Raw genomic sequence first — 144,179 nt, forward strand, 5'->3', positions numbered from 1 at the left:
TGTGGGACTTGAGTATCTGTCCTTGTCCCTGTGTTTCATCGGCTCATGGCTATAGTAGCCGCTCTGGTGGCAGATTTACGTGAAATTCAAAGATTCTGTCACAAGGAAAACGGTTGGGTTGAAAAACAGGGAAAAACAAAGGATACTGTGAAGGACAAAACGGCAGACAGGGGGCCCCTTCACCGTCTCTCCTAAGCAGCTGTGGCAAGATCTAATATTATCTGGGACCCTGGGAGAAAATATGGACAAACAACCCAATCTGGTCTTGCAAAGCCTATGGAAGGTGTTGCCTAAGGACTGGCAGTCTAGTCCCTTGGAGGAGGGCTCAGAAAAGCCACGTGTGTCCCTGAGTGCCCTTCCACTAACAGAATTTCAGGGGTGGATCCGCCTTACCCCTACAGACCAGGGCGTTAGGCCAACATTGCCCTCTAGTGCACGCACTGAGGGGCGACCAGAGGCCCCATGTAGAATTAACCGTTTATTGGTCTTGCACTAACAGTGTAAGACTGTACCAGCTCTAATATTCACTGGCTGAATGTATACTTATTTATAGAAGCCCCTCAAAATTTCCGGGAGAAATAAAAGCTCTTGATGGTTATGGGAAACAAATTGTTACCAACTCAAGTCCTTGGGCTCTCCAAGCAGTAGAAATTGGCTGGGGCCAATAGGAATTTCCAGGTAAAGCTTTTGTTGGGGCTTATCCTCAAGCATAGGGAGAGGATCCTTCATGTTGGGCTTCTAAACAAAGGCCAGGGAAAGTTCTTGAAAAGACTGAGGCCAGAAAGGATTGGTATCTAAGCATGTAGGGGTGGGGAGAGATACAGGAAGTTGGGCACATAGGCACAGCGGACAGAAAATGGTTGCCATACATGGAATGGCTCATCAGCATGTTAAATCTCTGCTCCTGGGTGTGATTTTTAGTAGTGTAATGTGGACAAAAGATCGTGGCAGGTCAATGCTGGGGTCCATCTTGATGCAGACTGGTTTGGTGTCATCTTCACCAGTCTTTGTAGTTGAGTACTTCCTTTGGTAAGCATCTTGCTTCCACCTTCCTGCAACACCTGCTGCTCAAGAGACATAGAGTGTTATTTATCAAGGAACACTGGATTTGGTGGTCAGGATTGAGGGGACCTGAGTCCAGTCCCTACTCCATTTCAAAATTATTAAGGTCAGACAAACTAGTCTCTACCTACAGCCCAGCAGGCTTCCTCCCCACTGTTTTCTAGTGTGTATTTCCCCCATTCCTGAGTGTATTTGGGTATAGATGTTTTACAGGATCTGGATCCAACTACAACAACAGGGGAATTCGAGTTATGTATCTGAATAGTGAAACCCGCCACAGTGGATATGCAAAACGAGAACCTATATATCTGCGGGTTCCCAGAGTGACAAATATAAAACAGTATAAGCTACCAGGGGTGTGCTATGAGATTACTGTCACCATGACAGAATTGGAGAAGGAGGGGGTCATCAGGCCCACTTAAAGCCCATTCAATAGTCTTGTTTGGCCTGTAAAGAAATCTAAGGGAACCTGGCAAATGGTGATAGCTTATAGGGAACTCAATAAAGTTACTTTGCCCATCCATGCTGTGGCGCCTAATATAGTCTTATATTTAGAAAAAAATCATTGCATCCATTAAGACCTACCATTTTGTACTGAGCCTATCTAATGCCTTTTTAGCATTCCATTAGGACTTGAATCCCAAGACCAATTCGAAGTCACTTGGAAGGGGTGACAGTGGGCCTTCCAGGTATTGCCCCAAGGGAATCTCTATAGTCCCACAGTTTGTCATGGGATTGTAGGCAGAGATTTGGAAGAATAGATATTTCCAGAGGAGATAGTGCTTTCTCATGATATAGATGATGTCAAGTTAACTTGTGATGATTTAGCCTCCCTGTTTCAAGCAGTCACATCTGGCATAAAATCACAAAGATGGGAGGTAAATGGCAGCAAGATCCAAGGGCCAGGTCAATCAGTACAGTGCCTGGTGCCATCAGGTTGAGCAAGACACAGGTGATGAGGGAGGTGGTCATCAAAGGATCCAAGCCTTCCCAATCCCTAACATGGTAAAGGAATTACAGGCTTTTGTTGGTTTATTGGGTTACTAGAGACCTTTCATTTCCCATCTAGAGCATCTAGGTATTAAGCCCTTTATCAACAAGAACCTTTTTTTTTTTAAGATTTTTAATTTATTTATTCATGAGAGACAGAGAGACAGGCAGAGACATGAACAGAGGGAGAAGCAGGCTCATCACAGGGAGCCCGATGTAGAGCAGTGGAGTTGTGTGCCAAAGGCAGATGCTCAACCGCTGAGCCACCAGGCGTCCCAACAAGAGGCTTTCTTAAAGGCAAAAATGGTAGTGAAACCAATGTAGGCCCTGGGGGTATCAATGCCCAGTGATGAGTGCATTCATATCAAGAGGGCTTGGCTAGGGCTTGAGGCAATGGCAAAATGGGAAATTAATCCCATTAGGATTCTGGTCTCCATTATGCCAGGGTATAGTCCCATCAAGAAACAAACATGAGCTGTATATCTCCTACTGCGATAGAAGCAGGACTGATGGTTGACCTGCCTCTGAAGGTAGAACCTCTCTGCAGATGGGAGAGTGGATTTAGGACATGTTCAGGAAACCCGAGACTGCTATGCCCAGGGAAGCACCTTACAGCAATGGCACCCTTACCTACAGCAGACCTTATGCCTCCCCACCCTCAGGTAAAGGAAGGGGTAGGCAGGCCTCTGGCAGACACGTAGTATGCTGATACCAGTTGCTGGGTAAACCCACCTATTTGGTGTTCCTCTGCCATCCTGCTGGATTCTGATGGACTTGGTTCGAGGAAAGCTATTTGGGAAGGATGCACTAAATCCGATGTAGCTGACCAAGTGCAGCATGTGTCTGCTCAGAACCCATCCACACCAGCACCACCAGGCATGAGGCAGAGCCACAAGCTGCAGTCAAGAATGCTCCTGATGCCACCTCAGGTGACAGTGGGCACATTGGTTAGATAACACACCCTCTTTCTCACAGGCAAATAGATGGCATAGGCTCTCTGCCAGGACTGGAGGACACCATCATGCACTGACCTCTGTGGATGTCTCCACAGGACTTGTACAGACCTTTACCTGTAAAAGAGCCAGTCAGGCTGCCACTATAAAGAGATTAACAAATGAGAGGGCAGGTGTGGAACCTGATTTGGTTAGTGACAAGGGACTCACTGGACCAGCTCTGAGTGTCAAGAATGGGGAGAGGCCTGGGACATCCTGTGGACTTGTCATCGGTCACACACTCCACTGCTGCAGGCCTAATTGAAAGGATGAATGGACTAATGACAAACATGTTTAAGACTTTGTCATCAAATGACTTCCACAGAGGATGGTCTCCACAATGAACTGAGGCAGTTCCATTCTTTGATGTCTTGATGTCTCACCCACAGCAGGACAGACATCAGCCTATAATGTGTAACCAACAGCATCCTCGTAGCTTGGGTACTCGGGTGCGGGATTGTCAGGAGGTAGAGGCCTATCCAACTGAAGAAGGGACTCATTTTGCAATGGCCACAGGACCTCCCACCTGGTAAGACTTTCATTCATTGGAAATTAGCTTGGAGTGCACCTCCCGGTAGCTTGGTTTCCTAAGGCCTGCAGGCCAAGGGCTCACATCCAGTATTAGTATTATTATTTATTTTTTTAGAGAGACAGAGAGTGTGCAAGTGGGGTGCAAGAGAGGGAGAGAAAATCTCAGACTCCCCACTCTGCGTGGAGCCTGACTCAGGGCTCAGTCTTCACAACACTGACATCATGACCTGAGCTGAAACCAAGAGTCAGACACTTAACTGACTGAGCCACCCAGGCACCCCTCCGGTATTATTCTTAACCCTTTGACATTGGTCAGGGCGTAACACATGCCTATAACTTCTGGCCTCCAAACTTGTTGCTGAGGTAGAGATGTTCTTATGGGTACCAACTAAGACAACTGTGTACAATACAGACACACTGATGATATTAAGGAACAAAGTATGTGGTATCATCCCCCAGGGAAAATATCTAAGCCAACAATGGTGTTGAGTCATGGGGAGTGTGACCATCAGTTTCAAGAGCCTGGGAATCCATCCTAGAAATCCTTCCTTTAAGGTCATCTGTAGGGATTGTCTTTATTATCTCAGAAGTGATGAGCTGGGTGTTCTTTGGCATAGCTTGCATGAATCCAAGAGGATTCTTCTTTTATTTTCATTGCAGTGCAGGTGGTCAGCAGTAGCACACAAGATCCTTTCCAGGGAGGGGACAGTGTGTGTTTTCTTCTAAAGACCTTGAGGTATATGGGTCTCCTGGTTGAGAGGGATGGCAAGGCTTATCCATCAGTGGAGCCCATGCCCCTTTTACCTGTTGGTGGTACACTTCACTTCAAGTGGACTTATTAGTGCTTGCATATAGCCGGTCACAGTGTTAAATGGTTCACTTAAGTTCCATGATGTTCACTTAATCCGGGAATGGAGGGTGTTTTGTTGTTGTTGCTGTGGATTTTTTGTTTTTTGTTTTTTTTTTTAGAGAGAGTGTGTGTGAGTGAGGGGAGGAGCAGAGAGAGAAGGACAAGCAGACTCTGCTCAGCACAGAGCCCAGTGTAGGACTTGATCCCACAACTCTGAGATCATGACCTGAGCTGAAATCAAGAGTCTGACGCTTAACTGACTGAGCCACCCAGGTGCCCCCAGGGTGGAGGGTTTTAAATGCCAGGAGGCAATTGGGTGTCCAAACACTATTTCCAGAAGGGTCAATTCCATGATCCTTTTTGGAGTACTCTGGATCTTTATAAGGGGCAGGGGTAATGCATCTGGTCATTTAAGCCTAGTTTCTTGGCCAGTCTCTCCTACAGTCCTTCTTACATCCAGATTTTATGTTCTACTTGCCCTGATGATTGAGGATGGCATAGAGTCTGAAACTGTGATGAATATCCCAAGTCTCTGCAAGCAGGTGGTTTATCTCTGCTGTAAAATTAATTCCTTGGTCTGACTCAATCCATAACACAACAATGAAACATGGAATAAACTGTTTATTTCTTTACCTATTTTGGCATCAGCACATCTGGTCAGGTAGCATTCAGTCCAATCCACCGAGCACACTGCAAAAAGTGAGGGGAGCCCAAGCCTGGAGGCAAATCTGTAGAATCCATTTGGAACACCGCTACTGTGTAGGCCCAGGAGGACTTCCTAGGGTATGTCAATTTCTTCTAGAAATTTGGTGAGACTGATAAGTGGGCCCACTGGGTGATCACCTGGTCAGCAATTCTGTGGATGTCAGCAATTGGGCAGAACCAATTGTCTTTTAGTTCCTTACCTATTTCCTGTCTGTACATATGTCCCATTTGGTGGGAGATAAATGCAAGCCAACAAGGCCAAAGGAAAGTGGCCACGGAAGTCTGTTTGGCCCAACGTGGAGTCCATCTGCTAACTTGTTTGGCACCTTTCAGTATCCATGTGTCTGTTTCAGACTGGGGTGGGCGAGCATTTGCCTGATAGTCGTACCAGTCAAGGATAAAGGCAGGCTTAGAAGTTGGGTGGAGAAAGGAAGGGGGTTCTGTTTGGGGCTGCACTCTTAGCAGCCCTGGCTGCCCACTGCTTCCTAAGGATGTAACATCCGTTTCCTCAGTGTGGGCTGAGCAGGGAATGGTGGAGATTTTAGGAGGAGGAGAGTAGCTTGTAATAGGGCAGCAATCATATGCACATTGGCAATGAGAGTACTGCAGAGGTTCCAGGGCCGAGGGATTCCTGGATTGCGCCAATAGCATGGCAGGCCCCAAAAGCCTATCTGGAGTCAGTGTAAAAAGCAGCAATTTTCCCTTCCACCAACAGACAAGCTGTGGTGACAGCCAGCGTTCAGCTGCTGGGGCTGATTTTATAACGAGCAAGGAAGGAGTTGGCCACCAGTGTTTCACTTGGGGATGCTATGGCATAGCCAGTTTTTACATTTCCCTGGAAATTCCATTTATAGGAGCTACTACAAATGAGAAGGAAATCTGGGTTATCTAAAGGGGTGTCTAGGAACTCCTCTTGTGGCTTTGAGCCTATCCCTATAGTTGCAAGGCGACCATCATGGTGGGGGTGTCTGGGGAAGGGGACAACTGGTGGTGCAGGTGCAGGGTAGGTGATTGAAAGCATAATGATATAAGATGATGGAAGTTTGGTCGAAGAACTTCGATGTAGGTGGTCTGTCACCGTGTGGAGACATACCGTGTCTATGAACTTGTCAGAGGACAGATACCTCATGGGGAACATAGGTGAAAGGGGGAGCCTGACGAGAGGCTATGTCCATAGCAGCATAGCTGTAGCACACAAAGACGAGGGCCATGCCTGATGCCACAGGGTCTGACTGACAGGAGCTATGCCACAGGATAAATCTCAGAGGCAGAGGCTGTTCTGGGACCCTGTTATTTTCATGGCAGTACAGATAAAAAGGTTTGTCAAAATTAGATAAGCCAAGAGCCAGGGATGTGGACAATGTTTATTTTAAGGCTTCAAAGGAGGTTAATGCCTTCAAAGGCTGGCCAGGAAATGGGCTCTGGGATGTTCTCTGGGAGGACACACAGAGGTTTAGCAGGGGCAGCAAAATTAGGAATCCATTGGCTATAGTAACTGGTTGGTCTAGAAGTTTATGTAACTTTTTTGGTTTCAGGGTGAGGGGTGGGCAAAAGTGATTCAAAATGTTTTGGGATGAGCCTTTGAACATCCTGAGGACATCTCATGCCCTAAGTAGGTAACGTTGTTTGCACCCACTGAAATTTAGATGGGCAGGTCTTATGGCCTCATTCAGCTGGTGTCTTTAGGAAGGTGAGGGCTTTTTTTTTTTTTTTAAGATTTTATTTATTTATTCATGAGGACACAGAGACACAGAGGCAGAGACATAGGCAGAGGGAGAAGCAGGCTCCCTGTGGGGAACCTGATGTGGGATTCGATCCCAGGACCCCAGGATTACCACCTGAGCTGAAGGCAGATGCTCAACCACTGAGCCACCAGGGCGCCCCAAGGTGAGGGGTTCTGGAAGAGTGGCAGGCCTGTGTGGTTCTCGCTGAAAAGCTCATCAACATAGTGAATGAGAGTGGAGCCTTATGCGGAGCCTACACCCAGGCTGTAGGGACTTGGGAAAGTAGCGAGGGCAGGGCGAGCCGCAGGTCTTGGAGGTAGGCGAGCGGGTCCACGTTAAGGGCGTCCCGACAGCGCGGGGATGCGGCTGCAGTGGGATCGCGGGGAAAGCCGAGCAGAGGGCCGCTGCTCTAAGCCACACAGCGTTCCCGGGAACTGAGGCAAGAACAGTAGCTGGATTAGGGACACAGGGTGACGAGGCAGTGCAAGAGTTTATGGCTCTTAGGTCTTGCACAAATGGACAGATTTGGGTCTTGTCCCAGTCAAATTTACCTTCTTTCTTTACTGGCAAAACTGAGGTGTTAAAGGGGAGGCAGTAAAGACCAGCGTGATCTTTGCCACCAAATCTCTTCGGGGCTCAGCGCCCTGCTCTGTGAGGCTGCGGACGGGGCGCTGGGTTGCTGATGGGAAGCGCTCATTCCTTTCCAAGAAATACACCCACCTGCTCAGCGCTCAGGAACCACCCAACCTGGCTCATGTGCGTGGCCCAGAGACAACCCTGGGGCATCTTGGTCGGAGGGCTGGGAGGCCTACCCCTTTCTCTTTATATTTGACAGTGGCATTAAACCTACACATCTGCACCAGAAAGGTTTGCTGATGAGGAGCTGGACCCTAGAAGGGCATGCTGGGTGCTTAGGAGGGCATGAGGATATGGGGGTGGTTGGGAAGGGGCCATGGAATAGGTGCCCGGGGTCTCCAGCGGCTTGAATAGAATCAGGTGCCAGGCAGAGAGAAATCCTCCAAGCAGATGGTAGAGAAAGTCACACCAAGGTCCATGTAAACATCCTGTTCTAGGTCCTCTATCTCCAATATTTTTTTAAAAAAGATTTTATTTATTTATTCATGAGAGAGACACACACACAGAAAGGCAGAGACACAGGCAGAGGGAGAAGCAGGCTCCATGCAGGAAGCCCGACGTGGGACTCGATCCCAGGACCCCAGGATCACACCCTGAGCTGAAGGCAGACGCTCAACCACTGAGCCCCCCGTGCCCCCTCTATTTCCAATGCACGGTGGGCTTGGATGTGACTGCGGATCAGCTGCCCCTGCCCGTGGATGGCGGGCTTTCCCACAGGAGACAAACCGGGGACGCCCGGGGTCCCCAGGGGATGGTTTCTTTGACTTTTCTCTCTGAAGTGCAGGACAGTTATTCTTCCAATATTGTTTTTTTATAATATCCTCAAATGTCTGGAGGCAAATTGGAAGGATCACAGTGGCCTTGGAATAGCTTTGAGAGTTACAAATTGCAGAGAAAGAATAGTTGATTTTAACTTTTTTTTTCCCCCTCCAAGCTATTTTCAAAGAATTTAGTAGCTGTTTCATTTATAGGCTGGCCGGCCCATCCCACATTATTTTGAAGGAGCCGCTTTATATCAGGGCGAGAGTTTCCTACTAAGGTAAAAGTTAAAAGATTTTTACATTCTGGAGTTTCTGAGCTCAGCACAGTCTCACATTTGAAGAGTTGGTATAAAGCACTCAGCAAAGGCCTTTGGATGTTCTCCTTGCCTCTGAGTTCACAATTCAACCTTGGACCAATTCACTTCAGGGAGAAAAGCCTCAACTATTGTTCTCATCAAGTCTTGATTATCAGCCTCCGGCTGAGCCATCTCCTGGTCATTTGCAGAAGGGCCTTGGAGAATTTCGGGCCATCCGTGTCTTCTGCAAGGGTTTTTTTTTTTTTTTTTTTTTCAGGGGGCTGTCTGGCCTGCCTAGTAACCACAGTAGGATCATGGGAGGGAAGAACTCTCCAGCAGCCAGTCGAGGTCTCTGGGAGCAGGGATGTGAATGGCCACTAATCTAATTCCTCTGGATTTGGTAGGAGCTTCTGAAAGTGGAGGTAAGGGCTTTGTAATTTCACAGGTCTGCTGTGGTCCAGGGGCCATGCATCTCTGTGGTGGGGAGTCCAGGATGCATCTGTAAGGGGCATTGCTTAGGAAGGCCTGAGGCTGGCAGGCTCTGGAAGTAGGAGGAGCCACAGGGGCCAGTAAGGCAGCCTCACCACCTGCCATAGGGGCCTGACGTGCAGTGTTTCCACAGGCAGCCCGGCCTGGGCTGGGAAGTCCGGCCAGAGTGCCCTCTGTAAAGCTCCTGGGGGAATGGAAGTTAAAACAGGTATCTGGGCATTGAAAGGATTTTTCAGGGGCAGGTAGGAGAGTTTGGGGAGCCATGAGAATTTGCTGAGGATGGAAGCTGGCTTCTGAGAAGGGGGATTTTGACCCTAGGCTTGGAAATCCAAAAGATCTTCTGGAGGGTAGGGGACAGGGAGGTGAGGGTAGCGTGGTACACGAGAAGGTGGAGACAGGGAATTTATGCTGAGTGTGGATTTTAACCTTTGTTCCCAGTCTATTTTCTGTTCCATCTTGTTAAGGGTGCTCCTAAGGTTACCTGTGGTGTCCCTGTTTTCAATCCAATCTTCCCAGAGATACCAATAAGGTAGCTCTGTAGGAGGAGATCTCATTAATTTTTTTTAATAGAGAAATTTTTCCCATTCAGAAGATTCATCATCTGGTCATTGATGAGTGGGGTCTCCATTAGTATATTTATTCCAAATGTGACTCGATCCAATAACCCCCGCCCCTTTTTAATGAGAGACACAGAGAAGCCGAGACATATATAGTGGGAGAAGCAGGGAGCCTGATGCAGGACTCAATCCCAGGACCCAGGATCATGCCCTGAGCCAAAGGCTCAACCGCTGAGCCACCCAGGTGCCCCCCAGTACACTCGTTTAATGGAAAGACCTGGAGACCACTTCCCAGCCTTAGAATAAATTAATAAATCTTAGCCATGGGTGTAAGAGGCATCTCCAAAGTGGGTGCAGAAGATGGAACCCCTGCAATCCAAGGTTTCCTGGAGTTACTCTATGAAAACAGACTTTGGTCATCACAGGCCAACGGTGTAGTGAAATGGGTGTCTCCTGTCTGTCTGGGAACGTGAGACACCTGCAGTCACAGGTGCAAATCTGTGACACCAGGCATGTGCTACTGGACTGGGGCTTCTGAGGCTTTTGAACATTAGCAGGACAAAGAAGGTTGGGATGACAAAGGCCCCCTCATGAGCTGGGACCCCTTATGACAAAGTCCCCTGGGCGCAGGTGTGGAAGGACAAAGAGAGCTCCGCCCATGCCTTTGGGTCTCGGCTCCCCAGTCACTTGGAGTGGCCACCAGATGCACACTGGCACATGGCCCTCCTAAATTCTGGGCACCAGAAGGAAGACTCTGTCACTGGTCACAGAGCCAAGCTCTCGGGTCACAGAACATGGCAGAGGAAAACCTCATCCAGTTTCTGCGTAGAAGACCCACAGCAAAGTCAGTGCAAACGGGCCGGGGTCTCCCCAGCGCGGGGCCGCTGGAACGGCAGGCTGACGGGGCCCATGCCTGCGTTCTTCCCTTTGGGTTTCTTCCCTGTGACAAACGACACAAAAGACGACAGAAGAAAACAGTGACCATCTGCAGGAGGAACAGGATGAGTTCAGAACCAAAGCACCCATGGCAAAGCTTTAGCAGAGGTGCCGTAGCCAAGGAGCCGGCCCACGCGGTACTTCTCCTGCTGGGAACAGTGCTCTCCGCATTTGGCTTCTGGAGCCCCGGGGCAGGGCCCTGGGAGGCGGGGGGGGGGGGGGGGGGGGTGTCCCCCCTCCTGCCCCACCTGTCGGCGGCCCCAGGCCCCAGGCGCCCGGCTCGCCGTGGAGCAGGCAGGGTCCCGCCAGGCCCGGCCCGCACCTGCCGCCAGGGCTGCACGGGGCTTCCCGTTGACGGCCGGAGACCCGCCTGGGCGCGCGGCTCACCTGTGCTGCCTTCTGGGGACGGGACCTGCTTCTGTGTCCCTTCTCCTGGCCTAACCACAGGCTCGCACGGGCGCTGCGTGGGCCCGTGTGTGGTCTCCTGGCGTCCCCGGGAAGCACCTTGAGGACTGGGCCAGACGCGACGTTTGAGAGCTGGTGGGAGTGTTTCTCGCCCGCAGGAGCAGCAGGTGTACACGAGCGAAGGAGGCAGGGGTGCTGATGAGCCTTCTGGGAGCACAGCAACGGGGCCCCCAGGTGCCGCCCGCTTCCTCAGGGTGCCTGTGTACCTCCTCTCGCAAGGGGGCCAGGTGCCCGATGGCTTCCCGAGAAAGCCCCTTCTCGGTTGAAAGATGGCCCAAGTTTGGGGCTCTTGCAACCCGCAACCAGGAGATCCTGGTATGACCTAATCCTAACGGAGCAGCACCACCGGCTGGCACAAATGCTCAGCTCCTTAACTTCGTCCGTCAACCTCCACTCTGAACACCTACCTCCCCTCAGCCATGCCCTCCCCTCCCTCAGGGAAGCAGTGCTCCAAAATTACAAAAGAGAAGTTCCACTTAATAGTGGGGGACACGGTGGGGAAACAGTTGCCTCCAGAAGGCATGATGGGGACGGCTTATGGGAAGGTTACATACAATGTGCAGAGCTCGGTATGAATTTTCCTTTTTTTTAAAAAAAAGATATTTAAAAACTTATTTATTCATGAGAGACACAGAGAGAGGCAGAGACATAGGCAGAGTGAGAAGCAGGCTCCTTACTAGGAGCCAACACGGGGCTCGATCCCAGGACCCTGGGATCATGACCTGAGCTGAAGGCAGACGCTCAAGTAGTGGGCCACCTGGGGTGCCGCCTTGGTATGCTTTCATCCCTGGATGGAGGGAGAGATCTCACTGTGAGGCTGGCTCCCCTGGAGAGGTTTCAATCTTTTTTTTTTTTTTTAAGAAATACAACCAGGTGCTGGGAAAATGAAAAAAAAATACCTTTGGACTTCTCTCATGAACAGTTTCCATAGAGGATTCCAAAGGGGTCCTAACTTTTGTTAAAGCTTAAGCAGCAGTGATATAATGAAAAGTATATGAATTTACCGCCCTAATAAAGGGGTGTCCTCCCTTCTCTTACAAGCATTTCCTGGAAGGAGCTTATCTGGTTGATGCTAATGACCGTAGTAACTAAATGGCGAACAAAAATTGAGTAACAAGAAGCACTGGCGTAGAACAATTATGGCAGTCCTAGAACAGAGAGTCACCGTGTAACGGTGTCTGCCAAGTTTCGGGCCTTGTTTAAAACATAGGTTTTATCATGATTCAGGTGTGGTGAGGCCAGCGCATCAGGAGGTGACTGCCACTGGAGAGATCGTCTGTTGTGACTCTCAAGAGAGGGGGGACACACCAACCACACTGGGCCCTGCAGGGAAGGGCCAGGGTTGGCTAGGAGACCAAGCAGGTGGAAAACCTGGTTTTTATTGTGGTTTTAAGGGATGGATGCATGAAGCAGTGTAAGCAGGCTTGGGGGTGACTAGCTTCAGAGGGCTCTGGGACACAGCGGCTGTCCTTGCTGTAAGGTACACGGCCTGGAGAGATTAGGACAGGTGGACGCAGAGGCGGCTGGAGGTGTGGATCGGGGCAGGTTGGTTTGCACGTGGAAGGCGTACTGGCAGGCAGGTCCGGCTCCCGTTGGCAAGGCCCAGGGTGTCAAGGCATCAGAAACATGCTTGATACAGGTCTCTGTTCCATGGAACACATTATGTGACTTACATGATGAAACTTTAAGTGTTTTCTAATCCTATGAAATACTCGATCCGCGTGGTTCCTTTTTTTTTTTTTTTTTTTAAATATATATAACACTAATTGATTTGGTTTAAAAAGCTACCGTTTGTGGCTCAAGGAAAAGTAATATGACAGGGCTTGAATTCTTCTTTTCAAATCTTTTTCACATTTGTTCCTCGGGTAATAATTTGCAATCTATTTTCTGTGAATTGGCCGCAAAAATTCTTTGATGAGTCTGCACACAGTGTTGACGTTCAGTAGTTTTTACAGGTTAGTGTTCAAAGATTACTTGTATTTCTTAGTAATGTGTTGTAGTCAGGTTTAGAAACTTGTTGTTTTTCACAAGGTTGTTCACCAAAGGGGAGATCAATTCCATGAGGTGATGATGAAGTTTTATTTTGATGGTTCCTTGCCTGTTAATTCTGGGGACTGCTATAGCCCATTCAAGGCACTTGACTTCACTATTTGTAAGACACAACCTACCGATCCTTGCTTGTAAACGCCTGTAGTGCCTGCGGGTTGTTACCCACTGTGGCTCTGAGGGCTTCCCGAGGCTGGACACACCGTCTGAGGGGCTCTGTTTCCTGAATCGAGCCTGGCCTCGATAGGCTCACAGCACGGAGACCCTGGTCTGCCACCTCAGGTCACCCCATTTGTGCCATCGTGCTTTAGTTCTTTCTGGGTAGTCCGTGAGCTCTGCAACAACGGGAGGGAACGCATGCCAAATGACCTGGTCCTCCATTTCCAAGGCCGCTCCGTTGCCCGCCACCGCTCCTCGTGCCCTTCTCCAAGCTTGCGGATCACCACGCGTTTTGTTGAACTAAATGACAGAAGGTCAAAGGGATTTTTTTTTTTTTTTTTTAATAATCCACATTTACAAGCTCTTCCTGTGGGCTTTGTGACTCCTCGTGATCTTCGGAGGGATGGTGGTGTTCTCCCCACTTCACGAATGAGCAATCAAGGTGTGAGGAGGCCAGCGTGCCAGGGGTCATGACCTCCAGAGATGGTCTTCTGAAGCCTCCACGAACCATTGCAGGGTGGCCTCGTACCTTTATTGTGTAACCGTTCATAACGAAAATCCTGGAAGGTATATTAAGTGGACATCCAGGGACCCACCTCCCCAACCCCCTGCCCTCTCCTGCTGCAGCGCCTCTCACCAGTGGCCTACATCTGCCCTGCCTCACCCGCTACATTCAGTGCTGCACACAAACCCAGGCTTATTTTCCTTAAAACAAAACAAAGCCAAAAACCAAAAGCCTCCTTATGCCTGTGGTTAACATTACAGACCCTCTGGGCATCTCGTGGGAGTGATGGACCAATGCCCAGGAAGAATTACACACCCATAAAACCTTGGGAAGGACTCTAAGCTTTAACATGTGCCCTGAAGTGTGGGGAGCCAAACCCAGAGCTACTTAGGTGTCACAGAGATAACCCAGTGATACTGAGGGGTGCAGGCTGGGCAAATTGGAGGAGTCCTCACCTTCCTCAGGCTTCATCCCTAGACTCGTACTGCTGTTCATGCCTCACCTGGAACCTTCTTCCACAGCATCTGGCCCATCCAGTTTCCTCCTAGCACTGCCGTCTTGGTGGTGTGGCAGTGACAACCCTCTCTGGATGTGACGAAGGCTCCAGGTTGGTTGTAGGGCACAGTGTAAATCCTAAGTAATTGATGCTCACCCTTCCATTAGGATCTGCCTGAAACTCCGCCCCCTATCAAATCTTCTGACTGCACCAAACACCGCACATGTGAGCACGGGCAGTCTGCACGGGCTCACGTGCTGAATCGTGTCCTGCCTCGATGTTCCAGACAGTTCAGAGCACATGTGCTGGAGCCAAGATTCCAGGTTCCAACCTGGCTTGGCCACGCCCTCAACAAGCAACTTCAGGAAGTCACGTAACCTCCCTGGGCACTGATTTTTCTCAGTGTCTACCTGCAAAGGTTGCTGTGAGGACTGAGTACCTTGTTATTTGTAAAGTATTTAGAACAGTACTTGGCACCGAGTAGAAACGACAGAAGCATTAGCTCTTACCATGATCTGAAGGCAGTAATCTTGTCAAATGCCTATTAAAAAAAAAATAGGGGCACCTCGGTGGCTTAGGTAATGGTCCCAGGGTCCTGTGATGGAGCCTCTTATCGGGCTCCCTGCTCATGGGGAACCTGCTTCTCCCTCTCCCTCTGCCTGTCAAAATCTTATTTTTGTCAAATAAATCTTTATTTTTAAGTTATTTTAAATAGCGCCTATCAGCCCTTCCCAGAGCCGTGTACACAGTGGGCATTCAGAACACACTCCCCAGGTTTCTGACCAAGGTGGTGAGAAGGTCAAGCATCAGAGGCTGGAGAGTGAAGTGCCCTTTGGCTCCTGCTCTAACCACTTGTTTGCAAAAGAGCCTGATTCAAGCTGAACAAAGAAACAAGGCCGGATCTGCTCTAATCCTCTCCGTTGGCTGCCTCGTGCCCACTCTGACGGCCCGGTTCCTGGGCAGACGGTCAGCGCCGTCCCACCCAATCTTATTTGATTCTCACAAAAGGGCAGGTGGAGCTGCCAGGGCAGACAGTGACCCCAATATGAAGGGAGGAAACTGGGACTGGGAGGGCAGCAAGACCTACTGAGCACACAGGGCCCAGATGTCCACCAGCACAGGGAAGGCACCTGCAGCTTCCTTCTCCAGTGCCCCCGGGCACCCCAACTTCCTCCCTCCTCCACCGTCACTGCTGTCTCTCCAGAGCAGAGGCTTGGCCTTCTTCCTGCCGTACATCCCTCCGTGCTGATTCCAGCCGTGTTTCAAATGCCCCCCCCCCCCCCCCCCCCGCCCCAGGTAGGAGCCAACCAAGACAGCCCTCCGCATGACCCACCCTCCAGGTTACAGCCCCTCCTTTCCAGCTGTGTGCCAGGCAGCTTGACTCTGGTCCCCAAACACCAGAAGCTTCCAGCCAGCCCCTCTTGTATCACCAGCCCCTCTGTGGCCAATTGCCCTTCCCATGCTGGCAGTTCTCTGCGTTACCAGCTGCCTGCTAGTTCTCCTCCTTGGCATGTGCCCCTGCCTCTTGCAGCCGGCCAGTCCCCCGGCCCTGCTCAGGGCCGCTCTGGAACATTCCACACACCCACCCCTGCTCTGGTCACCTTGCCCAGTCCTTGAGTGTGACTGTAGTTGAGTCCCTCCTGTTCAGCAATAGCTGTGATCTTCCAGAGGTAGAGATTTTCCCTTGCAGCCTGTGGGCTCTCACAGGAGGCTGGACGCACCACTCGGATTCTGTTGTTACAGGCTGACCCTTGTACAACGTGGGGATTTGGGGGGTGCCGATACCTGTGCAGGAGAAAATCTATGCAGAACTTCTGACCCGCCCCAAACTTAACTACTAATAGCCTACTGTTGACCGGAAGCCTTACCCATGACAGTTTAACACATATTTTATATGCTACATTTATTATATATTCTTATTTAAAAAGCTAGAGGAAATGTTAAGAAAATCATAACATACATTTACAGTACTGTACTTACTGGAAAAGACATCCACATGTAAGTAGACCTGTGCAGCTCAAAGGTCCACTGTATAACCTAATAGCTAAAATATTTGGGTCCCAACCCTCACTGGAGGACACACACCAACTCAGGGGCTCCCCGTGGGCAGCAAGCACAGACACACCTCCATGACCCAGCGGGCTGCCACAAACCGGCGCAGCACCTTCCCACCCCGCCCTGCCACAGGTTCTGGTCCCCTGAACACTCTCGGGCTTGCCTTCTGCTGGTCTCTCTCCTGCTGCCGGAGTCTGCACCCCCACCTCCTACCCCACTCCTGTCTCAGCCACATCTCCCGTCCTTCAGGGTCCTGGCCTGTGGCCTGATTCCTGGCTTTCCCACAAGGCTTCCTCCGTGTCGGCTTTTCCAGAGAAGCCCCGGCAGCACTCGCTCGGTTCGCCCTGTTCTGCCTGATCCAGAGAACGCGGCAGGTGCTCGCCAGATGCTGGTGGACCAGCGTGCCCACCTACGAGACCGCAGCGGCCCTGCCGCACAGGGCAGGACCACTTGGCTGCTCTCCATCAGGGGGATGGAGAGCACACTCTGACAGGGGCCAAAAAGAACCTGCCCTAACTCCACAAGAGTGCCTGCCATGTAGAAAAAACCAGAGCACACGTTTTCCATGATTTTGTCTGAGATGAATAATGCATTGGGCATGATGCAGTGACATGTGTGCCCTCCTATTCATCACGTTACTGTGTGGTTTAAAGATGTGAAGTGTAGGGATCCCTGGGGGGCGCAGCGGTTTGGCGCCTGCCTTTGGCCCAGGGCGTGATCCTGGAGACCCGGGATCGAATCCCATATCAGGCTCCCGGTGCATGGAGCCTGCTTCTCCCTCCGCCTATGTCTCTGCCTCTCTCTCTCTATCATAAATAAATAAAAATTAAAAAAAAAAAAAAAGAAAAAGATGTGAAGTGTATGCACATGTTTCAGAACTTAGTAAATTTGTTTAAAAATCTAGACTACGAAATCGGTACTAGAGAACTCCCTACAGAAAGGTCAACTGAACAGAGGGTCTAATTCTTGAAGTATTGCATTTATTAAGACAACTGTATTAAAATGGACTTAAAGCACCCGTCACCAATTACCTTTTTCCCCTCAAAAACCTACTGCAAAATTAGAATAAAGTTAAAATCGAAGTTTCTTAAAGAACTTTAGAAACTCTGTAAGCAACTCAATTTAACACTTAGCTATGACTGAGGAGACCAGCTGTTGGCTAAAAACCCGTGTGTGGTCTTTCAGACCTGGTGCAGGCAACTTGAGGCTGTCCCCACTGCTGCCAGGCACATGGCTAGTGCATGGCAGTCTCTGGGGGACCTGCAGTCCAGGACTCCGCACCTTGGCCCCACCCTCGCTCTTCTGCCTGTGTGAACTCCCGGCCTGCCCACCTTCATTCAGAGCCTCGTAGCTCCTTGCTCAGGACCTCTGCTGAGCCCTCCGTGGGCTGGGGAGCTCTCTCTTCGCCTGGGTTAGTCTCTTGTTTATACTACAACAATAAGCGATGACAGACTTAACTATTAATTTCATTTGGCTTTCTTGAGGTAGAATTGACAAAGTTGTAATATATTTAAAATGTTTAATTTGATGATTTGATATACAGTAGTCCCCCCCCCCCCCCACCCCTTATCTATGGTTTCAGATACCCATGGTCAACCGCAGTCTGGAAGTAAATGATCCTCCTCCTGGTCTATCAGAGGGTCAGCAATGGCCTGCCGTCTCATCTTTCTTCTCATCTCATCACGTCGGCATTTAATCATCTTCCACCATCATGAGAAGGGTGAGTCCAGCACAATAAGGGATTTTGAGATACCACATTCACATAACATTTATTGCAGTATACTGTTAAAACTATGCTTTATTATCATTGTTAATCTCTTACAATGCCTGATTCATAAATTTGATATCATAGATACCTACATATAGAAAAAAGGCCCCATGATGTACAGGGTATGGTACTATCTATGGTTTCAGGCACCCACCGTGGTCTTGGAACAGGTGCCATGGATGGGGGTGGGGGAACTACTGTATATACTCAGGTTGTGAAAGGGTTCCTACCACCAAGTTAATGAACTCATCCATCACCCCGCCTTTTTGGGGTGAGAATGCTCCATTTCTACCCTCTGAGCAAATTTCCGTTATACAATACAGTATCATCAACCATAATCACCACATTAGATCCTCAGAACTAATCCATCTTCTAGTTGAAAGCCTGTACCTAACTTGGAGGGCATTATACTCAGGGAAATAAGCTGGATGAAGACAAATGCCACATGGTATCACTTCTATGTAGTGCCTTAAAGCTGAACTCCTAGAAACAGTAGCATGGTGGCTGCCAGGGACTGGGGGAGATTGTCTGAATCCACTCCTTGGACACTTGGCAGCTCAGCCTTCTCTGGCTCTTGACAAAGACACTCACACCTTACTTGATTATTCTGAACAAGCATTCTCTCCTCTCATTTTGGAAAGTATTTGTAATAGTGGCCGTGTGGGAAAACAAGAGAATCCAATCCAGAGAAAGGAGTTCTCTCACTGGGATTAGTAACGTAGCTCTGGGAGGTCCCTTCGCTTTGGAGGCTGGGCCTTCTGGTCTGCAAAACGAGGTTACTTGACTAGATGTTGTTGAATGTTCCTTTCAGATCTAATATGCCAACATTCTATGAATCATACTTCTAAAACTACCTTCTGAAAAAGTTTAAAAAATAAAGAATGAAGTTAAACATGTTTTTAAAATTATGTTTACAAGGTAACCTTTACAAAGCAGCATTTAAAAATAAATCATCTCACAACTCAAGTGCCTGATGGTGCTGCCCTTACACTGGCCAGCAAATATTTATTGTATGCCTTCTGCATGCCAGGTACATATACACTGCGTTTCCTCTCCTCGCCTGTGAAAGAACACTCAGCGCTTCTTCCAGGTAAACTTTCTGCGGGCTCCCTCTTGGCCTGGCTTCTTCCGTTCTTTGACGCGTGGATCGGCAGTCAGCAGTCCAGCTGTGGTGCAGAAAGAGAAGCCTTTATGAACCATGAAAAATGCACGCAGCCTAGCAGGAAAGCAAGCAGACCTGTAATAATTTACCAGCCTGGTATAAATCTCATGACAGCACTTTGCTCTCACTCTTTTAGGAGTGTTCCCCCATTTCGGAGACAAACACCAGCTACATTGTTTGAGTCTGTTCTTCTCCTATGAGGGCTGTGGTTCCTTATAGGTTTTTAAGCCTGTTCCACTTAAGATAAGTCTGCTCTTGTGTGGGCAGCCACTATTCACTGAGACTGTACTTACACTGCCTGCTTATTATTAAAGGTATGAAAGTTCTAACTGGAGATTCAAGGTAGAAAAGAAACAGTATCTGGTGGAGTAAGAGAAAGTGTAAGGACACTGTAGATTAAGAACATGAATATACAAACATACACATACAGTATGATTTATCAAACCCATCTGAGGAAAGAAATTTCTGGAAGCTTTCACTCTCCTAATCATCAAGAGCGATTATGATTTCTAGGCAACTGACGAGTTACTCCAGCATATGCCCCAAAATAACATGCCCCCGTGGTGGCTGGAACCACAGATTTCAAGAATATTAGTGATGAGAAACCTCTTACACTGCTTTTATAAATACGTAAACAGACCATAGTTTTTCCTTGTCTTTTTTACTCTTCCAACACTAGCACTTCTTTTCCCTGCAGACAAGGTGTGGGTATCTTATTAGGAATATCCGAATGGCCATAAAGCAAGGGCAAACTTCAATCACTCATATATACATTAAGTTTTTTAACTTACTTGTCTTTAAAAGGGCACAGAATAAATATTTTGGACAAAATGCTGACTAGACTTGTCTAAATTCTCATTTAAATTACAAGAAGAGTTTATTATGTTTCAATATGCACACTCGCAATATTGTGAAGGTCCTACAAATTATCAGAATGACAAGACATGAATCCTACCAAATGGTGAGTTATAAGCAAATGGATTTTTAAGAGACTTAAAGAATCAACCAGCCTCAGCTGCAAATGGTGCCCACCTGCAGCATGGTGTCAGGATGGTAGTGGCTCCCATGGGAGGGCACGGGGCTCAGAGGTGCTAAGTGACTCGCCCAGTCACAGCTGGTTAGTAGCACCCGTGGCGCTTTCTTCCCTCCGGAAACAGTTCAAAGACAGTCTTCACTACAACTCCCGTGCTTTATAATAAGTGCTTAAAGCAGTGCCCTAACAGACAAACCGATTGTATATTCTTGCAGACTCTTGTAGTCATGAAGAGATGACAGAATCACCCAGCAAATAAGACAACATACAATTAATTTAAAGTCACATCACACTAGAAAAATGGAAATCGCCAATGTTGGAAAGCTACTATACGGACTTCATCATCACATCAAATCGTTCCAGGTTTCTGTGATAAAACAATCACTGACTGAGCTGTTACACACAACAGAGCAGTGCTGGTTAACCTGGCCAAGAGGTTAGGTTGTAAAGGGCCAAAAGAAACCTTCCCTGACGCTGGGAGGGCCTCCTTTTCTTTTTCAAATTCAAATTCACTTCACAGAAATGAAAACTGAAAAGCACTGTATGGTTCTGGGGCATAAAAAGGGAAGCCAAGCACACTGCAATGCTATGTATTTAACTGAGTATGTTCTGATTTCGCTGCGGGGACCAGCGAACACTCACAGATCATGCAAAAGACAACCCTCCCACACCCCTGCAACTCGTACCTTGTCTCATCCACTCAACCTCTTCCTCCGTGACGAAACTGCACAAGGCTCTCGCCACTGCCAAGCGAATGGCTCCAGCCTGCGACGACCGCCCGCCTCCCGAGACAGTACAGGTCGTGTCATGTTTTCCAAGCCGGTCGAGGAAGTGGAAGGGGAACATCAACTGTTCTCTAAAACACGTCACACGGAAAGGTAGTTTACTATAGAGATTTATAAACTGTTCACACTCTCAACAATTATAGAAAGCATATCAGGCATGCCAGCACTCAGACTTCACAGTGCTGCCGGTACTGGGAAGGCTCTGCGGACAGCCACGTTTCTTCTTCTTCCTCTTCTTGGAGAAAGCAATACAGACTCTCTCACTGTTGATCCAATAGCTTTTCTCTCATGAGAACCCTGTGAAGCTTGCAAATAACCTTGTAAAGAAGTCTCAAAGCTGGGAAATGCCACTATAACCAGCTGAACCTCCCTGGATTCAGTGATCAATTATCAAATGCCATTAGACTCACTAAACAAAGTGTACCATAATGTATGATGCTCATCCTGACGTGGTTTTTACAGTTCCTAGAAATACATTCAACTCCTACCCGACCCCTGCCCCCTGAAACACCTATTCCTATTACTGGTTCTTGGCAGTAGTGGGCAGGGTCCCACTACTGGTCTGGCGCCAGGAGACACACTGCACAACCCCAGCCAGTCCTGCTCCCCTCAGCAGCCTATGCCTGCGTGGGCCCCACGGGCACCCAGGATTAGAGAATGGAACACAGAATGTGGCCCCGGACCTTCTCTTGCTCAACCCAGCAAGTGTCTGTTGAACACCATTTATGTACCAGGTACAAGCACCACTGCCTTTGTCAAGTATGTTGATCTTGCTATTTTGCCCTAATATCTCTACTGAATATTTAAAAGCCGATTCATACTGGATTTACTTGCTTTATCTGACAGTGTAGCTTTCTAGACCCCAAATAAAATTTATTACACCACAGCGATGCTGAAAGATAGATACGGACAGGATATAAAAGTGTTATTCCTCGGGATACACAGGCAAAATAATCACATGCAGAAAGATGGAGAGAACCTTTTCTCTGAACGAGACCTTCCAAGAACACAGTAACTGGAATCTGCAAGAGTGCTATTTCAACAGGGAAGTTGTTTCAATAGGAATGAAACAACAAACACAGGCCTGAAACAACATAAATCTATATTGCTTTGAATAAAGCAACCAAATAAAAAATAGGAATGTTATAAAAATAGTGCTATTTAAAGTAATAGCCATATTATCATAATAACTAAAGAAAACTTAGAGAATGATAATATAATTCCAGCATTTCACTTTTCTAGCAGGGAAAGACAGCCCAAGACAGAATCTATGGGATTATCTCACAGACGTGTGTGGGGAGGGGGGGTGTCTCTGTGTTTTCTGATATTGTTAAGTGGTTAGTGACGTAAGTGACATTACTGAGTAGCTCTAGTCACCCACTTGTTTGGGAGCTTAAACACTTACCTGTCTTAATTCCTAAAATTCTACGATTCCTTAACAAATGCTTATATAAAGAACTATAGACAAATTCAGGGAAAAAACACATTCTATAATCTACTCCAGATACACTAGAGTGACTGAGCCAGGGTGGTCAAGGCATGATAGGACCACCAAGAAGGGTCTGGGCAGTTGGAAAGTTGGTGCATACTAAGGAAGAAAACTTAGTTTATAGGTAGGTGTGACCCGAAGAATAACAGTCAAAAATGGTTATATAGAGCTAACAATTTTAATTAAACTGGACTACAAACAAATATGTACAAAAAACAGTCTTAATCTGCTCTCAGGCATCTCAGATGGAATCCTGAGTTTAAAGAATCAAATTTATTTTACTCTTTGTTATCTAATCAAAGTTATTTTGAAAAAAAAATAAAACAGTCTCCTTTCTATCTTCTCTGAACACAACTCCTTATGATAGCATTTGAAAAGCAAGTAACTTAGCGTACATACAAATGCATACTCTTTTTGATTCTCAGTTCAGCTATCTTCCGACTGGTCAGTGGTCACCTCGCTGCTGAATCTGTAAGCTCCTGAGCTGCTCCTGCATGATGAAAGGCCAGCCCAGGGCAAGCACAGCTACCACCAATCCCTACAACCACTTTAAGATGATGAGATGGCCTGGGTGCCCATTCCCACACCAAGACTCTCCTTAGGCTTCCTATTCAGAGAGGAAGTTTCTAGATGATAGAAATAGTATCTTACATAGCTCTGATATCTTCACAATGGTCAGAACAAGACTGTGCACACAGACAGTCCTTAGTAAACACCTGATGAATTCAAACTGAAAAGTTCTAAGGATACCATTTAATTATGAGATCAAGCCATAACGAGATTTGTGGTTAAATCAGGAGTTATATCTGAAAGCAAACTAACAAGTTATTGGTCAAATGTTATTCCTCCAAGCAATTTCCAGTGCTGAAGTTCTGGGTCTCTCGCTGGCTGTTCTTAAGGGAAAGAAGAACTTCCTCTACCCATTTCCCTGTGAGAAGGATGGCAGGATTTGTCCACTGCATTTGAATGGCGTTAATTCCTTGACACAGGCACACAACCAATAATATAAACATATATTTTCTGAAGTCATTTTTCAGTCCAGAAACTTGCCCATTAACAGGGTCCCCTTTTCTTACATAAGCACTGGGATCAGCAGAGTTTCGGCCCCTTTTCAGCTTAAATAGCACACTACACATTCAGCAAACAGAAGGATTAAGAAGGAGGGCATAATCATGCAGAACCTGTGTTACCCATGGATCATGACAGTAACTACTAGAAAAAGAACTGTCTCTAAAAAAGGCCTGCAGATAGTGCCTCACAGAGATCGAAGATGAGTGTATTCAGAGGACTTGAATTAGTAATACCTACTTATGATTAATGTCGATTTCTCCATGGGTTACAAAGTCCAAAAAATAAAACTGCCATATTTGGCACTGGGAACTAAAGCCTGATGAGCTCTTATTTTAACACATCAATGTCAGGTTTCTTTGCTTGCTCAATATGTAATCAATTTCCTCTGAGGAGGAAAATATCCAGAGTGTAAAGCAGACTTTTTCTAATATTTATGGTGGTAAGGGCCAAAGTAGTTTTTTGTTGTTCTGTGCACGTCCACCTCCCAACTAGGGAAACAGAAGATGTGGTAATCTACTTTTCTTTCATTTCGGCATAGTCTGCATTTTAGAATGTAAGCTACATCTAAAATATTCAACTTACAGTAGGATCTGATGAAAAGAAAAGGAAGATTCAATTAATGAGGAATTCCAAAAGCTGCTTTTTCAAAATCTGGGAAACCAAAGAGAGTTTAAAAAAAGAGAGATAGCTTCCTTCCAGCTAGTTTGATTTAAATGAATTATACTGGTAAAGAGAAACAATCATTCAGACATATATAATCAGAAAATCACAAACCTTTTTAACATCAAGTATAAAGACAAAGAGCAATGCAAAACCAGAAACTAACCTGTCTTGTGTCACTGGGAAGTAAAGAAGATAGTCAATTCCATTTACTTTTATTCTTCCACTTCCATGCCCATAAACAATTGCTTCTGCTTTTGCACTCTTTCTTTTACCTTTGTAAATATAAAATTTCTATTAGTCAAAATCTTAAAGGCCAATGTTCTGAGATAGGTAAAACTACACATTAGATTCTTTCCCTAGATGACTATGTATTATTACACTGTACGTAGGAAAGTTCTGTGAGTATTACAAGTCAAACAAGAATAAAACAGGTAAACTAAACCATAATTTGATATAATAGAGCTTATTATGGGGTAATTCTGTTCCCTAACTCCATTTTAGGAAAACCACAATGATTTAAAATTAGTTTCACGGCACCTGGGTGGCATAGTCAGTTGAGCGTTTGCCTTCAGTTCGGTCATGGTCCCAGGTCATGGGATCAAGCCCTGCGTCCAGTTCCTGGTTTGGCGGGGAGTCTGCTCCTCCCTCTGCCCCGCCCCCTGTTCATGCTTGTGCTCTCTCTCTCTCCAAAATAATAAGATCTTAAAAAAAAAAAATTAGCTTCAATGAGCAATGACATAATTCATATTTATTTACATTACTTTAGAAAAACAACCAACAGTGTTTATTTTTTTAAAAGATTTTATTTATTTATTCATGAGAGACAGAGAGAAGCAGAGACACAGACAGGTAGAGGGAGAAGCAGGCTCCATGCAAGGAGCCCAATGTGGGAATCAATCCCGGGACTCCAGGAACACGCCCTGGGCCGAAGGCAGGCGCTAAACTGCTGAGCCACTCAGGGATCCCTGTGTTCGTCTTTTATAATCAATAAGAATATATCTAATCATCAAGTAACTTTTAAAAATATATGAATAGTATGATAAAATTGGTAGAAATGGAAGGAATCCCCAGGAGAGGTCTCATTTGTTTGAAAACATTAGTTGAAATGCCAAAGGAAGGATGATCAATTGTTAAGAGTTGCAGGTTTATCATTTAATAGGTCAGGCCTTAAAAGCTGCATCACAAGGAATGTCTCCATGGCTTTAAGGAAGATGTGAGGTTGAGGACTTAGAAGTTTTCACATTTCGGAGTTCCAGTATCTGACAAGCAGATTCCCTGAGCATTTTCATTTTACATAGGAAATCTTTTTTTTTTTTAAAAGATTTTATTTATTTTTGCATGAGAGACATGGGGGGGGGGGGTGTGCAGAGACACAGGCAGAGGGAGAAGCAGGCTCCATGCAGGAAGCCCGACATGGGACTCAATCCCGAGTCTCCAGGATCCCACCCTGGGCCGAAGGCAGCGCTAAACGGCTGAGCCACCAGGGCTGCCCGGAAATCTTTATTATAAACACTTTTTGTTTCTGCCAGTTGAAAATGTGAAAATGAAAATAAAAAGATTTAACATAAATCTGTAAAAATAAAAAGTGCTAGCAAGATGGTGTATGCACACATCCACATTTTTTCTTGGGACATAAGAAGGTTCAGATTTTTAAAACATTCAATAGAGTCTTAAAAATCAGAAAATCCAATGTAGCAGTAGCAAAAAAAAAAAAAAAAAAAAAAAAAAAAAAAAAATCAAATGAATATCAGGGAGTGAGAGCAAATAAAAATAATTGTCATTTCTCAGTTCTCCCTATATTTATCTTCTCTCCACAGAATGTCATTACCTTTGCTGGTGCTGAAGGCCATTCCTTGCTCGTCATACTGCACAGGTTCAATCAGTTGTTTTTTTGATTGAACAGTTACACTCCTACGAAATCTCTGCACAAATTCTTCTTCAGAACCACAGTGCAGTGTCAATAACCTTTCTAGCAGCCGAATAAACTGTGCATACTGCAGACAATAAAATAAAAATTCATTAGAAGATGCAAGTGTAATTGCATTTGCTAAATTTTTTTCTATTTTTGTATACTTGATCTTTCCAATGTTGCTTTTCTTGATGAATTTTGACAGGATGACACTCCTGCACCTTCATGCTGCTTTTATAACAGCATGCAGATGCTGTACTTCCCCTGTGTATCCCTCAGTGCCCAATCTTTTCTTTTGAGAAACAAAAGAGACTTACCAAGCAAAGAAAAATCAGCTTCTCTGTATTGTCATTACAAGAAATTGAGATTTAAGTTCATTTTAAAAAAATATTTAGATGATCTTCAAGTGTAATTTCTACTCTTTTATTAACTGGATCGAGAGGAGGTTTAAAAATAATTTCCTGTTAAGTTATGTATAGTAAAATGGGAAGAGTTTGATTTTGAGAAAATGTACCTCTTAAATTATATTTCATAATACATTTGGCAAATATATCTTTAGCTGTTCAAGCTGTGTTACTTTAATGTTTATGATTTCCTTTAAAACCGAACAATCAAGCTATTTAAAAATTCAAGAGATACTTGACTTAAAGGGCAACCTCTTGAAATAAATTATCCCTGCTACTCTGTGCGTTTTTTTTAATAGTTCTCGAACATGTGATTAGAAAGTAAACAACTTGGTATTAACCCCTTAAAATTAGACGCCAGAGTAATCATTCTAAAGTGTTTATGCAGAAGGAGACAACTAATACTCAAGATCCTTAGTTAATGTAGAGTGTGAAACCCAATTTTTGATAACCTTATTTGTGTTTTTGTCAACCCTGAAAATCGTACTCCTCTTTGTCACCTCTGACTTTATCGTGAACATCTGCCATTAATAATTTGAAATGTGGAAACATCTCCACAGTAAGTTTAAAAAAGCCTGCTTCGGTTACTCTTCTTTGTGCTGTTACAATAGAAGAGAAGGGCATTTTCTAAGTAAGGGTGACAGACTTTGCCACCTGCAGTACCTGGACTGATAACAGCTCTGTTCTTGCCCTCTGTTTACAGGCCTGTGCCCTCTGCTGTCAGTGGTTCTCTCAATTCCACCGCACACTTGACTATGAACGTATGGAGGGATACTTCTTAGTAGGGCATGGCCTTTCTGATAGGCTAGAGGTAAGGTTTAAGAAGTCTTCGCCTCCCTCATCTTGATACCAGTCAGTAGCTTCAGGATTTCTTCTGCTATCCAGTGCCCCAAAGTACAGATGACTATCATCTACACATCTACTGTCAATGTATATGACATACACGTATAGTTGTGTGTATGTATAGAAAATGTATATATTTGGTCTTCCCAGCTGCACACTTGTAAAAAAGTCTTTGGGCTATGTTTTTTTTTTTTTTTTTTCATTTTGAAAACAACAACAAAAAGCAAAAAGGCAAACTTGTATTATAAAAATCAAAGCAGCCAGAAAACATAGGAAACAATGAAATGATGGGTTCAATGAAGAAGCAAAGAGAGATTTTTTCAGTTAGATCCAAATGCAGCAATAGAGACTTGGCAGTTAGGATATTAGAAATTAACTCCAGATCTACCGCTCACCAAATGCCTGACACCTTGTTAAGCAAATTGCAACGTTTCCAAATCATTAATTTATCCAATATGTTAAATGAGAAAAAGAGCAATTTAAGTACATGACTTAAAATCAACACGGGTGGCAAGGTACTAACAATGTTAGCCAGTGCCATGGAAGAAAAAAACCCTTCTTGGAACAATTTGTGAAATTTACACTCAAATCTTCTAGAAATAATCTAAATTTAGAACATCAACATGTTTAAAACATCAAATTTCCTCTGATAATATTGGCATATATTAGAGCATTTAGCAAAAGAACACTCCAATTAAAACCTAAAGCAGGGGGCACAAACTTTATAGGGTATAAGACTCACCTTGGGAGCTTGTTAAAAATACGAATTCCTGGGTGACAACCAGGTCTGAATCTTAGGAAACTACATTTTCAAAGCAGTTTTCTGGCTGCATTTCAAGTGACTCTGACATGGGTGGGTCTGCAGATTCTAAGACGAAAAATGCTGCCCTTCTAGATACTACACACGAGCAAGCCAGCGAGCAGCAAATTGCATAAAGACGACCATGTGCTCCATTCTTTTTCTACTTAACCTCCTTATACTCGTCATTATTAGCTTGTAAAATTAGCTATCTGCTTTACTGAAGGAGATGAAAAATGACATCTGCCACACTTCCCTAGAACAACTGGCAGAGGACACAAGGGCACTTACACAGGAGGATCTGGAGACTAGGCATGTCACCCTCCTGACCGCAATTCGGCCCTATGGCAGAGATCAACTATAAATATGTTTTAGAAAGGAACACCTGCCTCTAAGAAACATTACTGTGACGATCCTAAATACAGCAATTGTCTGCATTCCTGTGGCACAAGGTCCCCTTAAATTTAAAAGATTAATTACTCACATCTTGATCTGACAGTTTTTCCACTAACATTTCTTCTAGTTCCTCCTTAATCAGCCATCTGCTGTCAATCAGGTCTCTGTTAAAATATCACATATATTCTCTTTTAAATTAACCATGCAATTAGAGTTCTAGCACAAAAGATCCCACATATAGTAGCGATTCTTGATTGGGAAACAAATTTTTGTATTCTAGAGCATTAAGATTTCACCCAAATCAACTATTTTTGAAAAGTGTTATTTAATTCCCTCATTCTACTTTAGAAAAGACACCCAGTGTAGGAAACGTTTTGTTGGAGAACTTAAACACATTATTGTGGAACTCATTTGATACACAAAGCTACCAGGTTTCTTAAAAATGAACACTGCACTTATTTTTTGTTATTTACTTCAAAGGAGATGTTATGGACACAAAGTTGTTCTGTCAGTGGACTAAAGTAAGAATAAAATCCAAATAAAGAGCTAGCAGTTGTTATGTATGACCTCACCAAGAGATTCTTGAAGACCTGTGTCTTCTAAGTAAGAAGTTGAGTGCATTACCAGGCCAGGCTGACAGATCTAACCTATCACTATGTGTCCACTGGAAGTCCAAATCTTAACATTACATGGCTTAATTATTTCTGCCATTTCAGTTAATAAGCAGCTATATAAACAAAAATTCTGAGGACATCATCTTCAAATATAAGTGCCATTTAATACATCAATCTGGAATGAAGTAACATAAAGATAACACCTGTAACATCTACTTCCTCCCAAACAAAAAACTCAACTGTTATTTGACCCATAACTTTAATCATCAATGCTGAAGTAAGGAACACATTTCTAGGCTTTAAGTATGCCTAAAAAACACGAATGATAAGTGGCATGTTTTTCGTTCAAATTTTTCACATATTTTAATGCGAGAGAAGAACTTACTTGGTTTTAGTTTTTTCTGAAAATAGACCTTTGGCTTGCAACTTATTCTGACGTTTTTCTACTTCTAGTAGCTTTCCATATGCTTCCTGTGGCAAATAAAATATACACGCTAAAATAAGAGCTATGGCACATTATGACTTCTACTTCCTATTTTCCCTGTGAGCATCCCACATTTCAGAAGGGACCTCCTTACAGAATCTAGCTGCACAACAAATAATACTGAAAATAGTTTTTAATTATACTACTTCTCACTCAAACAAAAGGATGGTAGAGAGATGCCTGTGTGGCTCAGCAGTTGAGTGTCTGCCTTTGGCTCATGGTGTGATCCTGGGGTCCAGGGATCAAGTCCTGCATCTGGCTCCCTGCATGGAGCCTGCTTCTCTCCCTCTGCCTGTGTCTCGACCTCTCTCTGTGTCTCTCATGAATAAATAAATAAAATCTTAAAAAAAAAAAAAGGATGATAGAGTAATTTCAATGAGAATTTAGTATATGTAATGGTACAGGTTAACTGATTTTTAAATAACTCTGTAAGAAATTTACTCTATAATGAACTCTACAAAAACACTCCAGTGAGGTTGGTAAAAACAAAAGAAAGCTATGAACTATTTTCCTTTAAGTTCCATAAACTGGACCAAAAATTTTCCTGTCGTAATTCATACAGCAATATATACTTTAAATTTAGGGAATTAACCAGCAAAGTTATGTTCCTCACACCATATTAGTCTATATCTTAAAAAGTTTTCTATTATATTTATTTTTTATTATTTGATTTCTTCCCATTAATTTACTTTCTAACAAAGTCTGTAAATGTATGCCACTTGTTAAATTGTAACATAAACAGGGGGGAAACTGCCATTTTGTTAGAACTTGTAAAAAGCAATAATCTGGCAATGAAGAGTATCAATAAAATACGTTTTGCAGGAAATGAAATTACAAAAGTAGAATCATGCAAATTGTCTCCCAGATTTTTGACTGAGCAAATTTTAATTGAGGACTCACATCCAGTACATATGAATTAACTTATAATTTAACATAATCTACCATACTGGTACCTAATGAGTAGACATTTTCAAAGGATGAACCAGAGACGATACAAATAACATTTTTTCTTGCTGATCATGCCATCTTCCAATCTCATTAGCTACTGTCAGATAATGAAGACACAACTTGTTACTCTAGCCATGTCCATCCATATCTCAAACAGTCTTAATAATTTCAAATTTCTGAGGGGCAACTTCTTGTGGGCTTTGATTAAACTACCATATATATCACAGGGTCTATGACAATAGTTTGTTCTAAGAAAAGGTGAAGTGTCCCTTTGCACCAGTCTCTGTATGCACCGGTATGTATACATTAACAGCATGCATGAGTATCTCAAAGTGAAACCATTACCAGTTCAGTAACTGTAAAGGGAAGTTTCCAGGGCAGTGGTAGCGGCAGCAGCAGCAGCAGCAGCAGCATAGAAGTGTAGAAATGGTTTGAAATGTAATTTCTCAGGCCCCAAACCAGACTTTCAGATGAGGAACCTCTGGAATGGGGGGGGGCAGTGATCTGTTTTAATGATGACCCCAAGTGACATACACTAAAGTTTGGATCTAAACATCAGAAGTAGCGCAATCCCTGGGTGGCTCAGAGGTTTAGCGCCTGCCTTTGGCTCAGGGCATGATCCTGGAGTCCTGGGATCAAGTCCCACATCAGGCTCCCTGCGTGGAGCCTGCTTCTCCCTCTGTGTCTCTGCCTCTCTCTCTCTCTCTCTCTCTCCCTCCGTCTTAAATGAATGAATGAATGAATAAATAAATAAATAAATTACAAAAAAATAAAATAAACAGCAGTACCGAGAATCTAGTTCAACATAATATAGCAAAGGGAAAAATTCAGTTAATTCTATTCTAGTGTCCATATTAAGTGTAACAATCTCTATAACGATATTCCAAGTACATCCATTGCCTGTAGAAAACTACAACTGTCTACCCAAAGAAAATAAACATGAATGTGAAACATTCACATATAGTATGTATATCTGCTACTCAACTTAAAATTTTACAATTTATCTCCCAAGAATTGGCAAGCCTCATTTGACTTTTAACTCATTTTAAAAGGCTAAGTAAGATACTGGATTGTGACTCCAACTGAATACCATATCAGAACAATTTCTGTGTCTGTTTCTAGAAAGCAATTCTCAAATGCTCTGAACAGGTAAAATAAAGGAAGAAATAACAATCCACAAGACGAATCCTGCCCTACTTGTACAAAGCAGACCGACACAGCACAAGTGGCATCTCTCTTGCACCTGGCACCAAGCTGTCAGCAGGTCGACCTCAACCACACTGCTATACCTTGGGGCTCTGGTGAAGGAATAGCACCAGTCTCTCTGGTCTGCTCCAGAGCCTGGACGTTCTGAGGGTACGTAAATCAGAGATGTCGTATCTTTCAAATCCAACTAAAAAAAAATATGAATCTAAGAGACCACCACCAGCAGTAATAAGCTTGTAAGGCTTCCCCAGCTTGTAGGGCTGTTACTTTCTGGAATAACTATGGCAAGTAGAAAATAATAGTAATAACAGAACTGCCTCATAGTCCATTTTAGTCCATGTGTGGACTACTAAAGTCATCATCATTTTCCAGTGACTCTGGACAGACTTTTAAGTCCATACACTTCTTCACACACATTTTTTTTCATCATGCTATTACCTTCCATGGTTATATTTAGCTCCATAATCATTTTTAAACAGTGGAAGTGAAATAATCAGGAAAAAATGTGTACGATGAAAAACCCAACCATGAATAGTACATGTCAAATTTTAAACATGGTCAATTCTATTCATTTACAGCAGATGCTTACACTTCGGTGGTTGTAATCCAACGAATTACATAATTCTCATTAAGATACCCTAACCATTTCTTTAAATAGGAAAACGTGTCAAGTATTTAGCACAGTACCTGACCTATAGTAATGGTCAAGAAATAACAGCGGGGGGAGATATGGCTTTCAAGAGTCTAACAAATGAAACAATTTTACTGGTGTACCGTTTCTACTTATTCTTTCTCTTTTATATAATAAAACCACTCTAGAGATTCTATCTTGGTTAGTTAAGGACAACAGTTCTCTAGAAAGTAGATTCTATAGCTTCAGCTCCTTGAAGGGATGTGTACTAACCTGCATCAAAAAAATCCCTGAGGGTATAAAATATGCCAGGAACTGTCAACATCACAGATTATCACTGGTAGCTTCTGGTATATTGTTAAGTTTCCACTTAATTTTTAAAGGACACTAGAGAATTAGTGTGACCCCACCTACACTAAGTTTATATACTGTATTTAATAGTATAATTTTCAAATATGACAGGAATAACCCAGATGTGAAATGCTGAATCATTAATCACAGCTATGATTAATATTTCATAAAATCAAAGCAAGCCTATCCACCCCTCGTGTCATCAGATTTCCATAATGTATGAGTCAAATTTAGAAGGTGCCTAATTTGAAAATACCAGATGCTCAGGTTGCAGAAAAGGGATGCTTAAACTAAACCCTTCCAAGAGCATGAGCAATATGATTTTTGGTATCTTTCTAAAATCTGTTTTGGCTATATTAATCATGCAGAAATTCCAATTTTAGGAAGGGTAAACAAATAACATTTCTTGGGGTGGTACAGGAAAAGTCAACTATATTTTGATACTCAAAACATACAATAATAAACGAATAGTAATTATCATCTTAGATACTAGTTAAATAACAGAAAACTAACGGACTTAAAATACGTATTTGTCAAAAAAAAAAAAAAAAAATCACAGAAAATCAGATTTCCTAAGTAGCAATCTTCTCGATTGTTTGGCTATTGGCATATACAATGAAATAAAATGAAATAAACATAATATATAATTTACTTATCATGGTTATTGTTATTTATCTAATGTTTCAAGAGACATACTGCTATCACAGATCCTTGCTATCACTTAGTGAAAACAATATGCTATATATATAGTCTTAATACAGCATGCAAAGATTTGTCAGTACCGCTCTGTACCTTTTTAAAAATCAGCATTTTGCAGTTTTAAAGGAGTTATTTCATAATACCTCATTGTGAGAAGGGTTACTATTTAAAATTTCATTTTTAAAGATAAAGGCACTAAACTGAAAGTTTTCAATATTCACTACAAGGTTACAAAGACAATGCAAACTACATAAGGATTTTGTGGCACTAAGTCCCCAGGAATTTTGCTTACTGGAGTCTGGAATCTTCACATAGTCAAGATGCTTCTGGGGTTGCTCTTCTCATGCTTTATGAACACAGAAGGTTACTTAAGTCATTTAAAACAAACCAGAGAATTTCTAAATAAGCCAGCCTTCTTTCAAAAGGCAAATGAATGCTGTTTATGTGTAAATTATCAGGATTAGAATTAACTTGGGTTTTCTTTCAAATTTTAACTTTTCTTTTCACTTCAGCAGTATAGTTTAAATAATATATAATGATCTACTTATTTAATTTCAAACTTCTTTGGGTAGATTTCATCTGTGGCCATGTAATTCCTTTAATTTACAGAAATACTTTGAAAATATTCCATTGTTTACTGTAAAACGAGTCCTAAAAATGAGGCTTTTATATGATAATCACGGATGCAGTAAAAACTGCATCTATAAAGAGATGCACAACCATATCATAGAAATTGGGGTGAGGGAGTTTGTGTAAAATTTCAGCAAATGCCTATGATATCTGAAAACTGATTTTTTCAATGTCTGTACAGCCTTTCACAAGCATTAGTTTCATGGAAGATTAAAAGGTGCCCTGGAGGGGCACTTGGGTACCTCAGTGGTTGAGTGTCTGCCTTTGGCTCTGGTCGTGATCCAGAGGTCCGGGGACTGAGTCCCGCATCAGGCTCCTGCTTCTCCTTCTGCTTATGAATCTGCCTTTCTCTCTGTGTCTCTCATGAATAAATAAATACAATCTTAAAGAAATTAAATAAGATAAAATAAAATAAAAGGTGCCCTGGGTACAAAGGGTTCTGTGACTGGATGTAGTAGGTTACTGCAACAGGCTTCTTTACTGCTGGACTTTATAATGCTATCACATAGCTCCTAGGACATGTTTTCCTAGGACACAATGTGTGGCACTGCCAGCTCACTTTGTGGCAGAACCTTTTTCATGAAAAGTATTTTATAACCTGTGTTTCTTAGCAAACACTTTGGGAAAAGCTGCAGTGGACATGACTGGACTTCACGAATCATGGTTTACAAAGGGTTCCCACTTCAGAGTCAAACTATCACCTCTTGTAATGAACTTTAATCTTCAATTCGCTTTTAGTGAATGAATTTAAAAATTTTCAAAAACATGTATATAATGAGTAAACCTGAATTAATGTTTTTCCTACAATTAAAGGCCCTGCCCATACTCAACCATGACTGGCCAGGTTGTAAATGTCTTGCTCATGGGTATAGCCTTCCTCATCACCAGCATAGCCGGCTTGGGCAGGCTCCGGATGTGGACAAAGGGTATCCCCCCCCAATCAAGCTGGCAGGCCCTAAGGGCAGACAGATCACCCCTCAGGCCTGTCCCTTGACTGCACACACACAGTTTTCTCCCTCATCTAGACCAAGGCTATTCACAGCTCACTTGTGCCATGGCATAGCGTTTTCTTTTCTGCACATACACATATTATCCTCTTTAAAAATTCTTTCCATTCCTTTACACTTTGGCTCAGTTGTTTCAAGAAGCTTCTCTTCTTCTGCCTCTGTTTCCTCCTTCTGCTCCTGAAATCCTAAGCTGAAAATCTACATCATGCCTAAGAAGTATACAAGTTCTACTTGTCACAGGGCTCTTAAGGAAATGGACAGCCATCCATTTTGGATGAGAAAAGACAGATGAGCCAGTACCATCAAAACTGGGAGCTCCCTTTCAGTACTCAACGATACGAACCTTCGAGAAACTCCTCAAGTCTCTTATTTCTCCTTAAACTACTTTTTACTGTTTAAGACACTCCTTGTTTACACTATCCTATATTTTTTACATTATGTATGTACACCATATTCACTCACTACAGTGTAAAATAAGTGGGTTTTTTGACTTTCCCAGAAACCTGAAGACATACATTGTATCCACAGGAAAAAGGGAGTTCCAAGGAAGGTGGTAACAACCTTTGGAAAGTAACACATTTACAAAGTCTGAGACAACATGGATCAGCACGTTTCTTCCACTTTAGGCTTTCCTATCATGCTTCACCTCTGGGCAGGAACAATAAATTGCTTCTTTCTTCTTGTCCTCATCTCCCCTGAAATGCTTCTCACAAAGACCGGATGGGCTGATGATAGGCCAATTGGAACCAGTGTTCACTAAAGCACTGTATGTTATCCTTAACTGCAAGCCACATCAGGACTCTCTTGTATTATTAGTTTCTGTGAGGTAATATAGAAGCTTATTATACAAACAGTGACCAAATACTAAAAAGAGGCATTATTACAGAAGAGAAGAAGGTTAATTGATGTCAGAAAGGTCTCTTGGGCAAAACTGCACACATGCTTTAGATCTGTGAGTTGTCTGTTTGTCAAAAAGCTTGGCTCATGACTGCCATGCTTCACACAATTACAGGTGGCCAATGATAAAAACCTAGTTTGGCTTAGGGTCTTTTTACCCCTTCACATGGTAAGAAACGGTAACAACAAACATATATTTCTAAGCATTTGAGGCCTGCCACAGTCTTTGGGGGCTGACTCCTTGCTGCAGTGGGACAGTAGGAGGGGGCTATCACCCTCCCACAGAACAGAAGGGTATCCTCCCTTCATCCCAAGAGAAGGCAGAACAAAGGAGTGAACAAACACACGAAGCAATTTCAAGTTTTATTCTTTTTCTTTATACCCAATGCCTGACTTCCCTACAATATTGCCTCTGTTAAGTGACCAGTGGATATTTAGTCACACGCTATTGCAAAGTAACAGTCTCTAGGAGGACATTCACCTGCATGACCTAGGAAATGTGCCTGGTAGGACTGCAGTTGTTAATTAATAATACTGGCCAGACAGGACACTAAAGTGATCGGCATAAGAAGTTTTGGAAACACAAGGTTTTATTAATTATCTGAATTAAAATGCTCCAGGCAAACCAAAAGATCTACAATTCATACGTGTAAACTGTTCTGATGAGCAATACAACCAATGCTAAGCCCCATACTGCTTGGGGAGTCAAAACTCCCAACAAAATAAACCGACCTAAATTACTGAGTTTGACTAAAATCGAAAAGCCCAAAGAATTCTGCTCTACATAACAGAAACTATTACTCAAAAAGGAAAACCAAAACAAAACTCCAAACCTTTATTAATCAGATGTAATTTGACATTTCAGTCAGCGTACAGTCGTATTTTATCCACTGAGAAACCGACTGGCTTCTCTAGCGGTACCTTTCTAAAACACATAAACCAACCCAAATAGAAGTTAGGCCTCTTCTACAATGTGTAATTTCTTCATTATGATGGAATGCAACAAAATATCTTGCCCTTGGGTTGCTCAGTTTCAGCCCAAACAAATGCAAATGGCTTGTCAGATGACAGCTGTTTGATAAGGCTCCTCTACAAGACCTGCATGCTTTACTTTTTTCCGTGAAACTCGGGATGAAAGGCAGAAGGCAGGAAGAGAATTAATGTAGCATACAGTCTAAAGGCAATGCTACAACCGTGATTAAGTAGAAAAGTTAAAAGGCACAGATTTTCCACAGCTTCGCTGCGTGCAACCCATCCGTGTAACAAGTTGACAGGCCTAGCGCGTCAGCTCCATCATCCCCTCCGACAGCTAAAACGCAGCACTGCATCCCTTTTCAGAGAAAATTTGCGTCTGCACCATGAAGCGTTGTACATTATTTCTTAGCACTGCAGGGGGCTCAAGTCCATATGGAACCTTCACAAATATTACCACAGATCAAACCGGCGGCATTGGGAGGCAGATTTGACATACCTATTTAAATGAACAGCAGGGGTCCTCGGGCAGCCTCGGGCTGCGGAGAAGCTCGGCGGAGAGCCAGCCCAGCTCCATTAGTCAGCAAAGACACACTCTACATTTATCATTCATTTCATTTCTGCCAGGGCAAGAAGCTCATTTGCCCAAGGTCAACAAAAAGCGAAAAGAAGGTTTTCTTTTTTTTTTTTTCCCCAAGAAATAAATGTACCTGACAAGTGAGGATTTTGTCCTTTGGGTGTGTGGAGCACAAATAAACACCAGAGAGTTCTAAAAGTGCCGAGTGAATGTGTGCCTGGGATTCAGGCAACCTGAAAGCTGACTGAGGACGTGGGGGGGGGGGGGGGGGGAGGGTGAGGGGGAAAGCCTGCTGAATGTTTTTGCAACTTTTAAAAATCATGTAATGAAGAAATAAAATCTGACATCGTGTTCTTAAAGGAAAATGGGGTCTGTTGTAAAAAACTGGGTATTAGCAATCTAGCCATTATGTTCACAGTACCCGAGGGAACCCCCAAATTTGCACACTATCAAACGCTTAGAGCTCTGAAACAAAATAAAAGCCGTTCCCAAGGACACTTGAACCCAGTTGCAAGTCAAAGTGTAATAAAACCATTTCTTAGGTCTTTTGGAGGCACAGATTCTAGACTCATAAGGCTGCATTCGTTTCTGAAAAGCTAAAACTGTGTACGAATAAACAAAAAGTACAGAGGACAATTTGACTCTCTCCATGGTAAATGCCTCACAGCCCATGACAGCAGCATATCCTCGCCCCTTTCCTGCTTCGTGCCTTACCTTCAATACACACACATGCATTATTACTGAGTGGGGCATCTATCTCTTACAATGATCTCAATCTGTAAGTACCAGCATTTTAAGGCCAAACCATCCTGATATAAATTCTATGATGCTTAATTACCTTCAGCAAAAATGAACAAATAAAGTCTTTTGACATACTGCCTTCTCTCCAGAGGTCTTAGTTCCATTCAATGTGAAACATACTAGGTGATCCTGAAGCTGAGCAAAATGTCTGGTACACTTAGCTCACAGTTCATATTATTAATCATCGATGTAATATACTTACATGCATTAATGAATAATACGCCTGTTTGCCAGTATAAAAGAGAAAATGAAATGGACGGCCATCTTCTCCCCATTGGATTGCTAATAAAAAGCCAGATGAAAACAAATAAAAATAAAAATAAAAATAAAAATGTATACAGAGACCAAATAGCTATACTTAACAGAAGTTAAAAGATATACCTACAATTCTGATTAACTTTTAAAATGACAAAACAGCTTTAATATTTAGGTCAGCATGTTTAACAAGTAAATATCTAGAATATTTAATATTCCATATCATTAACATAAAAAATGTTTATGCCTGATAAAATATTCCTATATATTTCATTATGAGAATTTCTAGAACCTGTTTTAAATAAACACATAAAACAGCAAAAATCATCTTGTTAGAACAAAGAAATTAGGTTTGGCTGTAAATATAACACGCTCTCATATTCTTAAAAAGGGAAACTGATAGAGTTAATGTCGTTATACATTCAGAAAATTAGGAAAAGGCATAATATAACAAAGAAAAAAACTAAATGGATTTTTCCATGCCACATTGTTTGTTCCAACTCTGTGGTGACATACCTCAGAGAGTTTCAATGTCTAAAACAGAAGGGGCCCCCACAAGGTGTTATGTGTAATTCCTTTTGAAATACAGATGGTCATTCACATCTAATAAACACCAAATGAACAGGAATGGAGTCACTGTAGTAAATAAACCAAACCTGACTCCACATCCTTTGCCCTTATTTCTACCGAGTTGTTTCTGTTAACCATTTGTGGAAACTCCAATACATTAAAAGTACACTTCTCTGTCAATTTCTGTCAATTACAGAAATTGAAAACTCTTTTCTCTCAAACTGTCATTTACTTTTTTTTTGTTTAAGAGACAGCATCTTTCTTCTTTTTTTTTTTTAAGGAACAAGGTACTTTATCTTTTGGGCAGGTGGACAAACACCAAGAGCTTCAATGTGTTTAAATCCTGTGTCACCTTTTAATTTGGTTTACAGTGTCTTTCATAATCAAGAAGTTTAAAATATATGTGTACTATAGAATCTGTCACTGTCCTCTTGGCTGATTTCCACTATCACCCCTACTAAGGAGCCTTGTTAGACATCTTTTCCCTAACTGCCTCCCTCAAGAACTTTTAATATCACACATATACTGTGTATCTGTTGATGTACACAGTGGCCCTTTGAAGGTCCATAAACATTCTAACAGCTCAGACTTTTCTCACCTCCTATGGATTCATTTATGCCCTCTCACGGACAACACCACTCCTATGGAGAGAGCATGCTTTAAGGCTTTGGGCTTTCTAAAAACTATTTTTCTATATTTTCTTCTGGAATTTGAATTTTTTTAATGTTCAGAAATTTTGCCTATCTGAAATCTATGTTCATCAGGCAGAAACCCAAGTTATCAATTACCTTGTCCAGCAAAGAGTTATTATCCCATTAGTTTTTTGATACTATACTCTTCCGTGGAGTAAATTTTTTTTTAAGATTCATTAATTTGGGGGGGGGGGCAGGAGAGCACATGCACAAGAGCAAGAATGAGCAGAGGGAAGGGCCAAGGGAGAAGAAAGTATCTCAAGCCGACTCCACATGGGGCTTGATCTCATGACCCGAGATCACGAACTGAACCAAAACCAAGAGTCAGACACTTAAGAGTGCACCACCCAGATGCTCCACTATGCTCTTCTGTTGAAATACCATCTGTACAGTGAGTAGGATATTTTTGTCTTCTGAGGATAACTGACATTACACAAAGGCCACTTTAAGTGAATATATTTAAAACAAAACCCAAAATTTCATAATAAACTACGAAGAAAAATCAATTTTGATAGGGATTTTTGCTTAAAAAAGGAAACCAGATTCTTATATGCCATTGGCTATGGATGAATTAAATACTTCAGGGGATCTCTGGGTGGCTCAGCGGTTTGGTACCTGCCTTTGGCCCAGGGCGCGATCCTGGGGTCCTGGGATCGAGTCCTGTGTTGGGCTCCCGGCATGGAGCCTGCTTCTCCCTCCTCCTGTGTCTCTGCCTCTCTCTCATGAATAAATAAATAAATCTTTAAAAAAAAATACTTTGCCAACATCGTTTTCACAGACTTCATGAAATCCTGTATATCTTCCAAATAACTTCACTATGTAATTCATTTTCATTGTATTGCTAAAGCCATTAGACAAATATCATGGTTGCAGGTAAGAGACTACCTTAAAACTTGGGAGGTGATGTTGAGCTGGGTCTCATTGCATGTATGAGTATGTGAGTATGTAGTGATGTGTGAGTATGTATATACTTGCTTTCATAATATTTCATTCAATCTAAGATGTTACAGATTTTAAGATGCCCCATCATGCATCTTATACAAAGGAAAAAATGCTGATCATTATAGTTTACATTAACTGTAAAATGAATCCAGTTGTCAAATGTTAAAACTGAAAAACTCAGAATTCACAAAATACGTCATAAACAAACATGCTGATGCTGAATACTCTAATCTGGCCCACTGGTCTGTCAGAATACTGCACCACTGCCATCATTTGATTAAAAAACACTTTTTGCTGCATTTTGATAGCTGGTAGGGTGTTTCCTACATTATTCTTATTTCTCTTTAAAAAATGTCTTGCTGCTTCTTGAACATTTACTCTCTCAAATAAAGTGCAGAAGTTTTTTCCAAAAGTCCTAGCGGGACTTTGATAAAAAATTTATTACAGTTATTACTAGTTTTTAAAGAAGCAACCTTGCAGTATCTTTCCTTACAGGAACATGAAATCTTTTCTCTAGCTATTAGAGTTTCACTTATGAGCTTTAAGTTTCATAATTTTCTACATAAAACTCTTGCATATTTTTACAAGTTTTATCTGTATTTTAGTTTTTGTTTTTCTTGACACTGCCCTCATTTAATTATTTTCTATAAAATTAACTTTATTACACAATATATACCCTTCTTTCACTACTTTTTCAACAGACTTTTTTAACAGTTCACAGCAGGGTTGAGAGTAAAGTAGAGATTTTCTATATACCATCTTTCCCTCCACATATGCATAGCCACCTCCCCTACCCTTGTGGTACTTTTCTTATAAGTGATGAAACTACTCTGGCACATCATTATCACTCTAAGTCCAGAGTTCACATTAGGGTTTACTTGTGCTACATACTCGGTGGGTTTGGATCCACCACTATAATATCACAGAGTAGTTTCAGAGCCCTAAGAATCCTGTGTTCGGGGTGCCTGGGTGGCTCAGTGGTTGAGCATCTGCCTTCAGCTCAGGTTGGACACCAGGGAAGTACCACATCAGGCTCCTCACAGGGAGCCTGCTTCTCCCTCTACCTGTGTCTCTGCCCTTGTGTCTCTCATGAATAAATAAAATCTTAAAAAAAAAAAAAACAAAACTCTGTGTTCCACCTACTCCCCTTCACCGCTGGCAACCACTAATGTTTCCACTGCTTCCATAGTTTAGCCTTTTCCAGAATGTCATATACTGAGAACCATACGGTAGGTAGCCATTGCAGATTGGCTTCTTTCACTTGGTCATTTGCATTTAAGTCTCTTCCCTGTCTTCTCATGGCTTGATAACACCTTTCTTTCTAGTGCTAAAGAATATTCCACTGTCTATTGATACCACGGTTTAATTACCCATTCATATGCCGAAGGACACCTTGGTTACTTCCAAGTTTCAGCAATAATGAACAGAGCTGCTATAAACATCTGTCTGCAGGTTTCTGTGTGGATTTAAGAGTTCAATCCCTCTGGATAAATACCAAGGAACACAAATGCTGGATTGTATGGAAGAGTATGTTTAGAAATCGCCAAACTATCTTTCCAAGTGTTTGTAGCATTTTTGCATTTCCATCAGTGATGAATGAGAACTCCTGTTCATCAACATCCTTGGACAATTTGGTGGTATCAGTGTTGTGGATTTTGGCCATTCTAATAGGTGTGTAGTGGTGCCTCACTGTTGCTTTAATTGGTATTTCCCTGATGTGAAGCATCTTTTCATATGCTTGTTTGCCATGTATACACGTTCTGTGGTATCTATTAAGAACTTCGGCCAATTTTTAAATTGGTCACTGGTTTTCTCACTGTTGAGTTTTAAGAGTTCCTTGTGTATTTTGGATAACAGTCTTTTATCAGGTATGCCTTTTCCAAATATTTTCTACAACCTGTGGCTTGTCTTTTCATTCTCTTGACAGTGTCTTTCTCACAGCAGGAAGTTTTAATTTTAATGAAATCCAGCTTCTCCTTTGGTGTTGTATATAAAAAGCCATGGCCAAACCCAAGGTCTTCTGGGTTATTAATTATTGATTCAATTTCTTTAATTGATATAGGCCTATTAAAATTGTCTATTTCTGCTGTAAGTTGTGGCAGATTGTATCTAATCTACAAGGAATTGGTCCACTTCACGTAGGTTATCAAATCTATAGGCACAGAGTTGTTCACAGTATTCCTTGATTATCCTTTTAATGTCTCTGGGATCTGCAGCGGTATCCCCTCTTTCATTTCTGGTACTAGTAATCTGTGTCCTTGCTCCTTTCTTTCAAGTAGGACACTAGAGGCTCATCAATTTTCCTGATAAAATAAAACTGACATATAAAATCTATTATCAAAGAACCAGCTTTTGTTGATTTTCTCCACTGCTTTCCTGTTTTTAACTTCACTGACTTTTGCTGTAATTTTTATCATTTCTTTCTTCAACTTCCTTTGGATTTAATTTGCTCTTCTTTGTCTAGTTTCCTAAGATGGAAGCTTAGATAAGTGATTTCAGATAGTCTTTTCTACTACACACATTCAATGATATAAATTTCCCTCTGAACGCTTCTTTTGCTCACTCTTTTTATAAAGATTAAATATTAGAATTCACTTGCCAGAGGCAAAGCTGAAGTTTATTGTTCTAAACTCTTTCAGTACATTTACCTATGTCTATCTACTGAAATACAGAGGACTGTCTGCATGTTTTTTAAAAACACAAATGGTATTAGGCTGTATTTACTTCCTATAGACTATTTGTTTTCCCCTCCCCCAAAATTCATCTTGGAACCTAATCCCTGATGTGCAGGTATTTTGGTGTGGGGCCTTTGGGAGGCAAAGCCCTCATAAACAGGATGAGTGACTTCACAGAAGGAACCCCAGAGATCCTGGGTCCCTTCACCATGTGAGGACACAGGGAAAGATAGTGGTCTATGAACCAGGAAGCAGGCTCTCACCTGGTGTCTTGATTTTGGACTTTCCAGCCTCTAGGACTAGGAGAAATAAATTTCTGGGGTTTATACACCACCCAGTGTATGGTAACTTGAATGGACTAAGACAACACTACACCATTTTCACTTCCTTTTCTCACCTAACAGAGTGTCTTATCTGTACTAATACAACTAGAACTACTTCTTTCTTTTTTTGGAGAGCAAGAGGTGAGAGAGACAGGGTGCACATGTGAGCAAGCATGAATGAGTCTGGGCAGGGAGTAGGGGCAGAGGGAGAGGGAGAGAGGGATAATCTTAAGTAGGCTCCAGTATCAGTGCAGAGCCCAACACAAGGCTGGATCTCAAAACTCTGAGATCATGACCTAAGCTGAAATTAAGAGTCAGATGCTTAACAAAGACTAAGCCACTCAGGCACCCCTGGAACTACCTCTCTTGATCATCAGTATACTACTCTATAGTAGGATTCTCTGATGGTTTAGTTAGCTACCCTAAATTTTTGCTGATATATAATATTTACAATTTTTAATCTGATAAGTGATAATGACCACCTGTCATTTTTATAGAATACTGTTTCTGATCTGATAATTTCCTATGTTTACTACTTGTATTTTCATTTATGAATAACCTACTTTGTTGGATACTTAACTGACTGTGCCCCTGTTGCTTTTTAAATTTATGCTTTTTCCCAAAGAGAATTTGAATTTTAAAATAGATAATTTATTGATCTTTGTCCTCTGCATTTTTGTATGACTTAAGGGTATAACATTATCCATTATTTGATAGTTATATGTTTATCCTCCAACTAGCCATTTTATTAAATTCTATTTTAGAATGTAAATTTCTTAATTCCAAAATCATAATGAACTTTTAAGGAATAGTAGTGGTACCACCTGGGCTGCCCTATTCAAATTCTTTAGAGCCTTAGTTAACAGCTTTTCCTATGAACATCTCAATGTTAAATGCATGGTACAAAAAGGCTCATCATGGTCGTCAAATCCATTTAAAAGATATTAGATTCCATTAATATAAATTAACATTCTTGTCTCATCAAACCACTCTTCAACCTCCTTGAATTCTATTTCATCTAGTGTTAGGTGCTATTCCTTGTGTCTGTCATCAATCTGGTATATATCTTTGTTTTTTTCTGATATTTTTATCACTTGTCTTAAACAATGGAGCAGGATTTTTATGTTAACTCAATCTGGAAGCTTCTATCTTTTAAGAAAGGAAGTAACAGCACTTTACAAGAATTATAAACTATTCAAATCTAAATTTCACTGATATTTCTTAACACAAAAATTAGTTTGTCACATGTTTACAAAGTACAAAATTGGTAGGTAGGTGGCAAAAAAATATTTTGCTAATTCTAAAGGAATCCCGTCTAAATACAGTTAACTACAATGTGATAAAATCCTACGATACTAACATAGTTCCAAAAAAAACAGGAGCATTTTGCAGGGATGTCTAGGAGTTTCAGTTGTTACATTCCAGCTGATAGTAATAAACTTCTGAGAAGCTGGTATGATTTGAAAGAAATAGTTTCAGAGGGGCAGATGTACAATAGATGCAACTAGTAGATAGAGATACACAAAGAGAAGAAGACATGTAAATGAGGAGCCTGTGAGGCTGAAATAGGGAAGCCACTAACAATAATTTTTAAAAAGTCAGTTATAACATTTACAGAAAAGCCACTAAATTTAAGTTTCTATGCCTTGTATATAGTTTTGTTTCAATAAGCCTGAGCTGCATCTTCAAAGTGACATACACTTATAATACAGCCTTCATTTATTATCTCCCCAAGAGCTATCAACTGAAATGATATTATAGTTTATAATCAACTATGTCAAAGAATTCAGGAAAATATAAAACACAATACAGTTATGAAAAGACCCTTAATTTTTATAACAAGATTCAAAATAAAAGTTATCATTTCAAAGAGTGAAATGGAGCAACAGAATGAAAGCAGGCCTAGCTCTGGGGACGCCTATGTGGCTCAGCCTGTTAAACATCTACCATCCGCTCGGGTCATGGTCCAAGGGTCCTGAGATCGAGCCCCACATCAATCGCTCTACTCAGCGGGGTGTCTGCTTCTCCCTCTCCTCTTTGCCCCTCCTCATACTCTCTCTCAAATAAATAAATAAAATCTTAAAAAAAAAATGCCTAGCTCTGAACACAGACTTAGCAGAAATATCAATGTAAAAACAAATACATTTTTTATTGAAATACCTGCTCTCTAATCAATCTCTACCAAATCGGCTCTAAAAGATACTGAGTAATGCTGCCTGCACAATGAGTATCTGTGGCTACCATGATCTTCTCTAGGATATCCACACATTTTGCTACTGAGTTACATGCTTACTAAGAGTCAGCTGTGTCAATTCTCAAACCTGTTTATTACAATAGTACTTATTTCTATAATTACATGAATTAAATATTACATAAACAGATGAAATAAGAGTGGAAACAGAAGAGAGAGTTTTTGCTTCTATGAAACTAGGTTAAATGCTTTTTAAAAACTGAAAGGCAAATTACTTAAAAAAAAAAAAAGGTTTATTTCACTTCAGTGTGGCTAGAGGAAAAATCTGTAGAAATATAGAAACATTCTGCACTCAGATCTCTTAGGAACTTTAAGTTCTTTGCTCCACTGTGAGGAAACCAAAACTAAAAAAACTTTGATGATTCCTCAATGACAGCAGGGGTATGCAAAATAAATAGGAAAAAACAGATACCTACTCAAAGAAAAAAAAATCCTCTACAGTTGTAGCAAAAGATGAACATATATAAATTTATGCTGAATGTTTTTAAGAAGTAATTTCTAGCTTTAGTACTTTAAAAAAATTTTTTTAGTACTAAAAAAAAATTATTTTTCAAAATAGGCTCGACACCCAGTGTGGAGCCCAATGAGTGGCTTGAACTCATGACCCAGAGATTAAGACCTGAACTGAGATCACCCAGGCCACCTCCTAGCTTTAGTACTTTTTAAATTACCAGATAACTACCACCAGTCCATACTGGCTAACAGGCTTTTAATGTAAATTAGGAAAGAGTAAATATATTATTTCATTGAAAGCTTAAAGCCTGCTGTATGTTTCTGTCAAAATTTAATTTTACACATTTAAGAGACAAAGAGAAAATTTTAAAAGAAGCAAGGAAAACAGAAGGCTATGCAAGAACAATGGCTACCTGCTCATTAGAAACAGTGTGAGGCAAAAGACAATGGAATTGTATCAATAAAGGAAAGATCAAAAAAAGGGGGGGGGGGAGGAACCTATATTCAGTGAAAATGCTTCCGAAATGAACAAAAATTTTAAATTTTTTTGGCAAATCAGTTTCCAGCAGATCTGTACCAAACTCAAAAAAGGCATGTTAGAATGCAAATAAATCAGTCTAATAGTACAGGCATAAACTCTAACCTGATCTAATTATGGTATTATTTAATTAAAAAGAAATAATTTGTAAATTCCAGCCATTTATTATTAGTTATAAAATATCACTGACTGACTGCACAACTGCCAAGATATGGGAATATGTCTCCACCTTTTGTGGGCAACTGCTAATATGTAATGTAACACTGTAACACTACAGTAAAGGAAGAACTGTTCATTCATTCTTGAGCAAACTCACCTCTTTGTTTTGGAAAAATCTGTTCAGGATGCTGTAAAATAAATTACAGTGCATTAGATAATTACTGTAAGATATTATAAATCTAAGTGAAATTTTAAAAAATATTAATGAAGATAACTACCTTCATTATTGGCCTGGCTTGCTTCTCAAACAAACCACTTGGAAAAAGGTAAGCAATAGCTTTCTGAAAATATACACAAAGGTTAATTAATGACTGTTATAAACACAAGTTAATGTTATGACAAACAGCTACTGAGTACTCAGTATCAAACTAAGGATATCAAACTAAGAATTTCATATACATTGTCTCATCTTATAATCCTTTAAATGGGTAATAAAATAACCACATATACATCCCCCCCAAAGAAAAATTATTTGTAACTCTTAAACTGGTTATTAACAATTTCCAAGTGTCAGTTTCCAACATGAATATGACACCACAAATCTCTCTTTTTTAAAAGCAAATGGAGGTGTTCCTATACAACCTCCACAGTATTGTGCTCAAGAGCACCCCTTCTAACTTCTCTTTGGCAGTGCAAATATCAAAGACCGAATACTGAGAAGAGCAGGCTCCAAGCCTCATCCACCGTGACAGCCCTAACGTTTTTAGATGCTCTTTGAACTCTTCCCTAGGAAGTTGTGAGAGGTTTTTAAACTACCTTTTTCCAACCAAGTTCTCTTAAATGTCTATTTCTCAATGGGGATGCTATTGGCATTTTGAGTGTGACAGCTCTGTTGCAGGCAGCCTTCCCCTTCTCCTATACTGCAGGGTGCTTAACACCCCTGGTCCTTCTCCACAATCAATGCCAGGAACATCCCTAGTGCCTGTGAAAAATCTCGCCCCCACACACTGCCTAAAGCCCCTCACCTCCTAGTACTGCCACCAACTTGAGAACCACCATGTAAGCCATGACAGCGTCTTCTCCAACACGCTCCTCACAATTAAAAGCAAACCATATGCATTTTCATTTCCCTTGCACGGTGTCAGATGTCTGTGGCCTTGGATCTTATTAGCACTACATCTGAACTCTGAAGGAACTGGTAGTTCATGTAAACACAGTGCTGCTCCTTTAGAGAGGCTGCTCTTTGGACAGGCCTTTCTGCCTTCCCACACAGTAAATGAGCTAGATCAGATTCCGCTGCTGAAAGTAGGGACCTACAACTTGGGGCTTATAAAATCAATTCTATTAGGGAGCCCATCTGTGTTTCTGGGTCAACCTCATTCTTGCATTCAGCCTTCGGGCAATAGAACGGACACTAAAGGAACCCTTAGATCAAACATCAGAGTGCTAATTTTGTGAACATTTTTTTTTAAAAAAAGGGACTCCTCTGCCTCCCTTCTCTGAGGGAGAAAAGGTGAACTTTTTAAGAAGTGATGTTGAGACAACTCATTGCCACTTGGAAAAAGATAAAAGTGGATGCAAGCCCAACAACGTACAGGAGAATAACCTGCAGATGGGGCAGACAGCTAAATAGCAGAAATCAAATCAAACAAGAACTACAAGAAAACATAGCATATTCCTTTATATAACCTATATCCCCACAGGCAAAACCAACATCATTACAGGTTATTCACCGATTTATAACAAAATTTAGAACACCGCCCCCCTCCCCAACAAGGTTGGTTGCATAAATGATGGCACATCCATCCCACTCTAGTCATTTCAGTCAAAAAAGACTGAAAAGCAAGATGCAAAGGAAATGTACTTAGAGTGTGACCTTTGGTGTAAGAAAAGGAAGAAAACACAAACAGGAATAGGGGAAAATATACACAGGTTTCTTTCCACAAGGGAAAGTACAGTAGAAACTAATAAAAGTCATGCTTTATAAAGGAGTGTGTGGCGGCAGGGTGAGGGACACAGAGATGAGTAAAGCTTCCCTGGGTATGCCTTTAATTCAGCTTAACTTTGAAGCATGAATAGGTTGTACATATTAAAGACTAAAATTTTCAAAAGAAACTCTAAAATTTAATATAAACAAATAAACCTAATTTCTAATGACAAAAGAAAAACAGCAAAATCTTCAACTTTACTTGGAAGGTTTATGGCTAGTAACATTAATGTTAAAATTAATATTAAAATTCAGAAACATTTTGTGTATATTACACCATAAAGTAAGTGAATGTATTAATTACACGGTGACCAAAATGTTACTGTAGGAGAAGAGATACAAATATACAAGAAATGTAATGTTAAATTTGAATTGGACAAATCAATGCATACTTGTGATCTTTAAAAAATACTATTCCCTGGATTATTCCTACAAATTTAAACGATAATACTTTTTAGTTTTGTCCCCTGAAGGAGCATAGAAGCAATGAAACTCTAGGAGCAATGAGTGGCCCCTAGCATCCAAATCTTGGTTTCTAAATACAATTTCCTAGTATAAGGAACAGAGTATCTTAGAAAAATGGTTAATTCTAGGCCCAAGGCAGGGAAAGTACAAAATAAGTCTGAGACACCTTCCCATGCCAGAAAGCAAGAAAGTGTATGAAAGGACAGAGAAGCCAGTTTCAAGGAGCTCCCACTTGGGACAATGTGAACATCAAAAAGAAAACGGCAATGCCTTATAATACACTCAATATGTACATGTTGAAGAATGTGCCTCTACAGACACACACACACTCTCTCTCACTCTCCAGGGTTCTGAGGTAGGAGGCAAAGAGAAAAGGAAAGCCTCTTTATGAAACAACACCCGTTAATAAAAGTAGGAGGAATGGCAGAAGGAGAAAAATCACTGTTTTATAACTTCCAAAGTAAACATCAATTTCAGGAAAGCATCACTAGTGGATGCCAAAGTCATCTTCTTAGCTACAAGAGGAAAAAGTTCCCTTTACAATGAAGAGGTCTACTGGTCACCACATCAAATAAGGGATCAGACATACAATCAATAGTGGGACAAACTCATTATGTACCTCCTGGTATGAAGGAATAAGAAGTATACAGAATCATGTAAGTATTACCCTTTATACATTCTAGATCTAATCACAAGGAAGCAAGTAGAAAGCCAGAATGTGGACAACTATAGAAGCCAGACAAGTGGTCTGGATTCTACAAAACAACTAGCCAGCTATAAAGACATCTTGGGGAAAACTGAGGAAATTTAAGTATAGACTATACAATACATGGCATTATAGAATTATTATAATTGTATTAAATATAATAGTGGTATCGTGGAAAAATGATATAAAGGATGTACGTATTTAGGGGTACATGCTGATATGTTTATTTAGGGGTTAGGTGTTATGCTATGTGCATTTTCAATGGCTCACTCAAACTTTTATATATACAGAGACAAGGGAAATGTGGCAAAATGCTAAAAACTGGCAAATCTACATGAAAGATGTATATATGTGTGTTTGTATTCACTGAATATTCAAGTCTTCTGGAAATTTGAAAAATAAAAAGCTGAGGAAAATGTTAAAAATTAAAAAGTAAGTCATTTAAATCTTTCCAAACCTAAACTGTCTCAGCAGGGCCACCATGAGCCTACAGCACCTGTAGACCAGATGGACATCAGGCCTGGTTCCCACAGTCAGACACGGTAGCCCCAAGGCTGGTCAGACATCGTAGCCAAGAGGCTACTGACCCAGGGCTTGCATAAGACTATTAGCGTGAACACTGAAGTACAACCTGTAGCCTGAGGTGAGCGTGCCAGAGTTATGGGGGATAGGGGACAGAGCTGCAACTAACTTTCAAGTCACATTCAAGCTGTCAATGGCATTCATCTTCAAATATAAAAATTACTAGTAACCTAGGTGAGAGTCCATGAGGGTAGTGAAAATGTAAAGGATTCTAGCCTGCAGCTAGATTTCTCATGAAAACTAAGATGCAGACAAGTCACCAGGAAGTTAACTGGTAGAACGTGAAAATAAAGCCTCAATTGCAAAGGCTGTCTAGGTCTTACAAATAAAAAACAAGTTAATAAAGAATTTGCTGGAAATTTCCTGATTTCCTAAAGGAATCCGGAAAAGTAGCACTGCCTCAAAAACAAAAACAAAACTCTTCTGCTAAGAATAAATTAACAGATATTTACTAATTCAGAATTCCTCACTATATTGATTATATTTTATTTATTTATTTTAGAGAGAGCATGCAATTGGGGCGGGGGGCGGGCAGAAGGAGGGACAAGCTGACTTGGCACTGAGCATGACACAGAACTCAATACGATGACCCTGAGATCAAAATCTGAGCCAGACACAAGACAGATGCTTAACCAACTGAGCCACTCAGGCGCTCCTAAGTGAGAATAATAACACAACCAACTATACTGTATTGTACTATTTTATACTATACTACACACTATATACTCTATTACTAATTATTGATATGGCATATACAATGTACTACGCTTATATATTGTACCAAGTATTATTACATTTGTACCAAACTACATTAGTTTTGTACTACGTACTATGGAAAAGGACCACAGAGCAAGATACCATGGTAGAGAAACAACCAAATCACAAATTCAGTAAAAACAATGAAAAACCAAGGATGGCAGAAAAAGGAACAAAGGAAGAAACAACACATAAGGTAAACTTTTTTTTTTTTTTTTCAAAATCTGTATTATATCTTTTCTACCAGATTATGAGGAATATGCTTCCTAATTCCAGTGTTCTATTAGTCATACACTGGTTACTGTTTTCAACCAAACAGAAGATACAAAACAGGAAAGTCACACTCCTGAGTGGTCTGTCACTGTTCAGCAGACCTAACCTATTACTTCCATTTATCTCCTATGGGCACTCTAAATAGATTTCTTACAAGTTCTGAGGCAAAGAGACCTGGATTTTATGAAAAAATAATTTTGTTGGCTTTCTGGGTCTGTATAACTTGTTTTAATAGTTGTTAAAACTCAAGTCAGTGAATATCGTTTGGAAAAAATAGTACTCACAGGAAAAGAATTTTGAGTGTTAGGATGAAGTTGAGTAGCCCACTGATGTGTTCTGGGCACAGCATCATGTGCTGTACCACAGTAAAACCCTTACTTTCACTGCACTTCAGAATTCAGAACAGAGGGAGTGGTGAATGTGTAAATAATCTAAGACCCTTACTATGTCCTATAACCATAAAAATATCCTCTGGTAACACCATTCCCAGTGATTCTAACTTGTAAGGACATCAGCTTTATCTAGTTGTTGTGGGGATTAAATAAGGTACTGGCAAAAGTACAGCACCCAGTAGGCACTAGATAAATGTTAGCTATACAAAAATGTTCTATGTGAAATACTTCCTCACAATATTTTAAGACTTAAAGTGGCAAAGCTAGAACTTGAACCTTCTGATATTTAATTTCTGAATGTGCTCTTCCCTGTTGAGGTTAGGGAACCAACCTAGGTCTCTCAGAAAACAGATTTACTTCTCCACTGGTATCAAGGACATTCAGCTCTTTAGCAATAAAATTAGGAGAAAGCCCAACTGTGCTCAAAGGAAAAAACAGTGACCATTCACCGTAAATCAATTTTACTCAACAAATACTCATCACACCGAAGTTCTAGGTACTCTGCTAGTTTAGGAAGATATAGTTCCTGATCGCATTCTAGCAGTGGAGACAGAGTCACACATAATCTCAAATACGGGGGGATGGGGGGGGGGGTGTCACTGTCACAGTGTATATTGCTTAGTAAAATATACCCAGGACCTGTGCTGAAACTATTTCTAGGTTACACGGCAGGAACTAAGGGAAGTGGTCACTTACTTTTCTCAACAATATTTTTCATCTGGCTCTTCTTAGCAGTCACTTGTTCTTGCCAAGTAAGGTTACCTTTACATTGTTTTCTTTGCCTGGAATACCATTGTTCCATTTCTCCATTAAACATATTCTTGTCTTCTGAGACCTAGATCAAATACCAGCCCTCCTGAGGGATCTCTCCTAACTTCCTGGGCTCTGTGATTTCCTCTTTGTCTATACCTACTGGGGCAATCTCCAGACTTGCCTGCGCCCTACCACCTCAAACAAACTGGAGAGACAGAGGTTTTAGGTGTCTCCAGACCCACACCATTTGGCCAGTCTATTCTCTCCCCTGTCCTTCCTGGCTTGAATTTCCATACTTCTTGCAGCAACCACAAAGGCTGATGCTCACCTTTCCTTTACATACCAATTCCTGCCCTATTTGTGAGCCACCTACACAAGACTCCTCATGTCATCCAGGCCAATAAGCCACCCTTAATTTCCATTCTTATTTCCGTTCTTAGAAGGACACACTCACTTCCTCAACTACCTCAATTCTTTCACCCACAGATTTCAATCTGGCCTCACAAGAATTCTGATCCTGCAATTGCTTTGGCTCACCAAGACTTCCTTCCGAATCTCATGACCTACAGCCAGGTCTCTTCCATAGGAGGCTTCAGTCTTTGCCTCACTTCCAGCCATGTTCCCCTCCTACCTCTCTCCAAGTTCTTCCCCGGTCTCGTTTTTTTTTTTTTTGCTTTTTTTTTTAAGAGATAGTATTTTTTTTTTTTTTTAAGATTTTACTTATTTATTCATGAGACACACACACACAGAGAGAGAGAGAGAGGGGAAGAGACACAGGCAGAGGGAGAAGCAGGCTCCATGCAAGGAGCCCGATGTGGGACTCGATCCCAGGTCTTCAGGATCACACTTTGGGCTGCAGGCGGCGCAAACTGCTGCGCCACCCGGGCTGCCCTTCCCTGGTCTCTTGTAAACACATCTCTGCTCCTCCCTGAAATGCTAGTTCCCTCAGAGTGCCATCTCTGATTCTCTCGGGCGAAATGAGATAGGCTAAATCTAGTTCTGTAGTTTCCAAACCATTCCCAACTGTCAACTGTCTTAGGGCTGTTCCACTGAAGTATCCTTTTTTTTTTAAACAGAATTTTTTATTTTTTTTATTTTTTTATTTATGATGGTCACACAGAGAGAGAGAGAGAGGCAGAGACATAGGCAGAGGGAGAAGCAGGCTCCATGCACTGGGAGCCCGACGTGGGATTCGATCTCGGGTCTCCAGGATTGCGCCCTGGGCCAAAGGCAGGCGCTAAACTGCTGCGCCACCCAGGGATCCCCCACTGAAGTATATCCTAATAGCACGTTCAAAGCTGCTCCTCAGATAACTTGCTTTTACCTTCTCACTGTTCTTCCTCCCAGGCCGGTTACCAAATTTTTGGATCTTAGCTTGGTCACATGCAGAGGGTGCTCTGGAAGGCAAAGGGCCTTGGTTTCTTAGTCACCATTCTCCCACCCTAGATGGAGAATATTGGCAGATACCACAGTCCGCCTCATTCATAGGAGATACATTCCAAGACCCTCAGCAGCCTAAAGCCGCAAATAGTACTGACCCCTATATATGTACTACACTATTTCCTATACACACATGCCTATGATAAAGTCTAATTTATAAATTAGATACAGTAGGAGATTAACAATAAAACAATTAAAAAACAATTTTTAAAATTAAAAACAAAACAATTAAAAATAAAACCATATACTGTAATAAAAGTTATGCAAATGTGGTCTCTCAAAATACCTGATTGTACTGTACTCATCTTGTGACAGTATGAGATGATAAAATGCCTACGTGATAAGATAATGTGAGGTAAATGATGTAGGCACTGTGACATAATGTTAGGCTCCCACTGACCTTCTGATATGTCAGAAGGGGGGTCATCTGCTTCTGGACAGATAACTGAAAGGTAGGTAGCAGAGGAATACAGTACTCAAAGGATAAATGGAGAAGGAAATTGACAGCAGAGTCTTTTGAGTGACTCAACTAGAAAATACAACACTTTATAAATAATTGACAAAATTTAAATACTGATCAATACCCTGCTATAGACTATATTCAAATTAATTTTGTTAAATGTGATAATGGTATTGTGGTTATATGGGGAAATATCCTGATTTTTTTGGAAATATATACTCAAGTATAAAGGGATAAAGTGTCATAACATTTGTAACTGATTTTATTTTTTAAAGATTTATTTGACAGAGGGGAGAGAGAGAGAGAGAGAGGGAGAGAGAGAGAGAGCATGCACACACACACACACAAGCAGGGGGAGCAGCAGAAGGAGAGGGAGAAGCAGGCTCAACACTGAGCAGGGAACCGGACATGGGGCTCCATCCCAGGACTCTGGGATCATGACCTGACTGAAGGCAGACTTTAAAAGAAAATAGTTCAGAGGTGCCTGGGTGGCTCAGTCAGTTAGGCTCAGGTCATGATCTCCAGGTCCTGGGATCAAGCCCAGGTCAGGCTTCCTGCTCAGCAGGCAGTCTGCTTCTCCCTCTCCCTTCCCCATCCCACTCATGCTCTCTCTCACGCTCTTTCTTAAATAAATACATAAAAACCCTTAAAAAAAAAAAAAGAAAGAAAATAGTTCAGCTATAAAATACACAGGGGAAGCAAATATATAGCAAAATGCTATTTAAACTAGGTGATGGTCATAGGGTATACATTATCTAATTATTTCTCCTTTTCTGTATGACCGAAATTTTCACAAGAAATAGTATACAAACTAAGGTTTATTGCTATTGCTATTAGCCTAGAATATTTTCACTTTTTCAATTCTGGTTCCTACCCCCATGTAATATACATACATAAATACGTATATTTACGTATGTGTACACACATTCACACACATATTTATACATACACACAAGTCATGAATCTTTTGCTCTTCTATAATTGAATAACCAAACAACTGAACAACTTGTTTTAGTAAACCTGTTGTTTCACTCAGATAAAAGCAACCGTTTTCTACCTTCTAAATTTCTATTTATTCCTACAGTGTATTTCTGAACTGTTTTCAAAGTCCAATTCTTCAGGGATTTTGAATTGTTTCAATGAAAGCAATATAAAAATGAAATTGCAAAATGATATTACTTATACTTCTAAAGTGTTCTCTTTCTTTCAAATAACACAAGGCAGACTAAAAATTCTTACTTGGGAGGAAATGACAGAGCAATCCTCTGGTCAACACAGTCCAAAAGCACTTTCTCTGATGATGGAAATATTCTATAATCTCTGCTGGCTGGTATGACAGCCTGTAGTCCATGTGGTTATTGTGTACTTCACATGTGGCTAGTGTGACTGAAGAACTAAACTTTAATGTTAATTAATATTAACTAACTTTAAACAACCACACATTAGGTATGGCAACCACACAGCTTTAGATGATTTTAACCAAAGCCTTCACGCAGTATGGACAGCACTGCACTGACATTACTATTGTGTACCTCAGCATGGTTTTCAAACCTCATTAAACTGTTACAGAGTTATAAAGTCTATAATTTAATTTTACTGGTCTAACTTAACAAATACCCACGTTCACGAGAGAATATTAACTACCAAATAGTCTTTGAATAGAAGATCTCTTTGATGAATTTGGTAATGATAGCCATTCCTCATATTCTCTTCTGTGAGGTGAAAGCATTTTAATACTCAGATCTGTGATTTGATTCCTTGGGGATTTTTTTTTTAAAGATTTTATTTATTATGAGAGACACAAAGAGAGACAGAGAGACGGAGACAGAGACACAGACAGAGGGAGAAACAGGCTCCATGCAGGGAGCCTGATATGGGACTCGATCCCAGGTCTCCAGGATCAGGCCCTGTGCCAAAGGGGACGCTAAACCCCTGAGCCACCCAAGCTGCCCTCCCTGGGTATTTGAATGGGGAACTTAGTATCATGGAGATACCTCATTAGTCTCCTCGTAATGTCTATTAATTCAGGAAAGCTCCCACTGTCCTCCCCACTGCCTCCATCCTCTGTTGTTCCTTTTCCACAGTTAATCTTAACTTGCTACTGGAAAGAAAAAGATATAAATATCAAGTTGTGACCAATACTGAAAACTCCTGGTTTTGCACCTCTTTCTTCCTAGAACAAAGGAAAAGGAAGAAAAACCCAACCAAACATAATGACAAAAATGAAAAGCATCCACCTCTTTCTTGCAGCCTCAGAACGCCTACCTGAAGCAACAAGGTCATCCTCCAGAGCCCAGGAGGACACAGCCATATCTGCAATATACTCTCTAGGGAACACTCCACCCAGACTCTGCAAGGCTTTCAGTCCAGGTCCACAGTAAGGTCCCTACCACCATCTTATAGGCAGGAATTGTGAGAGGAAGAAAGCATGTATCACCTTCCTCTCTAAAGCCTGCTGGTAATGACACAGCTCCCGGACATTCTGCATGTTTGCAAAATATGAGAACATGTGTACTGCAGTCTGCTGTTCCGGCACCAATCTCATCAGCATGGTCTCCCTGAAGTCACTGCCATTCTGTTACTAGAAGCCCTGCCTCTATGAGGGCACTGGATCCACCAGAGAACCCAACAGCTTTCCTGCTTCTTGCCTCTCACACTTCTTACGCTGCAAGCACTTATGGTAAGATTTCACCTTCTCTGGCCAGGATCATTTGGTTGTAAACCAAATGAGAAACAAAGGCAAAGAAAGTGTTGAAAAACTTCAGCTGTTTTTCAGCAGTTTTCCTGATGTTATTCAGAAATATCTGTATTGGCATGGTAAAAATGCAGAATTTAAATATTGTAAGGGAAAATTAAGTCAATCAGAAAACCAGTGGAAGAAGGTGGTGAGGGAAATACTGGACTTTCTGCTAATGTTAACCTACCTGTAATGTTCTAGGATTCCCTGGTGCATGTGGCACTGACTAGGCACTAGAGAAGATGTACCAGCAGGACATGACCTAGGTCTTAAATTAGAGGACACTTGGCATTTCACATGTGAATTGTAGTTTGGCCAACTTGGGCCACATTTATCAACCACAAGAGAATTAACTGAAATTTCCTAATTTTTTTTTAAGATTTTATTTATTTATGAGAGACAGATAGAGGCACAGACATAGGCAGAGGGAGAAGCAGGCTCCCTGCAAGGAGCCTGATTTGGGACTCAATTCCAGGACCCTGGGATCATGACCTGAGCCAAAGGCAGATGCTCAACCACTGAGCCACCCAGGTGCCCCCTTAATTTTCTGGAATAAGCACTTTTTCACTTCTAAACAATCTACATAAAACAGTTATATAAACTGAGAAACACCCAATTCTTCTACAAAAACAAAAATATAGGGACGTGTGGGTGGCTCAGGATGTGATCCTGGAGTCCGGGATCAAGTCTCACACTGGACTCCCTGCATGGAGCCTGCTTCTCTTTCTGCCTATGTCTCTGCCTCTCTCTCTGTCTCTCATGAATAAATAAATAAAATCTTAAAAAACAAAACAGAACACAAAAATATATGCATTTGACCCGTGAAGAACAAAGGTCTGAACTTCTGCAGGTCCAGGTAGGTGATGATTTTTGTTTTTGACAAACAGAGTATTGCTGTAAATGTATTTTCCTTATGAGTTTCTTAATAACATTTTTCTCTCACTTGCTTTATTGTAATCATACGATATATAATACACATCACATACGAAATATGTTAATCAACTATTTATGTTACTAGTAAGGCATTCAAACAACAGTAGGCTATTAGTAAGTAGTTAAGTTTTGGGGGAGTCAAAAGGCATATGTGGATTTTTTACTCTACAGGAGGGCAGCACCCCTAACTCCTGTGTTGTACAAGGGCCAAGTGTATATCAGTTGGGACTCAATTCTTCAAGAAGCTTGAAAAAAATATTACTAGCCTAATATTGTTATTTGTTTTAGGCTAGCATTTGTGTTTCAAGAAAACCCTTTCCCAATCCAGGAGCCAGATTCTGGATGCAGCCTGTAGTTCACTGGTATATAAACATCACCAATATCCATGAACACACAACAAATCACTGCCTTACTCTGATTTTGAGGCTGTTGATGACTTAACCTTTCAGTTTTATGTTCCCTCAGAAAAAGCTCTGAGCCATGGGTATAGGGAGGGGAAAAAAAGCACTTTCCTATAATAAATTCTAGCTTAATAGTTCTTATAATGAAGTTCTGGAATTTGTATGGAATTCAACTTGGCAAAGTTCTTAGTGTTTTAAACTTATGTTACATTTGAAAAAATAGCTTCAAGTTAGGGACAAACAGGGCTAGGTAGAGAGAGACAGGTAGGGGGCCACGGAATCAGGCTCACAAAAAACCCCAAAAATGCTGAGGTGTAAGGAAACCAGAGATAAGGAAACAAGCCAGACTACCCTGCCCTAGGTGTGGGCAGGGAAGGTAAGATGTCTTTTTATGACAGTCACCTGTGACCAACAAAGAATAACCAGATCCCAAAGCAGTAAGCCATTAAAGATGTTATCACTAGTCCCTACTCAATGGTGGTATCAAGAGATAATATTAAAAGGATTTAGGTTCCCTGGTTAGCTTTCAATAAAAGACCAACCCTACAAGCCCTCAGTGGTAACCCTGTGAGGATTATCAGTTGGGACTCAATTTTTCAAGAAGCTTGAAAACAATATTACTAGCCTAATATTGTTATTTGTTTTAGGCTAGCATTTGTTTCAAGAGAACCCTTTTCCTATCCAGGAACCAGATTCTGGATGTAACCCGTAGTTCATACTGGTATGTAAACATCACCAATATCCATGAACATACACAACATACACCTGAAAGAGATAACAAATCATTGCCTTACTCTGATTTTGAGGCAATCAGAAAATCTCACTCACTTCTGAGAGCTTGCTCTGTATCTTTGCTTAATAAATTTCTAAAGCTTTACTAACTCTTCTTTGCGAGATTCATTCTTTGACTCTGTGAGACAAGAACCAAGCTCTTCCACATCAGTTTCATATATGAAGTAGGTTCAATGGTTGGTTGTCACCGTAACAAAAAAATAAAACACAAAAACCATGCTTCTTTTGGAAACAAAAAAGTGGAGTATACATTTAATGGCAAGTATAGGAACCTTTAAAAATGTATTGGACCGTAGCCCTATTTACCTGAATCAAAAAGAAGTGCTGACAAAAATAAAGAATGTAAATTTTTAAAAAGTTAACCTTTTGGGGGGTTGATTTTTTTAAATCACGGAGTAAGGCAATTCCCCTTTGTAAATATGTTTCTTACATTTTTAGATGTTTAAAATGCTAGGAGTACTGGTAATTCAAGGGTTCCCTAAAATGAAGGCAAAGTATTTAACTACCTTCTTAGGCTTAAATCAAAGTATAAAAGGATTGCACGCTCAACCCAGGAGGAGCACTGGGTCAGGAATGCAATCTCTATTAATTAGGTATCCCAGCTGGGCAGTGGGTTTGCAGCTGTTAACTTGATCAATGACTTACCTAAATGTCATCTCTACTGATTCGCTTATAAATTACCAGCAAGTGAGACTAATGTACAGGTGCTAATTTATTTAAACTGTTCTCTACAGCTCTACATAGCTTTACAAACTGCATCTGGCACCTAATGTTAGCTGTCAGTTGTACTTAGACATGCCTGTCCTAACGACTCTGTTCATTAGAAGTGAGCACAAATTAGGAAATATTGTGAAAAATGATACATCAAATGGAATGGGCACAGCAAATCAATTAGAGAAACTTCATACAGCATATTCACACTGAGGAGAATAAAACATTCTGGTTTCAGAATGAGGTCTATAATACCAATTAAAAAGTAATTGGTAGACTTCAGCAGTGTTATATATCAATTTGCTGGCTTTTTTCCTGAATTTCTATAGTAATGTAGAACTTAACTTTTAATTCCCAAGTAAAGACATTAGTAAATGAAAGTGCAATTTTGTGTCCATAATATCTGATATAACTGAGATGTCTCCAACTTAACATTGATAACTGATACTACTTTATTCAAAAAGGAAAATGCAAAGAGCAGTGGTCCTCAACTTTTTTTTCTGTGCAGACAGCCTGATTTTGAAATTACTGTAACTCAGTATCTGCTCCAGCATAATAATGTGTTAGTGTCACGGACCAGGCTTTCCCTTTGGGTCACTGAGGGCAAATGCTGCAGCCTCGGCTTCCATCACACGTCCTGAGGCTCATTTCTTTACAGTCTCCATACACAGAGAATCTTCCCTTGGCCAAACTGTAACTGCTTTAAGCTGAATTACAGAACCCACTCAGCTCAGTGTTCAATCTGACAGTTCAATCCTCCTCATACTAACTATACAGTGAAAGCCAAAAATATTTCTTAGGTGCTGATCAACATTTGGCAGTAACCTGTGAAAGGCTTGAGGAATGGGAGTTGAGAACCACAGCACTAAGATATATTTTCAAAACATTTAACATGCTTATAAGTACTTGCAGCAAGTCACCATATATGCTACTATTATGAAAGGGGACCCATTTTTTCCTCCTGTCAGATCTACGATCACCTGTCACTGATAGGTGATCAGTGGCATCATAGTGGTTGAGTCAGGAGGTGCAATGGGTGGTTTCTTTTTAAAAGAAGTTAAAATACTAGGCAAAAATTAAACTATCTCGATGTGGAGAAAACCCGTATATGCCAATAACTCATCTCTTTCCAGTTAATTTCTTATTTTACAAACCAAAAATAATTTTTTCATATAAATGCAATACCAAGATTGAGCATTAAATATAGCAAAGTAATTTTGCAAAAACAATTCTGGCAGATATACGATGATGTAGCTTTAATAATAAACTTCTAGGGATCCCTGGGTGGCACAGCGGTTTGGCGCCTGCCTTTGGCCCAGGGCGCGATCCTGGCGACCCAGGATCGAATCCCACATCGGGCTCCCGGTGCATGGAGCCTGCTTCTCCCTCTGCCTGTGTCTCTGCTTCTCTCTCTCTCTCTCTCTCTCTCTCTGACTATCATAAAAAAAAAAAACAAAAACTTCCAAATCACGGAACTTTAAGTAAATATTAAAAGCTACAAGTAGAATTATCTTTATTCATAAAATTTTATCTGTCATATCCTTTCTATTTAACTAACTCACATTTGTACTCTTAAAAGTCTTTATAACTCAGGGACGCCTGAGTGGCTCAGCGGTTAAAGCATCTGCCTTTGGCTCAGGGCATGATCCCGGGGTCCTGGGATGAAGTCCCCATCGGGCTCCCTGCATGGAGCCTGCTTCTCCCACTGCCTCTGTCTCTGCCTCTCTATCTCTCTGTGTCTCTCATGAATAAATAAATAAAATCTTTAAAAAAAAAAAAGTCTTTATAACTCAAAGAAACAGTAGCATGTAAGATTAGCTAGGTATAATTTTCACATGTTCTGTATGTTGTACTCAGTAAGGCCAGGGACTAGATTTCTATTCAAGTTCAGCCTTCTAGAATAAAGTTCTAAACCCAGAAATCCCCAAAAGATGCCTATTAAGAGCTGAAATAGGTGACATAAATTCACTATTTTACTTAGAAGGAAGGGCACACAGGTTCTCACACCAAGTCCAAGTTTTAATTCACAAGCCTAACAAGTTTAGTTATGCCAGAAGGCTGGAGGGTGAGAGTGGCCAGAGCCGGGTACGCACACACGCAGATGTCCTGACAGGAAAGGAGATGGCAGGGATCAGTACTAAGGCATGGCCAGGCCATTCACTACAGGGACAAAGAGGAACTACGAGCTCCAGGCAAGGTATTACAGCTAAACAATCATATTAAAAGGAAAATCCTGAGGCACTGTGAGGTTAAATTATACTCACTACACTCCACCAAATAAGGGGGGAGGGGTGGAGAACAATTTAAAATTGTATCTGAAAAAATTAGTATCTGAAAGTGTGGAAAAGCAGACTTTGCATATAGGAAGACCTTGTACAGCTTTGGATTCCTCAACAATAAATCCTGATCCCATGAGGTTTTTCTAAAGACTGAATGTGGTAATATAAATCAGGCTCCCAGACAGCATCTTGAGTATATATAGGAGATTTTTAATAATTGGTGGTATTTTTCATTACAAATAACAATTAAAAATAGATTTATCTGAGAACTTCATTTCTATGAAATATCTGATTTTCTGATTATATAAGAGAAAAATTACTATACCTGGTTTTAAATTCTGTATTAAAAGCCAAACACATTACAAAAAGCATTATAGTTTCTAAATATATAAATAAAAAATTATCTGGAAGCTTAAAATATTTTCCTGATTTTAGATATCAAATTATTTGGTTTTGTCTTTAGAAATAACTAACCATTTTGTCAATACGGAAATGCTGGATAAGACTCATTAGCTATATACTTTCTTTTAGGTTATATTTACAGCCAAATCTCAAACAAAAACAAGTTTCAAAAGCATACACAAAACCAGGAATCGCAATAGTATGTAATTTTAATGCTTTGGTAACAATTATCACTGTCCTCTTTCGCTTTTACATTTACTTAGATGCCAAAGAGAGTCCACTAAATTTAGTAAAATGCTCAGAGTTAACTGATGTAAAATGTGAGCCTTACTGAAGCAGATCAATCACTTGCAGGAAAGTCTAACACAGCAGGATTACATCACTGGCAGCAAGGAAAAGGGCTAACACTTCCACACAGGCATTTCAGCAGTGTGCCAGGTGAGACACAATCCCTCCCAATCTGCAGGTACAATGCCATCTCTGGTTTCATTCACTCAATCATATATCAATACACTCAACAATACTTCCTATTATTCTCTTCAACATGGTGTCTTTGGTGGGATGAAGATTCGTGTGACAAAGGCAGAGAACTAGTAAATGATTCAAATTATGGTAGATTTTACTTATTGCATTTAATAGTAATGAGAACAATAACATGTTGCATTAATCTCATGCTCTTCAGTTATATTCTAAGGTAGGCAAACAGGTATTATTTTAGAGATGAGAAAATCAAGTGACAGAGCACTGTGACTTGGTGAACATTACACTAGTTAGTGACACTGCAAGGAATCTTCCAATCCCAGGTTCTGCATCTTTGGATATTTCAACTATAATGAATTTATTTAAAAAAAAAAATTAACAAAGTCCTCTGTGTTCTGCAAATACACATATTCCTCACAAGAAATTCTACTTCATTTCAGAAAAATCTATTTTATTTTTCAGATGGTGGGAGGGGCAGAAGGAGAGAGAGAATCTTAAGCAGGCTCCATGCCCAGCATGGGGATTGTTGTCAGGACCCTGAGATCATGACCTGAGCCAAAATCAAGAGTCTGATGCTGAACCAACCTAGCCACTCAAGTGCCCCAAACATTCTACATATTTTAAATGAGCAACTGGATGTTTTTCATATTAATTCAGGACTTTATTACTCTATTGGCTAAATCTAAGAGAGATTTTCATCATATTCTATTAGCAAAATGACACAAAATAGCATCAACTTATTTTCACCATCTACATACACATGCAGTTTTAAAAGTACAGAACAGCCATCATCTCTCACATTCATACACTAATATTACACATCTTCTCTCTGGAATTCTGTATTTTAAGAACCAGAACAAAATATATTGTTTCATTTGACTGAATGATAGGATCTTTTAAGATTTCTCTAAATAATATAAAAAGAATATTCAAGATGGAGACCCTGATATGTGTCTGTGTAAACACCTTAATATTTTTTAAGTAGGCTCCATACCTAGTGTGGAGCACAATGCAGGGCTTGAACTCACAACCCTGAGATCAAGACCTGAGTGGAGATCAAGGGTCGGACGCTCAACAACTGAGCCACCCAGGTGCCCCAAAACTTTGACAAATTTTAAAGTATTTTAATGTATGAAAAAAGTTGTTTTAAATATTTTTTTGAAGATTTATTTATTTATTCATGAGAGACACAAAGAGAGACAGAGACACAGGAAAAGGGAGAAGCAGGCTCCCTGTACGGTGCCTGATGTGGGACTGATCCTGGATCCCCAGATCACAACTGAGCCAAAGGCAGACAGACACTCAACCACTGAGTCACCCAGGCCTCTCAAAGTTGTTTTAAATTTTAAGTATTTTTGCTTAAATACATTTTAGAAATAGTTTCAGATATCATTATTTTATAAACAAAAGGCATCCAGACTAGAAAGAAAGAAGTTAAACTATTTATATTTGCAAGTGACAGTATCTTGTGTACAGAAAACTACAAAAACCATGAAACAAAGTAACAAACGGGCAACAAATATGTATCTACCAATAATTACTTTGAATGTAAATAGACTAAATGCTCCAATCAAAAGACAGAGGGTGACAGAATGGGTAACAAAACATGACCCAACTAAGTGCTGTCTACAAGAGACTCATTTCAGTCCTAAGACACCTACAGATGGAAAGTGAGGGGATGGAGAAACTTCATTCAAATGTATGTCAAAAACAAGCTGGAGTAGTAATAGTGAGATTGGACAAAAACAGACTTTAAAACAAAGTTTGTAAAAAGATACAAAAAAAGACATTGTCTCACAATAAAGGGGACAGTCCAACAAGAAAATATAACTATAAATATTTTGCACCCAACATGGGAGCACCCAAATACACAAAATGCTTAACAAACATAAAAGAACTAATTGATAATAATACAGTAATATTAGAGGACTTTAATACCCCACTTATGTCAATGAACAGGTCATCCAAACAGAAAATCAACAAGAAAAGAGTGGCTTTGAATAACACACTGGAACAGAAGGATTTAACAGATACAGTCAGAATATTCCATCCTAAATTGGCAGAATACATATTCTTTTCAAGTGCACATGGAATATTCTCCAGAACAGATCACGTATTAGGCCACAAAAGAAGCTTCAGCAAATTCAAAAAGATCAAAGTCATACCATACATCTTTTCTACCACAACACTATAAATTTAGAAATCAATCACAAGAAAAAAAACTTTAAAGACCACAAATACATGGAAGTTAAATAACATGCTACTAAACAATGAATGGGTCAGCCAAGAAATCAAAGAAAGCAAAAAGTACATGGAAACAAATGAAAAGGAAACCACAATGGCCCACCTTTGGGATGCAGCAAAAGCAGTTCTAAGAGGAAAGTTTATAGCAACACAGGCCTACCTCAAGAAACAAGAAAAATCATAAATAACCTACCCTTACCTCTATAGGAACTAGAAAATGAAGAACAAACAAAACCCCAAACCAGGAGAAGTACGGATATAATGAAGTATAGAGCAGAACTAAATGATATAGAAACTTAAAAAGCAATAGAACATACAAATGACAACAGGAGTTGGTTCTTTGAAAAGATACAATAAAATTGATAAACCTCTCCCTAGACTCACAAAAAAAAAAAAAAAAAGAAAAAAAAGAAAAGGACTCAAATAAACAATATGAAAGGGGAGAAACAACAATCAACACCACAGAAATACAAACAATTATAAAAGAGTATTATGAAAAACTACATGCCAACAAATTAGACAACCTAGAAGAAATGGACAAATTCCTAGAAACATAGAGCCTACCATAAGTGAAAGTAGTAGTGGAGAATCTGAGTGGACCAATAACCAGCAAAAAAATTGATTATGTAACCCAAAACTCCAACAAACAAAAGCCCAGGACCACAGAGCTCAAGAGGCCAATTCTACCAAACATTTAAAGAAGAGTTAATAATACCTATTCTACTCAAACTATTCCAAAAAATAGAAGGAAATTTCTAAATTCATTCTATATCACCCTGATACCAAACCAGAGAAAGACATCACAAAAAAGGAGAACTGCATGCAAATATATCTGATAAATGTGGATACAAAAATCCTCAAAAAAATACTAGTAAACAGAATCCAACAATACATTAAAAAAATCATTCACCACAATTAAGTGGGATTTATTCCCAGATGCAAGGGTGGTTCAATATTTGCAAATCAATCAATATGATACATCACATCAATAAGAGAAAGGATTAAAGCCATATGATTATATTAATAGATGCAGAAAAAGCATTTAACAAAGCACAACATCCAGTCAGGAAAAATGTCCTTAACAAGGTAGGTTTAAGGGATATACCTCAACATAATAAAGGCCATAAATGAAAACCCACAGCTACCATCATTCTCAATTGGGAAAAACTGAGAGCTATCCCCCTAAGGTCAGGAAAAAGATAAGGATGTCCACTCTCACCACTTGTATTCAATACAGTACTAGAAGTTGTAGCCACAGCAATTAGACAACAGAGAGAAATAAAAAACTACAATAAGATATCACCTCACACCTGTCAGAATGTTGACACATTGTTTTTTGACACAAAAACAACAGATGTTGACAAGGATGTAGAGAAAAAGGACCCCTTCTGCACTGTTGGTGGGAATGCAATGTAGTGTAGCCAGTGTGGACACAGGACGGAGGTTCCTCAAAAAGTTAAAAATAGAACTATCCTATAATCCAGCAATCACACTACTAAGTATATAAACCCCCCCAAAAAAAATCCAAAAATGCTAATTCAAAGGTATACATGCAACCCTATGTTTATAGCAGCTTTACTTACAATAGCCAAATCATGGAAGCAGCCCAAATGTCAATGGATATAGATGAATGGATAAAGAAGATATCTCTCACACACACACACACACACACACACACACAGAGGAGTATTATTCAGCCATAAAAAAAGAATGAAATCTTGCCATGTGCACTGACACGGATGGAGCTAGAGAGTAAATGCTAAGTGAAACATGTCAGTCACAGAAAAACAAATACCATTTGATTTCACTCATTTGTGGAATTTAGGAAACCAGCTAACAAAAAAACGAGCAAAGGGAAAAAGAGACAAACCAAGAAGCTGACTCTAAACTATAGAGAACACACTGATGGTTCCCGGTGGGGGGAGGGGGATATGGGGGATATAGGTGATGGGGATTAAGGAAGGCACTTGTGATGAGCACTGAGTGTTGTATGAAGTGCTGAATCACTATATTGTATACCCGAAACTAACACAACACTGTACATTAACTATAATGGAATTCAAAATAAAATTTTAAAAAGTTAGAACTTCAAATTGGTTAAATTTTAAGTACCTTTGCTAGCTATGTTGCGATGTCTAGCAAAAAAGTATTATTTATTATTACTACTTTTATCAGGGTCAGAACAACTCAAAAGAGTGGAACAATAACACAGTTCTAACTCTCTCAAATCATTTAGAACATGCCCTGACTGAAAATTCAAATGTATAGCTAAGATAATAATAAAAAACACTAAACTCAGGTTTACTTATGGGACTTTCTATAAGCTTGACTCTATTTCCATCATCTGTTTTACTATTTGTAAGAAAGCGGAGTTTAAAACTACAATAGGATAAATATTTCTACATTGTTCTAAATGTTCACATTGGCTTCTAGGACCTTGAATCAAGACAATTATCCATTTCACATTAAAATCTAAAACTCACTATGCTTCACAATGCTCCAAATACAGAATAGCATTTCTCTTTGAAACCTGGGTTCCAACTTGCAATGCAGAGTGGTATTTCTCCTTATTCTGACAGTTTGATTAAAACTGACACAGAGCTAGTGATGCCTGGGTGGCACAGTCGATTAAGTGTTGGATTCTTGGTTTTGTCTCAGGTTGTCCATGATCTCAGGGTCATGAGATGGAGGCCTATATCAGGCTCTGAGCTCAGCACAGAGTCTGCTTAAGTTTCTTTTTCCTTCTGCCTCTACCCTTCACTCTCTCCCTCACCTTGGCTAGTGCTCTCTCTCTCTCAAAATAAATAAATAAATAAATCATAAGAAACAAACTCTACAGCAATTACTTTCCCAACAGAGTAACTGTACTTACGTCAATATCCTCTTGCGTAAAAGTTTCTGGATCTTCTCCCATCATGTTGGCTAAATGTCTCTTTCCTATGTTGAACTCTTCAATCTGCTTTTTAATAAAATCCACTGTGTAAGTTTCACGTCTTAAGGCTGCAACATTTTTCTTCGTTGATACACCTGTGGTGTGCCTTAGCCTTAATATCTAGCAGAAAATATAAATGAAAAAAGATTTTAAATTAAATAATGTAATTATTTACATTTACATTACAATGTAATGTCTTGTAGGCTATTGTCTCTAAATAAAACAGGGAGTTCAAACAATTGTTTTTATTATAGTACTCAGTTGGCAAGAGTCTGTAAACAGGTAAAAGGCCTGTTAAGAAAGCTGTTAGAAATCTTCCTCCACTCAAGGGACACCCGGGTGCCTCAGCAGTTGAGTCAGCCTTCGGCTCAGGGCGTGATCTGGGAGTACCAGGATCAAGTCCCACATTGGGCTCCTTGTGTAGAGCCTGCTTCTCCCTCTGCTTGTGTCTCTGCCTCTCTTTCTTCCTGTTGGTCATAAATAAATAAATAAAATCAAGAAGAAAGAAAGAAAAGAAAGAAAGAAAGAAAGAAAGAAAGAAAGAAAGAAAGAAAGAAAGAAAGAAAGAAAAGAAAAGAAAAAAGAAAGAAAGGAAAGAAGAAAGAAAGAAAGAAAGAAATCGTCCTCCACTCAAAAGCGAGCTTTTAAAAGCCTCTACTTACACAGTAGTTTAAACTACTAGCATTTCACACATTTAAACCCAAAATACCTAGAAGGGATATGAAAACATCCTTATCTAATGCAAATATCCACATTTCATACTGATTGGTCAATGTCAACTACTTGTGATATTTGACACACAGGCAATGAAGAGATGACACTCCCTTTGAAAAGCAGTAAATGCCCTTGCAGACAGACAGCAAGCAGAGGACAAAGGAGAAAAGAGGCATGTACTGGAGAATAGCACACTTAGGCTATAGGTAGTCATCTTGCTTTAGGGTACAAATACAGCTCATCTTTCAAGGCTTTAAAATAACAGTTTAGCTTAGCTTGAGACTATTTTAAGCTGATGCAGTGAAGAAACTGCTTCACTAAGCACTGACAAGCTTTATCATTAATTTGGTTCAATACACTAACTTACAGAAATAAGGGCTTTCCCATCCTTCTAAATTATCAGTAATGATATCACTTGCCGCTGTTGATCCTCCTATGCTATAGCACTAGGAATTTCCTCCCAAGGCATAAATAGTTCACCTGCAATAAAAGGTGCTAAGGAACCAGAAAAATGTTTTCAAATGACTACTTAGCCACATTCAGTAGATAGATATAACTAGAATAGATATTCTTGGTCCTGGTTTTTCTCAAAATCTTAATCTGTGGTTCTCGACCATTATCCCAGCCTCAATAACGTTAAGCACTCTTAAGCACTTCAGACCTTAACTATAATTTTTAGTAACTCCCTCACTTACCTCTTCATCAACAAACAAACCTCTCTCGCACATACCACCACCACCATGATCCCTCACTCAGCCATTCCCTAACCCTTTGAGAATCAGAGATTCAAATAACTATAATAATTTGTCACTGTAATTACAATAAAAAGTAAAAGAAAAAATACAGGACAAATATTACAATGCTCTATTAATAGTAAAAATTATGTTCTTAAACTCTCACAAATCAAAATAGTGGTAAAATTATTTCTTGCAATTCCTTAATGAGTAAAATAAGGCAATTTAAAATCCCATGAAACTTTATAGTTTATTTTTCCTTGGGGAGCACAAAGGAGTTTCTCTCTTCATATTATTAATCAAGAATCTTAAGATGTTTTTATAAAGATACAGTGTCACTATCAATGAGTAAAAACATGACCCAAACTTGTTTACGTATAGCCTCTTTGTACACTCCTACCCCACAGTTAGTGCCAACAGCATCAAATCCTTGACTCAGAAGTTTTTCCATCTTGTTTTTACTTTTCCCAGGGTTCTGCTTCTGTGTGTTTCAATGATTTCATGTTTTCTTTGAACACTGGAAGATGCTGCTTCCTGTATTCAAAATGAAGAGAAAATACTGATCTGCCCCAAGAATCATGGCAAAGGTATGGATTTGGAGAAAGTAGCTGTCACGCAATAGAGGTTGATTTTCCCCAATGTTCCACTGCCAAAAGGATGATTACACTGCAGGTTTTCTAAGACACGTGACAAAATGTTTTTGTCCATAACCAAAACGATTTGTAATACAGGTGACCCCACTACACTTGCCACCAACCACCAATCACAGACCTCAGGAGAAATGAGTCTCCCAGTGAATATGAGACTTCCATTCACTGAAGTAATGAGTTCTAAAGGAACAGTAAGATAGGGAAGAAAGTGATGAGTTCAATTTGGGGCATGACAAGTTTGAGATGTTTGATGGGCATCTCCAGAGAGATAGGTGTCCTGGAGGCAGATGGCTCTGTGGGTATGTACACAGGAGAGATCTGAGCTAGAGATGCCGTCTGTTAATAATCAGCATGGGACATGACATGACACCATCAAAGTAGGGGGAATGGCAGGCATTAGTGTTAGGATAAGAAACATCTATTTTACTATGCAAAGAAACAACATAGTTTGTGAGGGAAAACAGACGGAAAGGTAAGATTACTTATGTCTTATGGCCATTATTTTTATGAAACAGGACATGAAATGGGTCTGCAGAGTAAGAGGTGACAGGTTTGATGAACTGAATACTTCATGTTCAAAAAGCAATGATACAGTGGCTATAAAGTAGACAGTAAAATTAAAGAAAGAATATTAGAAAAAAAATCTTAAGCACTCCTTTATACTGGATGTGAGCCAGAAAAAAATACCAAAGAAACAGTTATGAATCTATATCCATACAACAGCTTTAATCTTAATTATCTTTTCATTTCTTGTATTTTTCCTTTGTATGTTTCAGTGGTATATCCAATGTACTCATTAGCTGAAGAGAGTTCTATCTTAAGGCAGATTGTACCCTTCAAATTATAAAGTGTTGTACTCCTAGGCAATACTTTTACCTTGAATTTCATTCTGTTGGATCGTAATATTGCAACCCTTTCAGACTTCCATTTGTCTTTCCCTGGAATATCACTGACCATATTTTTCATTTAAATTTTAAATCACTTTAGGTTTTGCTTTTTGGGCCAATCTGAGTTTTTTACAAATATGAGAATACCTTATTTAAATGGATTTAATAGATATTGTCACATTTTCCATCTTATTTTATTTTTGTATGCTTCCATTCCTGTTTTCTTTCTTTTGCTAAATGGTCTGCAGTTTTTTTATATTTGTCTTTTGATCCAGCAATTTGGACATCACACAGCCTTTTATTTTAGTAGTGATTACCTATATGTCTCCAAATAAAATGCTTAGATTATTTCTCCTATCAACCTCAGAAAGTAATACTCACCAACTCTCACCTACTTACTATTCTCTTCTCCGACCACAGAGGTGATCTGGTTTCCTGTCCTCTATCTCCGTTCTCTCAGTCTTATTTATCCCTTTGTTCTGCATTATGAATGATGTTTAAATCTTTACTCCTGGGGGTTTTTTTTGTTTGTTTGTTTTCTGCAGTGTCAATTCTGCAGCCACTCCGAATTTTTAGCTTTTTCAATCACTGGTCTATCTCCAAATATCTTCCCTTAACCGTTTTTTCAATCATATTTTCTTGTCTTATCTCCTATTTCATATAGCTCTCCCTTACCCTATCTTTTAAGAATGTCCTTGACAGTGTGAAGCAGTTATAGTAAAATAATTCTTCCATTTTGTTGAGTAAAAATTCCTTTGTGTTTTCTTCATCTCTCTTTCCCACAGTTCCTTTTCTTCTTTTGTTCTGACAACATTTTAGTATTACCTCAAGCAAAAGAGTTGATTATTAGCTTGAAGATTCATTTCTTCACTTGAATTAAAATTATCTTGTGTCTAGATTCTTAAGACTCTGTGACATGTGGCAGCTTTCTTAGTTTTAACATAAATGATGCTTTAAAAACTAAAATTTTTTATTGTTCATTTAGAAAGGGCTTTTCTAAAAAGTCCACACTTTGCTATTTTTCAATCTCCTTAGGATCTTTTCAAAGACATTTGTATACACTGCCTAAGAATGTGACATTCTGGAATTCATATTTATTCTAAAACCATCACAGCATCAGTACCAGACTACTGAATATATTTATAAATATTCTAAATTATTCCAGCAGTGATTCACACAAAAATATTTACATTCAATAGAGTCCATTATTCATTAGCACAATCCATTAAGTAAGATAAGGCTGAATGTGAATCGACTAGATCTTTAGCTATGAACAGCTAGAATTCCTGGAGAGAACATGCTTCACTACTGTTAAGTACAAATCCCCAACAAATTTTTCTACAGGTTCTGTTTCCAACTGAAAAGCTATGACAGAGAATTTTCCTCACACTTTGTTTTTATGGACTGGTATAGATACAACTTGACAGATTTGTTTCTTTTTTAAGATAATCAGTGGGTCAGACAACTATAATTTCAATCAAGCCGGTTGCCAAAGAAGCAGACACATCCTGACAGAGCAGTGATGTCCCAAATCTGGCCAAATGCCAGTGCCACACACTACTTTAATGATATTACGAGTATTCAGGAGTTTCCTTTTTGTTCAATTGGATAAAAATGGAACAAAGGAGAAGCTGCTGCTAATCTGAATAGAAAAGGCAAAAGAAAAAATACTTGGAGGATTCAAAGAAAAGGTAAAGACTAAAGTCATATTAGAGAAAACATGGATAGAAAGAAACATTAGAAGGACACCGAGAGAGAGAGGACAGTAAGTTTTTTTGAATGAGTTTATATTTTTATCAACTAGAGATCTCTGGATGCAAGCAAAAGAATATGACTTTGCTTAAGCAAAAGAGACATTTCTTAGAAGAGTAACAGGGGCCCAGGACTATACTTGAAGCAGGGAGCTAAGAAGCAGGAACTCCAATGAGCCACGGCATGTGCAATGAAGTCTATGGCCATTAAGATAAAATGGTATTCCAACTGTCATTAGCTTTCTGCTCAAGATCTCAGGGGAGGGACTATCTAATGGGGCTACTTTGGGTCAGATGCCCCAGATTATAGTCCTTCTAGATTGTATCCAGTGGTGAAGAACTCATCCCTCCTGAGAAAGCAGCAGTGCCCTGGTGAAAGGGAAGTGGACACCAGGTTAAACAAACATGGAAATCTACTACACTACTTGAACAAAATTCACGATTTATATTCTTTCCACAAACTTATAAATTTAGAGCCTTAACACACTTACAAATCAAATAAAATATATGGGTTTTGTCTGAATCGTGCTTTAGACAAACTATAAAAAATTATTGCTAACACAACCAGGGAAATTTGAACCTGGATGGAATAAGTAGCAGATACATTAAGAAATTATTGTTCATTCTGCCAGATACATGCATAGTGGCATGGAAGCCTTTTTTTTTTTTTTTTTAAGATTTTACTTATTTATTTGAGAGCAAGAAAACATACGCAGGCAGTAGTGGGAGAGGGAGAGGGAGAGGGAGAAGCAGACTTTCTGATTAAGCAGGGAGCCCTACATGGCGCCTGATCCCAGAACCCTGAGATCATGACTTGACCCACAGGCAAGGAGCGACACTTAACTGACTGAGCCACCCAGGCACCCCCATGTTTTTGTTTTTCTTTTTTTCTATTTTTAAAAGTGACTTGGTGGCACCCGGGTGGCTCAGTGGTTGAGTGTCTGCCTTTGGCTCAGGTCGTGATCCCGGGGTCCTGGGACTGAGTCCCTCATCGGGCTCCCTGCAAGGAGCCAGCTTCTCCCTCTGCCTGTGTCTTTGCCTCCCTCTCCCTCATGAATAAATAATTTTTAGAAACAAAAAATCTACTTGTTAGAGATACACATTCAAGTATATATACAAATAATATAATGGAAAGCCTGAGATTTACATAAAAGCTTCTAGAAAAAAAAAAGGTAGGGAGACAGATGAAACAGAATTCAGAAAACAGTAATAATTATTGAAGCCTGCTGACATATACAGGGAGTTCATTACAGTATTCTATTTTTGTAAATGCTTGAACATGCTTTATTTTTCATAAAATTCCAAAAAGTAAACTATTTTACAAGTTAATTTAACAAAATTTAAGCAATTACTATGAGCCAGGCTATCTCCTGAGTTTTGACAGAAATAACGGTCAAGCAGAAGTGACTGATGTTAAAATGAGAACGTTGCCACAGTGAGAGAAGGAAGTATGAAACATGGTCAAAATGCAGTTTTCTTAAGTTACTAATCTATCTGGCAAAAAGGAGCATGGCAGGTGCTCACACACATGTGCATACACAACATGTACACACACATATATCCCTACACGTAAGAACTCTTCACATGTTTAATTCAGGAAATGATCAGTGAGCATCTAGGAGGTGTCTGTGGGTCCTGTAATAGGCATCAGAGTAGGGATACAAAAGTTATGCTATTTTTCTCAAGAGGTTTACAAACCAACTGTAAGGGAAAGACCTAAACACACAAGTCACTTAAGTAATAAAAAAAGAACATAGTTGCAGGCAGCTTACAGGATGGTTCCCATGATTCTACCAGTTGGTATTCATCCTGTTGTTCAATCTCCTCCCCTTGAATGTGGGCTTCTGCAAATTGCTTGAGAAACTTGCTTCCCACTAATAGAATACTACTAAAGTGATAGAATGTCACCACTCAGATTAAGTTATAAAAAGATTGTCTTCCCTCTTGCCCCTCCCCCTTGATCAACCTGATAGAAGCCAGATGTGGTGAGGTGTCCTACAGAGGCCCATGTGACAAGAACAGAGGGTGGCCTCCAGCCAACAGCCAGTCCAATAACCTGCTAACACCCACATGAGCGAACTGAGAGATAGATTTCCACCCTCCAGCCTTGAGATGACAGGAGCCACAGCCACCACCTGGACTACTAAATTATGGGAGGCCCGAAGGGAAAACCCAGTAAAGCTGTGCCTACAAACCCGACCTGCAGAAACCATGAGATAACAAATGTCTGCTGTTTTAAGCTGCTAAGTTTGGGGGTGCAGCAATAAGTAACTAATTAATTCATCATCCTAATTACAACAATGAAGATTAGTACAAGTAGATTTAGATCCGTCCTTAAAAGGATGGATTTCAAAAGAAACAACTTATCCCATCAAAAAGGTTTTCATTTCCATTGCTAATCAAATGGGTTTTTTTAAAAAATCAAGTTATCTGGAGGAAAACATAATGAATTTACAGAGCTAAATACAGCATTCGATACATATGCAAGTCAATTTTTAATTTCAAAGAGTTTTTAAGCAATTTATCAATAAAGTTTATTTAGACCCTACTATAAACCAACTGGATGTCATGATAAATATACGATATTATAATCCCTAGGAGCCCGTTAAGATGAAAGAAGAATAGATACTTAAGACAAAAACAACACTGTTTTTACAATAAAATCAAAATATACAAGGGCCAACCCACCAAACGCCATTGAGCATTCTTCGGCAAACAGACCAATTCAATAAGGGGTGTACTGACTCAATAAAAATGTAAAGTTTAAGCACTGGGTGTTTAATAGAAAATAAAATTAAGAGGACATATCATTGATATTTGGTAATTCTAGCTTTCAAAATAGAAAATTCGTCTACTGTTTTTCCTTAATATAAGCCATAGGGGCTCAGTGGGTACAGCATGCAACTCTTGATCTCAAGGACTTAGGTTCAAGCCCCCACTGGGTATAGAGATTACTTAAAAATATCTTAAAAAAAAAAAAAATATATATATATATATATATATATATTGGGGTGCTTGGATGTCACAGTCAGTTAAGCATCTGACTCTTGGTTTCAGCTCAGGTTACAAGCTCAGGGTCCTAGGATCCAACCCCAAGCAGGGCTCCATGTTCAACGGGGAGTCTACTTGAGGATTCTCTCTCCCTCTCCCTCTGTACCTCCCCATTAGCATGCACATGCACTCCTCTCTCTATATATAAAATAAATAAATCTTTCTTAAGAAGTCATAAGTATTTCAGAAAGCTAAATTAGCATTCTTACATTATATTGATAGAGGATTTAAGAATCCATGGGTAACCTTTGTAGTATACCATGACTGTCAACTGCTTATAATAATGCCAGTGCGATTTTCATTAGTGAAAGATTAAAAAAAAAAAAAAAAAAAAAGCATGTACCTTAGTATAGCAACACAGACCATAATCTGGGTCCCATCAAACTTTCCTACCTCTCACCATTCTTGCAATAATTATTATACCAATTATAACTGCTATAACCAATTAGTCGTTGCCAGATCAACTGACTGTATCTTTGTCCCTTCTGTATTTATTATATCTTCCTAGAACAGAATATCTTTCTTTTTTTATCTAACTCCTAATTGCTCCAGAAAACTCTATCATCTCCTTGGAGAAGAGGCCCACCCCACCACTCTACCCATTTCAACTCAATTGAATTAGGCACTGCACTTTTGTGCTCTTCTGTATTCACCTCTGTAAACCTTAAGATAAACTGTGAATAGGTAGGTACTTGATATTCAGGGGTTTATAATCTGAAGTTCCGCCATTCACAAGTAAGAGTCCCTCCTCTATCCCAAATTTGGTACACTTAGATATTTGCAATTGTAGAGGCATTAATATGAAACATATATACCACAAGATTGGTACACGAGAGGGAGTCTGTTAGTGAGGGTCCCAACTGGGCACAAAAGAGTCACAATTTTTAGCAAAACTTGTTTCTTTTTCCTTGTGGCATCAGTGTTTCTCAAGCTTTTTTGACTGTGATCCACAGTAATAGGTACTATTTGTATCACAACCTAGGACACACTCATATGTATAAACAAAATGCAAAAAAATCTTGTACAAGATGGATTTATTATTATTATATTGTTTTATGAAACACGGCCCTTAAGAAAATGTAACTGGTTTTTTTTTTTTTTTTTTTCTGAGAGACAGAGGATAGTATGTGCAAGTGTGCAGGAGGGGGGACAGAGAGGGAGACAGAATTCCAAGCAGGCTCCACCCACAGTGCAGAGTCCCAGGCCGGGCTTGCTCTCACCTACCCTGAGATCAAGATGTGAGACCAAATCAAGATCCGGAAGCCCAACCAACTGAGCCACCTACATGGCCTGAGAAAAATGTAACTACTAATGTTAGAGATGGGATATGCAGAAGTATTAATACTTAAGACAGACAAACTCTGTGCCAGAAAAAAGCTTTATAAATGTCTTTAACCATATATGTGGTAATAGTAAGGGTCTGACGGGGGTCAGTTAAATCTTTCAGTTATATCTTAGTTGTACTTCATATGGTAAAACATAGGCTGTTACAATACTAAGGAATTTAGGGATGCAGCAGTTTCAGGATCATCCCTGGAGAGGGTAAGGGTCAATACTGTCTGGTAATTATTTGATAATGATTTGTTTACTTCACAGTGCCTGACTCAAGTAAAGTGCTCAGTAAACATTTGCCATATGGAGGGGGAAAAAAGCTTTATTTCAAGTCGGGGAGATGAAAATTGAAGAAGCAAGGAGGAATCACTGTTTACCATCTTATTGAAAAAAATATCTAATGCTAGTTGAAAAGGGGGCACTTTCATACATCAATGATGGAGCGTGATTGCCACAGCCTTCCTGGAAAGCTATGTGGAAATATCTATTAAAATGTAAGATGTACACACACTTTGCAGCAATAAACTCACAACTTTCCTACAGAAATAAAAGCAATGTAAGTACCTAAGAGTTATTACAGGATGTTTACTAAACATTTTATTAATGGTTAGAAAATGGAAACAAAATAATGGCCATCAACTATTAGCACTGACACAGATGCGTGCTTATGATAAAAAGAACATAAAGACAGAGAAGGATACATAGATTCTGGAGGTTGAGAGAGGGAGAGAAAATTAGTAGCCCCTTCCCCCATACATACACACAGTGTCAGCAATTAAAACATTCCATACGCTATAGCTAACTAAGCATATATAGGGAAAATATACTCAAAAGAGATGCATGAAAAAAATAAAAACTTCCAACATATTCTGTAATAAAAAAGTAGTAAAGAGCACTTGGATACCTCAGTCATTTAAACATCTGACTCTTGGTTTCAGCTCAGGTCATGATCTCAGGATCCTGGGAATGAGCCCTGAGTAGGGCTCCCCACTGAGCCAGGAGTATGCTTAGGCTTCCGCTTCTCCTTCTACCTTTGCCTCTCCCCATGCTTGTGCACTTGCGCACACACTCTCTCTCTCTCTCACAAATAAACAAATAAAATCTTAAAAAAAAAAAAAAGAATGAAAAATAAGTGATGGATAAAAGAATAGATGGACTGGTCGATTTAGGTTAAAATATAAAAAAAGATGTTTAAAAATATGCAGTATTCCTTTTTTCAATAGTTTTTATATCATAATATTTGGCCTCTATACAATATTTGGTACTTGTTTATCACTTTGCCTACTTAAAACAGTCACTTGTTTTCCATGACACCACACTGGTTTCCCCCGTTCCTTTGGCAGTTCATTCTCAATCTCTGGGAGGCTCTTCTTCGCCGTTGTCCTTCAGGGGCCTGTCCCTCTACTTATTCCAATTCGGTACACCATCATTAGGTGTTTGAATTCACTTCCAAGGCCTCGAATACCATCTACAAGTTGACAGAGGGCTTGTAGATAAGTTCTTCTTGAACTATAAACTTGTCAATCTTTGGGCCTACTGGAAATCTCCACGTGGACAACCCAATTATAAATGTATAATAACTATAATTACATCCAAAACTAAGCTCGTTTTCTTCCCTCTCAAAACTTTCCCCTCCTTTCCAGATCCCAAGTCAGCATCACCAAAACAGCTGTGAAGCTAGAATATTGGCTTCTCACCGCCCTCGGGGGAGTAAAGGAAATGTACAAGTTCTGGTCTCCATCTCTCCAGAGAACAGGCGTTGGGGGAAATTAAGAAAACAGAAGCCGCACAGATGCACGGCACTTTTGAGGCCGCTATGAATCCTAGCCACTGTGTGACTTTATCCTTTGAGTCTTCCAGCCCACTGCAGGAGGCCAGTTCTTCACCTCCTCGGGTGAATGGACCGCAGGGCGAGCGGGGAGCTCCAGACCCTACACACCTGGGCACCGACTCCCCTTAGCTCCGCAGACAACTCAAGGAAGGGGGTCGCTCTAGTTCCGTCTGCAGAACACTTCCTCCCTCACTGCACCCTGCAAAACCCAGAAACAACCTCGAGTGGCCGCTGCAAACCAACACCCACTCCTCCTCTCTCAACCACAGACCTCTACGAAATACCCCAGACCCTTTTCAGTCCCGGCCTGGGTGCACGCGAGACGCCAGGAGAAAGCAGCGGCGCCGGCTCCACATCCTCGCGCTACACGGACCCGTGCATCCACTTCTGCCTCACCTGAGATCCGGTACCTGTCTGCAACTCAGCAGCTGCGGCTTTCCAGACGCCTTGATTCGGGGAGAGGCTAACCCTACCTCCGAGAAAGAGTCGGTAGGAAAGTGCGGCGTAGCAGGATACACAGGGAGCCGCCATGTTGGCCGCCGGAGAGCCAGGCGGGAGGGCGAAGGGGCGGGGCCTCAGGGCTGCGCAGGCGCCGGAGGGAGCTAGGTTCCGGGGGCTGTCGGGAAGGGGCGGGGGCGTGTCCCGCGGTCGGGGCGGCTCGTCGCTGATTGGGTGTGTGAGTCCGCGGGGCGGGCCCGACTCCGCCCCCTGGTGCTCAGCGGCGCCCCGCGGAAGGGTGGTGGGCCGGGCCTCTCGGCCCCTGTCTCCTCCTGCAGGTGCTGAATCCTGTCCTCGTCTAAGTGTTGGTAACGACTCTCACGTGGGCCTTCCTTCCCTTGCCGGGTGCTGCACGTCCAACTGCAGGACCCGCGCCGCCCGCCCGACTCCTGCAGTCTGACTCCGCCCACCCCGAGCGAGGCTGCGCTCCTTGCTCACCGAGGAACGGACTCCTCACCTGGGCTCCTGTACGTCTTTCAGCTCTGGGTTTCCGCTTCTCTCTGCCTTTCCACAGTTTTCAGGAGCCAGGGTCTGCACCCCCTCCAGCAACCTTCCCGGCGCTCACATTTCCCTCGTGTATCCGTGTAACGCACAGGCTACACCACTCACAGGGGAGAATGAACAGTCTTGCCATGTTTGCATGCCTCCTCCCGTGTGTTAGCGCCCAGACTTAGTTGAAACCCGATCAGAGTTAAATGCACCGTCATGAGATAGAAACGAGTATAGCTTGGTTTCTGAGACTTGTGTGCTCTTGAGAGTAACTCCCAAGGTGCTATCTACAAAATCCACTTTAAGTGATGCCTTTAAGCCCGCTCTGAAAGGATTTCCAAACACTTAGAATTGAAGGATAAGTGAAATTAAAACACAAATACAAAGTTGTCAAGCAAATGAATACACCATCATTTCTTAAAACACATTTAGTCATTAAAAAGGTAGAAATGACATATTCCCCCCCCCCAAAAAAGAAAAAGGGTTCCTTTAAATGGAATTCATTTCGTTGTACTGAAAAGCTCATTCTGTTGTTCTGTTACTTATCTTTTAGGCTAGTAAAACTTTCATCAGAGATTGGCATAGGTTCTCGGACCAGCATTTGGGAACCAAACTTTATAGCCCATCAAAATAGATGCCTTTAGGGGCGCCTGGGTGGCTCAGTTGGTTGGACATTGGCTCAGGTCATGATCTCAGGATTTTGGGATGGAGCCCCACATCAGGCTCCGTGCTCAGCGGGGAGCCTGCTTCTCCCTCTCCCTCTGCCTGCCTCTCCCTCTGCTTGTGTTTTCTCTTCTGTGTGTCAAATGAATAAATAAAATCTTAAAAATATAAAATAGATGCCTTTAAAAAGTGGTTCCTATACATTGTCACAACATGTTTTTAACTTAATTGTGGAAATTTAAGTGGAAAACAACCAAATAAGTATGTGAAGGTGGGATTTTTACTATTTCTTTTAAAAAAATGACATGTTGGAATATATAAGAACTAAGTAAGTTCTGAAATTAAGGTTAGGAATTTTGGAGGTTTTTCTTTTTTCCTTTTCTCTAAAATTCATGTTACAGGCTTTTACTAGTAAAACGAGTGTAATATATTTCCTACCTCTAGGGGCAACACTTGGACAGCTGCATGAAATTTCCTGTGTAGACTTTGAGTTTGGAAAAAATATACCCAACTATAGGTTGGCATTAGGTACATAATCTGAAGTCAGGAGGAAAGACTGGAATCAAGAACGTGCTGATAGGCATTTAAAATATGAAAAAAATGTACTTTTACCAAAAAGCCACAGCTTAGACTCATTTTATTTTCCTCTCATTTACTGAGCACCTGTTATGTCAGAGACATCAGGTCTCCTAGGCAGGAGGATCATAAAATCCCCAAAGTCCAATACGGTAGAGTCACATCTAATGTGAGAGTTTGGTTCTAAGGTCAGCCTTTTGGGTAAATACCAGGAGAGTCAAAATGTTGAACTAACAAGTGCTGCTGAGATGTGAGATAGTGATAACTTCTAGATGCTTCTGGTGGGAGTGTACTAGTATTGCCCTCCTGAAATCAACCAACCAATCAATGCTGGGGAGTATACCCTCCAATCCAGCAGTTACATTCCTAGGTGTATACCCTGCAGAAATTCTTGCACAGCGTACCAGACAACTTGTATCTGTCATCAGGGAGACCCCTGAACTCAGGAAACTCCATATAAGCTTCTGCCAAACTATAAATGTTATTTTTTAGAAACTAACAAATTGCTGGAACAAGAAAAGAAATATTTGAATATGACCTCCCAGGACAGACACCTGTGCAAATGAATCATAAAGTATCTGATAGTTACCTGAGCTTCATTGTAATGTTAAAGTCCCCATCCTGAAAGGGATATAAGCCTCATTAGCATAACATACAACATACAACATACGTAATGGCATGTTTTCTGAGTGGGAATGTGTAATTCTATACCTGTCCATTACATGTGATGATGATGCCTCTCCCTCTGAATATTCATCCTAAACCCTAATAAAAGAAACCTGCTCATTCCTGCTTCGGCAGACACAGCTTTGGAAATTATTCCTGTTATCTCCTTATTTGCTTACAAATCTCAATGACCTTCTGAAGCAACTCCACCTGGTGTAGTCTCTGTCTAACTCACCAAGGAGCAGACACACATCAGCACACAAACATAAGAATGTTCATAACATTTTTTTTTAATGACAAAAGTAACCTGCCTATTAGTCAGAGGATGGGTAGACATCGATGACAATGAATAAACCACAATCACACAGTATGGATGGGTTTCACCAGGTAGAGGAAAAAATAGAAAGTCACATAGGCTTGCCAAGTCTGATTCCATTTACATGAAGTTCAAAACCAGGTAAAGTTAAGCAAGATATTGTTTAAGGTTCTATCCCTCTGTAGTAAAACCATAAAGAAAAGCCAAAGAGCGATAAACACAAACTTGGGAATAAAAAATAACCCAGGAAAGAGGGAGAGGATGCTGTGAGCAGGACACCAGAGGTGTCAGTGCTCCTGCCAGTGTTCTTTGTCTTTAGGTGGCTGGTGGATACACAGGTGTTCATTTCATCATTGAAAAATACAGATACATATAACAGGGAAAGTTAATTTCATCTCACTTCCCACCATGACTCACTTTGGAAGATGTGGCAGGCTATGGTGTGAGTGTAAATTGATACAGTTTTTATTTCTTTTTCCTGTATTTCTCATATCCCATTTCCTTACTCCCCTCTCTTTCATTATCTCCTTTTCATCTCCTCCCCTCTCTCTTCTCCTTCCCGGTGTAGATGGCTTAAGTGATGAATGATGTAGTTTCCAGAAAATTCACACACACACACACACACACACACACACTCACACACACCTCTTAAAAGGATTCCTGAACTACAGAACTTTGTGAGGGAACCTTAACCTAGAAAAAGCACAAAGGCTCAATGAGTCCACAGATAATTGAGATCTTCAGAGAACTTTGGTCAAAGATGACCAAATACTCTGTGGCTCTGGGAAGTGCACTGAACGTGGATCAAGAAATATGTGTTATCATCTGAACTCAGCCACAAACTCGCTCTTTGACATTGATGTTTTGTTTAGCTTATGGAAAACTTACATTTCTCATTAGTGTAACCAATGGGTGGATTAGAACAGTGATTCTCAAAAGTATGGTCCCCAGAGCAGGAACCTCAGCATTACCTAATTATACTAAGTGTTAAACTGGATTCAATTCAAAAGATGTGAGGTCCTAATAGCTAGTACCTCATAATGTGAACTTACTTGGAAATAAGGGTTGTTCCAGAGGTAATCAGGTAAAATAAAAAAAGGTCATTTGAGTGGGCCCTAATCCAATATGACTATTACAGGGAAATTTTGATTTATAGATAGATGTGTACAGAGGGAAACCAATGTAAATACACAGGAAGATGAGCATCTGTAAGCTGTAAGGCATAGAACAGGTGAGGCTACTGGAAGCACGGAAAGAGATCTGGAACAAATTTTCCCTCACAGGCCTCGGGAGAAACCAGCCCTACTGACACCTTGATCTTGGACTTCCAGACTCTAGAATTGTGAGACAATAAATTTCTGTTGTTTAAGTCACCCAGTTTATGGCACTTTCTTACAGCAGCCCCAAGAATATACCCAGTGTATTCGTTTTTTAAAACATCTACAATTTTTCAGTACTCCTCCTTTTTTCTTTTTAAAGATTTTATTTATTTATTTGAGAGAGAAAGAGCATACAAGAGAGAGCATGAGCAGTGGGGATGGATAGAGGGAAAAGCAGACTCCCAAGTGGGCAGGAAGCCCGATCTAGGGCTCAATCCCAGGACCCTGGGATCATGACCCAAGCTAAAGGCAGATGCTTAGCCAACTGAGCCATGCAGGCACCCCAGTACCCCTCCTTTTAAAAGGTAGTTCCCTCCTTTTGAATATGAGCTAGATTTAATGACTTATCTCTGAAGAATAGAGTTTGGATATTTAGTTACAAAAGCTGGCTTCCTGATTGCTCTCTCTTTCTTGAAGCACCCACTCTGAGGAACTCAGATGCCCTGAGGTGAGACAGCCATATGGAAAGATCTGTCTAGTAAAGAACTAAAGCCTCCCGCTAACAGCAGTGGGAGTGAGCCATCCTAAAAGTGGGTCCTCCAGCCAAGTCTTCACACGATTTCAGCCCTCCAATCAACAGCTTGATTGCCACTCCAGGAGAGATCCTGAACCAGAGCCACTAATCTCAGACTCCTGGGCCACAGAAATCATGAGATAATAAATGCGTGTTCTTTTAAGCTACTAACATATGAGGTAATTTGTTATGCAGCGATAGATGACAAGTATACCTGATTTGTTAGAAATGGAAATTCTTGGGGTCCCAGCCCAGACCTACTACATTTCGGAGTGAGACCCAGCATGAAACCCTACAAATCACTCATGGTTCTTGTTAGGTCAGATTCCATGACATTTCATCCAGCGTCAATACTCTTTCATCTTGACCATCTGGTCTGACCATGCAGATTCCTACATGTCTTTTATGTACACATGTGGTTAAACAATACATCACATGAATTTTACCATTTTAACACTTTTTAAGTATACAGTTCAGTGGCATGAAATATATTCACGTTGTGCAACTGTTACCACCATCCAGCTACAGAACATGTCAATCTTCCCAAATTGAAACTCTGTCCCCATTAAATACTTCCCAATCACCCTCTTCCCAACCCCTATAACCACCATTCCACTTTCCGTCTTTATGAGTTTGATTATTTTAAGTACTGCACATGAGTAGAATCTCACAATATTTGTCCATTTGGGCCTGGCTTATTTTACTTAGCATCACATTTTCAAGTTTCACCCACGTGGTAGCATATTTCAGAATTTCATTCCTTTTTACGGATAAATAATATTCCATTGTGTGTATATGCCACATTTGTTTATCCATCCATCCATTGGGGGACACATGAGTTGTTTCCACTTTCTGGCTATCGCGAGTAATGGTGCTATGAGCATGAGCGCCCAAGTATCTGTTTGCATACCTGCTTTCAATTCTTTGGGATATATACCCAGAAGGGGCATTACAGGATTCTCGTTTTTAATGGGGCCAGGTTTTTAACTTAACTTACACAAGCAGGTAGGTGCCCACACAACTTCAGTTGCATTTAAATCTACACCTTAAAGACTTGTTATTATCGAGACCACTCCCAGCTAAATAAGCAATGTACATGGAGGAAGGACATGAGTAATGTAAATTACACCGAAGTGTAAAAATATTTGTGAGAGGTAATTTTAGTACATAATCGCTATACATGAAGCTTCTATAACAGTTTAAAATCTGAATCTGAAAAAAAAACTGAATCTGTCTCAGCCTACAAGTAAATCTATTCTCCTAAAATGCATATATTTTACCATATTAATTGAATTTTAATTAATAACAAATAGAACAAATATCTTCTTTGGTGTTTTCCCCCACTGTGTTCAATGTGGACCCAATCCATCTACATATGCTCTTTACCTATGAGCTGTCAATTATGGTTGCTATAAAAGACGCAGCACTTAGGGGGCTGTCAATCAATGCTGTTACGATGCTTCAAGAATTATTTCTCTAGACCTCGTTATCAAAAATAAAACAAATTTACATGGAACGTAAAGGTGGATCAATCACACCATTTGCTGTGCACAGAAAATGGTCTCCAACATACATAGCTTCAAGGGCAGCGTGCTTAGGGCCAGAGCCTTCTTGACCATATTTGTAATTATTTTGCATAGATTAGGTCATTTTTTTGAGTGCATGTGGATGGTAGAAGTAGTTACTCTGTGTGGTAGAATTAGAAGTTGTTTCCCTATCAGGAATAGCGGCACGTACAAAATGTCCTGTGACACTATGGGTGTTTCTTTCATCCATGCCCTCCCTACCCATGGATTCGGGCTCGACCCAGTTCTCCCTTGTGATGAACTCTGAACAGAGATAAAGTAGGTCTAGAAAAAGGTAGCTAAATGGCCAAGATTATACACTGAATATAGTCAAGGTGCTAGGATTTCAGAGCAAAAACAAACAAACAACAACTAAAGAATTTTAAGAAGGAATATAATTGAAATCAATAACATTAGTGAGGGCCTGGCCTAAATAAATACAGACTTAAAAACTAAATTCCAGAAAACTAGAGCCAAAATAAACTGCTTGAGGCATAAAAGAGACTATTTTAGGACAAAGAAAGGAGGTACCACTTTACACAGCAGGGAAGCAACTTAAAAAGTACATTGAGGGGAAGAAATTGATGCAGCCTGAAAATGTAAATAAGTAGAAGATTGTCATCTGGACCTGAAAAAAAAAAAAAGAGAGATTCTGAAGTATAATCTTCATTCTTATGCTTTTGAGGAAGTGAAGGTAAGAGCAACATATGTCTCTATCAGAGAAAGTGTATTATGCATTTAGATGGACCATGAGATACAATTCCAAGAAATGTGAAAGAGAGTTATAGAAATGATATATACAAGTGAACATACACAAACTATTAATTGAAAGAGCATCATATAACATTATATGCCACTAACTGAGGGCTTTTCTAAATTTTGCCTCATTGAATCATAACATCCTTATGAGGGAGACACTATTATTATCCTCATTTTAGACATAAGAAGTTGAAGCATGGATGTGTTAAATAACTTGCATTGGGTCCCACAGCTAGGAAGGGATGGCGCCTCACAACATCCTAACCACTCTTCCACATTTTTGTCCAGTCCCAGGAGAACTGTGAGTTAGTTAACAAGGGTGTCTTTAGAAGCTCACTCTCCCCTTTATACATAGTATCTGCTTGCTGTTAACCATTCTCTTCCAGGACCCAGCTCACTTGTCCTCTTCTGTTAGCCTCCAACTCCCCTTGATTCTGTCTACTGCCCTCACACTTCTCACCCATCCCAGCTCCTCTGTAAGGACATGAGAATACATCTGTCTACGCTGCTCTTTAGAGGTCAAAAACTGGCTGCCCTTCAGATACGTTTTCTTTTGTCTACACAGTGGTGCGTGTGTGTGAAGTTGAAATGAGGATACTTTAAGTTGACCACATTCACCATATCCCCTCCACTCTTGGGGTCCCACTTCAGGCAGTTCCCACACATGCCCATATTCCATCCTGCTTTCTGTAGTGCCCACCATGAGTGCAACACATATGAACTTGAAAAATGCTTCCTGGCATAAACATGAACCCCAGAACTACTCAGATTGTGCCAACTCAAAGATTTCTAGGAATGCTAAGGCTCTAGGTCTCAAAGGATTCTTCCAGAAAGGCCAACCAAGAAACTGGTTATTTCATAATTTGGAGACCTAGATAAACCTGCCTAGTATCTCTGGTGACTTCACTGCCCAACTGAAAAGTAGAAATTTGGTACTTTAGGATTGAAGTAAGAATTTACTCTATGCAAAACTGTTGTATCTTTATCACCCAATGTTTGTTGATACTACTTTGCAATGCTCTGTGACAGAAACCATCTAAGTATTAATATGATACCTGTCTTTCAGTAGCTTAAGAACTTTTAGGCAGAAAAAGATATTTACACAAACATCATTCTAGAAAGATTGTGATATAGTCATGAAAGAATTGCAAAGTAATTTGGGAGTTTAAGAAGGAAAACATTACTTCCTGCCAAATGGATCAAGATGGTTTTATTTCCTAAATGTTTTATAGAGCTGCAAATCAAAATAAGAAAACCATCTAACTCATTTCTTTACCATTATGCAGAACCACTTCCAAACCCTCTCTGAAAGCAATTAACCTACCCCATTTTATAATACCTACAAAGTAGAATTTTCTACCTCAATTTATCAAATCAGGCGATTAAAAATTATTCTTCACTATCCTTAAATGACTCTTCAGCATTTGCATGCCACCTTTCCGATTTCCACTGAAGACACATTGCTGGCCCATTTTCCAAGTGTTTTCCAAAATCAAGTATCGTAGCTGAAATCTGAAATTGTGTCCAATTTCAAGAAGCACATCAGAGCCTAGCGTCTGATTAAACTATCTCATCTCTTTATGAATAGTTTGCTGTGATTAGATTGTAAACACCTGCATGGAGTTATTTTGACTTTAGACTCAAAGGAACATTTTATCCTGGGAAATACAGATTCCTGAAATAAGCATGTCAGTTTCAAACCACGCTTTTAGAGTTACATTCTTAATGACCTTTGAAACTTACAAATATTTATGCTTATGTGGTAAATCCATGATTTCCTGTCATATGTACTTATTAGATATAAGTTGCCTACCTTAAGGCACACATTCGTCAAATACTCATATTTCTTTTAATTTCTTATCCAATCAGGGCAAGGTGTTTCTTTCTGTAGTCAGAATCAAGAGTTCAATGTAAGAATTCAACAACTCATGCAGTTATGCCAGGGAAGATAAAATTGGTAATATGAGGTAGCACAGCTTCCAGATGTTTTTTTTTTAATGTATACATTTGGCCTATTGTTGCAAAGAGACAATGTGAGAAAAGAAACAAGATTTTGGTTTTGACCGTCTGTCTTTAGTGTGTCCATAATCACACAAACCAGACAAAAGTATTGTAGATTTGCAGCTTCCCAGCAGGGGGTAGGGATTCCTTCTAGACAATAGGTACTTTGGGTTAAAAACACTGTGTGAGTTTGTGTTCACTTTCAGGCGATGGTATCCACTCTAACTGGTTTCAGTAGAAAGGGATTTATTACCAGGTATTCAAAAATCATTGAAAGGGACAGTGGATCAAGCTACAGCTGCACTTTGAGGAACATCTCCCAGAGGACTGCACAGCTATTATGTGCACCAGCCAAGTGGATATGCCTCACGCTCTGTTCATCTTTTCCCACTTAAACCAGTTATAAATTCAAGTCTCACATGGATACCTCTGATCAGCAGAAATGAAACCATACCTGGGACTCAAGCTGCAAGGGAGTCTTTGACGTTCCTGCTTTGGCAGTACAGGAGGGAAATAATTTTCTAATTATTTTGCTCGCTGCCCTACCCCTAACAGTTTTTCAGACAGTACCCAGGATCTGGAATACACCCAGTCGAAGGAAGGAAATTGAAAAGGATGTCGAGCAAGCTAATCCACGGTTTTTGCAACAACCACTTATTAGGGATATTACAAAGGGGGCTTCAGCCTCTAGTAGATGCTTACATGAGATGAATCTGAAGTCCTTTTCAAATCCCTTGAGCACAGAGTCCATGTCTGTTTTGTTCATTTTGTAACCCCAGCTGGACTATGGCTGGCACAATACTAGGCAATCAATAAATGCTTGTTGGTTAAATGAATGAATACATGAAACATAAAATTGTCCTTTATTCCTATCTCCACAATCCTTCAGTGGTCAAGGTTCATATACAGATTATTCTCCAATTTTTGTTTGATGTCACATAGATATCTTTGCTAATTTTTCATTTGATTTCCTTTTCCTAAGTTAAGGATGTGTACAAATTGAGAATTTGTGAGCACGTTTGGATGGATGTACCTTCTCTTTATACTGGCAGTTACATTTATTTTGATGCCTAGGCAGCTCAGTGTAAGTATAATGGCCATTACAGTAACAGTGTGGTTACCCAATGGGTCCATTTCCACTTTTATTATACAGAAAAGGTCCACTGATGATTTTTACTCCTCAGAAAATGCCTTCTTTCTAACCTTAAAAAGTGGCATCTTAGATATTGAAACAAGGCAAATACAACATGATTAGTTAGAAAATGATCATCAGACCAGTTTTCCAAACAGCATGTCCTCCATGTGGCTTTGTTTCTTTGATTTGGGGTGAAAGATAACAAGGAAAACTGCCAGTTTCTTGGCAAATGCTTCTCTCCTTTGTTTTATATTCATAATACATTTTTAACTTATTTTTTTACTCCTTATATTGCAAACCTTGACTTTTTTCATTTCCTAAAATACTTCACTGGTATTTCATTTCTGTCCAGACATCTCCATTATCTTCTCTATGCAGACCCAGTGTACATATCTCCATAAATGAGTTATGTAATGATTATTTAATTGAGGTACCCAAAGTTCAGCACCTTTAGGAATTAATTAAAGTGAATGTATCACACATTATATTATAACAACTCCATGTTTTATTTTCCAAATTTTCACTTTGTAAGATTTGTCTTTCTCCAAAACTAGATTTATAATCATATCCAGACCAAAATGCATACCTTAACTTTACTCAATAATTTATATTTTTCAAAGCGTTTTTATATATTTTATCTCAATTGATTCTCACAACAACCAATTAGATTTTAAGCATACCAGAAACTGTCAAGTTAGATACACTGGCTTACATATTTCAAATGTCAAAAGCACATATTAACATTGGAAATGTGTTATTTGATCTTTAGAAAGAAAAAAAACACATATTAAGCACTATGAAAATAAAATACTTCAAAGGAAAAATAAAATTATTTTTTATCTAGGTAGATTGCGAAAATGGAATTGCGTCTTAAATTTCTTAGATGTTTTTAATTTCTTCACACACACACACACACAGAATCAACAAACCCTGAATAATGAGAAAAAATCCTTTAATGATTTTTGAAATAATTTCATGACCCCAAACACTAATTCAGCCTAAATATTGTTATCCAGGTTTCATGAAATACTCGCTTGGCCAGGGATTCAAGCTTATTCTCCAACTTCAGAGTAAGAGTGAGTGAATAAGGATTTAGAAAAACAATGGGCTGAGATATCCCTTCTATTTTTTCCTCACCAGTTTCCTTCTTTGACTTATCATCCTTTCCACATAACCCTTTCTCTCTTAGCTTGATATTAATCCCTTTCTTTTTTTCTTGTGGTAAAATACACATAACGTAATATTTACCATCCTAATTATTTGAAGTGTACAGTCTAGCGGCATTAAGTATTTCTTTCTTTTTTTTTTAAGATTTAATTTATTTATTCATGAGAGACACACAGAGAGAAGCAGAGACATAGGCAGAGGGAGGAGAAGGCTCCATGCAGGGAGCGGGATGTGGGACTTGATTCTGGGACTTTAGGATCATGCCCTGAGCTGAAGGCAGACGCTTAACCGCTGAGCCACCCACGCAGCCAGGCATTAAGTATTTCTATGCTGTTGTGTGACCATCACCACCATCCATCTCCAGAATTCTTTCTGTCTTGCAAACCTGAAACTGTGAACCTATAAAAAAAAAAATTCCCCTCTCTCCCAAACCTTGACAACCACCATTCTCTTTTTTGTCCTTACGATTTTGATGACTTAAGGAAACATATAAGTAGAATCTGATAGTATATACCTTTTGGTTACCTGCTTATCTCACTTAGGATATCCTCAATGTTAATCCATGGTATAGCATGTGCCAGAATTTCCTTTCTTTTTTAAGGCTGAATAACATTCCATTTTATGAATGTGCCACATTTTGCTTATCCCTTCATCTGCCAACTTGGGTTGCATCCACATTCTTGCTATTGTGAATAATGCTGCTATTTGGTTACTATTTGCACTGAATATCTTTTTCCATACTTTCACTTCTAACTTATTTGTCTTTTATCTAAATGAATCTCTTGCAGACAACAGATAGATCATGTTCTTAAAGCTATTCTGCCAATCTCTGTCTTTTGACTTTAGAGTTTAATCCATTTACCTTTAAGGTGATTACTGAGGAGAGGGACTTATTTCTGTCACTTTGACATTTGTTTTCTATATGCCTTATCACCTTTTGTCACTCATTGCCCACATTGCTATCTTTTTTTGTGTTTAGTTGATGTTTTCATGATGAAATGTATTAGTTTCCTTCTCATTTCCCTTTTTGCATATTCCATAGATATTTTCTTTGTGATTACCACGAGGATTACATTTGATAGTCTAAAGTCATAACACTTTAATTTGAACTTATACCAACTTAACTTCAACAGCACAGAAAACTTTCCTATACAGCTCCATCCCCACCACTTTCAGTTATCAGTGTCTTAAAATTACATCTTTACACATTGTGTGTCCAAAACATAAACTAAAATTGTATTTTTTATGCGTTAGTCTCTTCAATTATGCACAAAACAAAATGTAGAGTTATGAACCAAAGTTAAAGTAATACTAGCTTTTAGACTGGTAAGTTCTAAAAACATGTTTGGTCTCTTAAATCATGCATAGAACAAAAAGTGGAGTTACCAATTAAAATAACATTAATACTAGCTTTTATAATTGCCAGTTATTTAACTTTCCTGAGATCTTTATTTCTTCATATGGCTTTGAGTTTTCTGGTGTCCAAGCATTTCAACCTGCAGGATTCCCTTTGCATTTCTAAAGGGGCAGGTCTAGCAGTCACAGATGCCCTCAGCTTTTGTTGATTTGGGAATGTCTTAGCATCTCCCTCACTTCTGAAGGACAGTTTTGCTGAATCTAGGATTCCTGATTGACAGGTGTTTTTTTTTTTTTTTTCCAGCACTTTGAATGTCTCAGTGTACTGCCTCTGGTTGCAAAGTTTCTGAAGACAAGTCTGTCGATTATTTTATTGAGGATTCTTGTTTGTTAAAAACCACTTCTCTTGCTATTGTCAAGATTCTCTCTTTATCTTTGGCTGTCAACAGCTTGACTGTAATGTGTCTTCATATAGATCCCTTCAAGTTTATTCTGCTCGGAGTTCATCAAACTTCTTGTTTATATTCATGTCTTTCATCACATTTGGGGAGTTGGGGGCCATTATTTCTTTAAATAATCTCTCTCCCCCTTTCTCTCTCTTCCCTCTTTTGAGATGCCCAAAATGCGTGTGCTGATTGGTTTATGATGTCCCACCAGGCCCTTAGACTCTCTTCAATTTTCTTCAATCTTTTTTCCTTTCCTCAGACTTGATCTTTTCAATTTTTCCATATTCACACTCACTGATTCTTTCTTCTGCCTCAAATCTGCTTCTGTATCCCTCTAGTGAATTTTTCATTTCAGTTACTGTACTTTTCAGCTTCAGAATTTCTGTTTCTAAACATCTAAAACAGATGTTTTAGAGTCTTTGTCTAGTAGGTCCATCTTGTGGTCTTTCTCAGGGACAGTGTCTATTGTTTTTCCCCCCTCTGTTTCATTGAATGTCTTGTGATTTTGTTTTATTGAAAACTGGGCCTTTGGATGAAATAATGAGGTAACTCTCGAAATCAGATTTTCCCTATACCCAGGGTTTACTGATTCTTGTTTTTGTTTTTCTTTTTTGATTGTTGTAGGCTGCGCTGTGATGGGGATCAGACTCATGTATAAACTAAAGATCTTCTCAAGTTTTTTTCTGAGCCTGCATTTTTCCCTGGGAATGCATCATTGACTTTCTAAATTCCTTCCATATATGTGGTTGCTTTTGAATATCTAAAGCTTAACTATCTGGCTCCTCAAAGAGGAAAATGGTTGGGCATGGGGGTACATAAAAGAAAATTTTAAAGGACACTGGCCCTTTAAATCCTCTGACAGTCATTTCAGCCTGAAAAGGAAAGAAAGGCTTGTAACAGTGGAAGGGTGAAGGCAACAATGCCTCTCTGTGCCTGTTCTTCTGTGATCAGAAACAGCAATCAGTGATCAGAGCACAGATCCCTGATATTTGGAGGCAGAGTCCTTATTATCCACCCTGGCTCCCTCAAGCTGTATGCAAGCTGCTCCTGAAACATGTGCACAGCTGTCTATTGTGGGGCCAGAGGATGGAGATGGGTAGTTGCTACAATGAAATTGACTGAAATTAAGTGCAATTTACCATCCAGAAAATTTACTTCCCCTGGAAGTAGCAAGCCTTCAATAGACTCCAGAGTTCCAAAATAGTTATAGCAGACAGAATCTGCCAGTGCAATTACTGTCTAGGTGGGGATTCAGATTCCTTGTGCTTCCTACTCTGCCATCTTCCCAGAATCCTTCATTTTTATAAGATAAAAAGGTAGTTTTCTTATTATTTCTTAAAATAGTTTTCTTTGTTTTGTATTCTTAAGACAATAAAATGTTTCCCTCTAGATTTCTGCAAAACTCTGAATAACTTGTCCCTGCACCAATTAAACAATTTTTAAATAAGTACCAAATAATCAAAAAAAAAATAAGTACCAAATAATATATTAATAAGGGAAATAAGCTGATATTTTTGCCCAAGGCAAGATACTTTCCCACTAACATGCTATCATATTATGAAGCAGATTTTTGTTTATTTGTTTGTTTGTTGTTGTTTTTACAGACTCTGAACAGAAACCATTTTAGGAAAGGCAACAACATCCTTTTGCAAGTGCCAACAATATTGAGACCATATCCTATGCCAAAGGTTCTTAACACTGACTACATGTTGAAAAGACACTGCTGTCTGGCCCCAGGCCCAGAGATTGTGATTGAATGGTCTGGGGTATGTCCTGGGCTTTGGGGGTTCTAAAAGCTCCCAGGTGATTGTAATGAGCATGGGGGTCTCTGCTCTGTGCTTTCTTTCTCTTGCGGCAATGAGCATGCTACTCAAAATATGACTGCTCAGACATTATTGTACTCTTCCAGGACGGAGCTCATGATTCCTGAATGAGCACTCTCCTGACTTTACAATTCCAAGCATATTGTCTAATGTTCCTGTGTGTATTGGACACTGCTGGGGCTCAGCCAGATTCAGTCGAATCTCTTTTATTCTTATGCATCCCTCCTTTGGCTTCTGTATGCTTTTGCTTGTAACTGTCCACACCTGCGTCTTTCTTTGGAGGTCTGCCCAAGGTCTGCTGAAGTCACTTTGGGCACAAGTACAGAAAGCAGGAAATGCCTGGGAGGTCTTGTCTCCTCAGGGAAGCCCCTAGCCAATAGCTGACACATGCAGCCAATGAAAGCCCAGCTCTCTTACCTGCAGTTGGGATAAACTGAGGCAAAGCTTGTAATCCCCTGCTAGGTCAGGCTAGTTCTTCTCTGCAGCGAACTTTGCCTGAGATCATACCCTTGCTTGCCTCTTCCCTTTCCATGTCTTGCTTCCCCAGTCTCTTATTAGTTTCTCCTGGGAGCACTTCCTGAATAAATCATTTGCACAACATATCTTTGTCTCAGTATCTGCTTCTGTTGGCTCCATGGTAACTAACCCTAGAAGTAGGTTAGTTGAGAGAGGAAAGAGAAAGTAAGAAAGAGTGAAACATCGATTGGAAACAAACAAACAAACTTATTCAGCAATGCTTGAAGAAATTTCAGAGTCAACAAAAAGGACTTCCTATGTTTAATCATTTGAAAGTTAAAAGACTGTTTTGAGTGTTTTTACAAACCGCCTGGGGCCCATCATGCCATGACTGCTGATGTTTTCATCTCTTAGGGAACAGCACACCAATAGCAAAATGCTTTTGTATTATATGAGCATAAGTATCAAATTTGTAGTGGTGAGTGTATGTATGCTGCCTGCATGACTTAACCGGGCAGACTTTTGCAAACTTACATATCCTCTTTATGTTCTTTGGTTACTGGTGTGAAAATTATGACATGCCTGTGAAGGGACATGGATTCCATGAAAAGTCAAAGCAGACGGGGTTCCTCTTCCACTCATGCAAAGGAAACACTGGATTACTTTTAAATAGGTTGTGATAGTTCAAGAATCATTTTGGACCAGCCAGTTGCAGGTGGAAAAACATAGTGGACTTCAATTTTCTTTCTGACACATGAGGCTCCAGAAAGCCCTGCTGTAACAGATGCTCATTCCACCCCCCACCCCAAAGACTGTAACCTTAGCAAAGAAGCAAATGCAAGCTGAAGGTTAAAAGTGACCTGAGCCTTCAAGTCTCACTATGGAATGGAGGCCAACAGCAGCATGAAGGTAGTTCTTTTCTGAATACACAGATTCTGAGCTTGAATAAAAGGCTTCATTTTCCAGAGTTGTCAGTCTGATGCATATCTCAACAATTAGATTTACTAAAGAATTTTATAGGGAATAAAAAAGAGAGAAATTAAGCAAAATGTCCAGATGTCATCTGTTAAAAATGTTTTATTGAGACAATAAACAAATAACATCAACAAGTACTAAAATTTTAATTAAAATATGATTTACAATGTTGCTATACACCACTAGAAGCGTTCTTATTGATAGGAAATAAGATTGCATTGCTTGTATCCTTAGGACACTCAAACATCCCATTTGACTTTGTGGGTCTCCCCCCAAGTAGGGTGCTCTTATGATGTACTTTTCATGCCCATGAGCATGAAAATTTTCTCCAACGCTTTAAAACACAATGGCAGTATCAATCGTTCCCTTTCATTGCTGGCTACATCACTAAATAGATGTATATTATGTTCTCGTGCCTTCTGCTCAGAAAAATCTAAGTATTGCATTTCTGTCAATTCATTGATTGAAGAGCTTCCCCCTCAGAATGTTGACAGCTGTTTCAGACATTTATAAAATAACTTGGATAACAGCTGCAAACGGATTGGCTAAAGAAGATTTGGAAGCATGTAATTAGCATTCATCAAATGCACACATTTCCATTGAAAACCCTCTTCAGCCCAAAAGTTGACTACCAGGAAGCTGATGACTCTTGTTCAATCTGGGAACAGGCCTTGCTAACACTTAACTTTCCATTAGCTGATTTTAAAAGGAGCATATTAATATAGTTACTATTGAATACTATTGAATAAGTTATTGGTGAATGCCGTCTGTAACTGACACTGCTTTAATTTTTGTCCTGTATCCTTCAGACAAGCCTCCATGTGACAGTGGCAGGCCGTCTCTTGGTAATGTAATTCACTGATAAATTCCTCATACTTGAGCACATATAATTCCCAGATATAAAGTAGAAATACACCCAGCTAATTAATTACCTTTAGGAACAAAAAATACTCGTCATGAGAAGCAACAATGTATATATCTGATAGTCACCCCTGTGTTAAAAATTGCATTAAAAGCTTCAAGGTAAGGGAACCTGGGTGGCTCAGTTGGTTAAGTGTCTGCCTTCAGCTCACATCACGATCCCAGGGGCCTGGGATCGATCAATCCCCATGTTGAGCCCCATATAGGGCTCCCTGCTCAGTAGGGAGTCTGCTTCTTCCTCTTCCTCTGCCCCTTACCCTGCTTGTGCATTCTCTGTCTGTCTCTCAAATAAAGAAAAGCTTTAAAAAGTAAAAAAAAACAAACCACAAAAGCCTCAAAGTAAACGCCAACACATTAACAGCAGATTAGTGTGGCATGACTGTGGGAGGTTTTCCCTTCTTCCTGTATATGGTTAGGTATTTTATTTGAATACATGATTCGTATATGATTGAAAAAAATCAACTTTATATGAAAAGGCTTTGAGTACTTCAAGGACACTACAAGTGTACTTCCAGAGCCAAAAGGAGCACCAGTCTTCCTTAACTATCTTGAAAGGAACTTAATTTAAAAAGAACTTCCCCAGGCCCTGGGTTCCTGCAGATATATGAGTAGATACTACAGTGCTTACAACACAAACAATGAGGTGCTTATAAAATGGCCAGAGTCCTAAAACACTGAGGACATTCAGACAGGTCTCATATTAAGAAAGAAACTATTTTATCTTATTTATAATATGACTACAGATCTGAATAACTGTATAGCAAAACATGTGCTATCTAGAGGAGGCGATATTGCTCTTAAGCCCTGTTCAAAAGCATATCTAAATCTGTGCATTTGTTAAGACTGTTCAGTCTATATGGCGTTCATTCCTTCTTTCTCAGTGTGAAATCTTCAGGGTTCATCTGGAATGTTGGTATCTTCCCTGGGCTCTTCCCTCATTCCTGGACTAGGTGTGCATTCTCCTCCTTGACCCCATCTCCTCTTCTCTAATACACTGATTGGCTCTGGCATCATTCTTGTAGACCATGCATAGCTCTCTCACCAAGGCCACCATGAGATATTATTTTTTATTTCTGTGTATGATGCATGCATTTATTTTAATTTTTACCTGATATTAATGACTAGTAATTTTTTACAGCTTTATTGAGGTATAATTGACATATGTAAAATGCATGTCTTTGAAGTATACAACTTAATAAATTATTATATATGTATACATCTGTGAAACCATCACCACAACCATAATAGTGAACAGAGCCACATGCCTAAAAGTTTCTTTGTGCCCCTTTGTCATCCTTCCATTCAGCTCCAGTCCCAGCAAGCAGTCCCAGGTGACCACTGAGCTGCTTTCTGTCACTTAGAGTTGGGTTTGAACTTTCCAGAATTTTAGGTAGAACTATGATTGTTTTAACCCATACAAGTCTTTAAACATTCATCCATGTACTTTTGTATCAGTAGTTCATTTGTTTCTATTTTATTTCTAAGTGATATTCCTTGGTATAGATTAATCACAACTGGATTATCCATTCACTCGTTAATGGACACTTAGGTTGTATTCTGTTTTGGGTTATTTATAAATAAAGTGCAAGTTCTTTTACATACATATGCTTCCATTTCCCCTGATTAGATAAATATCTAAGAATAGAATAGCTGGGTCCTAGGATAGATGTATGCTTAACTTTTTAAGGAAGTGAATGTTGCTTTGGATCCTTGCCAACACTTGGTGTGGTCAGTCTTTTTATGGTTGGCTATGTAGTGGATATGAAGGTGTGTCTCGTGGTTTTAATTTGCAATTCTCTGATAACTAAGGATACCAAGCATCTTTTCATATGCTTATTTGCCATCTGTATATCTTCTTTGGCTAAGTATCTGTTCAAATCTTTGCCCACTTAAAAGATTGGCTTGTCTTATTCTTGGTAAGCTCTTTATCCTTTTAGGATATATGTTTTGCAAATAATTTCTTCTAGTATGTGGCTTGCCTTTTGTTTTCTTAATATTGTTTTTAGAAGAACAAGAGCTTTTCATGTCAATTGTTTTGATTGTTCCTTTTATAATTCACACTTTTAGTGTCATATTTAAGAACTCCTTGTTGAACCCAAGGTTTTCTCTTATTTTTTATTCTGGATGTGTTTTAGTTTTTGCTTTTATGTGTAGATAAAAGATTTCAAGTTCATATTTTTATATGGTGTAACATAAAGGTTGAGGCTATTTTCTGCATATGGCTATCCAATTACTCTAACAAGGTTGAGGCTATTTTCTGCATATGGCTATCCAATTACTCTAACACCATTTGGTGAAAAGATTATCTTTTAGTTGATGAGTTGCTTTGCCACTTTTGTTGACAATTAATTTACCATATACTGTAATTCTATTTCTAGAATCTCTATTTTACGGATCTGTTTGTCTAACACTAATAAACTATCTTCTACTATGACTTTATTTTAAAGATTAAAAACAGAAAATTTAATGGGCACCTGGATAGATTAGTCAGTTGGGCATCTGACTCTTGATTTTGACTCAGGTCATTATCTCAGGGTTGTGAAATTGAACCTCATGTCTGGCTTTGCATTGAGCATAGAATCTGCTTGGGATTCTCTCTCCTTCTTCCTCTGCTCCTCCTTGCTCATCCTCACTCTTTTTCTCTCTCTCAAAAAAAATTAATTAGTCAAAAAAACCAGTTTAAGTCTTTTATCTTTGCTCATCTTTTCCAATATCATTCCAATGAATTCTAGGGAACCCACTTGAGTTTCAATATCCAGGGTCATTATTGGACCTTTATCACATAGGCATGACGGATGATTGTTTGCCATGTGGTTGACCTCAATTTTCAGGCCAACTGTGTGACCACGATCTAGAAGGAAGGAGGCAAAGATTTGGGAAGAGGAGGAAAATAAAAGGAATGCTAGTTGGAAGGTAGAAATCTGGACACGACTTGGGAAACAGAGACTGATTAAAACCCAGAGTTGCAGAGTGGTCAAAAAAAGGCTTTTAGCCTCTTATACTGTTGGTGCGAATGCTAATTGGTGTAGCCACTATAGAAAACAGTCTGGAGCTTCCTCAAAAGGTTAAAAATAGAACTACCCTACAATGCAGTCCTACTAGATATTTACTCGGAGAATACAAAATACTAATTTGGGGTGCCTGGGCGGCTTAGTTGGTTAAGTGTCCAACTCTTGGTTTCAGCTCAGGTCACGATCTCAGGGTCTTGAGATTGAGCCCCACATCAGGACACCTGCTCACTGTGGAGTCTGCTTGTCTCTCTCCCTCTACTCTTCTCTCTGATCTCTCCCTCTCTCTCTAGAATAAATAAAATCTTTCTAAAAAATAATACAAAAATACTAATTCAAACAGATACATGCACCCTGATGTTTACAGCAACATTATCTATAATAGCCAAATTATGGAAGCAGCCCAAGTATCTATCAACAGATGATTAGATAAAGATGTGGTCCTATCTGCCCATGGTTGCTACTAAGTAAGTATTGTTAAAGTCTCCCCTCCCACCACAGTCACATTAAAGTCAGTCTCTCAAAGAGCCTAAACAGCTGTGGAGGCTCTTCATCAGAGGTTTAAACTTTGAAACAACCAATGAGAGTCTGAGGGGCCATTTTAAGCAATGGGGAACACTAATGAACTGCGTGGTAATGATTGATCCAAACACCAAACACTCCAGACGCTTTGGGTTTGTCATGTATGCCACTGTGGAAAAGGTGGATGCAGCTGTGAATGTAAGGCCACACAAGGTGAATGAAGGATTGGGAAGCCAGAGATGCCTGTCTCTAGAGAAGATTCTCAAAACCTGGTGCCCACTTAACTGGGAAAAAGATTTTTGTTGGTGGCATTAAAGAAGACACGAGGAACATCATCTAAGACATTATTTTGAACAGTATGGGGAAATCAGAATGATTGAAATCATCACTGACCAAGGCAGTGACAAGAAGAGAGGTTTTGCTTTTGTAACATGTGATGACCATGACTCTATAGATAAGATTGTCATTCAAAAGCACCATACTGTGAATGGCCACAACTGTGAAGTAAGGAGAGCCCTATCTAAGCAAGAAATGGCTAGTGCTTCAACCAGCCGGAGGTCGAAGTGGTGGTTCTGGAAACTTTGATGGTGGTCGTGGAGGAAACTTCAGTGGGTGAAGTGGCTTTGGTGGCAGTTGAGTTGGTGGTAGATATGGTGGCAGTGGGAATGGTTATATTGGATTTGGTAATGATGGAAGCAATTTTGGTGAATTTGTTAACTCAGCCAAGCGCAGTGGGAGCAGGACCTAGCTACTACAAAGAAGACAGGTTTTATTTATTTATTTTTTAAAAATTATTTATTTATTCATGAGAGACACACAGAGAGAGGCAGAGACACAGGCAGAGGGAGAAGCAGGCTCCCTGTGGGGTGCCTGATGCAGGACTTGATCCCAGGACCCTGGAATCATGACCTGATCCAAAGGCAGATGCTCAGGCAGCCCTGGTGGCTCAGCGGTTTAGCACCGCCTTAAGTCCAGGGCATGATCCTGGAGACCTGGGATCGAGTCCCACATCAGGCTCCCTGCATGGAACCTGTTCCTCCCTCTGCCTGTCTCTGCCTCTCTCTCTCTCTCTCTCTCTGTGTATGTCTCTCATTAGTAAATAAATAAAATCTTTAAAAAGAACAAAGAACAAACAAACAAACAAAAAAAGCAAAGGCAGATGCTCAACCACTGAGCCACCCAGGTGCCCCAAGAAGATAGATTTTTAGACAATACTCATATGCATAGGCAAAAAACTCGAAGACTGGATTTATGACTAATTGTATAACAAGTTATTTTGGTTTCTGTTCTGTGGAAAGTATAATGCATTCCAACAAAGGGTTTTAATGTAGATTTTTTTTCTTTTTGCACCCATGCTGTTGATTGCTAATATAACAGATCATGAAACTGAATAAATGTGTCTTTAAAAAGAAGCCTGGGTGGTTCAGTGGTTGAGTGTCTGCCTTTGGCTTAGGTCATGATCCCAGGGTCCTGGAATTGAGTCCCACATCAGGCTTCCCAGAGGGAGCCTACTTCTCCCTCTTCCTATGTCTCCGCCTCTCTCTCCATGTCTCTCATGAATAAATAAAATCTTTAATATATGCATATAGATAGATATACATAATGGAATATTACTCAGTTATGAAAAAGAATGACATCTTGCTACTTGCAATGATGCAGATGGAGCTAAGGAGTATTATGCTAAGGAAATAAGTCAATAAGAGAAAAAATACCATATGATTTCACTCATATGTGGAATTTAAGGAACAAACAAAATGAGCTAAGGAAAAAAATGTAGAGACAAACCAAGAAGTAGATTCTTAACTACAGAGAACAAACTGATAGTTACCAGAGGGGATGTGTGTGTGTGGGGGGTGGGATGATGAAACAGGTGATGGGGATTAAGAAGGGAGCTTGTGATAAGCACCGGCTATTGCATGGCAGTGTTGAATCACTAAATGTATACCTGAAACTAATATTACACTGTATGTTAACTAACTGGAATTTAAATAAAAACTTTTTAAAAAGACTTTTAAACTATTTTTTTTTAATTTTTTATTTATTTATGATAGTCATACAGAGAGAGAGAGAGAGACGCAGAGACACAGGCAGAGGGAGAAACAGGCTCCATGCACCAGGAGCCTGATGTGGGATTCGATCCCAGGTCTCCAGGATCGCGCCCTGGGCCAAAGGCAGGCGCCAAACCGCTGCGCCACCCAGGGATCCCCTTTTTAAAAAGACTTTTAACAATAGGAATGGTTAACAAGGAATTTAATTAAACTTTGCTATGTAATACATATGGACACTCCTTCCTATAAACAAGACTTTATAAAATTTATATTCTCATAAATTTAGGCTGCACTGTGTTATTCCTAAATTCATATTGGAGGGAGAGTTGAAGTCCTAATGCTCCATTACCTCAGGATGTGACTGTATTTGGATCAGGATCTTTTATTTATATATATTTTTAAAGATTCTATTTTTATTAATTCATGAGAGACACAGAGAGAGAGAGAGAGGCAGAGACAGGCAGAGGGAGAAGCAGGCTCCATGCAGGAACCCCGACATGGGACTCAACCCCAGGTCTCCGGGATCACACCCTGGGCTGAAGGCGGCGCTAAACCACTGAGCCACCTGGAGTGCCCTGGATCAAGATCTTTTAAAAGGTAAATGAAAATGGGGTCATTAGGGTGGGCTCTAGTCCAATATGACTGGTATCTTTTTAAGAGAGGAGATTAGGACACAGATGCACAGAGAGGGAAGGCCATGAAAGACTCAGGGAGAAGATGGCCATCCACAAGCCAACGAAAGAGGTCTCAGAAGAATTGAACCCTGCCGGCACCCTGACCTAGGATTTCCAGCCTCCAGAATTTTGAGAAAATAAATCTCATTGTTGAAGCCACCCCGTGTGTGGTACTTTGTCGTAATAGCCTTAGCAAAATGATAGAGTCACCAAAATATAGTGTAAATAGTTTAGTAAGTATATAAATCAATGAATGCCTTATGTACATAAACTAGGGCAGACCAGGTACAGAACAGAAGCAACCCATGCAAAGCCAAAGTCTAGAGCTAAAATTCACCTTGAGAAATCTTGAAATCCATGAAAACCTTGGGGGAAGGATTGGACACCCATGGGGACATCAGGCCAATATTACCCAGATCCAGCCCTCTATAGGGGACTGGTGTTCATTTTGGCAAATGCTTGCTTACATCTAACTCAGGCCTGTTAGCCAACTCCTTCCCACTGCCTGTTTTGGTAAATAAAATGTCACTGGCACCCAGCCATAACTATTTGTTTACATATCGTCTATGGCTGCTTTCCTGCAAAATGGCAGAACCGCACCGTTGCTACGGAGGCCATATGGCCTGTGAAATCTAAAATAGTCACTAAACTTTGCAGAAAAAGTTTGGAAAGTTTGAAACGAAGTGGGTATTACAACAACATAATTTCCAAACACATAATGAACTTGCAGCCATTTGGGCCTCTCTCGTTTAAGGCGATTCATGTGTACCCCAAATGGGACTCGGTGAGCCCTGGCTTCTGGGTGACCTCGTGGATCGGTGAACTGCAGAAAGCAGGAGAGGTGTGTTCAGGGCATTTTGGAAAATGCCATTTGGACAAAAGTTAGGAAGTAAGGGCGAGCGAATAAAGACAGACTGAGGACAGGGGAGTGAACTGAGACAGTTTTGAGGACCCAGGGCTATGGGAGACATTTGTGAGGGGATTTATACAGAGAAACCCCAAGGTGCAGGAATCACCCTGGAGAACACAGTTTTGTTCTGGAGGTGGAAGTGCTAGTCACCCAGATGTCAGCTGGAATGAAGTCTCCCAGACCCTGGCTGTCCAGATGGACTTGACTCAGAGCTTTGTGGATGTCCTATCCTCTCTGCCTTCTAAGATTTCTAAAAATATTGGGAGTTTACATCCTTTTGGTGATCTTTGTCTCCAAGCTCCTCATCTCAGTGAGGCTGTCTTATCCACTACACATCAATCCAGATAGTATATCCAGCCTCTTCTGTTGAGTTTGTCTCATGCCTGTGTGCACACGCACGCGCACACACACACACTCATAGCATTCAGCAGAAGAAAATATTTTATTGTAAATTTCTGAACCATGGTTCAGGTAATTCTTCAAAACTATTGTCCTTAAATATTCTTTGGCTATTTCACCAATTGAGATGTTTCTTTTGGCTGTTTCCTGGCATCCTCTCCAGCCTCAGACCAGCTTGCTCTCCCCTACTATCTTTTTGGTCCATGTCTTTCCCCTCTTTTCTTGTCTCTCAGAGACAGGAAGGAATGCAGTCCCATTTAGCTATCCCCTTTAGGCATGTTTCATGTGTTACCACTGTCTTCTGGTTGCCAGTGATATAGAAAGTCTGCTTTATTTTGGTTCTTTGTATGTGACTTGCTTTTTTCTCTAAAGTTCGGAGAATTTGAGTCATAATTTTTTTTCAAATGCTTCTTCTCCTCTGTTTCTGTCTGCCCTGTTTGGCACTCCTGTTATTAGTACACTGAGCCCTTTCTTTCTTTCTTTCTTTCTTTCTTTCTTTCTTTCTTTCTTTCTTTCCTTTTTCTTTCTTTTCATTAGTTTCTGAGGTAGAATTACTACTTTCTGATGAGAGGGCTCCTCGACCCGATCTTCTGCTCATAAAGTCTACTTTCGGTGGAATCCATGTTGACATTCACCCTACCCAGTCAATTCTTTATTTGGGCAGTTACAGTTTTCAATTATTATTTCCACTTGGCTTCTTTCTTAAAATAACTGCCTGTTGTTAAATAGAATTTAATATTCCATTTTCTAAAAGGAAAGGAATAATAAAAGATTTCAGGTTGGAAAAGTTAACAGGCTAGGTAATAAAATCATTTCTACCTCCAAGTATGGTATGGTCAAATTGAGAATCTCAAAGATAAGGAGAAAGTTTAGTGTGTTTTCTTAGTTTCCTTTCAAATGGGAGTAATCTGTAGATAGCAGCCATCTGTGACGTCTTCTTTATTTAATAATGATCATCTTTTGGATGACTTGTATAAGTATGGTATTGGCTATTGTTTTACGTTAGATAATCTTTTTCATAAAACGTTCTATTTATTTATTTTTAGTCATCTCTGCACCCAGTGTGGGGCTCAAACTCATGACCCCTAAGACAAAGGGTCTCATGCTCTTTCAACCAGGCCAGGCAGGCACCCCTTATATTAGATATTCTTTATCATGTCCAGGCGATAGTGCTGTATTTTTAGTTTTCCAAGAGTTTTTTTTTTCCATTATAATAGTTTTTAAAAAGATTTTTATTTATTTATTCATGAGAGACACACAGACACAGGCAGAGAGAAGCAGGCTCCATGCAGGGAGCCCGACTTGGGACTTGATCTCAGGTCTCCAGGACCACACCCTGGGCTGAAGGCAGCGCTAAACCGCTGAGCCACCTGGGCTGTGCTCCATTATAATTAGATGTTAGTTTTAACCATATACTTTCTAAAGCGTATAAAATCTGCACAGTTTTGCTGTTTGTAAGGACTATTGGTACAGATTGCTCGCCATGAGCAACTTTTAATTCACACTCTTCAATTTACTAGACAATCAATGTCTTGAATTCTCTTGCAGGAAAAGTGCGAAGATTTTTACTTAGTCTGCCTTTTTCCTTGAAGTCTCATTGAAATTTGACATTTTGGGGCACCTGGGTGTCTCAGTCAGTTAAGTGGCTGCCTTTGGCTCAGGTCATGATCCCTAGGATGGAGTCCTGAGTCTGGCTCTTTGCTCAGCGGGGAGCCTGCTTCTCCCTCTCCCTCTGCCTTTCTCCCTGCTCATGCTTTCCTTCAAATAAATAAATAAAATTGTTTTTTTAAAGAAAGCAATTTAACAGTTCTCACATTAATTTCTTAAAAGCAATGTAAATATAAGATTACTCTACCCTAGTGACCTCAGCTGAACCCAATATTTTTAACAGTCTATTCAGACCCTCTGCTCGTCTGGTGTGGGGAGAAGCCTCTCTGGCTGTGTGCTCCTTTTAGAAAATTCTGCCACAGGCTCACATGCCCACCTTTTTACCTTTGCCCTTTGCCCTACTATCCTTTAATGGATGATAATGGTCTGAAGGCCATATTTCTCCCAGGTGATTGTAGTCTCCCCAACTGTTCCCTGGGGCAGGGCTCTTACAATTTTGAATGTCTCCATGGGGTACAGAGCTTAGTGTGTATACATTAATTGGCTTGTATTCATTATACATGTCATTCGAGCATTTTATTTTATTTTTTTTAATATTTTATTTATTTATTCATGAGAGAGAGACAGAGACACAGGCAGAGGGAGAAGCAGGCTCCATATAGGGAGCCTGACATGGGACTCGATCCTGGGGTCTCCAAGATCAAACCCTGCCGAAGGTGGTGCTTAACCCCTAAGCCACCCAGGCTGTCCCTCATTCGGGCATTTTAAAATGTGTCCTTTACATCATGAAATATAGAAGACATGCATATTCACTCAATGCTTCATGTCTTTTGACCTGTGTCTCATACTTTATCTCCTTCATGTCTCTGCAAGTTTTCCATACTATCTCTTTGCTTCTAGCTTTCAGGTAAGTCTTTCCTCAGCCCTGTCCATCTGGTCTGCTGCTAAATGGATCAGCTGAATTTTAAATTCTGTTTACTGTATTTTTCACTTCTGAAAGCCCTCATTGGCTTCATTCAGAATTGTTTGCCCCTTTGTCATGTTTCCAAGCCTCTCTTGAGGAACGCATCTAACGTAGTTGCACCACACACTGGTTCTTTACATTTAATATTTAGAGCAGTGGTTCCTAAACTTGAGTGTACATCAGAATGACCTGAGAACCCGTTAAATCGCACATGGCTGGGCCTCACCCTTAGAGTTTGTGATTAGCAGGAATTTCTATGTCCAACAAATTGCCACATGATGTTGATGTTGCTTAGTTTAGGGACTGTATTTTGAGAATGAGTCATCTAAAGTATTTGTAGGTCAGAATTTTCTAGCTCTGGTTGGTGCTATCTCTCATGGTGCTTGTGTTTTCTTGTGTTTCATAGTTTGGTTTGGTTTTGACTGAAAGCTACTCATTTTCCTTGTTTTTTTGTTTTTGTTTTTGTTTTTTTGGAAGGGGGTGGAATACTTGGGACCTGGGATAAAGGTGCATTTCTGAAAAAAGGATTTTTTTTTTTAACTTTTGCTAGATTTCTGGGGACATTCCCAGACATTCTAGATTAAATTCTTGCCTTGAGGCTTTTGGAACCCCCTGGTTAAATCAGATTCAGGCTGTTTCATTGCCTTAAGGATGGGTGATAGTTTTGCTACTCAACCACCAGATTTGAGATCGGCCATGTCTTTCCAGTCCAATGGAGTAGGGGAAGTGTTATTTCTAGTTTGACTTTACTGTGAGATTGTTGCCCCTTGATGTTTCAGGTTTGTGGGGTGGGTAACACCCTTAGCTCCCTCTTAGCTCCCTCTTTGGGTCTTTTCTTCTACCCCTACTCTGCTGAGCTGTTGAAAATTAATGATTAGGCTCACCAGGTCACCAAGCCTCTCAGGTTGAAAGGAGAATGCAGTGCCCTGCTGGCCCCTCTGTGTTCTCTGAGTTGTAAACATTGTCTCTTAATCTGTTTCATCTTTTCACTTTGTCTATGGTATTTTAAAAAATATTTTATTTATTTATTCATGAGAGACACACACAGAGAGGCAAAGACACAGGCAGAGGGAGAAGCAGGGTCCATGCCGAGAACCTGATGCGGGACTCTATCCCGGGACTCCAGGATCACACCCTGGGCTGAAGGCAGACTCTAAACCACTGAGCCACCCAGGGATCCCCTGTCTATGGCAGTTTTTTTCAACATAGCGCAAGTTTAAATTTTAGTAGGAAAATCTAGGAATTATGTCCAATTTTCTCTGGCTTCTGGAAATTATGTAGAAGGTCATTATCCAATAAAGATTAAAAAAAACTTTTCTTTAAATTTTTCTCTAATAGTTTTGTAAACTACCACTGATACATATCTCACAATATAGTTCTCACAATATTATATATATACATATACATATATATATCTGACAATATATATCCTCACTGATATATCTATGTATATCTCACAATGTAGTAATCTAAATTTGATTTACTCAAAATGGATATTCAGTTGTTCCATATCCATATATTGAATAATTCATTTTTTACCTACTGATTTAAAATGTTATATATTTCATGTATCAAATGGATATGATATGTGTTTCTGGATTATATTCTGATATAATATACAGTTCTCTTTTCCTGACATAATTACATGCTACTTTAATTATAATAGTTTTTAAGGACATCTTCACATCTGATAAGACACATCTCTACTCGTTATTCTGTTTTTCAAACATTTCTAGGCAGTTCTTATGGAGTGACTATTCCAGATGAAATTTAATATCAATTTATTAAGTCTCTTCAAAATTCCATTGATATTCTGATTGAAAAAGCATGATGCTTATATATGGCACTGGGAAGATTGACATCTTTATGTTATTTGAGTCTTCCTGTCTAAAAGTATGGTGGGTTTTCCCAATCAACGGAGGCCTTATTTCATGTTTATCAGTAAAGCTACATAGTTGTTTGTTTTTTTTTTACAGGTGTATATATATATTTTTCTTATTGAAAATTTTTTTGGTTCTTCATTTTACAAATGGGATTTTGTTTTAAATTCCTTCCTAACTAGTTATGGTTAGTTAGAAACAAAGATATTAACTTGTAAATGCTTATTTTTTTTTAATTGAGATACAATTGACATGTAACATTATATTCATTTCAGGTAGTTTTTGTCTATGTAGACAGTCATATCTTATGTAAATATTGCTTCCTTATCTATTCTCCTCATCTTGTCTTCTAGACTTATTCCATTAAATAGACTACCCAATGTACTTCAGTATTGAATAATGCAGATACTGAGCATACTTGTCTTGTTCCTGACATTAGTCAGAATACCTTTTATTTTTCAGAATTATTTACTACTGACTTCTGATAAATGCTGTTTAAAATATTGAAGAAAATTTTCTTTTGTTAAACATTTTTTATGATAGATATATAATTTTATTCATATTTTGTACCTATAAAAATCACCACCAGTTATTTGGCTTTTATTTTTGATTCATTAATGTAACATTTAAATTAAAATCATTTTTTTTCTTTTTAAAGACAGAGAGACAGAGAGGTTCAGAGATAGGGGCAGAGGGAGAGGGAGAGAGAGAATACTTTTTTTCTAAAGATTTTATTTATTTATTCATGAGACACAGAGAGAGAGGCAGAGACATAAGCAGAGAGAAGCGGGCTCCATGCAGGGAGCCTAATGGGACTCACGCCCTAGACTGAAGGCAGATGCTTAACCGCTGAGCCACCCAGGTGTCCCAGGGAGAGATAAAATCTTAAGCAGCTCTGTCCCAATGCAGAATGGATGTGGGCTCAATCTGAGGACCCTGAAATCATAACCTGAGCAGAAATCAAGAGTCCAGATGCTTAACCAACTGAGACATCTAGGCGCCCTACAGTTGAAATTTTTAATGCCGAAGGATTTTTTTTTAAAGATTTTTATTTATTTATTTGAGAAAGAATGAGAGTGAGAGCAAGAGAGATCACAGAGGGAGACGGAGAAGCAAAATTGCCACTGAACAGGGAGCCCAATGTGGGGCTTGATTCCAGGACCCTGAGATCATGACCCTAGCCAAAGGCAAATGCTTAACTGAGTGAACTACCCAGGTGCCCTAATGCTGAAGTATCTTATCAATGCAAAAAATAAATCCTTTTTAGTCATTTTATACTGTTGTAAAACTTGCTGCTTGACTGTATGTGTTGATATTTTAGAATTCTTAGAATTTTGGTTATTTATTCTTATGCTATTGTTTTCTCATGTAGAACATGGTATGTATCTGCATAAAATTTACAGAAAGTTCGTTTGGGATTATTGTTCACCTTTGAATGAGATGAGTTCTTCCCAGACCAGTTATATCTATGGGAGGTGCTCGTAGACAGCAGGCGAGATCATGCTCCAGGCTGGAAAGAATTCCTGTGACTGGAGGCTGTGTAAGTGTTCTCTTGGATCTGACTTCTCCCTGGATACGGGACATAAGCCCTACAGACAGTTCATGAGGCTGAGTCCCTGACCCCCCCCTTCCATTAAACCAAGACACCTCTTTCTGCAATGGTGATCTATATGATGGTTTATCCAGCATCACCCTCCTTGCTTCTGAAAGCTTCCTATCAAACCAATAAATTGCATCAACCAGCCCTCAAGAATGATTAATTTTACCCCTTGAGTGTATTTCTTACTTCTGAGGATGGTGATTTCTTATCACTCAGAGTCCAGTTGGGAAAACAGAACTCCACGTTATTGTAGTAGAGTGAGTTTAGTATAAGAGCTTGATACTGGAACAGATACTGGAAGATGGAAAATGGGAAAAGGAACACTGACCTAACATAGCAATAGGAACTGCAGGAGGCAGCTACCACTCCTAGCACTGGAGAAGTCAGGGGAGAGCCTGGAAATATCACAACAGGGGAGCTTGGTGGGTGGGGAACACAGGCCCCCTTGCAGAGCAAGGATGTCAGCCAGTTGGTTGCTATTTCAGAGGGGATGAGATGATGTTCTAGGAATGGAGAAAAAACTGGAAACCGAAATCAGCTGTTTGTGGACCCGACTGCCACTACTGGGATGAACCCCTCTCTGAACACACTCCTCTCCCCCCTCCTCCTGGCCCTCTTCTAGCAACCTCTACTGGCAGACTCCAGCAGGAGACACGTGGTTTGCCAGCAGCAGCACACAGTAAGGGAAGGGTGGTTGGGCTGGAGGCTAAGAGGAGCTTCACCATCCACTTGGTTTTTTTTTTTTTTTAAAGATTTTATTTATTTATTCATGAGACACACAGATTGAGAGAGAGAGGCAGAGACACGGGCAGAGGGAGAAACATGCTCCATGTAGGGAGCCCGATGTGGGACTCGATCCTGGATCCTTGGGATCACACCCTGGGCCGAAGGCAGACACTCAACTGCTGAACCATCTAGGTGTCCCCATCCGCTTGTGTCTCTGGAGACCTGGGACACCTCCCACTTCTGTTTGACCTTCCCCACTTTTACCAGCCCCTCCTCACAGGTTGCAGTTGTCTCCTTATCCCAGTGGGATTGGATTTTGCTTTTGTTTTTTTGTTCTTTTAATATTCTTTTTTTAAAAAGATTTTATTTATTTATTCATGATAGTCACACACACAGAGAGAGAGAGAGGTAGAGACACAGGCAGAGGGAGAAGCAGGCTCCATGCAGGGAGCCCGACGCAGGACTCGATCCTGGGTCTCCAGGATTGCGCCCTGGGCCAAAGGCAGGCGCCAAACCGCTGCGCCACCCAGGGATCCTCTGTTCTTTTAGTATTCTTGTATGTACTTTCTCTTTTAGCGGTCCAGCATGATTTTTGAGGAGGGGGCAAGGCAATCCTCTTTACCCCACCATTTAAAAACTTGAAGTCTTTAATGTGCTATTGGCTGTTTAATCTCCTTTAACAAATCCTTATCTCTCCCAGCCTTCTGGATAGCATTTTATTACTTTCTTTTTCTTGAGTCATTGAGAACACAGTTGTCTTTTCTCGCCCTAATAAGATGCATACTTACATACTTTAAACTTTCTTCTGATTTCTATAGTCATTATCAGAAATAAGTTTTCCTTCTTTACTTTGAGAAGGATGATCTATTCCCCTAATGAGCAATAAAAACAGATGTATAGACAGACAGACAGACAGACACACACACACACACACACACACACACACACACTAAACTAGAATGGGAAAGAAGCCATCCAAGACTTGGTTTCTACCAGGTAACAGGGTGTGTAGATTTCCCTAGACCCCAGATATCGGTCATTTTTATTTTGCTAGAATCTCATTCTCATTTATATTCCAGAGTTCAGACTGAATTCACCGCACAGCCCAGTTCTGAGTGTTTGGCAGCTATCTGTAAATGTCACTGTGTGGTATTGCAATAGTAAAAGGATAGGGAACAGCCACCGGTGTGGCTTTTCCCCTAGCTTCCCCTAGGGACACCAGAGGTGTTGATTGAACGCCCTTTCCAATACAGATAAGAATCCATCAAGAGGATCCCTATGTGAGATCCAAGATAAATAGAATTCAGCCTAGGTCTATGTACCAGCGCTAGCACCCGGGCCTTATTGTTGAGATTGCTTACTGAGTGATGAGAAACCAGTATTGGTTAAATGGAGAATGGGAGGCACAGGTCTAACCAGCTGAAGGCTTCTGTGAGCCACCCCCACTCAGCCCCATCTCTGGTGACCCATCCTGAATGAATGACCAGGATATGGGAACCTGTGCCTGGCAATCATGAGACTTCATGTTGGCTGTTATTGTGTGTGCTCTATTCCCATCCTGCAGCCTTCTTTGTTTTGTTGAAAGTTTTTATTTTGGGGGACACCTGGATAGCTCAGTCAGTTTAGCATCTGACTCTTGATTTTGGCTCAGGTCATGATCTCAGGGTTGTGAGATCAAGGCCCATGCTGGGCTCCAGTGCTGGGGCATAGAGTCTGCTTTGGATTCTACCTCTGCCTCTCTTTTTGCCTCTTGCTTGAGCGCTCTCTCTCTCTCTTTCTACCTCTCTTACTTCTCCCCTCTAAAAACAGCACAACAACAAAACCACAAAAACTTAAAATTTTTATTCTGAAATCATTAGAGAGTGGCCAAAATTTAAGGTATGATTATATATTAAACATTTAAAAATTCAAAATAATTATAGATTAAAGAGTTGCAAAAAGCATACTTGCAAGTTTCATGTACCTTTCACCCAGTTCCTCTCAAGTATGGGAACATCTTGTATAACTATAGAATAATGTCACATCAGGAAATCAATAATTTACAGAGCCTATCAGATTTTACCAGTTCTACACGCCCTTTAAGGGATGAGGATCTTGGAGGGAGAGGAAGAGAGAGAGACAGAGAGAGAGAGAGAGAATGTCCAAATGTATCTCCTGTGTGGATTCATGTACTCGCCACCACAGTCAAGATACACAACAAGAGTTCCATAACCACAAAGGTTCTCTTGTGCTATCTTTTTATAGCATCCCCTCACAACTACCACCCCCAAACCTCTGGTGACTGCCAATCTAGTCTGTCTCTATAATTATGTTATTTTAAGAATGTTATATAAATGGAATGATGCAAAGATTTGAGATTTTTTTTCATCAGCATAATTCCCTGGAGATTTATGCAAGTAGTTATGTGGGTCAAAAGTCTGCTCCTTGTTACTGGTGAGTAGTATTCCATGGCATGGATATACCGCAGGTCGTTTGCCCTTTGCTCCTTGAAGGTCATCTGGTTTGTTTCCAGTTTTCAGCTATTATGAACAAAACAGCTACGAACATTTATGTACAGGTTTTTGTATGCACGTAAATTTTTCTCTTTCTGGGATAAATGCTCAGGAATGTCATTACTGGTTGCATGATAGTTACAAGTTTAGTTTTAGTGAAAACTGCCAAACTGTTTTCTAGAGCAGTGGTACCATTTTACATTATCACCAGTAATGTCTGAGTGATCTAGTTTCTCTACATCTTCACCAGCATTGGGTGTTAACACTATTTTTAAAATTATTATTCTGCCATCTAATCAGTGTGTAATGGTATTTCATGGTGATTTTAATTTGTATTTTCCTGATGACTAATGAAATTGAAGAGTTTACTACGTGCTTATTTGCCATCTGTGTATCTTCATGTATTTTCCTATTTTCTAACAAGTATTTTTTTAAAAGATGACTTTGGCACTTCCTTACATATTCCAGATATAAGTCCTTTGTTAGATATGTGGTTTTCAGATATTTTCTTCTACTGTGTAGTTTGTCGTATTTTTTGTTTTTAAAGATTTATTTATTTTAGAGAGAGAGTGAACAGGAGAGGGTGAGGGGCAAAGGGAGATGGAGACAGGCAGACTCTCCACTGAGTGGGGAGCCCACACAGTGCTCGATCCCAGGACCCTGAGAGCATGACTTGAGCCAAAAAGACCAAGAGATGGAGGCGCCTAGGCACTCTTGTCTTTTCATACTCTTAATGGGGTCTTTCACAGAGCAAATGTTTTTAATTCTGTTGAGTTCTAATCTATTACATTTTCCTTTTGTAGATCACACTTAAAAAAATTTTTATTGGAGTTCAATTTGCCAACATATAGCATATCACCCAGTGTTCATCCCGTCAAATGCCCCCCTCAGTTCCCATCACCCAGTCACCCCACCCCCCGCCCACCTCCCTTTCCACTACCCCTTGTTCATTTTCCAGAGTTAGGAGTCTTTCATGTTCTGTCTCCCTCTGATATTTTCACTCATTTTCTCTCCTTTCCCCTTTATTCCCTTTCCCTATTATTTATATTCCCTGTATGAGTGAACCCATGTGATGAGTGTCTTTCTCCGATTGACTTACTTCACTCAGCATAACACCCTCCAGTTCTATACACATCGAAGCAAATGGTGGGTAATCGTCATTTCTAATGGCTGAGTAATATCCCATTGTATACATAGACCACATCTCCTTTATCCATTCATCTTTCGATGGACACCGAAGCTCCTTCCACAGTTTGGCTACTGTGGACATTGCTGCTCTAAACATTGGAGTGTAGGTGTCCTGCCATTTCACAGCATCTATATCTTTGGGGTAAATCCCCAGCAGTGCAATTGCTGGGTCGTAGGGCAGGTCTATTTTTAACTCTTTGAGGAACCTCCACACAGTTTTTGAGAGTGGCTGCACCAGTTCACATTCCCACCAATAGTGCAAGAGGGTTCCCCTTTCTCCACATCCTCTCCAACATTTGTTGTTTCCTCTCTTGTTAATTTTCACCATTCTCACTGGTGTGAGGTGGTATCTCATTGTGGTTTTGATTTGTATTTCCCTGATGGCCAGTGATGCAGAGCATTTTTTCATGTGTGTGTTGGCCACATCTATGTCTTCCTCTGTGAAATTTCTGTTCATGTCTTTTGCCCATTTCATGATTGGATTGTTTGTTTCTTTGCATATAGATCACACTTTTGATGTCCAGAGTAAAAACTTAAAGATTTTGCCCTGTGTTATTTTTTTTTCAAAGTTTCATATTTTACATTCTCAACTGTAAAATGATTGTATGGTCTGTGATCCATTTGTATTTTTTTTTCATAAAGAACTAAATTTGCTGCTAAGTGAAGACTATTGCATCTTGTAAGTTATATCACCAACACCAGCCCACGATTGTTACTGCTAGTAGAAAATACTGGTCATCCACACTATCTTCTCTTTCCTTTTACTGTCTAGTTCTCTAACATATAGGATTGATCTGATATATGGAGACATAGAGCTCCTGGGAATTTTTTAAAAAATTATTTATATTAAGTAATCTCTACACCCAACATGGGGCTTGAACTCATGATCCTGTGATAAAGAGTCGCATGCTCCCCTGACCAAGTCAGCCAGGTATACCACTCCTAGGAACATTTTAGAGACTACTAAGCTTAGAAATAATTTGCCACCTCTGAGCCAGGCAATTTTCTGATTCTTTTTAAATTGTATATTTAGGACACCAGAAGGAAAAGTTGAGTCAAAGTGGTTAACACACCAGTTTTTCCCTTCTGAATGTAATATTGCAGGAGGACCTGGTTATCACCTACACAAATTCTGGCCCTTTACGGGGAAGCTACAAGCTTCAAGGTGAGGATTAGATCCCTCTGATGTACCATCCTATCTACAATGAACAAATCTTTAAACTTGACTTAGCTGAAAACTGCTCCCCTGCCCAGCTGGTGACTTCTGTAGGAGGACCAAGGAAGTGGAGTGTGGTCCTTTCTCTCTTCCTTTGGGTGTGCTCCCCATTTGCTCACCAAAGCAGCGTGGAGCAGAAAGCAGGAGAGAGGTAAGTGAGGAGAAACATCTGCCTGCTACTTTCCTGGGACAGTATTGTGCCCTCTGATCCTGCCAGAGTTGTTGTATTTAGTCTTTATTTTGGAGGCACTTCTGTTGTTTCTTTGAAGATTCTTGTCATTGAGAACCTTTAATCTATAGCTCTTTCAACCCAGGGGAATGCTTTTCTTTTGGCTTAATTTGTTTAATAGAATAGAATTAATTTCTTTGTTGCCCAGCATACCTTATCTAGAGAAACCTTTTGATTTTCACAATTAAGCTTGTCTTCTTCAGGCATATAAACTAGTTGCTGATATAATCACCTTTGGAGATAAAGATCTGTTGGAAACAATGTCCTTTCAGTGGAAAGGATTGAGGACAGAGAATCACTGTTAAGAGGGCTGTGATAGACTATAGTGTTTGTAACAGTTACCTATCACTGTGTAACAAATACCTCAAACTTGGACAATTTGGGCTGAGCTCGCTGGGGTGCCTCTCTGGTCTGTTCTCAGCTTGACTTTTCTTGCCAAGTCTCCCTCACATGTCTGGGCCTCAGCTGGGAAGCCTGGGACAGCTGTAAGGTCAGCCCCAAGTGGTTTCATTGTCTAGCACACCAGGCTGGGCTTGTCCACATGTGGCAAAAGGGTTCCCAGCAGCAAAAGAAGTGGCAGCAAGGCCTCTTGACACCTGCACTTGGAATTCAAACAACCTCACTTCCACAGCATTTTTTTGTTCGGAGCAGGTCACAGAGGCTGGAGAAATAGACTTTAGGTTTTGATGGCAGAGTTACAAATTGTGACTACATTTAGTAATCTCCCATAATGCTTAATCTGTATGCCTTCTTCTTATCTGTCTCAAAAGAATAAGCCAAGGGACAGAAAATAGGGAACCAAGTGGCCAAGCCAGTCAATAAGACAGGTCATTCAATCTGTCTTTGACCATTTACAACCATCCTGAGTAAGAGTGCCCAGATCATGCAGACAAGGGAGTCAGAATAGAAAGATGGGAGATTAATGCAATTTATATCTTCTCTTTTTGATGCACAATATCAAATAAATAGGCCCTTTGTTTCCTTTTATAAGTACCACATTCTAAGACTGTTTAATTTGGGCTAAGGAGAACTGAAATAGGCTTTCTGTAAATAGCCCAAGCTGTGACCAAAGCCATTTTGCAATGAAATTCAAGTTCAACTACTGATACTGTATGCAGATGCTATATACTACTTCCCATTTGTCTGACACTCAGTGTGGGAAGAGGAGGCATACATAGCTTGACTGCCATCTCCCATCCAGGTTTTTAGAAATTCTTTGGTTGCCACAGATTTGTTACACTTGAGTTTAAGAAGATATTTGGGGGTGCCTGGGTGGCTCAGTCTGTTGGGCATCTACATTCAGTCAGGCCATGATCCCCTGATCCTGGCTGGCATCAGGCCTCGAGTTGGGTTCCCTGCTCAGCAGGATGTCTGCTTCTCTCTCTGTCCCTCCCCCCTGCTTGTGTTCTCTCTCATTTTCTCAAATAAATAAAAAATCTTAAAAAAAAAAAGACATTTGCTTTTTCCTTGCATCCACAGCAAGTAACTTTGAAAAGACAAGTTCCAGATGTACTGAAATGGTCTTGATCTAATTGTCCTGTGTGCAAGTGAAGGTTCAATGCAAAACAATAAGTATGATAAACATTTCGGCCTATGAGCCTAACTATTTAGGGCTGTTTATTTTGAACTGTTTTCAAGGTTTCAATAACATAAATAAATCAGCTGGAAATGATACATTTCTACCGATTTCCATCCACCCACTCAGATGGAAAAGCCAGTATATTTTTATAACTTAAAAAATCAGTTATTTTCCCGGGCAAATGCACGAGTGGAATTTTCAAGGCATTTTCCAACATTACACCTGCATTCTGGAGAGCAGAATAAGTTTCTTTGTGTCTCAGGAAAGGGGAAAACACCAACTACTGAATACCTCTTGGCTTTGCACAATGACACTATTTAGCATGATACGTATTTAAATTATAGATGCAAACCAGGGTTTAGGCACTTAGCCAATATCTAATTACTGACATTATTGCTGAAATGGCAATATAATATGGTTTAACATGATGATGGAAACTTGACCCATTCTGTCTAGATTTTTTGGTCTGCTGCGGAATATTAACAAGGCCTGGTTCTCTGGGTAGATGACAGAATTATGCAAAATGTTAAAAATACGTATAGCAAGGGCGTACTTTGCTCCTTTAGGTCCAACATGGTCACACTTTAGAGTAATCTTAGGATGAAACTGCTCAAATATCTACAATCTTACCAGCTGACTTCATAAAGTGTTTGAACATCTCTTGTGGACCACTGTGTGGGGGACCTCTTTTGAGCTATCTTGTATTCTCCAGAAGGAACAGGATGCATTCAGGGCTACAGAGTGCTGAATTACCCTTGTCCATTTTCCTGTAGGTAGTATTTTATTCCTAAATGTGCAATTCTCATTTTCCCCAGGAAGTTTTTTGTGAGATGTGAACAGAAAGTTATTTATTTCTGGGTTTTTTTTTTTGGTAAGGGTACAAGGGTAAAAACACGAGCTTTGCTGTCAGACACCAAGAATTCAGTCGGCATCCACTATGGCCCCTTTCTAGCTCCTTGAGCTTCAGCCTCTGCATCTGCATCATTGGGATGATAGCCTCAGCAATGCAGGTGGTTGGTGATAATTAACGAAAAGGAATAAATTTCTTAGCAGACGGTATGTCACAAATAGTGGATGTTGTTATAATTGTACTTTGCACAGAATATGCCTGTACTTATACGTGTAGTTCATCTTTTAGTTGTGTGATCTGAAATTTTCTTTTACTATATGAAACTTTTGTTTATACATTCGACTAATTCCCACATTCTGTTAGGCTCATTAGTATTCCTGATGGCTGTTTAGCCAGCAGCACTTTGTTTCTGCTCAACACCTAAGTGGGTGCTGTGGGGACAGAGCGTGGTTAACTGCATTGTCTGCTCACTGTAAGGCATCAGAAGAAAAGCACTGCCTCTGGAGGTAGGACATTCATACTTTTGTTTTTGAAATTATAAACTTTAGTTGATGACATTTGTCCTGATTAGCCCACAGAACAGTGCATGATAAAAATATGACCACTTTTTAAAATGTAATTATTTTATTTTAAAGATTTTATTTATTTATTAGAGAGAGTCTCTCTGAGAGAGAGAGAGAGAGAGAGAGCTAGTGAATGGGGGGAAGAGCAGAGGGAGAGAATCCTCAAGCAGACTCCCTGCTGCATGTGGAGCCTGATGCAGAACACAGAGCCTGTGCAGGGCTTGATCCCGTGACTCTGAGATCACAACCTGAGCTGAAGCCAAGAGTCTGACACTTAATGGACTGAGTCACACAAGAGCCCCTAAAATGTTATGATTTTAAATGGAAACTTAAATTATTTAAAAATGTTTTTAATTATTTAAAAATGATACTTTGAATATTACTACTTTAGAATCCTGTCTGTGGAATTACACAGCATTTGCCTTTTTGTAACTGGCTTATTTTACTTAGCACAGTGTCCTCAAGGTTTGTCTACATTGTTGCAAATGGAAAAATTTCCATTTTTAAGGCTAGTTATCCACTGCATGTATATACTGCTATTTTCTTTATCCATTCATCCATCAATGGACATTTAGGTTTTCTCCACATCTTGGCTTGCTGCAATGGACATAGAAGTGCTACCTCATAGAGACCTGATTTCAGTTGGGGGGGATATAAACCCAAAAGTGGAATTACTGGATCATATGGAAATTCTATTTTTAATTTTTTGGGAAGCCTCCATACTGTCCTCCATGAAGGCTGTGCCTTTTTACATTCCCACCAACAGGGTACAAGGATTTCAATTTCTCCACAGCCTTGCCAATACTTGTTATCTTTTGTTTGTTGATAATAGCCAAAGTCACGGTAACAGAGTAAAATGGTGGTTGCCCTGGCTGAGGGGAAGAGGGAAGGAGGGGTTGTCATACAATAGGTGTAAAGTTTGTTATGCAAGGAGAATAAGTTCTAGAGCTCTGCTCTACAACATTGTACAACATACTGTACCGTGTACCTATAATTTAAGAGGACAGATCTCATGTTAAGTGTTTTTACCACAGTAAAAAAGTCATTGCCACATAAATTTATTTTAAATTGTGTCAATTGTTACTACATTTGTGAAAAACCCACAGAATGTCAACACCGGGAGCAAACCCTGATGTCAACTAGGGATTTGGGTGATAATGTGTCAGGGTCAGGGCGTTGGTTGTAATAAATTTACCACAGGGTGGGCGTTGCTAATAGTGGGGAGGGTCTGCGTGTGGGGCAGGAATATGTGGAAACTCTGTTTGGTCTTGTTGTGAACCTAAACCTGCTCCAAAAAAAAAAGTCTATATTTAAAAAATGTTATTAGTACATCAACTCCTTGATTCCACTCATGTCAGAGTATCATACTGAAATCTACTTGAAGTTCTCAAGGAGGCCTAATGAGGCAGTATTATGTGTATCATCCCTTGCCTTGGTCCTCTTCCCTATGAGCAACTGTGCCATTTTTCTGCTCTCTTCCACTGGATAACTTGCTGACTGCTCTCCTGCTCTCCTATCTTAAACCCATTCTACAGACAAAACCAATAATGATTTCCACTTGGCTGAAATCAAGAACTGGATGCTTAACCGACTGGCCCTCCCAGCCACCCCCATCATCTTCTTATTATATACTTATTTGTTTTCTTTATTTCCTGTCTCCCCATCTAGAATGTAGGGCACAAGACTGAATATACATGATTTTTTTTCCCACTGCCATAGCCTTAGCCCCTAGAAGGCATAGTAGACACTCAACTAATGCATGAATGGGTGGATTAGTGAATGAAAGCATGTTTCCTTTGACTGAAGTGACAGCTCTGCCTCATGCAAATGAGGAATAAGTACCTGACTGTGCTCTTGAAAATGTTTCCAATGCTAGAAAAAGGTAAGTCAAAATCTTTAGAATGATTGTTGCTGTAAATATAACTGACATATTATGCTACAGCTTGAAATGTAAACATTATTTTCATCAGAAAGAAAGGTAGTTATTTGCACTAAACCCTGCTCACCTAGGTGTTGAAGGGTAATTAAAGAAGCACATGCATTATGTTGGTAGAGCCTGAAAGGCAAGTCTTATTTTTGAGTTTATGGCTTGATTATATCAATTTGTCTTCCTTCCACTTTTATTACTTAATGAATGAAAAATGAGTGAAAACATTTTTTTTTACAATTTTTTGCATTTAGGAAGATTTTAAGTTTAGTGAGAAATGTGTCTTAATTTTTCAAAGCTCTCCCTAAGCGTAGACTTCTTAATTTTATGTTAACTTGAGTTTGGAATGGAATTTCAATGATGCTATTAGTGTTGAAGGCAAGGTGTTCTGGTGGAAAGGAATTTTTGTTTGTTTGGTTTGGGTTTTACCTGCTCCCACCTTTGTCAATAATGTGTTCTGAAATTTCAAGGAACCTCCATCACTTTTTAGTTTTCAGCCTGCAAAATATACAAAAAAATACAGAAAAAAATACAGCTCTTTTATAAGGGCTCTGCCATGTTTTATAAACTGATGTTAAGAAAGGTAAAAATACTTTAAAATCTGAGAAAGTAATTTACAATCTAATGTAAAGTGTACTCCACATGTATTATATGTTCAAGACATGCATGAAAAGGTGTGGTCAAGACTTCTGCTGGGACCATCTCCATAAGATGCCACCCTGTCCACACTGACGCCCAGATCCACCTTTACGGGTTCACTAGGATGATCTGGCTTCACCCCAAAGGGCCAACTTTCCATGAATGATGAAACATCATAAAAGCCCAAATTCCAGGTCTCCACATTTTGACATAATTTAGAAATGGGTAGAAAATTAAATCATCAGTAAAGGAAGCACACTGATAAAAGTATTATTTTTAGAATTTTATTTATTTACTCATTAGAGACACACACAGAGAGGCAGAGACATAGACAGAGGAAGAAGCAGACTCCATGAAGGGAGCCCGATGTGGGACTTGATTCCAGGACCCCAGGATCATGACCGGAGCCTCCTTTGGCTCCGGTTTCCCGGACAAAAGTATTTTTAAATGACTTTTCAGGGGTACTGGGGTGGCTCAGTCATTTAGGTGTCCAAGTCTTGATTTCAGCTCAGGTCATCATCTCAGGGTCGTGATCTCAGAGTCGGGATCTCACAGTTGTGAGATAGACCCCTGTTTCGGGCTCCGTGCTCAGCGGGGAGTCTGCTTCTTCCTCTCCCTCTCCCTCTGGTCCTCTCCCTGCTCACTCTCTCTCTCTAAAATAAATAAATAAAATCTTTTTAAAAAATGACTTTTTAAAATGGACTAAATTATCTAAACTAATTGGAAGTTTCTGAATAATGAAGACATGCTTCATAGTTGACACCGGTGGGCTGCTTTTCTACATCCCAGTTTGTTGCTTTTTCTCTCTCTCATTTCCTTTGCTTACCCTCCTTTTCTCTCATTTACCGAGTAATAAGAAATAAACTGATGTGGATAAAATTTGCTTCTTATCTCATCTGCTTGATCAGTATGTGTTCTTCCCTGCTCAGTGAGTCTTGCGGGTTTTTAGCTGTAAAAAGCCCTTTCCCATCCATCTGTTCTGAAATGCTTCACTCTTCTGTGCTTAGGCCAAGATGTGGATATTATTTAAGTTTATATAGACTGAGAAGTAGCTATTATCTCAATATGGCAGTATAACAGTTGATTACTTCCTGAAGTACCTCTTTAGATCAAGAATCCTCCTAATAAAAAAATCTTTAAAAATGCTCTAAAAATTGCAGAATGTGGAATTAACCAGCCTCTGTGTACCAATCAGGCCTCTCTCGGGCCCAATTGAGAAAGGCCCCCTTTCTCCTCCCAGAATGCCACAGAATTGGGGATGGCAGGTGTAGTGAATAATGGCCACAGTGTTTGCTTAAAGATGACAAGGCACAGGTTCAGCCTGTAACCAATAACCAGGGAGAAAGACCACTGGCTTTCTCTCTTTTATTTATTTTTTAATATTTTATTTATTTATCCATGAGAGACACACAGAGGGAGGCAGAGACACGGGCAGAGGGAGAAGCAGGCTTCTCACAGGGAGCCCTATGCGGGACTCGATCCCAGGACACCAGGATCACGACCTGAGCCTAAGACAGTCCCTCAACCATTGAGCCACCCAGGCGCCCCCACTGGCTTTCTCTCTCTCATCTTTCCGACATAGAGCTCAGAATAGCGTAAAGAAAGCAAAAAGCCTTGAAAAAAGGTGCTTATGGAAGCTCCAACTATGATTATCCCATTCAGATCATAGTTCTCTGTTTTAAGTATTTCCGCTTAAAAAAGAAAGCCAAACTGCTTACATTGGGTAGGAGTGAAAACTTCCTGACTTTTTTTTATGTTGCTGCACCAAACGTTTCTATTTTATAGTGGCTTCATGATGGCACATCCTTTTTCTGTTTTGAGGTGTTGCAGATTGCACTGCTGTCTGTGCAGCACTTGGGACCCGAGACCGCGGCCGCCCCTCTGGCGGCTTTCCCACGGGGACTTGCTCCTCTCACGGCAGGAAGGACTGCATTCCACCTGCTACCTGCTCGCGGCCGGCACAGCAGCACCTGTCTGTACTGGCTGAAGTGATTATTAACTCGTTTAATGTTAGGTAATACTGGGGTGTTAGTTTGGTCTTGGCTACTAATTTATAAAACCTTATTTTTAAAAAAGATTTTATTTATTTATTCATGAGAGACAGAGAGAGAGAGAGAGGCAGAGACACAGGTAGAGGGAGAAGCAGGCTCCCTGCGGGGAGCCCGATGCAGGACTCAATCCCAGGACCCTGGGATCACAACCCGAGCCAAAGGCAGACGCTCAACCATGGAGCCACCCAGGCTCCCCTAATTTATAAAACCTTAAACTCATGACCCTAGCCTCTTTTTTGTGGAGACATAGTCATCCTGCCACCCACCCACAGAACCAGACATGTTGCTATCACCTTAACAGATGATAAAGGCTCTCTTGGGTATTTTGGGAATTTTTTTTCTTGATGTGTATTCACGGAAATGTAAATCTCCTTATCTGGTGTCAAATATACTCCACAGCATCTATATTAAGTAGAATATTTGGAAATAAGAAGTAAAATATTCATGACATAAACCATCGGGCTCTTAAATTTTTTAATATTTTGGCATGTTTTAGGGAATTTTAACAATGAGATCAGTTCCTTGCTGAAACCCAGAATTTTCATTTTTATCAGGTCCCCAGGGGAGGGAAGCTTCTCCTTTCACGCCATCATCCACTAGAACACATGGTGCATGTGGCAGTGGTCAGGCCTGTGTGGTTCATCAGCATTGTGCCTGGTGCCTTGAATGAGTGAACCCAGACTCCACCGTCAAATGGGCTGAGCTTTTCTCAGGTCACAGACAAAATCCCTGTCCTCTGACCAGCATCTTGCTGACTGGCTTTAGACACCACCCATCGAGCATACGTGTAATGGGAAGTAAACATTTTTTCATGACTTCAAGAGGTTGCTCTGGGGATTAAGAAAGGGAAAGATCTTAAAAAAAAAAAAAATCCCAAAACAATAACCAGTCTCCCTTTTACTTACAGACATCAGTGTTAGAGAAGCCTCCACTGGAGGACAGCCTCAGTGTGGGGGTTCTCCTGGAGCTGGTAATGGGTGGAGGCCAGAAGAGTCAGCTCTTAACTTGGAGGATCACCATCAATTTTTTCATGTGAAAAGGTAGGCTGGGTGCTTCGTGTAGGGTCCACTTAAGCTCAGAGAATAAATTAGTCTGATTTTGGATGTCAGCAGCCAGCCACCAATGAGGCGAGGATGGCATTAGGAATGCCTGAGAGGGCAAGTGGTTTGAAAAGACACCGACAAGATGCGGCCAAAGTCCATCCAAACTCGGCCTTCTCCACATTAGTGGATGACAAGACTCTTGAGGACAGCTAAGTCAGGCTGTAGGTCATTACAGCAATAGTTTGTCCTGTAAGCATTTATTGAGCACCTGTTGCATGCTGGGTCCTGGGTTAGACATCAGGGAAACAATCATTAATTTAAAAAAAGAAAAAGATGAGGTCTTTACCTTGCTGAGCCCTACCGTCTAGTGGGAAACAGGATATTCGCTAGATACATGCTTTTGGATTACGAGTTATAATTAAGATCTGGAAGGAAATGAACAATGGGGGAGATCTTCTCTAAATTGGGTAAAAGGTGGAACGAGGGAAGCTTTTCTGGGGAAGTGACTTATGAGCTCAGGGATAAAAAATGTGTAAGAGTCATATGTGCAAACCATGGGAGAAAGAACATTTTGGAAAGCTGGGAAGGGGGAGGAGCAAGAGGCACACAGCTAGAGCCGACTGAGCAGGCAGGAGGATGGCACCAAATAAAGTCATCAGGTTTAGCAGCGATGAGATCATGCGGGGCCTTGGAAGTTCTGCTAAAATTTTTTTATTTCAGTCTAGATGAAATGGAAACTTTTGAAGGCTTTTAAATAAGAGAAGGGCACGATCCAACTAGAGCTTTCAAAAGCTCACTCTGGGTGCATTATCGAGAATAACTGGAAGGGGATGAGAACAGGATGATGATGCTGGGTCGTGGCAATGTACACAGACAGATGGCTTGGGGGTGCGTGTGTTCCCGCATGGCCGACTAGAAGCAAGTGAGAAGAGCCGTCTACACCTTTACTTTGCCCTGCAGATCTCCTGTGATCTGAGGACGTATGCAGACACCCACCACCAACATGCTGAGCAGAGGAGAAACAGCAGGCACTGGGCCAGGCATTGAGTGGTGAGTGAGACAAGACAGTTGACTTCCTTTTGGATGAGCCATTGCCCATGGGCATCACTGCCCTCATGCCCACGTTCCTTTTAGAACAGATGTACCCAGACAATGCCTGTGGTTGGTAGATCCATTTCAACGTGGCACTGTTTTAGCTGCTCTTCAGGCCCACAGCTTTCTCCTAACACCTTTTCAGGAGCCACCCACCTTTGATCACACTTGCCAGGCTGGCATGGTGTGTGTGTGTGTGTGTGTGTGTGTGTGTGTGTGTGATTCCCACTGTGTGGCCCAGCTCCATTCCCATCATGCCTCAGGGTTCCCTCACAGTGCTGACCCAGAGAGGACCAAAAGATTCCAGAGTAAGAATCTGGGGTTGAAGCAGGGAGAAGTCAGAGCGAGGCTGTGAAAATACCCTGCTAATAGTAGGAGAAATGTAAATGAAAACCACTTACCAAAAGATGCCTTTTATAGCATCTACATTATTATACTAACAGAAGTAAATTGTATTTTGATTGTGGCCGGTTGAAAACCACATCCTACATGTATGAGGTATATAATCAGCTTAATCAGTTGCTGATCCCAGGACAATTTCATCCCAGTGTATTGGGAGAGTGCAAATAACATAGAGTTTATTCCATTCTTCTTAGTAATTTAAATGTCACTTTGTTAAATGAACTTGAAGACAGATTTGCATTACTTCAATGCAGGGTTTCCAATAATAATGTAACACTTTTTTCCCCCTTCCAGTACCAAGGCAATGGCTTAATGTAAAAAGCAAGTGGTTAAATGAAAAACATTTTCCCGAATGAGTGTCTTTTAGTGCTGTGATTTTGAGGGGGGAGGGAGGTGGGATTCTGAGGTCAACTGTATTTTCAAAGTCTCACCAAATGCACCAGATATTAAGCTATTGCATCTTGATCCATTTCTCTCAAGCCCACTTGCATAATATTTTATGACACCAGGGCTGGGACTCTGCACATCACACTATCGCTTGGCCAGCCACTGCTGGGATAGACTCTGCCAATCTGGGGCTCCCGAGGAGGGGAAGGCGAGCTCGGGAGGTGGAGGGGGTTGCTGATCCCTTGGGGTTTGCCTCCTGCTCCTGTCGCCTGGCTCAGGCTCTGCTCACACAGCAGCTTCATTCGAATGGGAGCAGTGGAATCAGGTTGGTGGTGGGGCTGGCTCTCCCAGGCCCAGCTGCATCTCCCCACCAGCTGGCCATGCCAGCACCTCCTCAGACCACCAGGTGCCAGCTTTGCGCAGCCTCTTCCCAGAGCCTCTAACTTTAAGTCATCTCCACCCCCAGCTGCAACCGTCCAGGTGATGGTTCTTTGTTAAATGATCTCTGTTAGTGTGAAATGATCTCGAAGGAGTTTCTCTCTCCTCGCTGGACACCGAGTGACACATAAGGTACCGTGAAGCCACCAGGAGTGACTGCGCTCCATGGGGCTTGGAGATTTCCGCCTCCTTCTGAATCCGAACACTACACTGGACCAGGACGTGGTGTCGCTGAGATGTGACCTGCATGGATCCCTGACGGTAGAGACCCTGCAGCCAGGTGCAGTTCGCTGCTGGCTGAGAACCTCTGGCCCTTCCAAGCTTTGCTTTTTATTTAACAGGCTGGGAAAGTCCATGCAAAAGGAGTCCAGTAGAAAGGATAGAGAAGTAGCACTTGCTGAGTTTTCCGACTGGACACTGCTGAGAATTCTTAAATAGTAGAATTGAGAGATCTCTTTTCCTAAAGGGAGCTGATATAAAAGAGTTTTTAGCTCTGAGTTGGAGTGACTGCAGCATAAAGCCAGTCACTTTTTAGAAGCCAGATGACTTTTTAGAAGCCGTTACTATACTTGTGGCCAGAGTTACATCTGGAACTCAGGGGGCTATGGCCAGCTGTTAAGTCCTTTTCTTCTTCATTTAGAAACGCTCTGGCAACAGCTTGCTGGTGAGGAGCTTATAAAAAACCATACAATCCATAGCGTGGAGGTGGGGCCAGAAAGCCGTGGGCTCTATCTTTGGCTCCAGTGTTTATGAGATGTGTGATCTTTGGTGAGTTATGTTCTGGCTTCCTCATCTCCAAAAACACAACAGTGACTCCAGCCTCAGATGACTGTCTGAAAATTAAATCGGACAATGTCTGTAAGGAGGTGAGCCAAGGCTTGGCAGCGAGTGCACGCACGGCGTTGTTGGCAGCCTTCCTCCCCACCCGAGCATCCGCTCCTCCAGAGCAAAACCCACCAGGCTGGTGTGAGGATGGGGTGGACTCTTGCCGTGTGATTGGAGCTGCAATTACCCCTTGCTTTCCATGTTTAGCTTAGCCCCCCCACCCCCAGCCCTGGCCCCCATAATTATGGTGTTGGCACTAGCCAGCGACAACGGAAACCAAGACATGCCTTTTACACTTTATGTCGCTGATTCCACATCCCATTTTGTTTCCAACTGTTATCCATTTCTTGGCTTCCTCTGGGACCTTAGGACGTTACATTGCAATGTGACAGAAAGAATTTAATCATATGGAGGCTTCTCTATCCGGGGAGCTCTGACTGCCCAATTTACATGGGCCGAGACTTTCTGCTTTGGGGGTTGTGGGATTTCCAGCCCTGTATGTACCTTGTGTAGGCACTTCAGAGGTCTCCAAGCCACCGTGTCACCTAGAAGAGAAACAGGTCATGCCCTCCTGATCTAGTCCACTGGTCCCAGAATCAGTGCTTTGTTTTTTGGTTTTTTTAAAGATTCATTTATTTATTTGAAGGGGAGGGGGTGTGAGTTGGGGGAGGGGCAGAGGCAGAGAGAATCTGAAGCAGACTCTATCCTGAGCACAGAGCCCGATGCAGGGCTCGATCTCACAACCCTGAGATCACAATCTGAGCCAAAATCAATAGTCAGACACTCAATCGACCCAAGTGCCACCCAGGCATTACCCACCATCCCTCAAACAAAACTCAAATCAAATCCCTCTCCTGGTTAAATGCCTTCAATGACTCCCTATTATCTGTAAGGTAGCATCTAGGCTGCCATCTGACCTCCAAAGATGTCACCCACAATCAGCCATATCTCCTGAGAGTCATGCCCTTTGGTGGTCCTTTTGGTACCAACTCTGGGCTGATAGCAAGCCTTTTAAGCCTCAGTCATAAGATGCCTTGCAACTTCTATCTTATTCTCTTGGAACTCCCACTCTGGGGGAAAGATAACTGCCATGTGAAAAGTTCAACTGCCATCTGACACCGCCACCCTATGAGGAAGGCAAAGGATGCTGCATGGAAATGCCCCGAGACTATAAAGAGAGGGAGAGAGGCCAGCCACCCCAGCGCTCCCTGTCAAGCCTTCAGATGTCCGCAGCCTCAGCAAGCTACTGACAGTGGTGGCAGACAAACTCTAGTGAGACCAGCAGAAGAACTTCCTGCTGGAACCCAGTCAGACAGTGGTTGGAGCTGGAAAGTGAGGGACAGAGAGGTGGGCACTGGCCAGCATCAGGGCCACACCACATGTTCTCTCCAGGGGAGCTACTCCTCTATCAATTATGTAGTCACAGAGCCCAGGTTCAAGGGCAGGGGACACAGGTACCCTCTCTCCTGAAAAGAAGTCTCAGGATTGAGGGCCACATTTACAAACTGCCACAGTCGGACCTGTGGCCACAAGTTGTTTCTATCTCCCTTATGTGCAAAATACACCACCCTCCTTCTTTTGCATACACACTCTCATTGCAAGCATCACACTGTTTTAATTAGTTGTTTACATGTTTGCCTGCCCTCTGAACTTCCTTCAAGACAGATAGGGTGTCTAATTCATCTTTGGATCCCTTGTGGCTGATATGCTTATTACCCAGCATATAATATATATCCAGTAAAGGTTGAACCACCATAAATTACACTGTACACACATACAGTAAGTGGATTGTAATCAACATAAATTGAGAAAGGAGAATATCAGCTAATGGTTAGATTAAATCCTGTATTTAATTACATATTTCCCAAACAGATATCTCCCTCTTTTCAACTCATTAGGATCATCTCAAAAATTAAAAGTAAATTTGAAAAAAAATGGGGAGTATAAATGGAAGCTGCATAAGGCTGTTCTTCGGTCTTGCTAGGGGAAGAAATAATTATATTAATATTCACTCTCCTGCTCTAACTGCTCATGTTTCATCTTTATTTTTGCCTTCCTTTCCTACTGAGCAGGGTCAGGGAAAGAGCAGGAGTCAGAAAGGTCCAACTGCCTGGTGTGACTTGACTCAGTAGGCAGGTAATTCACCAGCTCCTTCAACCTCTCCTATCAAAAGCACTTCGATCTAACACATCCGAAGTACACGGAAGGCAGCAGGTCAGTCCTGGCCCTGAGCCATCGTGGACAAGGGGGAGGAAAGCACTGAGTGAGTAGAAGTGGGGGTGAGGGAGAAGCTTTGATGGAGCTTTAAAAAAAAAACCCAACCCAACCCAACCCAGGAGGATGTCCCCATTGGCACTGGGTCTTTTCTAAATTGGCAGCAGAAAGGACTCAGGGAGAAGTTTTAAGATCCAAATGTTGTGATGTTGGCCCCACATCTGCATCTGGAAGGAAACCCATCCCTTCCTTATTAGTCAGCACAGAAGTTTCCAGGAGGATCTCCTGGAAAGGGGTAAGGGTTTGGTGATGAGGGCATAGAGGGAGCTTGGAGAAAGAACCATTATTCATTCACGCATTCTCTCTCAAAAGGGTATCTCTGTACAGCCTGCTCTGTGCCAGGCACAGAGCTAGCCCCTTGGAATAAGACAGAGTGCAAGACAGTCAGGGTTGCCACTCCCGGGGAACTTGCATGCCTTGGGGCACACAGGTGACCCAGTCAGTTAATTGTCTGCCTTCGGCTCAGGTCATGATCTCAGGATCCTAAGAGTGAGCCCAACGTCGGACCTCTGCTCAATGTCGAGTCTGCTTCTCCCTCTTCTGTGCTCTCTCTTGAGCTCTCTCTCTCAAGGAAATAAAACCTTTTTTTTTTTTTTTGCCATTTCAATTTATTTTTTATAGGTGTTCAATTTGCCAACATATAGAATAACACCCAGTGCTCATCCCATCAAGTGCCCCACTCAGTGCCTGCTACCCAGTCACCCCAACCCCTCGCACACCTCCCTTTCTACCACCCCTTGTTCATTTCCCAGAGTTAGGAGTCTCTCATGTTCTGTCTCCCTTTCTGATATTTCACACTCATTTTTTCTCCTTTCCCCTTTATTCCCTTTCACTATTTTTTATATTCCCCAAATGAATGAGACCATATAATGTTTGTCTTTCTCTGATTGAAGGAAATAAAATCTTAAAAAAAAAAAACACAATTAACCAAAAAAAATCCACAGACTGCTTGTGTTGTGATGAGCTCCAGAAAGGAAATCAACAAGGGGATATTACGGAAGGGAAGTGGAGGGGTAGTATTTTAGGCAAGGTGGTCAAGGAAGATTCTTCTGAAGAGAAAAATGTTTCAGTTAACAATAAGGAGCAAGAAGGAGTCAGCCATATACAGCTTTGGGAGGAGACACTGAAGCTAGAAAGAGATCTAGCCGTAGGTCTAGGATCTGACGGCGGTGGGCAGGGCTAGATCCCGCAGCCCTCATAAGGCAGGCTGGATAGTGCAGGGTTTCCTTTAAGGTGCAATGAGCAGTCATTAGAGGATTGTTAGCTGGGAAGTACAATAATTATGTTTTATTTATTTATTTTAATAATTATGTTTTAATAGCATCAGCCTGGATGCCATATGGAGAATAGACTAGAATTGGAGAGGCCTGTTGTCAGACTGTTCCAGTGGTCCAGACAGGATAGGCAGGTGGCTTAGACACAAGAGTAACAACGAGTATGGAGAGACATGAGTGGGCTCAAAGTGTACTTTGGCAGTGGAACCGGCAGGACCTACTGATAGATTGAATGGGGGTGGGAGACTGAGGCAGAACTGAAAGAAGCCTCTCAGGTTTCTTCTTGGGTGGGATAATCTTCGAATGCTTTGAACATCCAAGGGGAAATGTCAAGGCCATGAGATGATGAGCTGGCACACAGAGGAGAGTTCTAGAGAAACCAGCATGGAGGTTTAAATGCATGAGATTAGATGAGCCTACTGATGAGAACATGTGACAGAGAGAAGAAAAGCAGGCCCTTGGCCCAAGGCCCAAGGACCTCTGGTGTTTAGACGTTATAGAGGACAAGGACTCGGGGTGGGTTGGCTGATGGGAATCTTTATGCCTTTGTTCATGATGTTCCCTTGGTCCAGAATGTTCTGGCCTCCTTTCTTTGCCTGGTAAAATCCCACGCATCTTTTAAGACCCAGTTAAAACATCACCACTTCTGAGAGCCTTTTCTGACTCCCTGTCCCGGTCTTCACCATAGCAGAATCGGTTGCTCCCTCTCCTGTCCTCCCATTGCTCTTCATTCCCAGGCTCTCTGGGTCCTGAGAACACTGTGTTCCAGGCAATTGTTGACTTTTCCATTTCCCCGAACAGAGTTGGAGCTCTTTCGGGCACATACCGTGGCTTTATTTATACTTATAAACAAGAACAGTTCCAGTACCTAGCAAACCATAAATATTTGTCAAGTGAGTGAATGAGTGGAAGAATGGTCACCAAAGGATTAAATTAAAATAATCCCTGAAATCACCTGGTGGATCGGGGCCACCTGAAGAGACTGCCTGTTTAAGGTTAGAGAGAGGGGACTGGCATCTTTCAACCAGACCTTTGAGAGCTGAGTTGCTTGCAGAACCATCTCCTGGATGTTGCTTATAAGAGGAAGCTCAAGGAATATCTGTTGATGAATGCTCACCACCGAGTCATTGATCCCATCTAAGAGCACCAAGGTGTCTTGTGCAATCAGCGCAGAGGCACTGGAGAGTCTTGTTGAAGATGAGGGAGTCAGGGTGTGCTGACCTCCTATAGATCCAGATTCTAGAATGTAAAGATGTGGAAGGATGCGGGAAGAGATTGTCCTTTTCTGGCCTGCAATTCCTTTTCACTGAGCTGAGCTTCTGCGTACAGGCGACTGCTGGCAGCAGGGAAGCCACTCTCCCAGTAAGGGGGAGAAGAGTTTTGCCAAATGGGCTCAGACAGGTTGTATAAAAGCAACAGATGATGTCTCTGTTCACTCTTACGTTGTTGCTGTTTTCCGCACTTCCTGCAAAACGGGGGGCCCCCATGGCCTGGCTGCAGCCATCCCATTGACACTGCATTGGGGCAGGAATGGACCTGTCTGGCCACGGGTGGTGTGCTTGCACACTTCCTGGAGATGTGTCTCCGGGGTGATTTTTCTTAACATTGTGGTGTGGTGCAAAGGTGGGGGTCCCTATTCTCTGCTCAACCTTCAATCATTGCCACCCACTGACTCCCACAAGGGGGTCTTCTTGACCTTTCTTTTGCCTCACAAGCAGGGAGATTGTTTTACCAACTCCTCTTAAGAATTCATTCTGCAAGCACAGAAACAAAACAAAACAAAACAAAAACAAGTTTGTTGACAATGGTGAGTTTATTCCATGTATCGGTAAGAATCCTGGGTAATGGTGCAACCAGACCTGAGACATGGAACAAAGCTTAATAAAGGGATTCATTACAACCATGTCGGCCAGGTTGAGGAAAGGCAATAAGGGATGGTGCAGTATCTGTGTTTACTAACAGCAAGAGCTTCATCACGCCTGAACTTGACCAGGGGTGGGGGGAGAGAGCGATCACCAGATGTGTGTGTGTGTATGTGTGTGTGTGTGTGTGTGTGTGATGGGGGCTCATGGAAAGCATGGGTGTGAGTTGGCTGAATGAACTGTGCTGAGACAAGCTGTGGCCCTTCTCAGAAGACAGTGACCTAGGGAAGATAGCGAGGGAATAGACGCCTTCCCTCTACTCTCTGCTTTTCCTCTGACCTCCTACCAGCACCTGCTAATGGATGAATCAACCAGAAGCCAGAAGCCAATGGACCCCATTCATGCAGACCATACAGGTGAACCTCCCTGGCCATTGAGCAGGTTGGAGAAAGATGAGCAGTGGATCTGGAGGGGCACGCGGGAGATTTCCTAGCCCCGACCAAGGCAGATTCTTTGTCACATTTGCCAGGATTTTCATAGGCCGATCCCATGCATGTTCTTTGCCATAAGGATTTGAAGGTGAAACACACCGATTTCTCTTGTCAAAGTCCAGGACTTTAAGATGGACAGAGAGTACCATGCCTTCATAGGAGGTCCTCTGGCAAATAGGCCTCTATAGCACTTTCCTGTCCTGACTGAGGAAATACCGGTCCTTGCCTTTTTCCTTGTTGTACCCAATGACCTTGATACTAGCATTCCCCTGGACCTTGTCTTAAGATTATTCTTATAAGAATTTGGCTTTCTCTGGTTGATCATGTGAGCCTTGCTGGCATCACATCTGTCACTGAACTTTGGTTGCTATCTTGCTCTCCTAGTATATGACACAAGCACTCTCACCTCCATCCCCTAAATGATATGACTCCACTAAACAGTGAGACAGGACCTTTCCATTCACAGACTTCATGCTTTGGAAGCCTTAACTCATTCATCCCAGGCTTCCCCCATGCCTACACTGGCCACCTTTCCTAGGTCATGCTGGGCCCAAGTCCTGGAAAGTAGGGCCATTTTCTTTGGTGTCCAGGATCATCACACTGGTGTAGAGTGAAATCTATACCAGTCCGATGGGATCCCTGGGTGGCGCAGCGATTTGGCGCCTGCCTTTGGCCCAGGGCGCGATCCTGGAGACCCGGGATCGAGTCCCACGTGGGGCTCCCGGTGCATGGAGCCTGCTTCTCCCTCTGCCTGTGCCTCTATCTCTCTCTCTCTCTGTGACTATCATAAATTAAAAAAAAAAAATTATACCAGTCCGAGAACCACTTCCTCATCTTTTCTGGGCCTCCCTCCATTTCCCTCTTTTTATGTAACTGTTAACCACACTAACCCTATCTCCCTGGACCAAACATGAACCCTCTGTTTTCTTTCAGGACATCTTAGATGATGTATCCTACATTCAGTCTTTGATTTGATTTGTTCTGAGGTTGCTGTGGTCCACTTTTTGGTTCATCTATGGAGTCACAGCCCAATTCCTACCCTTCATTTTCTGTCCCATTTTTGGCATTCACGCCCACAACTCTTTCCTGGCTTGACCCTTTCTCTTCATTTGGGTGAGGTGTCTCCTAGCAAGAAGATCAACTGTAATATTTTCTGCTAGGCGGTGTTTCCAGCACACTACCTACCACACCCAACTGGACCCTAACAGTGAGGCCTCATGATAGTATTTTGAAGGTCTAAGAATTTCCTAAAGTACATTCTCTCCCATTTGCCCAAATACATAATTTTACATTGCAATTCAAGGTGAGAAGATGTTGCATGTAAGTCAGGTGCAAGGTTTTGTGCATACAGGATATTTCTAGGATTTAAGGAGATACATTATTTTGTGTTCTAAAAGGAAATTATTTTTCAAATGATAAAGACATTGTATGTCTTAAAGTGCCTTTGACAGTGTCTTATGAACTGTGGGTGGGAAGTCATAATTTGGGGATGTCACCTAGAATTTACCTAAGGTGCGAGTGAATTTAAGCCTTTCTTTACTCATAGATGTTATTATTCTTCAAGGAGATTTCAAGATGGTTCCCCATTAAAGAGGAAACCAAATTCAAGAAGGACCATGCAGTCATAGGCTTCAGAAATCCTGATTTCTTTGAATTATGTATAGATCATTTCTTGAAATCTCCCTGTGTAAAATTACATTAGCATTTCATATAAGGCTTTTTACAGAGTATATATACAATAAGTGTTGGCTAACATTGAATGTTTATGTGTTTAAATTCTATTCAACACCTCTAATACTGGCTTTTGCTTGGTGTTTTTTTTATAATGCTATATTCATCACCGTCACCACCAGGGTCATTCCTGACCTCCTTTACTAGTTAGGATGGTTGTCATTACAACAGAAACCCAACTCACATTAGCTGTCAACAATACATATGATATGTCTCATCAGAAGATTCTGAAGATAAGCTGCAGAGTTGATTGATTGAGCAAATTAATAGTGTCGCCAAGGATCCAGGCACGCACCATCTCTCCTCAGTGGGGTAGCAAGGCTGGTAGCAAATAACAGTACTCATTCCAGGTGACATTCCAGATATGACCCTGTTTAGGGGAAAGAAGACCTACTGTCTCTTCATGTGGTGCCACTGAGAAGAAAGGACCCTTTCCCAGAAGCTTCTTGGGAAGCTTCTCCTCATGGCTCACCCATAAGGATGGAGTGGCATCCTATTCCTAAGTCCGTGACTAGCATGACTTGTTTGTGCTTCCTTTAAAGTGGAATGGGTCTTGGAGGATCAACCATGATGTCTATCATGCATTTGTATAGGGACTTCAGTTTAGCAAATGCTTCCTGTGCCTAACCAATAGTAGGTAAAGCAGGTCTCACTGTTCCCACTTTATATATGAGATATTAGATGCTCATAGAAGAGTACCTTGATTTTTTTAAAATTTATTTATTCATGATAGACAGAGAGAGAGAGAGAGAGAGGCAGAGACATAGGCAGAGGGAGAAGCAGGCTCCATGCCGGGAGCCCGACGTGGGACTCGATCCTGGGACTCCAGGATCATGCCCTGGGCCAAAGGCAGGCGCCCAACCGCTGAGCCACCCAGGGATCCCCCGAGTACCTTTTTTTTTAAAGAAATGTGTTTTTGCAGTGGTGCCTGGGTGGCTCAGTAGGTTGAGCATCTGACTCTTGCTTTTGGCTCAGGTTATGATCTCAGGGTTTTGAGTTTGTCAGGCTCCATGCTCAGCAGGGAGTCCACATGTCCCTCTCCCTCCACCTCTACCCCTCCTCCTGCTTGCGTGCTCTCTCTCTCTCATAAATAAATAAATAAATAAATAAATAAATAAATAAATAAAATCTTTAAAAAATATGTTTTCACAAGAGATGATAGAAATAAAATATCACTATTTTAAAAGCCCAAATAAAAGAATGGATTTAACTAATAGTCACTAATGGTGGCTAAATCATTAGGTGAACAGCTGGTGACAAACATTACAATGGACAGAACGTTTTGACAATGCCTGAACCTATTAATCATTCTTAATATCACAGAAAAGAGAAGCAGCCAGATTTTAGCACCTCCTGATGTGATATAATAGGAAATACACAATGTAAACCTGAGTCCCACCAAGCCTCCTATTCTACTCACCAGTTTATGGGAAATACAGGAGACAGAATATGTTAAAGATACCATGGGAATGCAGTGAAACCCCAGATGTGGGAAACTCTACGAAACAAACAATCTGCTGTCTTCAATAGATAAATTGTAAGAAAAAGGAAAAAAAGAGGAAGCAGGAACTTATAGAATAAAAGAAATTTAAGAGACATATCAGTTAAATGCAGATTGCATCTTGTTTCAATCCTAATTTAAAAAAGTTTTGGGGGCCCCTAGACGGTCCTCAGTCAGTTAAGCATCTGCCTGCAGCCCAGGTCATGATCTCAGGGTCCTGGGATTGAGCCCTGTGACAGGACTCCCTGCTCAGTGGTGAGCCTGTTTCTCCCTCTCCCTCTGCTGCTCCACTTACTTGTGGTCTCTCTCTCTCTCAAATAAAATCTTTAAAAAAAAAATAAAGTTTTTAAAAAGTTAAATGTTTTATTTTTTCCTTCAGTTCAAGTACAATGAACATACAGTGTTTTTTTTTCTTAAAGATTTTATTTATTTATTTGAGAGAGAGAGCACAAGAGGGGGGTGGGAGCTGCAGAGGGAGAGAAGAAACAGGCTCCCCACTGAGCAGGGAGCCTAATGCAGGGCTCCATCCCAGGACCCTGAGATCATGACCTGAGCCGAAGGCAGATGTTTAACCAGGCTGAGCTACCCAGGCGCCCCAACATATAGTGTTATATTAGTTTCAGATACACAATACAGTGATTCAACAATTCTATACATTTTATAGCATTACATGAACAAAGTTTTAATAAAAAATTATGAGACTATGTGGAAAATCTTAATGGTGTTTGAGAATTTGATGATGTAAAAGGATTTTTATTAATTTTGTTATATATAATAATAGTAACAGGGATAGATTCTGAACTATTTATAGATAAAATTATACAATGTCTGGGATTTGCCTTCAAATAATCCAGCACAGGTTGAGGGGTGGTGAGTGAGTGGGGAACAGATGTTGGTCTTGTGTAAATAATCATTGAGGCTGGGTGATGTGTATATTGGGGGCTCATCGCATTATTTTTTCTACTTTTGTATGTATTTAAATATTTCCATAAGAAAAAGTGAAATTTATAAAAAGAAAAGAAACATTCTCCTACAAATATTCTTCTATCCATTGTCAGCAAGGCAGATGCACTGCAAGTTTGTTCTTTTTCTTAATAGCATTTGCAGATCTGAATTTATGAATTGCCTGGCATAGAAAGGGTGCAGCTCTTTGAATAGTTTTTTCTTTGTGTGACTTACTCGCTTTGTATGTAGATCTCATCGTTTTTTACCCTTCTCTTCACGTGTAGATTTATTCATTTACGAAATAAATATTTGCTGAGTCTCTCCTGTGTTCCAGTTAAATACTAATCACTGGGCATATAGTAGTGAGCTAAATAGGCAAGGGCTGAGCCCTCTTAAAATCTACTACAGTCCCAAACCTAAACAATGAGTGGGTGAGGAGTGCATAGCAGGGTCCCTTGTGGTGCTGGGAAGTTCCGATTTCAACAGTCTCCCAAAACAGTCCCATGATTCGTCTTCCTACCTGTAGCCCGACCTCAACTCAAATACCAGATGGAAATTGACAATCAGGCCGTGAGTTTCCAACATCACGTATCTATTGAGGATTAGAGAGTAGATGATATAAAGAAGTCCTCTACAGTTTGTCCGGAATTAGATGTTTCCTCATTATAATCCCTCACCATAGGCTACAGGTTAACTCCTATAACATAAGGAAAGGGTTTTTTTTTTAATTATTTTTTTCCCCTAGGCTAGGATACTATAGTAATTTTTTTTTTGATGAGTACATAAGTTTCTCTCTGCTCTTTTTCTCCCCACCTGGTCACCATCCCTCCCCATGTGGAGTGATCTGTCAGAAAGTTTTGGTAGGAAACTCTTGTGAATTGGGGAGATAAGGATCTTCAGATACAGAAACCATAGGAGTTATGAGGGTCAGCAGTGATGAGAGTGAAGGGAGCCCATCAACAGCAAAAGATCAAACTCCATCCTGTTTCTCTTCTCTCCACATTCCTCCCTTCCCTCCCCAAATATCCAAAGGTCCCCGTTTATAAGCCTTTCTGTGACTAAGGCTTGAGATATATGGGCAGTTGTCCTAAAAAAGTCAGATCGTTCCATGGATTAAATAGAAGAAGTAACCCTCGGAGGGTTTTCTGTTTCAACACTTTTCCAGCCCTCTGATAGGTCTCTAGGGAGCCTGCCTGGGGATAACTTGGAATCTCATGAGCATGCTAATGACCTTACTGATTTGTCACATACCTACTCTAGACACATCCTACTCCAGGATGGTTTTCACCACTGCACAGATTTAATTTTTATTCGTGGTTGCATATTATGTTGTTTAAACTTTTATTTGGCCACTTGACTAGAAAGAGAGGCATAATGGACGTTGACATTGCAAAATAGTTACTAATAAGCATAAAATGGCAAGGGGCCTGCAAATTCTCTTAATACGACTTATAGAATGTCTCATACGACACACAACTATGTCACTGGCACTTCAAAATTCAATGTTAAAAAGATAAAATATATCCAATTTGGCTTTTAATTTATTGAGAATAAAAAATGTGAAATTATTTATATAGTCAAAGTGTTGTTTGCCATGTTTCTACAAATATTAGTGTGAGATGTTCTCCTTTATCTTGTCATGGATAGACAAGAAAGTGGCAGTGATAAACACGAACCAGTTAATTTTTAAGAGCAACATGCAAGATTTTTAAATATTGGGTCATGGGATAGATTTTTAGTCCATTTGACACCATAATGTGTTGTTAAATTTCAATCCACATTTGAATATACATTCAGTCTCCAGGGATGAGAAAATACATCATTTGAAAATTAATTCATCAGTCAGTTCCTAAATTGGTAAAGTGAAACATCCTGTCATTCGCATCTTGATAAACCTAAAATGTAATATGTTTCATAGGTAATAAGATTTAAAGATTGTAACATATGAACCCTAAGATCACACTGATATACATTTTTTTTAACTGGAAAATCACAACAAGACAGTGAAATTATTTGGAAAAATAATTCCAGGATATAAGGGATTATATATTACTATCAAAGGAGTTGTAGGAAAAAGGAAAAAGGCAAGAACCACTGCTTGGTAGGAGCCCCACCAAATGCCCCCTCTTCGAATGTCCTTGTGCTACTACCCTTTGAGATTTTTCCTTGGGGTCTGGAGATTCTCTGCAAAGCATCGATACTCCACAGCCAGAATCCAGAATCGATTGATTGCCAGTGAATTAACAGCTGCTCCTTGGAGCTGGCTTTCTGGCCCCCTCCCAGCTCAAGGAATGGCTGAGCAGAAACTATCCTCCTCTGGGATTCCAGGAAGGATGTAGGGCACGTGTGGGGCTCTGATGACCTGGTCAGCTTTGTGGCGAGTGTGCTTTCCACCCTGATCAGCCCAAAGGTCAAGCAGGACCATCAATTTGCAAAAAGGAATCGAGAATGATTTTCTCTGGTGGTGAAAAATCACCCAGATGGGTGTGTGATGACGCATCTCCTTCAAAATGCATAAAGTGACATTAGTCACTGGGAAGAACTGGGAGGTCCAGAGTCTACAGTTTGGGTAACGGGACCAGGTACTAAATGTACTATGTGATATGTTGACATGAGGGGAAGGGAGGTGAAGGGTCTCTGGGAGTTGTCTATAGTACTTGTCTGTCAATGTAAAATCATGTAAAAATGTATGGTTAAAAAATTAACAAAGTGCTGAAAAGATCCCTTTTACGAGAGGCCCAAAATCTCAGAGAGATTCTGATGCCGCACGGAGAGTGTCTGTTTGCCCAGCTCAAACACAGCACCTCACCTGAAAAATATTTTGAGAAGAAGTGCCTCGAACAATGCATTTCAGATGCCGAGCACACACAGTTTATTCTTCTGGAGCGTTCTCCGTCCTGCAGATCAGTTTGAGTGTCGTATTGTAGTCTCTTTGCACCTGGAGCTGGGGAGGCAGGGCCCTGCTCAGGCGTTTCCATCCTCATAATGCTCCCATCCTGGCCACCCATTGAATCGGGCCCCTACTGCATTTCACACTTGGATTAACTCAATCATGCAAATTATGTCAAGCCTAAAAGAAATCAGGCTGTGGGCAAATAAGAAATGTTAATAAAAATTGAAAATACGGCTCACAGCCGTGATGCTCCTTTATGGCCCTGCTCTCCCCAGGCCTTCGGTGTGCGGGCTCTGTCTGGGAGGGAAAGAGAGGGGCAGACAGGGTATAATGTAAATAAAAACCACAGGGCTAATGGGATGCCCAAATCTTGATTCACCTCTTTGGGTGGAATAACCTGGTTCTGACAAGATTAGCAGGATAAAGCTGCGTACACCAAGCATTGCCTGAAATATCTTCATTTGCTCTTACCAAGCAGATTGCCAGAGGATATTCTGGAGGTTTCCTGACATCCTTCTTGTATAAACAGCCTCATGTCCTGGCCTGGGTTTCTGCTCTGATGTCCCTCTTCTTGGAATGTCTTCCTGTAGATACTGTATCACCCTGCCCAGTGGTAATTGTCCCTTCCAAGGGCCAGGCTGAAACAGAATCTCAGTTCAGAAGGCCTTCCTGGTGGCTTTTTCTGCTGTGTCCTGTTCTGCTGGCTCCCATGAGTCACAAACCCACTGGTGTACGTTGTACTCTTTTGTGTATGGGAGGCTCCTTTCTGCCTGGCAGGCAGGTCCCCTGATGGAAGAGCCATGCCCTCTGGATGTCTCCCCCCAGATCTGGTCCTGTGGTTTTGACTCGCCATTGTGGGTGTTGGGTAACTATTTTAAAAAGATTTACTTAGCGTTTAGGTTATAGACAAAGGAGGTACCACAATGAAAGTTGTCATTAGAACTTCTGACTTCTATCTCTGACCTGCTTCTCGCCCAGACAATTTGGTTTCAATTCTCTATTGGCAGAGAACCTTAGCCAAAAAGACGGACCCACCATGTACATTTCTAAACAAAAGCCAAATTTAAAGGGACCAGGAACACACAAGGAGCTGCTGGGCCCTACTGGAAACCCTTGAGCGCACGATTCCAGCTTGTCCTTGGCTCCCAGGGGGTGAACCCAAATGAGTAGCAGGTGCTAGGTTTGACCCCCTGCTCCCTCCGGAATTCTTGCTCTGCTTAGCCCTGAGCCCCCTTCAGGGGCTTCATCTACTTTGCTTTAAAGCTATTGACTTAAGATTGCCTGCACAGAAAACTTCCTGTATCCACGAACATGGATTAGATTTAAGTTTATTGAATGCAGAACTACATTTACAACTTTTCTGTATAGGTCACAGCACTTAATTCAGACTGTAGTTCAAAATTATTAGCTTCATAATCATCCCAACCAGTAGAATAAGGTGCCCTGGCAGGACCTTTCTCCAAACTCACCCTTATTCCACATCACCTGCTCCTCCTGCCACGTTGTGTGGGGGAGGCGCAGTTGAGCACAAAGGATGCTGTCCATGCTAATGATGATGGTGTCACTGTTGATCATTTCAGGTACAACTTTAACTGAGTGCTTAGATGAGCCAGGTGTTGTGTTTAAGGGACACAAACTCATCATCTCATTTATTTTTTTCCTTTGGAAAACTTCTGGGGCAGATGCTCAATGATGGTCCTTAAGTATCTTTACACACAAGGGATCTGAGGCTTTGGGAGATTCAGAGCCTGAACCCCAGATCAGCAGGAAAAGCAACATTTCTCCTGCTCCTGTGGTCTTTCTGAGTCTCCGGGTGCATCGGACACAGAGTGAAGGCCATGAGACATATATTTTCTTATAAATGAACGTTGTTCTCAAGAGAAGGACTGGACTGCTGCTGGTTCTTTCTTTTGGGTTGATGTAAACAGGTCTGGATTGACCAGAGTCTCACCTCCGTGTCCAGTGGGGAGGCTGATGCCTGCAGATTAGTTCATGGAAGACTGTACTTCAATGTCCATATGCAGATAGAAGGAGCCTGCAAAGTTCCCCCAAGGATCTTTCGCCCCAACCTGTGCTTTTTATAAAAGAGCCATAATGTTGGACTTTATTCGGCATTCATCTTTACATTCCTGCTTCTCCTGGAGAAAGCTCTGTGATAAATATTGGTGAGAAAATTATCCACTATAATCATTTTTCTCTTAAGCCAGCTCACTCATACTTAATGTCCACCAAAGTAGGTGGAGTAAAAATAACCTCCCATTTTCTCCCCTTGGACGTGATTGGCATCTCTTTTTCTGTTCAAAATTAGAGAGAGTA

The 144,179-nt window shown here is 40.8% G+C and overlaps 1 protein-coding gene and 1 pseudogene across 2 annotated transcripts; one reads left to right on the forward strand and one right to left on the reverse strand.

Annotated features, from left to right (window-relative positions):
- Positions 1–18,035: 18,035 nt before the first annotated feature.
- MRPS9 (mitochondrial ribosomal protein S9) lies at positions 18,036–80,515 on the reverse strand. Of its 2 annotated transcripts, XM_025992382.2 has the most exons (11): positions 80,324–80,515; positions 68,918–69,097; positions 47,531–47,593; positions 47,410–47,440; positions 38,597–38,676; positions 29,577–29,662; positions 28,666–28,741; positions 26,055–26,220; positions 24,390–24,498; positions 20,905–21,074; positions 18,036–19,189 (listed from the first exon to the last, which is right to left on the reverse strand). In XM_025992382.2, the coding sequence occupies exons 1-11, from the start codon at positions 80,456–80,458 to the stop codon at positions 19,098–19,100; spliced, it is 1,188 nt and encodes a 395-aa protein (XP_025848167.1). In that variant the 5' UTR covers positions 80,459–80,515; the 3' UTR covers positions 18,036–19,097. The 2 variants fall into 2 exon arrangements, with proteins under 2 accessions (XP_025848167.1, XP_025848168.1); XM_025992383.2 differs by lacking the exons at positions 38,597–38,676; positions 47,410–47,440; positions 47,531–47,593 and having other exon boundaries at positions 80,324–80,496.
- On the forward strand, positions 80,457–101,778 carry LOC112915372 (heterogeneous nuclear ribonucleoprotein A1-like; annotated as a pseudogene).
- Positions 101,779–144,179: the final 42,401 nt, after the last annotated feature.

The sequence above is a fragment of the Vulpes vulpes genome, chromosome 16 (assembly GCF_048418805.1).
Source record: "Vulpes vulpes isolate BD-2025 chromosome 16, VulVul3, whole genome shotgun sequence".
NCBI classification, from domain to species: Eukaryota; Metazoa; Chordata; class Mammalia; order Carnivora; family Canidae; genus Vulpes; species Vulpes vulpes.

What these genes read in the sequence shown, in the direction of transcription:
- MRPS9 (XM_025992382.2), bottom strand. Translation starts at nt 80,458, where the DNA reads ATGGCGGCTCCCTGTGTATCCTGCTACGCCGCACTTTCCTACCGACTC. An exon ending in AAGCCAGGCCAATAATGAAG is followed by an intron (nt 47,441 to 47,530) that starts GTAGTTATCTTC and finishes TTTATTTTACAG; the next exon opens with CATCCTGAACAGATTTTTCC. An exon ending in GGTTGAGTGGATGAGACAAG is followed by an intron (nt 19,190 to 20,904) that starts GTACGAGTTGCA and finishes TCTGCACCACAG; the next exon opens with CTGGACTGCTGACTGCCGAT.